Source organism: Cibotium barometz, chromosome 44, assembly GCF_041138505.1.
Source record: "Cibotium barometz isolate CiBa-2024 chromosome 44, ASM4113850v1, whole genome shotgun sequence".
NCBI lineage: Eukaryota > Viridiplantae > Streptophyta > Polypodiopsida > Cyatheales > Cibotiaceae > Cibotium > Cibotium barometz.
This window is the reverse complement of record NC_141089.1, coordinates 45377044-45498939: the sequence shown is the minus strand read 5'-3', so window position 1 is coordinate 45498939 and position 121896 is coordinate 45377044. Positions and strand designations below refer to the sequence as shown.

The window sequence follows — 121896 nt, the reverse complement described above, 5'->3', positions numbered from 1 at the left end:
TGTGCATGGGTGGGACATGCCTAGGGCGTGTGTAACAATCTTGTAAAAGTTAAGCTTTATCTTGTCAAGTCTTTGCTAATATCAGGTGTGGGGGATGAGCTCGACGGTAAAGCTTCAAAGTGGGAAGTTGGGCACGCAGGGCTAAGTGCTCTACACACACGCGCGCGCGCACACACAAACAAACAACCCCCCTCCCTCTAAAAGAGTCTTTGTCAATATATTACGTTTCTTTGAAATTTTTAATATGGAGAATCTCAAGGGGCCCCCTTGTGAGGGGGGAGAGAGCAAAGCCTTAATTATTATTTATCTATGATAGTGTTTTACCCTGCTGTCCTGCAGCATACTAGATAGTCCTACCAACAGTGGAGGAAAAGAAAACTAAGAATAACCCCCATCTTCTCTCTCTCCCTCCCTCTCTCCCTCTCCCCTCTCCCTCTCCCTCTCTCTAGTCCCTACCCTACCCGCAACAGAGGTGCCCTCGCTCATCTTGCCCTCGTTCTTCCTCTTCTCGGCTTACGTTTCACCACATCGCCATCACGAGGGCTCCAGTCCAGGACACATGCAGAGCTTAGATCGCCAAGCAGGGCATCGGAGGAGAAGCCTTAGCCGTATCTGTAGCCATAGCCAAGCAGAGGCTTAGAGAGAGATGAAGGATTGACAGTTATATCGCCATCGCCGTAGCCGTATCGCTGTAGCCATGGCGCCATAGCAGACAGTTTCGCAACATGAACACAGCAGAAATGGGAAGGCGGAGACCGATTTATCAGCGGGCGGGAGACTAGGTTTTGGGACCTTTTCAATGGTGTAACGACAGGTGGGCATCTTCAGTGATGGGATTCTCGCGGCTTTGGATCCCCAATTATCGTTAATATTTGCCAGTCTAATGCAGTACAGGAGCTCAGCTTTCCGCCTCTATCTGATTTCTCCGTCAGCAGTGGCAAGCTAGAGTTATCGTCATCCATTGCATTCGAAAACCCTAAATTGGTGCAGACAGTCTACTCAACATCAATTGATGGGTTTTCCTTGATGATAGTATTTCACTTGATCAGGTTCTCTCCTAAATCTTGGTAGACTCTTTACATCTCCAAAACCCTAGATGGGTTTTCTCTTCTGTCACTTTTCTAGAGTGCAATCATCTTACACAGAAACAAAGGGAAATCTTAGTAGCAACTTAAAACCCTGGATGGGTTTGCCTTAGGCTACAAACTCATACAGGTGGTTTCGGAGTTGATTCAGGGATTTTGTTGGTGTTGGTGGAAGCTGAAGAAATCGTGCTTTGAGAGACCGTGGTCGTGGAGGAAAGCAGTGATGGTCCCTGGTGGCGGCGGGGCAGGAGGGATGCTTGCACCTGAGAATGGGCAAGCATCACAAGCGGCGCTTGAATGGAAATTCTCGCAAGTTTTTGGGGAGCGTGCTGCTGGTGAGGAGGTTCAAGAAGGTATGCATGGTCATGTGTGTTTTGCTCCTTGCATGTTTACTTGGTATGTCTTTTTGATCATTTGATTAACATAACGTTACACTCAAATCAAAGAAAAGAATTCTGACCCTCCTATCCACGGCAATTAGATTGGAAAAGCTGGTTGATTTCATCAGCGTCTATAATAGGTCCTTTTATTTGTGGGACAGTTACAGAAGTGACAAAAACAGGGCAAGTTAGCTTATCTGGATAGGTATCGATTCTAAGGTGTTCAGGTGCTCAAACCTAATCCTACACCTGCTGATGGTATAAGGAAATGCTATATTATGTTGTCTATGCACGGTAAAGGTACTGGACCGAAGCTGTGCAATCACGCTCTAATGAACTCATACACACTCTTGCTAGTTAACTCTGGGAAGTTAAGCGAGTTTTCTGTAATAGCATCTCTGAGGGCTGGCTCACACCCGATTTTATCCATTTGGGACCATCTTAGTGCCATCCTGTAAACATCCTTGTGTTTTTCCTAGCCATCGTTCTTTGCCTTGAATCTCGGATTTTTAGACATAAATGTAGATTAAGTATGTGATACATCATCCAAGGTTACTGGGGGCCTACCTAAATCTCTTGGATGCTGAATCGAGACTATGAAAGCATATTTTGTACTCTGTTGGTAGTGAAGGCTATTTAATAGTTTGAAGGCTGTATTTTTAAAGTGATGGCTTTTTGGAAGCTTTTACTTGCATGGCACATGCAGGCGTGGTGGTCTTTAAAACTTCGATATCCTTAAGTAGCACTGTGATCAAATGTGCCAAGTTGGTCATGTGAAGTTTTTTCTTCTATGTTGGCTGTCACCAAATTCCTTTGAATTATTCGACAGTGTGATGATTGTCTGCATCTTCATTTTTAATATTATCACCTGGTGGGGAAGCAATGGCACAAGAGACGGTCTTAGTGTTTATGAAGTTCAGCATTTTCTTTGTAAAAATGCTGTGGAGCTGAAGGCGGCCAATTAGGAGAAGGGATTGTGATCATGCTGCAAGACATGGTATCGGCATGGCATTGCCAACTGGTGGCAACAAAAGGGAGTGAGTTGACACAGCAAAGCAAAGCACAGATGGAAAGCAGCAGAGAAATGATGATTTCCAGTTTCTGTAGCAGAGCAGAGGCAGGGAATGGGCAGCAGAGGCCCTTGGTGATGGCATCATAGGCAGCTTGAGGCTATGAATAGGTGTAGCAGACGGCAGATGAATGTGTGTGCGCAACTGCTATAGTTTTTTAGAGACCTTCATGCCCACTTCAACAGTGCACAGCTTATAAAATAGCTTCCAAGTGGTATTTTTCAGTGTAGCCTCGACATTTCTCAAAGTGCTTGTGAGGTTGACAATTTGCAAGAGGTCTTAACATATAGAAGGTGTTGTACATAGCCCTGGTAAATGCTCCCTCTTAGGTGGGCCATCAGGAATTTATATGCCAGGCATTGCCTTCACTCTCCTCTACATTTACTTTTATCATGAAATTTCAACATGCTAAGTCACTGGTTTAGGCTCTAGACCCTCGATTTTATTAGTAAGGAGTTAGGTTGTGGATAGTTTCACCCAGTATTGCGCACTGATGACGTTAGTGGGGATGTCGTAGTATCTAGTCCGTACTATGCATCATGGAGTCCATGGTTTATTGTCTCGTGGATGACTACCATGAGGTTGTAAATTGCACTTTCTTATAAGGTGAATTTGGGCATGTTCCTGGATTCATCTAGGTATATCTTTACGCTGTATTAGCAGACATGCAAATTTCACATTGTGAAGTTTTTATCCAAGTTGGAGCCAGTTGATATTGTGTTAATTCTTTCTATCTTTAGTGGTGCATATACCCTATCAACTACCTTTCTGTTGTAATAATTCTTTCTATTTGTTATGATCCTTAGTGCTAGGCTTCATTATGGCTGAGTCTGCCCTGTATCTCCGGAGCTCTGACAGAAACACTGTACATAGACCTTTGTATGAATGTATGCTCTTATGTGTGCGTGGGGGGGTGTGTGTGTGTGGGAGCATATATTGATACCAAGTTCTACACCTACTATTGGGCACTGATGACGTTAGTGGGGATGTCGTAGTATCCAGTCCGAACTATGCATGATGGAGTTGATGGTTTATTGTCTCGTGGATGACTACCATGAGGTTATAAATCGCACTTTCTTATAAGGTGAATTTGGGCATGTTCTTGGATTCATCTAGGTATATATAATAGAATATATATAATATTATATATATATATATATATTATATATATATTATATTATATATATATTATATTATATTTATATAAATATAATATAATATATTTATATAAATATAATATAATACATATATATAATATATAATATATATATATATATAATAAATATATATATATATATATATATATATATATATATTAGTTTCAATTCACAGCTCCTATACCTCAGCACTTTGTTAGTAATTGTGGGATTTAATGATAAGATGTCAATCAATTGGGCACCCCATTTATCCCATAGAAAATAGGTATGGTTTAGTACATAAAAGGGACCTTAGTTGCATTCTCTCAAGATTTCAAGATTTTCCATTTTGGGACTCTTTATTTGTACATTTTCACTCTTTTTGTGGATGAATACAAAGAAACTATAACGGCTAGCCAGCTCATGTGGTAATCCTCTTACCAAGTGAGTTTTTTTAACCAATCAGTTATTTTAGCCGTTCCTGCACTATCTTTAGCTGCTTGTATTATTTAGTAGTAGTTGCAGTTTTTAGTAGGAGTCGTCATGTTACAGTTGGTATTAAAGCATGATTTTTTTCGGCCATTAGTGGAATTGTCTTTTTGTTTCATTTTGAAAATTATGCAGTCCTGAGGTTGAACCTCCTCTTTGTACCAAGCTGATTTGCTGTCATAGCAAAAGTTTTAAGCAGTTTCCAGCAGTTTTGTGGATTTATCCTTGATATAACCATGGCAACTTGGAAGTCTAAAGGGGAGGTCTTGTGGTTCTTATCCTCTTGAGACTGATTGAGAAGAAGCTATTATCAAGGATGGCGGAATGACTTTGCTAGGCATTGGCCCTATCCAGAGGATGGGGAAGAATCCATCTATTGTTAGAGATGACAGGCTATATGTAAGCCTAGTGGGGCATGCCGTGAGACAGAGTCAACCACGTATCCAAAAGATAGAAATATAGAGAGAGGGAGAGAGAGAATGGTTTAGGGATCTTTACACAGTACACACACACACACTGAGTGGGGAACAGGCCCTGCCCCCTTTCGTGAATTTATTCAAGAACAACCCATGGGCTTATCAAGCTAGGATCAATACAACAATGAATACAAAGCAAACAAATATGTTGATGTAGAATATCGAAGTCGAACTTGATGTTGAGGCACGAGATGTCTGATGCCGAGCACACCATGGGGATGGCCCACAAGAATCTCTCACCGGGCTAGTACGAGATTCAATATCCAAGTCCAAGTCCAAATCCAGATCCAAATCCAAGTCCAAATCCAATAGACTCCAAGCTCGTGAACACAGGTAATATGTGTAGATGACGAAGCTTATTGTACTCAATAGAAGGCTTACTGTCCAAACTGGAGTATAAAACACTCCACAAAGGTTGACCAGTTGGCGTATGATCAAGAACGGGTTCACGGCGCAACATAGTAGGAAACGAAAGATAGATATATGGCACGTCAATACAAGTGGAGGCAGACTCAGTCAACAATAGCCAAGTGGAGGTTTGCATACGGCGCTGGTGGCAGCGACTAGAAGGTGGCTGGGTGGTGGCGGCTAGATCAGGCGGTACTGGAGTTGCTAACAGGCGTAGGGGGGGTTCTGATGGCGGTGCTTCAAAAGGTGTTGACGGTGCAGCCAAGCTTGCGCAAGCCGCTGGGTGACGTTTGCAGTAGCCAAGTATAGCAGGCGGCGTTGGCCAAGACAGTAGGCAACGCTAGGCAAAACAGTAGGCAACGCTGGTGTAAACCGGCCTCCAGCCTTCAGACGAAACCAAAGGGCGGTGCAAAAACAAACTTGCACACAAAACACTTCAAAAAAGGAAAACAAACAGGGGGAGCTAGAGTGCTCGTGCAAACATTGAGTCTGCATACAGAAGCTTTCTCCCATGATCAGGGTTACCACAACCATCCATAGCCTCTCACCCTATGAACAACATCACACCTTGACACATCCAGTGCTCCTGCATCACAACGATGACTCCAAACTGTTTCCCAAAAGAGAACTCGCATCACTGCACAGCATACCATACAGTAGACACACCTGTACACTCCCTCTCTACCTTCCAAGGGTACTATCCATCTCAGTCATGGATTCCCTCTCCCTTGTCCAATCAGTAGCAAGGCTGTACCAAACATGTGTCCACTCCTCTGATCGCTGCCTGCATGTGACCTATCTCCTTGAGAAACCCAAAGACATGTTTCCACAGGAGTGGAAACATGTGTCCACTCCTCTGATCGCTGCCTGCATGTGACCTATCTCCTTGAGAAACCCAAAGACATGTTTCCACATGAAACAATGACCTGTTTCAGCAAACATTGGGTGACCTGTTTCCCCATTAAACATCTGGTCTGGCCCAGCATGAAACCCATGTCCTGTTTCCACGTGAAAACATTCTTGGCACACTCTCAAATGTAGTGCCAACACAACACACAAACAAAAGAGAGAGTTATTACTGAATATATCTGGCTGTATTTCTGCCCCACAACTATGTTACATAGGTATGCCCAAAACTGCAGGTCCCTCTGTTCCTTCCAAGCAGGAAGAAAGCAATCTTCTCCATGGGTATGCACCCATGAGAGCTTGCGTCGCTCCCATGCCAAGAAACATAACCAGGTAACCTTGTACTGGCAGCCAATAGCCCATGTACACTGTGTACTTGCAGCCAAGCAAAACAGCCCATAAACAGTCTCAAAACATCCATGTTGCAAGGAGGACCAACACACTTGTGCACCTCTGTCGAGCAGCCACCTATGGGTGAAAGGAGCTGTACACTAAAGTCCAAGTTTACCTTCAAAAAGCTGCGTGTACCTCTGCAGCCCCTGGCCGCCTGTGTGTCTAGAGAAACCAGCCCCTCCCTTCTGCAAAAACACGCCGCCCTCCAAAAAACACCAGTGCTGCTAGCGTTTCATAGTGAAACCGGCCTTTAGAAACTTGACGGGCGGTGAAACAAACACTCGCACACAAAACACTTCAACACCTTTGAGGACTTGGAAAAGGAAAACAAACAGGGGGGGTTAGAGTGTCTTGCAAACATTACACGGACACCGATTGGCCCCAAAATGCAGTGGCGCCCCTTGCGGTATTTCTTTACTTGATCGAATTTGAGTACAAAGTACAATTTGTAGAATCCTCCACCAATAGGATGCCTTATAGTTTCACCCAGGTCTCCCACACGAGTGTCTAGCAAACCTTACCCCATGTCTTCTTCATCAAGAGCCATTCGCAAAGCCTTAACCCTTGATCTTTGTCTTCAAAAAGCCTTCCAGCTAAGTGTTTGAGGACAGTGTTCGAGGACCTCATACACACTCAAGGCTCAAGACTTGCTAGCCGGCACTTCTCATGGCGCCCTTGCTCTCTTGCAAGTCTACCTTAGATGTGTCCCATGATCCAAGTCCTTCCACTTTCTAGCCAAGGCACTTTTCATAACACCCCTTGCTCTCTTCGTTAGGAGAGCCTCACAGCTTTCACTTCACATAAGCCATACTCAATAGAGGCCTTGACTTTGGAGGGGTTGATAGCGATCTCACGGTTGGTGCGGGTACCTTCAGTCGAGGCTCAGAAGGCGTAGTGTCCTCGGAGGTGGTCTGATGTCCCATAACAAAAAGGTGCTGCATGCAAGGGGGCGAAGGGTACCCGGTGAGCTTGTCCATAGGCCCGCTCCCATCCTGTTGGTCTAAGCCTGTCCGGTCTGGCCTGAGTGATGCCCCAGCGATGCGGCCTGCTCCATGCTGCAGAAAGCCGCCCTCCACACACGCAGCCGCCACCAGCATGTGGCCTGCTCCACGTCCGCCAGCACCCGGCTGGTACGCTGCTGTGCGCCCATCCCCTGCACTACCTTCCCAAACCTGTGGTATGCCTTCTTGGACTTGCTTTTTGGCGACTAGCTGTTGCCGTGCATCCCCATCCAGGATGCCTTCTCTCAGCCCTTGCGACTGGCTATTGTCGTGCACCCCTAGCCAACGCCTTGCCTTGCCTATAGCGGTGCCTCAGTTGCCGTGCGCCAACGACCAGCCAACCAAAGAGAAGAAACGCCATACACCACCACCTCGACTCTACCACCCTTCGCTTTATATCAAGGATGCGATTCAGTTCGCTTTTCTCCAAAAACTAAAAGCAATAGCAAAAGCACATCCTCCAAATAAAAATTATTATTTTATCATCAAAGGTTTTAAAACCTTATAAACTTTAAAATCCTTTTTGTTCCTTTCACACTTGGGCTGGCCACATATGGGTTTCCTTTTCAAATCCAAACGGATGCCATTCACACTGTCCATCCCGTGCTCGTGCCCACCTCCTTTCTTTTGTCCAAAGAAAAACACAAGGTCGTAACATACCTCCCTCTTGAAGAATAGCAAGCGTCCTCGATTGCACTCAATAACACAGTAAGGCATCGTATGAGCAAAGATTCCCCATATGACAAAAGCAATGCTCCTCCAATGCATCTGGGTGATGAAACAATCATCCTAGACAATAAGGCCACAGTGTCACGTCAAAGTGACAAACAACTCTTGCTTGTTCCTTTAGAACCTGCAGCAAAAGTCTAAATTCAAGTGGAAACACGTAACCTGTGTTTTAGCCAAAAACAAAACCATGCATCATTCTACATATGACACACATATGCATGACACATATATGCATTCGCAAACAATATGCTCCTCAAGATGCTCTACCTACTCCAAAATAACAGTTTCAGGGCTGCTCGCAAGCCTTCTGCGCATGGACATCCCGTACAACATGAGCATATGAAAGCACACAATGCATCTAAATGATACATCCACGAAGTACTTTCCACATATGTTCCTCTTGATGCTTTACCCACTCTGTTTATGGCCATCCCGCAGGAGTCACACTCAGTGATGCATCCATGAACATAATAAAGTACTTGATGTATCATACCAATATACATGCCTCACACGACACAATCCAGAGTATTACCCATGTATTCTCAAGGGTACCAGGATCCAATGGCACTAGAATACAATAATACCTCAGAAAGTGTATGCATACATGTACAAATAGAGTCCGATCCATATATCCATGAACCAAACCAACTCTAGGACTACTCGCAAGACTTATGTCCTTCATAGAGTCTTGAAGTGTTAGCTCAGGTTGTCGTAGACTTTGAGCTCAACCAAATCATGCGATTCCAAAGGAGACCAACTCCACAAATAGCATCATCTCAATATCCAATTGACCGATCGTGTGGTCAAGAACAGCCAGAACCATATGACAAAGATCAATGTCCCAATCTTCCTCAATCATACCTTAGTTCCAAAGGCAAAAACCATCCATAGTTGTAGTTATATTTCATGGTGTGGCCGGCTCTGAACCAAACCCAACTTTACCATCTCATGTGACTAGTACACAATATCATAGAAGTCCCATAAGCAGATGTATTGTCAGCCTCAGTATCTTTGGGTGAATACAAAGATGTCACCAAGCGACTTCTAGATGAAAACTGAGCCTGTCAAGGGAGCGGAGGTGCTACCCCCCTCTTGAGCATCAGGCAATGCTCCAGACCTATGCTCTGCTGAACTTGAATGAGCCATTGCAAGAGTCGGCTCCAACTCAAAGGCATCAAGATAAAGCTGCAATACCTAAGGTGAATCTGCTAAGTCACCCTCCTCCATCCACTTCGCATCCATCGGTGAATAGTTCTTGAACTTCACAAGATAGGGACGGGAAACTTTACCTTGTGCCTTTCTTTCCTTGTGTGCCAGTATCTGCTTGGGAATAAGAACCTCATCAAGTTCCTCCACTTCGATCTGAGCCTCATCTGATACATTCACAGGCACCCAAAACCTGCTTGCACTATCACCCAAGTGGTAAGCACAAGTCCCTAATGAAGCATAGTAGACCACCACTGGTAAACATAGAAAGAAGCTGCCTTCCGAACCCCATGAAGCCTCCGTGAAGATACCACCGAAGACAAAGTGTCGAAAGCCATAGCCTTCAACCCATCTCTTGCAACCATAACACTTCAATTGCTTCTTGTTCCTGGCTGACTACTTCCTATCCTTGGTGTCTTTTCTCCTGAGCTTCATCTTTAGCTTTTGCTCTTCACCTCATATAGGCAAAGACACAATCCTGCACTGCCTCTTGCACTTTCTTTTCACTTTCCATATGTTGAAGCTTTTGATGTGACAACCACGGGCTCGCCTCCTTGAGAAAGGCGACGATGTCCCGGCAACGGAACCATGAAACTGGCCTTCAGAAACTTGACAGGCGGTGAAACAAACACTCGCACACAAAACACTTCTACACCTTTGAGGACCTAGAAAAGGAAAACAAACGGGGGGAGCTAGAGTGCTCCTGCAAACATTACACGGACACCGATTGGCCCCAAAACGCAGTGGGGCTCCGTACGGTATTTCTTTACTTGATTAAATTTGAGTACAAAATACAATTTGTAGAATGCTCCACCAATAGGATCCCTTGTAGTTTCACCCAGGTCTTCCACACGAGTGCTTAGCAAGCCTTACCCCATGTCTTCTTCATGAAGAGCCATTCGCAAAGCCTTAACCCTTGATCTTTGTCTTCAAAAAGCCTTCAAGCGAAGTGTTTGAGGACCTCGTACACACTCAAGGCTCAAGACTTGCTAGCCGGCACTTCTCATGGCGTCCTTGCTCTCTTGCAAGTCTACCTTAGATGTGTCCCATGATCCAAGTCCTTCCACTTTCTAGCCAAGGCACTTTTCATAACACCCCTTGCTCTCTTCGTTAGGAGAGCCTCACAGCTTTCACTTCACATAAGCCATACTCAATAGAGGCCTTGACTTTGGAGGGATTGATAGCGAGCTCATGGCTGGTGTGGGTACCTTCAGTCGAGGCTCAGAAGGCGTAGTGTCCTCGGAGGCGATCTGATGTCCCGTAACAAAAAGGTGCTGCATGCGAGGGGGCGAAGGGTACCTGGTGAGCTTGTCCATAGGCCCGCTCCCATCCTGTTGGTCTAAGCTTGTCCGGTCTGGCCTGGGAGATGCCCTAGTGATGCGGCCTGCTCCATGCTGCAGAAAGCCGCCCGCCTGGCTGCTTCCACACATGCAGCCGCCACTAGCATGTGGCCTGCTCCATGTCCGCCAGCACCCAGCTGGTTCGCTGCTGTGCGCCCATCCCCTGCATCGCCTTCCCAAACCTGTGGTACGCCTTCTTGGACTTGCTTTTTGGCAACCGGCTGCTGCTGTGCATGCCCATCCACGATGCCTTCTCTCAGCCCTTGCGACTGGCTACTGTCGTGCACCCCCAGCCAACGCCTTGCCTTGCCTTGCCTATAGTGGTGCCTCAGTTGCCGTGCGCCAACGACCAGCCAACCAAAGAGAAGCGCCATACACCACCACCTCGACTTTACCACCCTTCGCTTTATATCTAGGATGCGATTCAGTTCGCTTTTCTCCAAAAACTAAAAGCAATAGCAAAAGCACATCCTCCAAAAAAAATATTTTATCATCAAAGGTTTTAAAACCTTGTAAACTTTAAAATCCCTTTTTGTCCCTTTCACACTTGGGCTGGCCACATATGGGTTTCCTTTTCAAATCCAAACGGATGCCATTCACACTGTCCATCCTGTGCCCGTGCCCACCTGCTTTCTGTCCAGAGAAAAACACAGGGTCATAACACATAGCAAGCAAGGGAGGGTCCCTGCTTTCTGTCCAGAGAAACGCGTCCAGCCCTCTGCTTTCTACAGTCCAGACAGCCGGCCTGTAAGTGCTGTCCAGCCATCAAGAGGCACTCTGCTTTTTCACCAACCAACCAGAAAGGAGCATGCAGCTATCTGCTTTTTCACCAATCAAGAAGGCGCCTGCAGCCATCTGCTTTTTCACCCATAAAGAAGGCGCCTGCAGTCCAGCCAGCCAGCATGTATGAAAAGTCCAGCCCTTTGTGTGCCGAGCCAGAGAGAGAGAGAGAGAGAGGGAGAGAGAGAGAGAGCATGTGCCGCAGCTCCGGCCCGCCTGCCCTTCCAAAAGCATGTGAGCCCCTCCAGCACGCAGCCCGACTTGTAGGAAGAAAGGGAGAGCCCCCATGTGCTGTCAGCCTCTGTGCGGCAGCTGCAAACAGCTTGCCAGCCTGCTGTTCAACCCTACTCCTCTGTTCAGCCCACCTGCAGTCCAGCCACGTGCAGTCCAGGCCGATAGTCGCCAGAGAAAGAGAAATTCAGTCTGCACCTGTATGTACTGCAGCGCAGCCTTTTTCCAGAGAGGGAGAGCGCACACACGTGTAGATGCAGCCCACTCTTCCAAAAAGAGCATGGGCCCCCCATAATAGCATATGGGCCATGATCCCTCCATAAAAGGGTGTTCTTTTATTTTTAAGGCTTTTAAACCTTTGTCCCCTTGGGTTATGTGAAGAGACTTTAATCACTTGGCCCCAAACTGGTGCCATTTACACTGTCCACCATGTTCCCGTGCACGCGTGCATACTGTCCATAGAAAAACGTAGGGTCGTGACAGCTGGCCAAATGCAGTAGGCAGCGGTGGGAGACGGTGCACACGTGCTGGAGGCAAACGCTGGCGGCTCTGATGGTGGTGCTTCAGGAGGCAGCGATCAGTACAACAGGTGGCGGAGGTGGCTGCAGTGTTGGTGGGTGGCGGTAGCAGCAGCACAGCCAGGTGGCAATGCTGGCCAAGACACAGAAGGCGTATGGTGGAGGTGGAAAGAGGCTGGCGCTGGCGGGTGCCGTTGAAGAAATCCCATGCTTGATGATAATATCGATCATGAGATCTTAATCTTCCATGATGATGATTACTCCTTGATGATGGTGAAGGTTGTAACCGCTCCCTACGGGAGGCCTACAGATCGGAATATAAAATATACATTATTAGATCACTTAACCAATACAAACAATGGAATAATACTTGCAACATTAAAACTGGAAATGACAAAGAACACTTGACACCATCACTCGCGCCGGAAAGGGCCGCCCCCCTCCTCCCAACCCTCAATACAGTTTGTATTTCTTGGAGTATATATATGTACAAGTGTTCAAGGGCCCCAAGGCGAGATTTCTCCATAACATGGAGTGAATACAACTGAAACAATAAGTTTTATGACGATGAAGAATCGGTTGTCGGAGTAGACCACATCACAAGCAGTCTCCCACCTTCACTGGGTGAGCACCCGCCCCTCAGTGGTCTTCTGAGACCCTGTACCAACTAGGCACGCCCGTACTAACACGTGGTAGGGTGAGGCACCGTGGAGGGAGTGATACCTGGTGCTCCCAAGTAAGCTTTGCTCCCAGTTTCCCTCAAACCCCATTGACCTTCACTGGCTCCTCTGAATGTGAGGGCGCGGTCAGGGTACTCACGGGGAAAAATCACCATCCCTGTGGCCTTCCATGGCAAGGGAAACCGGTGGTGATGATTGCCTACACAAGACTTGGAGAAACAAGAGTTAAATTTAATCTTATCTGAATTTGAATTACAAAAACAAGTACTTGATTGAGATTCAAATTGGGATCTAAGGAGAAGAGACTGTCCACTTTAATGTGGTCTTGGTTGGTGTAGACAGCAGCAGTCAGCAGGAGCAGGAGCAGGAGGCAACAGGTCTGATGGCGGGTACAGGAGTAGCAGTAGCCGTCAGCAGGTCCGATGGCGGGTACAGGAGCAGAAGCAGCTGGCAGTAGGTCTGATGCCGGGTACAGGAGCAGCAGCAGTCGGCAGTAGGTTTGATGGTGGGTACAGGAGTAGCAGCAGCCGGCAGTAGGTCTGATGCCGGGTACAGGAGCAACAGTCGCCAGCATGTTTGATGGCGGATATAGGAGTAGCAGCCGCCAGCAGGTTTGATGGCGGGTACAGGGGCAACACCAGCCGGCAAGTGAAAACGATTCGCACTCTTCCAATCTAGACGACGCCCTCTTTCCATCAACCACCCCCATACAGCCATCCACGTGGTGGAGGGAAATTTTTCCCATGCAATCCTTAGTCTAAATATTATTAGACCTTAAGCAATGGTTAATCCTTGGACACCCACATTGAAAGGTGTCCAGTCATATTTTAAATATGTGTGAACATCCAACCTTATAAATATTAAGTTTTACACTACTTTATAGATTTTATATTTGAAAAAGGCCAAAAAGGCAAATACTTACTATCTGTTCACACGCCACACCAACTCGTCAGCAAATAGCACACCCACAGTACACTGGGACGTTCCCGTCCAATGTATTGGCACGTCATAGCAGGCAAACACACGAAAACAAGTCATGTGGAAACAAGTTTATGCATGCAAACAGGAATGCATGTGCACATGTAATGGACGAAATCTCCCTTTCATGAAACTTGTACAAGAATTTCTTGTCGGGCCCAAAATTGGCGCGACAGAAATGTGAAGTCGAGGTCTTCCTATGGAGTGACAGTCCCATAGGCAAAACACAAATCCGGGCACGGGCCTTCCTATGGAGTGACAATCCCATAGACAAAGCGCGGCACAAATATCAGTCCTACCTTGGAGTGATAGTCTCGTGGGTAAGATGCAATCGTGGTCATACACGGGTGGCAGCAAATAGGCTCCTGTCCATATGGCACAATACTGGTCACACACGGGTGGCACAAAACTGGTCCCCGTCCATGTGACACAAGATGATTGACCCTTTCACATGGGACACTGGCCTGGCCACGTGTGAACATGGTACAAATCTGACCGTTCTGTGGGGTGACAATCCCATAGAAGTGGCTCCAGAAATGGAGATGGACCAAATGGTGACAAAGGTCTTCACTCTCCCACAAAGATCTTGTTGATGACGATGAAGAAGATGATCTTCAAACTTTGATGATAGCTATGACTCTTTGATGATCCTATTCATGGTGCTACAAGAGAGGTTCAAGTCTTTTTATACGTGAGGAGAGCCTTGCTTTTTACCAAAAGCTTATCCATGCTTTTGCTTTTACCTTTTGGAAGGATGACAGTTATGGGAACCCATGTGGAGATAAAGTGATGATGACAGTCATAGTTGGAATCTCGTCATCAAGTTTAGTAGAAAGGATGTCGTGCATGCACATGGACATGTTGATGTCATCATTTGGTCATTTATATTGCTTTTCCCCAATTTCTCGTGCCTAAATGTGTCCGGTTGGCAGTGTGTGGATCCCAGTGTTATGGGTCCTAGTTCCACACTTTCCAATATGCTGTGCTTACAAATGCCAATGTTGTACATGTTTTATGACTGGGAGATTTGTTCATAAATCAAGTGCACATTATTTGAGGGAAGGGCAGAGTTTTAAATCAGGATGGATGAAGAGAAGGCATGATTAAAACATGATAATGCTACAAGGCAAAGAGATAGTGTGATGATTAACATTAATCATCTCATTAACTAAATGGACATCATAAAGAGGCAAGAGTTGGGATAAAGTAGTTATATTTTTGCATTAGATTGGAGCCTCTTTATATAGGTTGGAGTACAAAGGATTAGGGAGTGATTAATCTCTAAACAAAATCCTAATTATATCTAGAAGAGAGCACCCAAAAACGTAGATTGGAGTGCAAAGGAGATCTCCTCCCGCTTGCTCTAGGCGCCTAGAATATGCTTCCATATATTCTAATGTATGTCATAAACCATAGTCTACCAAAAAGTTCTAAGGTTAAGTGACCATATGAACCATATGCCCTAATTCCCAATGTCACATGGATGATTTGTTGTATTGTTTCCAACACCCTCCCTCAACAAAATATCCATGGCTACTAAGATGACAATGCTAGATCTAGTTACTGTTTACAACTCTAGTTATGATGACCATCCAAGTGTCCATAGGTCTTACTCATGGTGGTTTACAATGCTAGAAGTTGATGACAGATGCTAGGATACTAGTTATGTTTACATTTCGCTTAGGATAGAGGGGTGACCACAGGTGGGCAGATCCTAAATGGTCTAAAAAGCCCAATCATCTTCAATGAAGTTAGCGTCCATTGAGGCTCCTTCCTTTTTGTTGTCGTTTATGTCTTCGCTTGAGTTGTCAGCTGTTGTTGCAAGTAGAGTTTTTTGAGCTTTGTTTCTATAGAAACAGTCTTTTTCTTCGTGCCTTGGTTTTCCACAAAAGTTGCATGACTTCTTGGGGAACTCTTTATTTGGATTTGATCTGAATCCTCTCCTGTTCTTCTTGTAGCTGCCTTTGTTGAAGAAAGCAGTATTTGTATTTCCTTGCCTTTTGCTTAATTTTTACATCTTCTTCTAGGAGAGATGCTTTCACGTCCATAAGCTTTGGTGAGGGCAAGTTAGTGAGAGTGGTAACTATATTACCATACTCCTCTTGAGGTAAACTGTTGAGGAGGACAGCTATGATTACATCTTCTTCAACAGTCTTCTTGATTCTAGCCAGCTGTGTGAGAATACTTTTCATGTAGTTCAGATGGGTCGGGAGTGACTCCCCTGAACTTATTTTTAGCTTGAAAAATTTGATTAGGAGGTTGATTTTAGAGTTCTTTGACTGTGCTTCAAAAAGGGAATCTAGGGTATTCCAAGCCTCATTGGATGAGTTCTTTCTATCTATGTGATGGATATAGGTATCACTTAGTCCCAAGGCTATGATGGCCAAAGCCTTCTCATCCTTGCCAATCCATAGAGTTTTCTCGTCCCTGGTGTTCGGCATTTTTTCTTTCTCATTTGTGATACCCCATAGCCCTTTTCTCATGAGAGTAAATTTAATCTTTGTCTGCCATGTATGAAAGCTATACCCTTCAACCTTATCTACTTTATATGTACTAGCCATTATGATTGGGTAGGTCTTACCTCTTGGCACTAGAGACCAAAAGACAGTGTCTAAACCCTTACATAAAGTTGAGATGCGAGAGGCTAGAAACTAAAGACCCCCATCACCATAGAGACGCATATTGGAGGACAAAAACCTTGAAAACCCCTGACCTCTTGCAAGATGATAGTACCATGTCCTTTTTGTTGAGGGTTTTGTTGTTTTTGACTTCTTTTTTTTTTCTTGGGCTTCAAATGCTTTACATTTGAGGATTCATGTGATAAGGGCATGATTAACAAGGTTAATCGAGGGCAATCATTTGGAATTTAGTGAATAAATTCACTGTTTTGGACAGTCAACATGGAGCACATTTGTGGATGAGATTGAGGTATTTCCACCAACCACAAATGTTCTCCATGTTGGCTGCTCAAAACAATGAATTTATTCACTAAATCCCAAATGATTGTCCTTGATTAACCTTGTTAATCATATCCTCATCACATGAATCCTCAAATGTAAAGCATTTGAAGCCCAAGAAAAAGGAAAAGAAGTCAAAAACAACAAAACCCTTAGCAAAAAGGACATGGTACTATCATCTTGCAAGAGGTCTGGGGGTTTAAAGGTTTTTGTCCTCCAATATACATCTCTATGGTGATGGGGATCTTTAGTTTCTAGCCTCTTGCATCTCAACTTTGTGTAAGGGTTTAGACACTGTCTTTTGGTCTCTAGTGCCAAGAGGTAAGACCTACCCAATCATAATGATTAGTGCATATAAAGTAGATAAGTTTGAAGGGTATAGCTTTCATACATGGCAGACAAAGATTAAATTTACTCTCATGAGAAAAGGGCTATGGGTATAACAAATGGGAAAGAAAAAATGCCAAACACTAGGGACAAGAAAACTCTATGGATTGGCAAGGATGAGAAGGCTTTGGCCATCATAGCCTTGGAGCATAGATGGAAAGAACTCATCCAATGAGGCTTGGAATACCCTAGATTCTCTTTTTGGAGCACAGTCAAAGAACTCTAAAATCAACCTCCTAATCAAAATTTTCAAGCTAAAAATAAGTTCAAGGGAGTCACTCCCGATCCATCTGAACTACATGAAAAGTATGCTCACACAGCTGGCTGGGATCAAGGAGACTATGGAAGATGTAATCATAGCTGTCCTCCTCAACAGTTTACCTCAAGAGGAGTATGGTAATATAGTTACCACTCTCACTAACTTGCCCTCACCAAAGCTTATGGACGTGGAAGCATCTCTCCTAGAAGAAGATGCAAAAATGAAGCAAAGGCAAGGTAATAAAGATAGTGCTTTCTTCAACAAAGGCAGCTACAAGAAGAACAGGAATCCAAAGAAAGAGTTCCCTAAGATGTCATGCAACTTTTGTGGAAAACCAGGGCACGAAGAAAAAGACTGTTTCTATAGAAACCAAGCTCAAAAAGCTCTACTTGCAGGAATAGCTGATAGCTCAAGCGAAGACATAAATGACAACTTAAAGGAAGGAGCCTCAGTGGAGGCTAACTTCATCAAAGATGATTGGGCTTTTAAGACCATTTAGGTTGTAAACCGGCCTCGGTCTTCAGACAAAACAAAAGGGCGGTGCAAAAACAAACTTGCACACTTCAACACTTCAACACCTTTGAGGACCAAGAAAAGGAAAACAAAGAGGGGGAGCGAGAGTGCTCCTGCAAACAGTACACGGACACCGGTTGGCCCCGAAACGCAGTGGCGCCCCTCGCGGTATTTCTTCAATTGATTATAAGAGAGCTTTGATTACAATAAGGCTGGAAACTTAGCCGTCACAGTAGAACTCCTGAAGCCTGCAATGACCTTGCATCATGGCTTCTTGTCCACTCGGCATCCACAAACAAGTCCAACCATTGTTCACATCAAAAGACTCTTTCACATGAGTCCTTCATACAGAAGCTTTCTCCCATGATATGGGTTGCGACAACCATCCATAGCCTCTCACCCTATGAACAACATCACACCCTCATACATCAGTGCTCCTGCATCACAACAAAGACTCCAAACTATTCTACAAAAGAGAACTCACATCACAGCACAACATACCATACAGTAGACACACCTGTATACTCCCTCTCTACCTTCCAAGGGTACTATCCATCTTAGTCATGGATTCCTTGTCCCCTGTCCAATCAGTAGCGAGGTTGTGTACCAAACATGTGTCCACTCCTGTGATCGCTGCCTGCATGTGACCTATCTCTTGAAGAAACCCAAAAACATGTTTCCACTTGAAAACATTCTAGGCAGGACTAATCTATCACGGATTGATTGCTTTTATGTGGGCGACTGGTTAGGGGAGCGAGGGGGCTCCGTTGGCATTCTCGCTGGCACCTCATTTTTAGATCATGCGCCAGTTATTTTGACGTTTGAGGAGAGGACACGGGAGCCCAGCTTGCAGTTGAGGATCCCAGAGAGGGTACTTATAGATCCTAGTCTCGCAGAGGACATTGAGAGGATCTGGCATGATAGTCAGTGCTCTGACCAGGATGCAGGAGGCCAGTGTGCCCAGGGACTCATGGAGCTTAGCTCTTTTCTACACGCTGCAGCTTTGACATGGCTGGGAGAGATTTGTGAGCGGGAGCAGCGGCTGAGACGCAGCCTTGCTTCGCTTCAGCGCCTTCAGGAGCAGCAGCCTGCATGTGAGTGGGTGGCGTCCCAGCTGAGCCACGCACGCCAGGAGGTTAGAGAGGCAAAGGAGCAGAGACATGAGTTTTACTATCGTCGCCAGGCCTCTCAGTGGACGCAGCTTGGGGATAGAGTGACTGGGGAGTTTTTTGAGATTACTGGACCCCGCCATGCTCGAGCAGGAGTCCGTCAGCTTGGGAGGCCGGACGGGTCTGTAGCTACTGAGCTCGGGGAGATCAGAGCCATTGCCACTGGGTTCTATAGAGACCTGCTGTCAGCGGAGCCAGCCACTGAGGCTCGGGATGCTTGCAGACAGACGGTGTGGGCCCAGGTGCAGAGGAGGGTCACAGATCGTATGCGTACAGTCCTTGGTGCACCTCTTTCAGAGGTTGAACTTGCTGAGGCCTTGAGGGTCCTGCCGCGCCATAGTTGCCCAGGGGAGGACGGGCTGACGCCTGCCTTTTTTATGTGCTATTGGGACCTTTTGGGGCCAGGCCTCCGCAGGGGCTTTCAGTATGTTTTGGACACTGGGGTGATGCCACAGAGCTTTTCAGAGGGCTTGATCTTTCTCATCCCCAAGGGAGGGAGTATCAGATGATATTCGGCATTGGAGACCTATTACGATCCTCAATACTGTCTACAAGGTCTTAGCAAAGGCCTTGAGTTTGAGGATCCAGTCCTTCCTGGGGGAGTTGATTCATGCTACCCAGACAGGACTCGTCAAGGAGCGGAGTATCCTTGACAACATTTTCACCTTCTGGGAGGCGACGGCCCGAGCTAGATTTCTTGGTGAGGACTTGGTCGTGATGCTTCTCGATTTTGAGAAGGCATACGATAGAGTCGATTGGGGTTTCTTAGAGGGCACTATGCTTCGCCTGGGCTTTGAGCCAGGTTGGATTAGAGGGGTGGCGGCTCTGTATTCCACATCTCGCAGCCAGGTGTTGATTGCAGGAGGACGGGGCCCGAGTTTTGAGCTGACCAGATCAGTCCGTCATCAGGGGTGTTCCCTCGCCCCTTTTCTTTTTGTCTTCTTTGCGGAGGCTATGAGCATGTATTTGATGGCAGAGGAGGTTGGTTTGAGAGGACTCCAGCTCCCCGTTCGGGGGGAGGACCTGCTCGATGCTGAGTTTGCGGACGACACGGGCTTATTTTTGCATGGCCAAGAGGCCAATCTTCTTCGGGCAGAGCAGTCGCTCCAGGTTTTTAGTGCAGCTTCAGGAGCATTGATCAATTGGCGCAAGACAGCGGCCTTTTGGATCAGTAGCGCTCCCACTCCGGCATGGAGCCGGGACCCTGGCTTTAGATGGATTCCTCCTGGCACAGCAGTGCGGTATTTGGGATGCCAGATTGGACTAGATTTGTCACCTGAGCAGCAGATTGCCCCGCTTCTTCTGAGCATTCAGAAGAAGCTTTTGTATTGGAGTACAGCTCGACTATCCTTGGCCGGGAGGGTGGTGGTGGCAAATCAGGTGTTGTTAACGACCATGTGGTACATTATGTCTTGCTGGATCTTCTCGAGCTCTTGCATCAGCCAGGTACAGAGGCTGATCAGGAACTTTCTTTGGTCTGGGCGGGACGGTCAGCCAGCTCGGGCAAAGGTTGCATGGGCAGTTATTACTCTTCCGCTGGCTCAGGGAGGCTTGGGCATTATAGATCCAGTTGATCAAAGTAGAGCCTTATTGGGGAAGCTTATTGTTCGGGGGCTACTTCCAGGCGCTGAGCCTTGGAAAGAGCTTCTCTTGCAGCGGCTGCAGGCTCGGGCTCCCCCAGCAGGGGGCACTTGGGCACCAGAGATTCGATGGATCTTCATAGAGATGAGGAGGACAGGCCTCAGTAGAGGATGGGAGGACAGATTTGCTTTGAGCATCCTGAGAGCTTGGGAGTTGCTGAGACCGGGGCTGTCTCAGCGACCTCCTTCTTGTGTTGAGGAGCGGGCTAGACAGCCGCTCATCTGGAGCCCAGCGGTTTGCACAGAGCAGGGTCATATGCTGGGTTCTCGGCCTCGTCTAGCTTGGGGACCTTTGGCGGTAGGCCCAGCACGTAGCTTTGGAGATTAGCAAGCCTTCTGCAGTCTACCAGAGGAGATCCAAGTGGAGAGGCCGAGTCACTTCAGAGGGGGGCTGATTATGAGGGATGACATTTAGGAGGCACTCACAGAGGAGTGGTTCACGCCTATCGAGCTAGTGGCCCCACGGTGGATGGGAGCCTTTACACAGTTGGAGATCCTGATTGCTGTCAGAGCTTGCACTGAGGATGGCAGATGCCTCTACTATGAGATTCACGATGAGGGCAGACTTCAGAGAGTGGAGGTGGAGTCGCCTTTGGTTGCAGAGTGCACCTTTCAGAGGATACGGGTAGTGGCCGCCGCTTCTCGGAAGTGGCATATTGACCCAGACCCTGCAGATGTGCTCCCGGATTGGCGCATATGGGCGCGCGCCCCTTGGCCCGGCTACAGTGGGACCCTGGTGAGTACGAGTGGCACGATCCTTATGCATCCCTTGAGGCCACAGAGATTACCTTTTTTCAGTATACTGTTTGGTTGGGACGGCATATTTTGACGGCGAGGAGGATGGTCTCTCCAACTGCAGCGGGGCACTGGCGGCTACAGGGACTCTCACAGGAGTTTCTGGAGGATTTTTGGGCCCGGCTTTGGGCTAGTCGACAGGCCCGCAGGATCTCGACTTTCCAGTGGCTGGTCGCACACAGGGGCTCAGCAATTGGCACCTGGCTTGTCTACAGCGGTCTTCCGGCGGCCTGCGTCCGATGCGGCCACCCTATGGAGACACAGAGACATTGCCTTTGGGACTGCCCTCAGGCGCAGCTGATTTGGCTGCGGATGCTGTGTATTCTGGCCCCCCTCTCTCCAGAGGGTACGTATACGTGGGGTGTTGCTGCTTGGTCGACTTCGTCAGGGCCTGCTATGGGCTATGAGACGGAGCAAGACAGCCAGGCCATCAGATTCATTAGGGGCCAGCCTCGCCTTGTTCCTGCCGCTAGCTGGACACAGGAGAGGGATCTACGATGGGAGCTCCTCAGCAGCATCACCATCTGGTTCACCTGGAAGGCCCGGTGTTTCAGGGCCTTTGAGGGGAGACTAGAGCCACCAGCAGAGACTGTTCGGGGGATCTGGGAGGAGTTGATCCACACCTTGCGGGGACAGTACGACCGCATTCGGGGCGACTCGGATGAGGTGATCTTGCGGAGCCAGGCCTTTCACACCACCTGGCGCAGCGGCCCCTTCTATACCCTTCACGCGGGGTCCCCCCGCTGGCACTACAGGCCACCTGTTTGGCTTTTCCCCCCTCCTATTGTATGAGATAGCCATTCAATTCTTTGTACTGATACTTGTACTTTTCAGCACCTAGGGAGAGTCTCCTTGGCTGCCCTGCTGTTCTCTCTGCTCTATTTTTTCTTGTGAGCAGGAGAGGATCTTTTGTAGCCCTACGGGCGTTTTTATAACTAATGAAAGGATCTTTTCTCGGGGAAAAAAAAAGGCGCATCCAGCCATCTGCTTTTTGCAGTCCAGCCAGTTGGCGTGTAAGTGTAGTCGAGCGCTTTGCTTTTTCACCCATTAAGAGGTCTGCTGTAGCCCGCCAGTCCCTTTTTAGAAGAGCACACACGTGGCCCCCAATATGGGCCACGATCTCTCCATAAAAGGTGTTCTTTTATCTCTAAAGCTTTTAAACCTTTGTCCCCTTGGGTTACGTGAAGGGACTTTAATCACTTGGCCCCAAACTGGTGCCATTCACACTGTCCACCATGTCCCCGTGCACACTTGCATACTGTCTAGAGAAAAGCACAGGGTCATGACAGGATCTGCCCACCTGTGGTCACCCCTCTATCCTAAGCGAAATGTAAACATAGCTAGTATCCTAGCATCTGTCATCAACATCTAGCATTGTAAACCACCATGAGTAAGACGTATGGGCACTTGGATTGTCATCATAACTAGAGTTGTAAATAGTAACTAGATCTAGCATTGTCATCTTAGTAGCCATGGAGATTTTGTTGAGGGAGGGTGTTGGAAACAATACAACAAATCATCCATGTGACATTGGGAATTAGGCCATATGGTTCATATGGTCACTTATCCTTAGAACTTTTTGGTAGACTATGGTTTATGACATACATCAGAATATATGGAGCATATTCTAGGCGCCTAGAGCAAGTGGGAGGAGATCTCCTTTGCATTCCAATCTGGGTTTTTGGGTGCTCTCTTCTAGATATAATTAGGGTTTTGTTTAGGGGTTAATCACTCCCTAATCCTTTGTACTCCAGCCTATATAAAGAGGCTCCAATATAATGCAAAAATATGACGACTTTATCCCAACTCTCGGCTCATTATGATGTCCATTTAGTTAATGAGATGATTAATGTTAATCATCATACTATCTCTTTGCCTTGTAGCATTATCATGTTTTAATTATGCCTTCTCTCCATCCATCCTGATTTAAAACTCTGCCCCTCCCTCAAATAATGTATATTTATCTAGGGAGAACCAAGTACATAGGATATGTGAGTACGGAGTCCTGTCCTTCCCTCTTGTTACTTGCTACTATAATTGGTCATGAGAGCTTACTGATTGCAAGTAGAGTCGACGATAGCGGAAGTCTTTGTGATGGAAGTGTTTGGAAGGCTGCAATCTTTAATATGTCGCAATCCAAATCTTCAAGCAAGTGCAGGGAACCCTGAGAAAGCTTCCCCTATGGTTCTACTTAAGAAAGGATGGTTGAAATTAGAAAAAACTAGAAATTACAGCAAACAAAAGCAGAAAATACGGCCATAGAGCCCTCGTGAAGTAGGCGCCCACTTTTGAGAAGGGAGGAGAGAGAGGGAGATAGGTTTCCACCTACAAAAGGTAAGTGGAAAGGGGTGCAAGATGGAGGTGACACATGGTTGGATACTTACTTTACACAAAGGGTTCCTTGGTGAACTCTTCTATCATCTTAGTACAACAAACTGCATTGAATTTCTCTCATACATTGCAAGATGGGTTGCCCAAAATTCTCTCTTTGCTCCTAAATTTTAATATCCTAACCCAAACCCTAATGGTGTGGCCTAGCATGACATGCATTTGAGCATTGGAGCTGATGCTCGTGACACGTTAAGTTTGTCCAGTTTGCACGTGTAATAAAAAAGTTTGGAATCATCAATATACATCCATATTACGTTGAACCCTTCATGGTTTGTAAATTTCATTAGTTCCATAGCAACCTTTATGGTTTGGATTTATTTATGAAGTGTCAGTCACATGCCTGGTAGATGGCTGAAACAGAACTCATTTTCCATACTTTTAGTTGTTGCTATGTAATTCTTGTTTTTTCCATGAGTTTCTGTAAATATTTATAAAAAAGTTCTATCTTGCAGTGGACATCATTTCTGCCATCGAGTTTGACAAGTCTGGTGAGCATCTAGCAACCGGAGATAGAGGCGGCCGTGTTGTTCTTTTCGAGAGGACTGATGTAAAAGATGTAAGCCTTGCTTTGAATCTCCTCAAAATCATGAAAATCATAAGGGATGATGCATGAACTTAATGGAAAATGGCTTATTGCTCAATCTCTACATGCTTGCCTCCTGGGCTATAGCCCAGCAGTAGTGCTCGTGGCTCCCATGAAGAAGGTACCTGGTTCGAATCTAGCGCCCATGCCTCCCACACAGGAGGTACTGGGTTCGAATCTACATATATGGCATCTAGTTTCAGTACTTACTCACATTAAAAAAAAAAAAAACTCTACATGCTAATAGCTACAATGTTTGCCAAGCACCATCCTGAACATTTGAATGTTACGCAGTTTCACCCCCGCAGGGACTTGGAGAGGACCGATGTCTCAACTTTGAGGCATCCTGAGTACCGTTACAAGACCGAGTTTCAGAGTCATGAACCAGAGGTGCGATGCCTTAGCCGAATGCTCTTTAGCGGTGTTTGTTGCATGTTGGAGCTAGATATAATTGTTTATTAATAATCATTAGTGTGATCTTGATTTCATTGTAGTCCCTTGTTGACTTGTGGTGATATGATTTTCAGTTTGACTATTTGAAGAGTTTGGAGATAGAAGAGAAGATTAACAAAATAAGGTGGTGTGAAACTGCCAACGGTGCTCTCTTTTTGCTGTCAACAAATGATAAGACTATAAAGCTATGGAAGGTAAAATCTGCAGCGTTTCTTTTTTTATGACTTGGTTGTGGTGTTGGTGGGTTTTTCCCTTGTAACACCAAGCTGTTTTTTTGTGTGTGAAAGTGGCAGGCTTTTCAGTGGGTTTGACTGGGTTTATTTCTTCAGGTTTCAGAGAAGAAAGTGAGGAAAGTAACAGAAATGAATGTAGATTCTGTGTCTCAAATATGCAACGGGACTTTACTAGGAGGAAGCCAACAACCGACCTCCAAGTCCACCACAGCATGGGTGGGAAATGGGAGCTCCTCTCAATGGGCGGGTTCAACCTTAGATAATGACTTTGTGTTCCCACCAGATGGCATCCCATCGCTTCACCTGCCCACGGTAGTTGTGTCCACTCTAAGGTTTCTACATAAGCATTGAAGCCAGGCTTCAAGATTAAAAGTTTTGTGATCTGGCTGTGTTTTTGGTTACGTAAGGTGCATCATTTGATGTTATAACCTGGGCTTTTTGGTTAATCTACTTTTGAAATCCTTCCACTGACTGATTACAATTTTTTACTGATGGCAGGTTTCTAGCAATGAAGTAACTCATGTAGCCAGGTGTAGAAGGATCTACACTCATGCACATGATTATCACATCAACTCCATCTCAAATAATAGGTAACGAGAAATCAATGGGATGACCTTTTCCTCTTGGTATATTGACTTTTCTTAATGCTCGTGTATCTATATTGTACAAGGAACTACCATCTATCAAGGCTGGTTTAAATCAGGATATTCATTGATCCAGAAGGTTAGAGGAGCAAAACAGGGCTCAGGAGAATCTTGTGAATTGTACCATCGGGAGAGTGATGGAGTCTCCCCCCACCGTTGCCACGGCCCTCGCGCGGGCAGCTGGGATTCCATCCCTCCGGATCTGGGTGGCCTCGCCGGAGTCTGTACCGCATTGTATATCTATTCCTAGCCTCCGGGGCGATCCCAAACAGCAGCACGTGGAGTTTCAGGCCTTCTAGGCCAATGCTTCATTTGCAAGCAAATGGGTCATTTAGCCAGAGCTTGTCCTTGGCGGCAATCTGGGAGACCGCCTCCGGTGGTTCCTCTCCCCGTTTCTCATGCTGATCCTCACCATGGGGTAGGGAGAGAGGTAGGCCCTCAGGTAGCATAGCACCAGGTCCTGACTTCAGATGACCCAGCTGCCACCAGCGAGTGGTGGACGGTTGGCCTGTGCCCGGGCCGCTGGACAACCACCAAAGCCGAGCGCGGCCGCGCGTGCGCCAAGTTGCTCTTTGGGAGTTCCTTTTTTAAAGCATATAGCTATATAATATGACAACGGTTTTAGTTCATTGATAACCTCGGGAGGATTCGGTTCTGTAAGAGAACCGTTATGAGCAATTATCTCAGCATTTTTCCATTGGTGACGTGCCCTCTCCAGTCCCGGAGCGGGCCCCTCTGGCCCCACCTATGTTGACCGATCCCTCATTGAGATCTCCCCCAACCCCTAGTGTTTGGAAAGGCCGGCCGGCTGGCCTCTCTGAGCCCCCGGCGGACCCCTCCCTGCAGCTTTCCTCTCCGGTGGATCTCTCGCAGCAGCACCCCTTCTTGGCCTCTTTGCCCTCCCTGGCCGCCTCCCACCTCTCCCAGTCTCGACACCGACTTTATCCCCCGCAGTTCACTTTGTCTCGCCTTTATCATCCGAGCCCTCCGTCCCTCCATCACCTGCCTCTCCAGAGCACTCTAGTCGCCCCCTAGCAGCCCCTGACCCGGAGCGGAGGCAGTCGGGGAATCTGTCCGTCACTTGATTCACCGATTTTCTGAGCCAGTAGAGATGACCATTGCCACCTCCCTGGTGAGGGCTCTCCCGCCAGAGTCCCCAGGTGGGGCCCGCAAGATCCTGGTACAGCTTGCTGACTATAGTTTCTTCCGATGTCTGTCGACGGAAGGGACTGACATGTTTGAGGAGACAGTAGCCTCTGTTCGGGTTTTTGTGGTTTTTCACCGAATCACCACTCCATGCCCTCTATGCCAGATAATGGCGCGATGATCTTCTCTTTCCCCTTCAGTGCAGCCCCGGGGACAGAGTGGGATGCTAAGTTGGCGGCAGCTGCCATCCAAGGTTAGGCAGTCGAGCTCTCCCACAAGATCCACGATCTTCGCATCACCGACATTCTCACCCATTTTTGGCCTCTGGCTAGGATGAAGCTTGGAGGTTCAGCCCATCCAGGACAGGACGAGGAGATGGTAGTCTCTAGCTTGGAGGTGTTGCTCTTTGTATTCATGCATACTTCTACCGTAGCACCTTCCCCCCCCTCTTACAGATACCTCCATTGTGATCGATGGAGTCCGGAGTATGCATATGCGCGTGCTCGTACAGAGTGGTGTCACATGGAGGACAGGATTAGTACCCACCTGGCGCGTCTTCGCCCCGCACGGATTGTGATGGCCAGGGGCCCCGACCGCTTGTATCTTGGAGCGCCTTGAGCATAGGACCAACCAGGTCTCTTGGATATTGGATCGCCCACAAGCAATTACCCCCAGAGGTGCAGGAGAGAGGCCTGACAAGGATCCGGGGTAGAGATAGGCTCAACATCGACATCAACTCAGCTATCCCTCAAGAGTGGCTGACTCCTTTAGACCCGACCCCCCAGTGTGGCTAGGCGTGTTTACCAGACACGATATCCTCGTGGACAGTGGTCTGCTCACTTTTCTATTGGATCCCATGGCAGATTAGAGAGATCTGAGCTTCCCTTGGAGGATTTTAGTGGCTGCACCTTGCAGAGGGTATATGGGAGTGCCGACCTCTCACTCGCCTTTAGTGGGACCCGGGAGGGTGGACTAGTAGATCGGGAGGAGACTCTAGATGTCCCCTTCTTTGCATATACTACGTGGCTAGGTCGTAGGATCCAGATGCGTGAGATAGATGGCACACCGGTAGTCAAAACAAATTGTGCTAGCACAAGGCTCCTTGGATAACTTGCCTATTGAACGACACTTAGATTCTGACTCACCTACTCCTTGAATTATGTTTATATCCTCTTTGATCTTCAACTTATAAGATTTGGAAACCCATAAACTTTCAAATATGCTTTTGGTTCCTTGAGTCACTTGCTCCTTGTACCACAACTTAGCCATGATCAGCTTGATCCTTGGCAATTTTTTAAACCTTAAATAGTAAAGAGGGAACTATACTAGGTATTATCGATTGGTTTCTATTGATTGCGTTCTCCATCCTTTTCAACCAAGGTTTTCATTACACAAACCCAAGAGTTACTTGTTGTTAACCATTGTTATTTTCATGTCTCGTGTTTGCTTGGCAAATAACATATTCATATGAAATTGTCCACTTGACATGTAGAACACTTGCGCCAATGTGCTAGGGTTTTTAGAGATAGAAAAGAGTGCAGCTGTGATGTATCTATGAGGAGGGGAAGCATGTTACGTACCTTAATACTAATCCTCAAAATTAGGACTTAATCTAGTAGGGTTAGGGGAGTCCTGAGATTAGGGGAAGTAAGTTGATACAGGTGGCTAGGGTTGATCATTAATAAATCCATAAGTATTGGCTATTTATGACTGGATGGTTATTTATGGCAATAGTAGTCACTATATAAGTGACTTATGGGTTATTATCATGATGGCTTGACTGCTAGTTTTTGCTTGGACCAAGAGTTGTCATACTCCTACCGAGGACATGGCGGATCACATAGTCTTGTTGAGAGCTTGAACGGGAAAGCATTGGTGGTATGGGACGCCTGGGCTGGTAAGCTATTCACACGCACACACACACAAACATAAGTTCACATACGAGGGGACACACACACGAGATTGTGAATCCCAACAAACTCCCCTTCGGAGCAAAGGGGAAGATACTTGAGAAGACCTTCAATAGCCATGATCATTTGGGCTCTAAACTGCAACATGTGAAACAAAAGAACACAGTGTGCCAACATCCGAACTCTCTTGTTGAGCCTGATATAAGAGCTTGACAACACGTGATTGTGCCTACATCAATCTACCCAAAGACAAATCCCCTGGCTATAAGCAGGGCATGACACGGAAACAAGGCCTTTTCTAACATTAAGGCATTGCAAATGGAAAACACACACACAGATTATTTAATTCACTTTTTGAGGGACTTCTCGGGCAGAGAACCCTTGCACATAAAACAAAGATTAATTTTGGAAGTTTAAAAACTTGCCGGGCTTATATCGATGAAGAACGGTCTCTTTCGGTGACGCTTCCATGCCATTGCTCCTTCCACGGCACTGTGGGAGCGTCAATTCGATGTAGGAGGGCTTAATTTTGAAAAGCCCCAAATTTTGGATATTCCTGAAGCCATAATTTGATGCAGAGGACTCGATTTTTGCGAAAGCCCCAAATGTTAGAAAATGCAGAAGCTTTAACTTTGCTAATCTTGCTTCAATAAGTCCCCAAAATACTGTAGTTGTAACATCATTAATAGATGATTTTCACCTGATTTTTGATAACCCCTATATATATATATATATATATATATATATATATATATATATATATATATATATGTATGTATGTATGTATGTATGTATGTATGTATGTATGTATGTATGTATGTATGTGTACATATATATATGTATATATGTACATATATATTGCTGGCGTAGCGGTGTGCAAGTACACCTGATGGGCTGAGGGCTGAATGTAGAGTAGGCAACCTGGGCGGTGACTGCAGATGTGTAGGCCGGTGGTGCAGTGGCAGTGGCTGACGCAGTGCCTACTTCAGAGATGGCTCAGGGTGGCGCTGGACGTGGTGCTGAAGGGCGGCAGTTGGACGGATGCAGTGTGCAGGTGGGCAGCAGCAAGTTAGCAATGCGTGGGCGGCAGCGTCAGTTGTTACGAGGGTGGAAGCGGGCACAGCTGCACTGATGGCAACAAGCACGCACGGAGTGTATTTATGGTTGCTGCAGAGAGCAGTGCAGGGCAGCTTAGTGGTTGAAACCCTAGAAACAGAAAGAAACCTAAAAAAACTAACCCTAGCTCTAATACCATGTTAAATTACATGGTGTGTGTACAGAGAACCTAAGCTAAGGTGGATGGAAGATATCCATGGTGAGAGAGAGAGAGAGAGAGAGAGAGAGAGATGAGATGAAATGAAATGTTATATTAACGTCTTCAAAAGGCCATAATGACCTATGAGACCAAAAAGTTACATCATGTTGGTTCGAATACAATGTCTGGATAAAAAACCAGAAAATGAAAAATAAAGATGATACTACTGGCACCTAGAAAATGAAATTGGAACTGGAAGGTAAACAGAAACCCTTATAGGGTGTGAATATAGGGGGGGGGGGGGGGTACGCTATGGAGGTGAGTGGAGTACAGTGAGGGGATACAATATCATGTGGGACGGGGGGGTACACTATGGAGGTGCCTCCATCTCATAATATGTGCCGCATCGGACGTTGGCGGATCTCCTCAATATCCTCTGTGGTCAGCACCCTGACTGGGTGTCCCGCATGTCTCGCAAGAATAATCCGAATCCGCCGCTGCAACCTCCGTCTATGCTGGGATACCCTCCTCCGTAGTCGTGGGCGTCTGGACCACCCAAGCTCAATCGCACGATCAATCAGTGCACCGCTGGTGTGGGCGGTATCCATGTCCTGCTGCTGTTGTGGTCCATCTGGCGCAGTGATGGCTGGACTAAAGAAGTCCGTAATGTGCCTTTGAGTCTGGCTCTCTGTGCGCCTAAGCAGGCTATCTCTATATCTCCGCAGCTCAAGCAAGAACAATCCCAAACACCTCTGGTCCTGGTACCCCATGACTGTGGAAAGTGGTCCAAAACCCTCTCTGAATAAACAGTGGAAACGACCACGTATCTCATAGTATGCAGTACAATGGCATATATAATGCAGCTCTGTCTCTGGCTCCCCATGGCATACTTGGCATATTCTGGCCTCAGTCAATCTCAAGCTGGTGTGAGGATGTGCGAATCTGACCAATAGCACATCGTACTGCATGAGACAAGTGTACATCCATGTAACTGGGTCTGATCACAAAACCATCTGCTCTGAGCTGAAGAAAATGCTCTCTGTAGAAAGCCATCTTCGTGCCCAGCTCCTCAGTCGGCTGTATCCATGTCCTCCTAATGTCTAGCTGAACTAAATCCTGACGGATGAGTCTGGTAATCTCTGTCCGTGTGAGAGTGAGAGAGGGTGCATCCAGAGAATACTGGAAGGGAGGCAATCTGTCCATGCTAAAACCATGTGCTTGGAACCAAGATGTCATCTGTCCATACCAACAAGCCGTGTCTCCCTGTAAAGCTAATTGTCGGGAGGACTTGTCAAATCCCCACGGATCTCCTCGTGATCGATCTTGGTTCGAGACTCGAAACCTGCAAACAAACTAACAAACAAACAACAAGGGGGTGCAGGTTTGACTCACCTCCCAACCATGACAGCCGTGGGCAAGCCCATAGACTTGGCTGTCCCCACCGAGCCACGAGCTGAGCTAACCAGGATGACGTACTGACCAATCTCCTCCTCGCTACGTCCCATACCGCCACGAAGCTGCCCTCGCGGGCCTCGAGACTGCTGTCGGCCTCGGCTGCGTAAAGCAGGTGCACGTCTGCACTAGATTCAAGCTCCAAGACCATAGAGCTCTCACAAACTCACGAGACTCTCTATATCCCAATAACTAACCTTGGCCACCCTTTTATAGGCTCTTGGCCGGTCATCGGGTGTCCACACTTGGACGCCCGCCCGTCCATACTTGGGTGCCCGCCCGTTAGTATTTCCCTAACTCAGCTCGTCAATCAGCCTGCCTAGTTCCAAGCTTCCCCAAGCCTGGAAACTAGTCTTGCGTGCGTGTAGCACACGGTAGATACACACTGTGCACATGACATACTCCCCTTCCTGTAAGAGCTCGCTCCTGAGCTCACTAAAAAGCGAGGGTAATCTCTCTGAAGAGTAGTCAATGTCTCCCATGTAGCGTCCTCCTCAACACGATCCTTCCACTTGATCTTGTATTCCGTGATAAGTGTATTACGCAATCTTCTTTCACGAAATCCAAGAAACCCTTCAGGTTCGTACGGAACAAATGTCATGTCCTCGACATCTATAATTTCTTGAGGAGTAACTAACTGATCTGCTCCACCCAGTACTTCCTTAAGTCTACTGACATGAAAAACAGGATGAACTTTCACATGAGAAGGCAAATCCAATTCATATGCAAGTGAACGAATCCGTCGTGTAACACGAAATGGTCCACAGTATCTAGGGGATAATTTCGGAGATCTACCTGTCCGTAAAGTCTCGGAATCTTTCGGAACTCGCAAATACACCATTGTTCCTTCAGAGAACTCTCTGGGTGAACGATGTCTATTAGAATAAAACTTGTCTTGGTCTTGAGCACTTCTAATAGATTTCTTCGCAACTTGTAACATTTCTTGTATGTCTTGCAAAAAATTACGTGCTGCATCATGCTGAAGTCCTGAGAATCCTACTGTAACAGGTGATCTAGGTTGAAAACCATACATAAGCATGAAAGGACTAAACCCTGTACTCGTATGCTTAGTACCGTTATATGCAAATTCTAACATAGGAAGATAATCCTCCCATGAACTCTGTCTTTTGGATACATATGCCCGAAGCATATCCTCCAAAATCTGATTCACTCTTTCAGTCTGGCCATCAAATTGAGGATGATCTGAGGAACTCAAATTCAAAGTTGTTTCCAACTTCTCAAAAACAAGTTTCCAAAAATCACTCGTAAACTTAGAGTCCCTATCATTGACTGCGGTAACCCGTATAGTCTAAACAATTGCTCGATAAACTGCCGTGCTAATTGCGTAGCTGTAATAATCTTCCGGGTCGGTAAAAATCTAGCCATTTTTGTCAAGCGATCTACCACAACCCAAATAGAATCGTGGCCTTGATGCGTTCTTAGCAATCGGGTAATCCATGGAAATACTTTCCCATTTATTACCTGGGATTTGCAAAGGATGCAACAACCTAGCCTGTCTAAAGCGTTCAGCTTTATTTGCCTGACAAATTTGACACTTGAGAACATTGGTACCCCAGGGTGTCTAGCAGAAGGGGCGTCGTGACACTCCTTAAGAATCTTGGACCTAATGTCCAGGATCTGTGGTACCTGGATTGGAAGCATCTCCACCTTGCGATCCCAAACTTGCCTTCCCGTAGGTATAGACGTACCTCATAGGTATGGTCGCTGAGTGTCGTATCAAGACTCAATTTCTGCACAAGTTTGTAGTTAACAAAGTTATGTGAACTGCCAGGGTCTAAAAGAATGTGAATTTTATGGCCATTCACTTCTCCATAAACTTGGAGAAGATCATTCAACCCAAATACTTTAGAATTGAACAGACAATCAGAACAAGTACTAGGGCGAGAGTACAGTAATTGACGTACCTGTCAAATCTCCACGGATCTCCTCGTGATCGATCTTGGTTCGAGACTCGAAACCTGCAAACAAACGAACAAACAAACAACAAGGGGGTGCACCGTGCAGGCTTGACTCACCTCCCAACCATGACAGCTGTGGGCAAGTCCATAGACTTGGCTGTCCCCACCGAGCCACGAGCTGAGCTAACTAGGATGACGTATCGACCAATTTCCTCCTCGCGACGTCCCATACCGCCCCACGAAGTTGCCCTCGCGGGCCTCGAGACTGCTGTTGGCCTCAGCTGCGTAAAGCAGGTGCACGTCTGCACTAGATCCAGGCTCCAAGACCATAGAGCTCTCACAAACTCGCAAGACTATATATCCCAATAACTAACCTTGGCCACCCTTTTATAGGCTCTTGGCCGGTCATCGGGCGTCCACACTTGGGCGCCCGCCCGTCATGTCATGTGCACAGTGTGTATCTACCGTGTGCTACACGCATGCAAGGCTAGTTTTGAGGCTTGGGGAAGCTTGGAACTAGGCAGGTTGATTGACGAGCTGAGTTAGGGATATACTATTGAGCGGGCACCCAAGTATGGACGGGCGGGCACCCAAGTGTGGACGCCCGATGACCGGCCAAGAGCCTATAAAAGGGTGGCCAAGGTTAGTTATTGGGATATAGAGAGTCTCGCAAGTTTGTGAGAGCTCTATGGTCTTGGAGCCTGGATCTAGTGCAAACGTGCACCTGCTTTACGCAGCCGAGGCCGGCAGCAGTCTCGAGGCCCGTGAGGGCAGCTTCGTGGCGGTATGGGACGTCGCGAGGAGGAGATTGGTCGGTACGTCATCCTAGTTAGCTCAGCTCGTGGCTCCGTGGGGACAGCCAAGCCCACGGATCTTCTCGTGATCGATCTTGGTTCGAGACTCGAATCATGCAAACAAACGAACAAACAAACAAGCAAGGGGGTGCAGGCCTGACTCACCTCCCAACCATGACAGCCGTGGGCAAGCCCACAGTCTTGGCTGTCCCCACCGAGCCACGAGCTGAGCTAACTAGGATGACGTACCGACCAATCTCCTCCTCGCGACGTCCCATACCGCCACGAAGCTGCCCTCGCGGGCCTCGAGACTGCTGCCGGCCTCGGCTGCGTAAAGCAGGTGCACGTCTGCACTAGATCCAGGCAAGCATAGCTGATGTCACTAGAGTGTCAAAAAGCCAAAGTTCCTTTCGAGGTTCCTGAAACTGAACCTGCGAACACATCCTCTCCAAACCACCCAGGGCTGCATGTGCTCTAGTCAATCTAGTCTCTGCTGCTCTTCTCATCGAGAACACTGGCCCACTGAATACTACCCCAAGATATGTATATGCATCTGTATACTCTACAATCTCCTGCCCATATGTAAATGTGGGAGTTGATCGCCTAACCCACTGTGGCGTGGTGTTAAGCACCATAACCTTGGTTTTGCCAAGGTTGACAGACAATCCACTATCATGTGCAAACTCGTGTAAAGCATCCAGATGACGCTGCAGTTTAGAACTCTTGTGTGTGTGGGGTATGTGTCATCGGGAATCGGAGTCTACTGCAGAGAGACGTTCTTAAGGCTCTGATCATTGAGAGGAATGCAGATGGAAAATAACGAATTCCTATGCATGTATTTGTACGCATCATATATGCTTGTCGGCTTGCCAATAGGGCTGCTGGCCTACTCAGATGGTGCCCATGACTGATTCAGACCTCTCTGACCTTTGTTGACCTGGCCGACTTGCAACGTGTCAGGTGGCTTGCCTTGCAACGTGTCAGGTGGCTTGCCACATGGCAGTGCCATGTGGCATTGCCGGCTTCCTGCCTGCCTCGCCAAACCACTTGCGTATGTTGTCTAGAAGTTCGGGCGCCTAGCTACACTGTACATGGTGTGTCACATGACACAAGTCTAATCTAGTAATGATTGTCAATCTTGGGCTCAAATTCTAGTCAATGCTGAGCTTCTTGCTCATGATAAGTCTACAACCGAGCCATCTTGGCTACCGCATCCTCTCGTTGGGCTTTATCTATGGCCAACTCGTAGCACAAACTGTAGGCTTTGGCACTCAGGGAGACAAGAACTGCCACACGAACTTACGTCCTGCTCACCTAGCTGCTGAGTATTATAGTCCTTCCAAGCGCGTGCACACAATTGCTCATAATTTGCAATTCTAAGTCCGCTGTTTCATTCTTGATCATTTGGAGAGAGTCTCTGATATTGTTAGCACGCGTAGGTGCTTGCAGGCTTCAGTTCATGAACATCGGCGGGAGTAGGTCAGTTGAGAACGGCCTGCTAATTTACAAGATAGACTGCAGGGTAACAAAGAAGCCTGCTAATTCACAAGATAGAATAACAAAGACTGGGCCTGTAGGGCTTCTGTGATTTGTATACTGGGAAGTTCTAGGACTCATTCTGGGCTGGGCAGCCTATTTATTTGCTATTAACCCCTTCAATTATGCAGGTCGGGTGCTGATTGGCAGCTTCATACTAATTGCGGGCTGGTCTGACACATTGGTCGCCCAATTCGACTAGTCTGCCTGCCTGCCCACATGTGGCCTGTTAACCTGTGCATCCACCTGTTCAACCTGCCCAGACAGCCTAGAATTGCCCAGACTGCTACTTTGGTATTTGTTTGTGGTATATATGTTGTGTCTGTATTTTCACTCTGTGTACGTGACCTGGTGCTAGTGTAGACCGAGTATTCTGGCCTAGGAAATCGGGTTCTTATGGTCCGCAGTGTGGTGGTACAATGCATATGCATAGTTTGCGTATGTGAGTCTGTGTGTGTGTGTGGGGTATGCCTATTATGCCTCTGAGAACCACATTGTAGATTTACATTGGTTGATTTGACCAGTTGTGTCAGTGATTGGTGTTAGTGCATTGTCTCTACATAATAGAGTTAATTCAAGCTGAGAAATATGTGTGTGTGTGTGGGGTATGCCTATTATGCCTCTGAGAACCACATTGTAGATTTACATTGGCTGATTTGACCAGTTGTCTCAGTGATTGGTGTTAGTGCATTGTCTCTACATAATAGAGTTAATTCAAGCTGAGAAATAGAAGACAACCCTAGTAAGATGCAGCCTGGTTTTTGATCCCTTGTAAGATGTTGATTGCATGTCATGGGTGTTTTTTGATCTTTTTTTTAAAAATGTAGCTTGTTCGTTTTGGTTCAACTTGGTGTCATGGCTGGTAGCAAGGTTGGTAGGTGTCTACTAGCACATTGACTTGGTGGGTGTTCACTAGCACACCAACTAGTGTTTGTGGGACACTAGAGGCACCTTTTGCTTCAAGAAAGTGCAGGAAATCAGCATGAGTTTACGTGATAAAATGTGGTGGAAACGGACTAACTGGAGGTTTGGTACAGCTCTAGAGCAGAGAGGTGATGGTCGTGCAGAGATGCTTGGGCTATGTTCGAAATGGGCATTCGCATAAGTATATTGTTAGACCAGGAGATGGGCTCTTAAAATGGGCCAAGGGGGTTGTTTTTGAAGTTCAATAATGTAAAATATAGAGCCATCCAACTTGCATTAGTTTGTCCTCTGAAAAACTAACTCTTCTATAAAAAGGCACCCCTAGCCCCTCATTGTAGCACTCAATGTTTGCTGCCTTTGGATCAGCAAGAACAAATTTGGAGATGCTAGCTTGTACTTTACTGAGCTTTTTAGCCATTGTCATTGTTGGTTTTTACTTAGGTCTGATAGGCATTACATAGCTTCAGCAGTAAAAGAGCTTATTTTGGGTTGGCTAAGAAGTTTTTCAATCTAAGCTGAAAATTTTGCATTTTATGAAGTGTCAAGTGTTGGAAGTAGACAACTGGCCTGTTTCTTTTGGCAACAAGCTTTCTTCAGTGGAGCTCAAGATGGTGAAGCTTTTCCAGTTTAGCTGGGGGATTGATAGAGAGCTCATCGTAACATGGGTACTGGATCTGCGGTTCTTTCTTTTGCTGGATCCATTGCAGTTCCCTTACCGGTTGTTGTTGGTGGGCATGATTTTGAGTGGTGGCATAGAGTTTGCACATGGGACAAGATTTGGTGCTGGGTTCTGAAGGAGTTCATGACAACCAATCTTTGTTGAGTCATTACAGTGCTAGAATTTGCCAATTTCTTTGTTTTTGGTTAAGCATGTAGTCAAAGGAATCAGTTTAAATGGTTTGTGGATAGACTTTCTTTTTTATTCAAGTATCATATCCAAGTGCTAAGCCTTGAACTATGGTTGATATGGTCGGGTTGGCAACAATGCATGAGCAGGTTGTGACAACAACGAGTGTCCTAAGGATGAGATTATTGTAGTGTGGGACAAGTTTTAGAGTGAAGATATGCAATATTGCTAGCAAGGAAGTCCAGAGAAAGACGATACAGGAGCAGTATTTGGAGTAATAGCTGCCACAATTGAAAGGAGGAGGAGCGGAAGGGGGGGGGGGGGGGGGTGTTGGTATCCCATCTTGAAGTTACAATGTTTTTTTGGTGGGGAATGAGGATTCTTTGACATTATCCATTTCTTCAGTAGCAAGGTGAGACTTGAAGTAGTTCACAGGTAGAGCTAGCACCATCTAGGGTATTTATGAGGCAAAAGGAAGGGGGGGGGGGGGTGTGGTATCCCGTCTTGAAGTTACAAGGTTTTTTGGTGGGGAATGAGGATTATTTGACATTATCCATTTCTTCAGTAGCAAGGTGAGACTTGAAGGAGTAGTTCACAGATAGAGCTAGCACCATCAAGGGTATTTATGAGGCAAAAAGAGGTCAATTTTAGGGTGAACATACTTTATGCCCTTACAGAAGGCCTGCAGAAGCTTGACAAATAAGTTTTCAGTATTTGCCAGTCTCTTTATTGGGCAGGTCTAAAGCAGCTGCACTTTTGGTATGCCTTTTAATAAGTTAAAAGTTATTTTGGTGTTTTCGATCTTATTGTCCTCTCTTTGAACCCAACTGTGTGCCATGGTAAAGCTTACGTGGTTATTAGTTTTACTTTTTTCATTTTGTATGCAGTAAGCTATTCAATAACCTTTAGATGTTGGTGAAACAGTGATGGAGAAACATATATCTCAGCTGATGATTTGCGAATAAACCTTTGGAACTTGGAGGTTAGCGACCAAAGTTTCAACATAGTGGATATCAAGCCTGCAAATATGGAAGACTTAACTGGTACTGTATTTTATGATTTTGGAAGTAGGTCTGCATTACATGTCTATACCATTGGGCATAAAGGGAGTCGTTGATACACTCTACAAAGTTGTACAATAAATGGAGCCCTTCAATACTGCTCCACATACTCATGTATGGGGTAGTATTGTAAAGGCTACAAGTGTCAAAAAGCACATACTTAAAGTTCACAAACATGCATCAAAGGAAGACGAAACATACGGTGACATGCATCAGTCCTCAGATACATGTGCCATCATCCATGGCTTCATGGGGACATTTACAAGGCAGAAAGACCATTTTGAGATTGAAGGAATAGGGTCGCTGAGTGACTGTGCTGGTAACCATGGGGGTGGCGGCTCCATATCCAGTAGCCAGCCTGCTTAGCGGCTTGTGCATCAGCCTCCTTGGCTTTTATCACTCTGTAGATATGGTATTAGAGGCTGGCTTAATTCCTTCTCCCTTGGCTTGAGGGGGTGTTTGCAAATTTCATGAGGTCATCTGGCTTTGCTAGCAGGAGTTTATATCCTACATGCATCTGGACAAAGCTCGTTTAAGGGTTCCTTGGCCATTATAATTTCTTCTCTCTTGGGTGCCAATATTTCAAAATTAGGGGCACATCTGGTGAGCGTGGTGCAGTGAGGTTTTGTTGCTACTCAGATGGTGGAGGCCATCCGCTCGATTCGGACAGACCTCATGCACACCCTTTGTGGATGCTTGGAGTGTTTGTAAACGGCGATTTCGAGTGCATGCAGTAGTTCCGGGTCGCATTCTTTCGCGGTTGGAGTGCCCGGGTCCCTTCCTCTCTAGAGCGGACTCTGGGATTGAGTGGCAATATAGGCCCCCAGTGTCACTTTTTCTAATAATTAACCCCCCTCTCTCTCTCTCTCTCTCCTCCCCCTAACCTTAAAACCCACACATGGTATCAGAGCTAGGGTTATCCTTTCTAGGACTAGCCTTTGAGGGTTTACAGTCTGTGAGTAGCCTTTGAGGGTTTACAGTCTGTGAGTTGCCTCTCTAGCTCATCTTCATTTCATCTGTGCGCTGCCTGTCTAAGCATATCTGCTGTAGACTGTGCCTAGCACTGCACACCCACAAATGGCATGTTTGATGTCGACGATGCCCAGCACTGCACATCCACAAATGGCATATTTGATGTTGTGCGCCTCACCTTGCGATGCTGTTGCTTGTTGTCCCAACAGTAGCCACCTGCAGCAACGAACACCACCAGCTGAACATTGCCGCTGTTGCACCTGTCGATACGTCGCTCCATTTGTAGCCACCTGCAGGCATCAGCACTGCCGCTATTGCATCGATGACAGGCGCTGCTGTTCGCTGCTGCCCCTGAGCACCTCGTCATTCTGCACAGCTCATTCGCCCACTCTGGCTACTCATCATTTGCCTGTTTCGACTACTCATCATTTGTCTTAGTGATTCACTGTACCCGCCCTGTATCAATTCAGATTTGGGTTTTGAGGTGATATTTATCTAATTAAATATCCCAGCATTAGTATAAATTGGGCCTTTTTCACAATAGAGCATGATGGAGTCAAACAGAGGTAACTTAGCCCTAGAAAGATTCAGCGGAAACAAACTTCCCCATGTGGCAAACCAAGATTAGGCTATTGCTAATGTGGGAAGGACTCTGGAATGTCGTCAAGGGAGCGGAGGAGAAACCTGAAGGTTTCGCTACATTGTGAGCCTTCAAGCTTGGAACGGAGCTTTGACACGTATAGGTCTTGGACTGACAGACAATCTTATACATCACCTAGACTTCATATAGGTCTTATAGGTATGGAATAAGTTTGGGAATAAAATTAACAATTCTGCAATCTTTCTCAAGCAAAAATACTACATTCTCAAAATGGAAGCGCACCATTCTCCTCAAGAGCACCTCGGTATCATAGGCTCTCTCTTGCAACAATTGGGTGCCACAAAAAGGCGGTACTCTTCTCCAGCCTAGAAGGAATTGAGAGGTTCAAAGAAGTGCTGTCTACACTTTGGGTATCTAGGGAAATGTTGTATGAAAGCATGGTGGCTATCCTCATTGACGAGGTTAGAGACTTCAAGTGCAAGCTGCCACCATCATTGACTTAGGGAAGGGTTTCTTCACAAAGCAGAAGGGCAAGAAGAAAGGGAAAACTGTTAAATTCATCTTCTGCAAGAAGCTAGGTCACATAGAAGACCGTTGCTTTAAAGGAATGGCAAAGAAACAAGAGAAGAATCATGACAGCCTGGTGGCTGAAAATGCAGATGAAGATGAAGAGTTTGAAGATGCTCCAGAGAAGCTGGAGCATCTACTTCAACACCTTAAAAATGTTTCATTACCACATTGTCTGAATTGGCAATGTTCATCGAGGGAGTTATCTGAGAGAATGTTGCTTTACTTGAGGGTACCCAAGAGTTTTGAGACGTTGCGGATGGGGAAGGTTGGGAAGGTATTGTGGACCTTACAGGATCTTGAAAAGGGTTGGTGAGACGGCTTGTAAGCTAGAATTGCCTCTTTTAATATGAATCTAGTTTTTCATGTGCGCAGACTGAAGGAGGGACTAGGAGCTGAGGATAAGGTTGCTACACGCCAAGAGCTGGTAGAGGTTGAGGACTTGTCCTTTGTTCCACACAAGCCGGAGCCCTTTTTTTTTCCAAGAAAGAGATCCTTCTATTAGTTGCCAAGGAAACTAGCCATAAATGGCTAAATATAAACTTGGCTCCACATAGGGAAGTGAGAGTCGTGCTACCAAACTTGATGAGCCTTTGGGAAATTCAAGACAATGATGCTGGGACTTTCGGAGACGGCCACACCTCGAATAGATTGCTCGCCTACTTGCCAGCCAAGTGCAAATCGCCAAGCTTCGATGTTGCCTGCTGCCACAGAAAGAGAGTGATCTTTTGCGGCCGAAAACTGTTCCACAAGAAATCAGAGAGAGACTGAGGAGGAAGCCCCTAAGACTGTGAGTGTCCTGCTTCTGTTGGGGTGCCCTCGATCTCTGGCATCTGAATCTTGCGGCCTAGCCATGCGGTGTAGACAAAGAAGGGGTTACCGAAAGTCTCCTCGCTGTCATCTGGATCACGCCATGTCCACTCCCTTGGTTCCCAATAGAGTCACACTCACGTGAGAGGACGACCCTCCCAAATCCACAAATGCGAGAATCTCTCTTGCCACGTTGGCCGGTGGATGGCCTATGTGCCACTCATGCACATGGAACCCTCACCCTCTGCAAGGTGCATCCTCTGAATTCCTCCATAGGGGACTCTGCTCTTTGAAGTAGCCCATGAGGGCCGATAGAGAAGGTGAGCAAGGCAGAGCTCTCATCAGCTCCATGAATGGCGTATGTCATGCTTAATGAACACTCCCAACCACTGTGGGGGGAGAGGGTCCGGGATTGGGGCCAAACAATCTTTTTGGGGGGGGGGGAAAGAGTCGATGTCGAGGCTTAGTATGTCCCTACCACGTATCCCACTAAGGCTTCTCTCCTGGGTCTCCGGGGACAGTTGTTTTGATAATAAGCCCATCTCCAAGTGATCGAGTTGGATCCATACTCAAAGCTCCCCACGATACGGGCGAGCCCCCGACATGTGATGACCTAGCAAATGAACCAGAGGGTTCCAGATCAGAGGCTATCGGAGAGGCTCCACGGGACACAACTGGAATGGATTGCTGAAGGGCCGGCTTGAGATGATCCCAAGCACGCAAGAGGCTGGCTGCAAATCTGTGCTCAAATGCAGGGCTAAAGCTACGAGCCTACAGCTCCGTGAAGATCTACCTCATACTTTGGGACCAAGGGCCTCCCAAAACTAAGGTGCGGGTAGAGATCCTAGCTAGGAGGAAGTCCTAGGGCCCGCCGCCTCACGAACTATCAACTTTCCCAAAAGGGCGCGGCTCGGAAAGGAGGGGTCGATGATGCCTAGGCCCCCCTTGTGTTACGGCTGAATGATAACTTTCCGAGCCGTAACACAAGGGGTCGACGATGCCTAGGCCCCCCTTGTGTTACGGATGATGCTTGCCTGAGCCGTAACACAGGGGGGGCCACGCCACCTTGGCTCAGGCAGGCATCCCGTTGCGTTGCCAGCCCAAAAAAAGTCACAAATCAACCGTTGAACCTGACCAATGCAAGCCTGAGAGAAGACCAAATAGTGAGGTGATGTACCACATGGTGGCGAGAAGAACTTGGTTCGCCACCACGACCCTGCCTGCTAAGGAAAGCCTGGCTGAACTCTAGTAAAATAGCTTCTTCCAAATGCTCAAAAGAAGAGGGGCTTGTTGCTCCGGGGAGATATAGATAACCACTTGGCAGCCAAGATAGCGTTTTGGAGTGCCACTTGAGATCTACTAAAAAGCCTCAATGGGATAATTCATAGTCACTGGAAACGTTTCGGGGTTTTTGAGGTTTCAGGACAAAACGTTTCGTCTTTCGGCTAAGAAACACGGAGGTTTCGTAAAATTTTCTATATAAATACAATAAAATGGTTTAAAACTTGTAGTTTGTAGAATTATTTGTAAGCCTACCTAGTGCTAGCTAGGCACGTAAAATATGGTAAAAGCTTAGGCAATTGTGGTCACAATTGGGCAATTGGGGAGTTGTGGAATTGTGACTCCTGAGAAATTGGGGATTTATGAGAAATTGGGCAATTGAGAATTTAGGGAATTGGGAATATTGGGGAATTTGTGAGAAATTGGGGGAGAGAGGAGGAGGAGGAGGAGGAGGAGAAGCGGTGATTGCAGATCGCGTGCGAGAGAGAGAGAGAGAGAGAGAGAGAGAGAGAGAGAGAGAGAGAGAGAGAGAGAGAGAAATGAAATGTTATATTAACGTCTTCAAAAGGCCATAATGACCTATGAGACCAAAAAGTTATATCATGGTGGATCTGATACAATGTCTGGATAAAAAACCAGAAAATGAAAAATAAAGATGATACTAGTGGCACCTAGAAAATGAAACTGGAACTGGAAGGTAAACAGAAACCCTTATGGGGTGTGAATATATATATATATATATATATATATATATATATATAGAGAGAGAGAGAGAGAGAGAGAGAGAGAGAGAGAGAGAGAGAGAGAGAGAGAGAGAGAGAGAGAGAGAGAGGATGTTTGGGTTGCACGTGGAGAGAGAGAGAGAGAGAAATGAAAATGAAATGAAATGTTATATTAACGTCTTCAAAAGGCCATAATGACCTATGAGACCAAAAAGTTACATCATGGTGGATCTGATACAATGTCTGGATAAAAAACCAGAAAGTGAAAAATAAAGATGATACTACTGGCACCTCGAAAATGAAACTGGAACTGGAAGGTAAACAGAAACCCTTATAGGGTGTGAATATAGTGAGGGGGGGGGGGGTACGCTATGGAGGTGAGCGGAGTACAGTGAGGGGATACAATATCATGTGGGACGGGGGGGTACACTATGGAGGTGCCTCCATCTCATAATATGTGCCGCATCGGACGCGGCGGATCTCCTCAATATCCTCTGTGGTCAGCACCCTGACTGGGTGTCCCGCATGTCTCGCAATAATAATCCGAATCCGCCGCTGCAACCTCCGTCTATGCTGGGATGCCCTCCTCCGTAATCGTGGGCGTCTGGACCACCCAAGCTCAATCGCACGATCAATGAGAGAGAGAGAGAGAGCCCAACATAAAAAAAAACACTTGGACAAAATTTTTGAAAAACACAATTTGTTTTTTTTAGAAACGAAAAAAAATCCGTATTTCTGAAACACGTTTTTGGCGTTTTGGGGTTTCTCAGCCCAGAAATGCGTTTCTATGTGACTTATGACGGGATTCCAAGTCGGAGCGGGCGATGAGCCAACCCAGAATCCACACTTGTGTCAATTGATGTGCGTTCCAGATGCATGACAAAAGATTTATAGTCTCTTTGGTGAATCTCTAGAGGTTCCCCTCATCTCCGGAAAGGTATGTTGCTGTGTCATCGGCAAACTCTGAATCAAGAAGCTCCTCCTGCGTGCGAATGGGAAGACGCAGTCCCTAGAGCTCTGTCTCTTGAGTAGAGAGAAAACTACTTAAGGCCTCGACAACAAAGAAAAATAGATAAGGTGCCAGTGGAAAGCCTTGTCGGACCGAGTGAGAAAGAGGAAATATGTCGCCTCTGGCTCTCTAAATGATAACCTGGCTGTGTGAAGCTAAGTAGAGCCTAGAAACCCCTCGGACCCACTCCTCAAGGAATCCCATCTAGCACATCATTCCCTCCAGAAAGCCTCACTCTACCTTGTCATAGGCTTTCTCAAAATTCAAAAGGAGAACAATAAGATTGTGCTGCTCAACTTGGCCTAAGCTCTCTCGTGAACATAATCTCATTGAAGGTAGCTTTGAAGTCGCCTTCCATGAGATCCCAGTGTCCGAGAAATAAGCATGTCTTCTCCTGGGCATTTGTCCCTAGGGAGTGCCATTAAAGCCTCTTCGAGCTCCTATGTAGTAAAGGGTGTCAATAGGAAAGTCGAGAGAGCTGGAGGAATTACCTCTCTTGTATGCCGCTAGACTTGCTCACACTCGTCCAGCACCCAAGAGGGGGGGGGGGCGGGGATCCGCAACTAGGGATCCATCATGGCCTCACAACGTGCAAATACGATCCTTCCGCCTGTGTGGACGTGCTATCTCAAGAAATCTCCAGTGACCTTGTCTCCCTCCTAGATCCAAAAGGAGGTTGTGGCATGGTATCTATACTCCACCCTTTGTTCCTCGACGGAACTAAGCTCTGTACGAGCTGCAGCCAATTGGACCTCAATCCATGAGTTGTCTAGGGTACTCTCTTGGAGCTGCTGCAAGAAGGTTAGGCTTCGATGTATGCTCCTCTCGCTCTCGGAAGCCACCCAGTTTGTTTTGCATTGCCTCCTGTAATAAACTCTTGATCTCTCCAAGACCTGCGTCCAAGGCTCCTGTGGTTGAACGAGAGTGTAAATCCAGACTCTCTCAGATCTCCTCTAACGTGCTGCATATCTCAGAATCCTGAATGAGGCTGTATGGGATCCGGATGCTAATGTCTGTCTTGCCTCTGGGGGTCCTCCAGGATAGATTGACGGGTGCATGATCGGAGAAAGTAGTGCTTGCTAGAATACCAATCATGTCACCATGTCCACAAGCCCACTTATCAACATAAAACCGGTCGAATCTGGACAGGTAAGGGCTTGTACTCCTCCTGCTAGATCTCAAGAAGCACAAATTCCTAGGTCTACATCCGAACTCGGTTTTGTCCCCCCCAAAGCCAGAATCAACTCCTCCAATGGTGTGCTTGAAACAATAGCCATGCCACCTTGGAGTCTGTCACGACCCTTTGTTTTCTCTGGACAGTATGCAGGTGTGCACGGGGACATGGTGGACAGTGCGAATGGTATCAGATTGGAACCCGTGTGTGGACAACCCCAGGTGTGAAGGTGCAAAGAGATTTTAACTCAAAAGGTTTTAAGTACCTTTAAAAACTTTATAATGCCCTTTATGAAAGTAAACGTGGCCCATATGCTATTTTTGGGGCCACGTGTGTGCTTTTTCAAAAGGGGGGCTGGCGGGTAGAAAGGGGGGCGCCTATCTTTTGATGAAGTGGTGCTTTTCCGCTTAGGAGGGCTGCTCAGCTGGTAACACAGGCGGCCAGCGCTGAGTTACTGGCGGGCTGCTTTGAATCATGGGGAGGCGCAGCTGAATATCAGTCCACGCCTGTTTTTTTTTTTGGAAGAGTTCATGGGCTGGCTGCTGTGCTACAGAGAACAGTATGCCAGACGCCAGGAGGGCTGGACTGCAGGCGCACAGGGCTGAAACAGGGGACTGGGCTGCAGCTCTCTCTCTCTCTCTCTCTCTCTCTCTCTTTCTCTCTCTCTGTGGTGAGAAGCGGACAGGTTTGTAGGGAGGGCTGGACGGGCAGATGCAGCAGAGTTACGTGTTTTCTCTTTGGAGGGCTGTCAGGCTGCAGGAAGCGCACAGCCGATCTCTGTCTCTCTCTTCGCAAGTCTGGGGGAGGTTCTGGAGACTGAAGACAGGTCTCTCTCTTTCTCTCTCTTGTTTTTTTTGAGAGAAAACAGGGGGCTGGCAGGCTGCTTTTGGGCGCTTTTCTTTGTGTGCAAAGCTGAGGGCTGAACAGTAGGAGGAGGGCTGAAGCTGCGGCACATGCTCCTCTCTCTCTCTCTCTCTCTCTCTCTCTCTCGCTTGGTGCACAGGAGGGCTGGACTGCAGGCGCTTAGGGCTGCGTGCTCTTCTCCTGGGTGGCCAGGGGGCTGGTTTCTCTGGACATAAAGGCAGACAGGGGCTGGTTTTTCGTGTACATAGACATCATGTCGATGGCGTTCAATTGATGGAACTTTCAGCTTCTCTTTGCTTTGGTTCGGGACTGTTTTGGAAAGGGTTTATGGACTGTTTTGTGGCAGTGCATGTGGCTATGAACATGAGCAATGCTCGGGACTGTTTTGAGATTAGTTTGAGGACTGTTTATGGGCTGTTTTTGTTTGGTAGCAAATTCAGCTATGTTCTTGGGTTTCCGGCTGCAAGTACAGGTCAATTGAAAGTGTTTCTTGGCATGGGAGTGATGCAAGCTCGCATGGCTGCGTGCTCATGGAGCAGATTATTTTCTTCTTGCTAGAAAGGAACAAAGGGACCTACAGTTATGGGCATCTCTATGTTTCCAAATGTTTCATGAGGGAACAGGTAACTAGATATACGCCGTTGTTGGCACTGTTGTTGAATGGTGTTGTGAATGGTTCTGTATGAAAACAGGACAAAAGTTTCAAAGGGAAACAGGCCTAAGGGTTTCATGTGGAAACAGGTCGTAGATTTCTCGAGGAAACATGTATTTGGGTTTCTCCAGGAGATAGGTCACATGCAGGCAGAAGGTACATGAATGGACACATGTTTGGTACAGCCTTGCTACTGATTGGCAGGGGACAGGGAATCCATGACAGAGATGGATAGTACCCTTGGAAGGTAGAGAGGGTTGGTATAGGTGTGTCGACTCTATGGTATGTTGTGCTGTGATGCGAGTTCTCTTTTGAGAGATAGTTTGGGAGTCTGTGTTGTGATGCAAAAGCACTGGATGCGTCAGGGTGTGATGCTGTTCATAGGGTGAGAGGCTATGGAATCTGGATGGTTGTGGCAGCCCTGATCATGGGAGAAAGCTTCTGTATGCGGGACTCAATGTGTGAGTCTTTTGATGTGAACAATGGCTGGACTTGTTTGTGGATGCCGAGTGTATATGAAGCCATGATGCAGGGTCTTTGCAGGCCTCAGGAGTTCTACTGTGACGGCTGAATTCCCAGCCTTATTGTAATCAAAGCTCTTATAATCAATTAAAGAAATACCGCAAGGGACGCCACTGCGTTTTGGGGCCAATCGGTGTCTGTGTACTGTTTGTAGAAGCACTCTAGCTCCCCTTGTTTGTTTTCCTTTTCTAGGTCCTCAATGCTGTTGAAGTGTTTTATGTGCGAGTGTTTGTTTCACCGCCCGTCGGATTTCTGAAGGTTGGTTTCAGAGTCCATCCTCTGTCGACTAACATGTTGAAATTCCCACCCATGTACCATAAATCTGCTTGTGGGAGGGACTGGTGAATTGTACTCCAAAAAGTTGCTCTGCTTGCTGTGGCGTTAGGCACATATATGTTCAAAAAGCCGACTCTGTCCTCCCCAATCGTGATGGTCACCCACCAAGCTCTCTCAGTGACAATGGTGCCTGAGTATACCACTGTAGGTAATAGCTGCTTGGTGTTGGAAATGCATAACCCACCCTAGGTCCCAGAGGGGCCAACAGGATGGGACTAAAAGGTGGACTCCTTCCCTGAAGGATCTTCTCATAGTAGCAGCAGATATGCCCCTCGGAAAGATGATGCTCTTGGAGGAGGAGAATGTCAATGGGTCCACCAACTACAGCTTTGGGAAGCTCCTCTCTATGGAGACGCAGACCATGGAGATGATGTGAGAGCTCTATGGCTTGCCTGTGGATAGTGGCAGACACTGACTCCGTGCTCCAATCCGTTCTTCGCGTTGCACTCAAGGGGAAGGAGATGATCTTTGTGCCACTCTTTGGGGTGGAAGGCTGAGGAGGGAGGTGGGAGAAAGAAGGGTTCGCTTGCGAGGGAAAAGAGGGGGAAGGGGGGGGGAGGGCTGTGAGGTTGGGCCCGTTGAGGGGTTAAAGGGCCTCACGGGAATCTAGATGCTTGGGGTGGGATCGTGAAGAGGAAGCGGTTTTCAAGAAAGGAGAGGTTGGCAAGCTCCTTGAAGGTATTGAGATAAGTGCTCGTAACGGTTCTTTGACAAACGGCATCCTCTTGTGGCTTGCAAAACTCGCATGCGTGGTGGCGCTACCTACTTTGGAAGTCTGATGGTGGTTCTGCCTCGGACCGATGGTCTGTCGCTGTCCTGCACTGAGATCCTCTGAGGCCGGGCCGTGGTGCATCGTGCTCTAACGCATCCTCCCCCGTGATGAGGATCTGAAGTGGGTGGGGGGGACCATTGGAGGCGCCCTCTTGGATTGGTAGGGAGGACAAGCTCTAGCAAGGTGTCCGATTTGCCAGCAATGGTGTAGGAGATGAGAGTACTCGACTCTACAGAATAGGAGCTCCCTGGAGGCAAGGAAGTGATATGACATGAGGAACTGACTTTAGAGAGGCTATGGAGATATGAAGAGATGGAATCTTGGCTGTTCGAGCTAGAACCGAAGCGACGGGTTAGAGAGAGAGAGAAAGAAAGAAAGAAAGAAAATTATATTAACGTCTACGGAAGACCCCAGGGGCCTATGAGACCAAAATTAATACAGTGGTACCATGGATATATTGAGCCATGGAAAACTGAAAGAAAAAGTAAAATGAAAACATTTGACAGTACATGTGATCAACAAATGATCTTGTGTAGAGTGAGATATGCTGTGATCAGCTAATGACGATATTCGCCTCGGCTAGAACCGATCTGATGGTGGAGTGAATGTCAGGCCTTTGTGATGGGAGCGTGTTATGTCGGCGGAGAACCTCACGAATCTGTCTCTGTTGTGGAGGGTCCCGATGCTCTGGGTTGGGGACGTCTGGCTTGCAGAATGGATCGAGCTCTCTCGCTAAGGACTCCTCTGGGGCGTGGAGCTGGAGCGTGGGTACGGGTGGTGGGCTTTGATGTTGTAGTAGAGGAACTGTTGTGGGCAGTGGATTCCGATGTGGATGTGTGTACCACAAAGAAATTTGTGATGGCTCTTTATGAGGTGTTGTGTCGGAGTCGGGACTGTCTCTCAGCATGCTGCCTCAACACTACATCCCTGTGTCGTCTGAGCTCCATCAAGTACATGCCCAAGCACCTTTGATCCTCAAACTATATCACCCGTGTGAGTGGTCTGAATCCCTCTCGGAAGTGGCAATGGAATCTCCCTCGTATCTCATAGTAAGCCAGGCAACTAAACATATAATGGGCCTCATCTTCTATTGCTCCTGTGATGCATACTATGAATGTCCTCTCCTCATGTGGGATATCCTCAGCTCTACCAGTCTCTACTTTAAGGCGGTGGGAGGATACCCTGAGCTGGACGATTTTGATACGCATAGCATGTGACGTGTATCTGTATGTAGGTCACATGCAGGCAGAAGGTACAGGAATGGACACATGTTTGGTACAGCCTTGCTACTGATTGGACAGGGGATAGGGAATCCATGACAGAGATGGATAGTATCCTTGGAAGGTAGAGAGGGTTGGTACAGGTGTGTCAACTGCATGGTATGTTGTGCTGTGATGCGAGATCTCTTTTAGGAGACAGTTTGGGAGTCTATGTTGTGATGCAGAAGCACTGGATGTGTCAGGGTGTGATGTTGTTCATAGGGTGAGAAGCTATGGATGGTTGTGGTAGCCCTGATAATGGGAGAAAGCTTCGGTATGCAGACTCAATGTGTGAGTCTTTTGATGTGAACAATGGCTGGACTTGTTTGTGGATGCCGAGTGGATATGAAGCCATGATGCAGGGTCTTTGCAGGCTTTAAGAGTTCTACTGTGACGGTTGAGTTTCAAGCCTTATTGTAATCAAAGCTCTCTTATAATCAATTAAAGAAATACCGAAAGGGGCGCCACTACGTTTTGGGGCCAATCGGTGTCCGTGTACTGTTTGTAGGAGCACTCTAGCTCCCCTTGTTTGTTTTCCTTTTCTTGGTCCTCAAAGGTGTTGAAGTGTTTTGTGTGCGAGTGTTTGTTTCTTACTGCCCTTTGGTTTCGTCTAAAGACCGAGGCCGGTTCACACCAATGTCTGGTGTATGTGTAGCCCGAGTAGATCTAACTGGATGATCCGGTTGATCTCTTGACGTGACAGATCAAGGTATGGGGAATCCAAGCTATACTGAAACGGGGGGAGATGGTCCATCTACATACCATGTGCATGAAACCACTCGACTACCTCAGAGTACCATCCATGTGTCGGTAATGGTGGTGGTCGTGTCGTTGAGTAGGAGGGCAGTCCAGCTCGTCTCAATCGTTCCATCTCCCTCTCTCCCTCTCGTCGTATAATTGCATAGAGGACTCTAGTACTAGTCATGGGAGGCGATCTCTGTCAAGCGTTTATACATGTTGAATATAAGTGACAGGTCGAAAAAGGGCATTTGTAACCAATGGGGCCACCCCAAACTCTACATGTAGAATGTCATGTGGTATAGATGGCTTACTCCTGATCATGCGTGACAACATCATCACCTGTAGCCTCTATTTTCCTCCAGTGATCCTTTCCTAGGCCGGGCCCCAGAAGGTTGCACGATACATAGCCGTTGGTCATACTAGAGTATCAAAGAGCCAGCAGTTAGTGCGACGTTCTTGGAAATGTGCCTGGAAACACTGTCTCTCCATACAGGCTAGGGAGGCATGCCCCCTTGCAAGTTGGTCAGTGGCAATTGTGGTCATGCAGAACAAAGGACCTGTAAAAGTTACTCCTAGATACACATTACTTCTGCACAATCTCCACTGGGGCATCCCTGTATATGAAAGAAAATCGTGAGCTGACTGCATAAGATGTGTTGTAGACCGTAACCTTGGTTTTTCCCAAATTGACCGTAAGGTCTCTCCCCCTGCAAAATCTCTCCAATGCATTTAAGTGTTTCTGTAAACCCTTGGCTGAATCTGAGATCAAGACAATGTCGTTAGCATATAGCAATATGGGCACTACTGTTTGAGCCAATGGTGAACCTCTACCTCCGAAACTATCCACAAATACTGCGATCTCATCAATGTGTAGGCCAAAGAGTGTATGTGAGAGTGGGCAGCCTTGCTTAACGCCAATAGTGCTATATATATCTCCCGAGATCTCACCGGGTGTACGTACTCGGCCAAGTACTGCCTCATATAGTGCCATCACACCCCATATCATCTCATGTGAGAACTGGAGCTCCTACAAGCGTCCTATCAGACGTGATTGAGGGATGGAGTCAAAGGCTTTGCGGAAATCCACAAAGCAGCAATGCACATGTCTCTTTGAGGACCTCGGCTCCTCTATGATAGCCTGTAAAGTAAAGATATGGTCGAGCGTGGAGAAGTTTCTCATGAAGCCTACTTGGCTTGATGCTCTGTTTCCGATCTTCTCTGCCATAAAGCTCATCATGTCCTCTAGTATTGCCCCATAGATTTTGGCCATTGTTTGACCAATCATGATAGTCCTGTAGTTACCTGGGTCCGTGGGGTCTCCTGCTTTCTGGATGGGGACAATGGTGTTGGTAGTCTAGGAGGGTGGGAAGCCTTTACAGCGTGCTCTGTTAAAAATACTGGCAAGAATGGGAGCCAATACATGGTGCCCATGGGCAAAATGTTTTGCCCGTAGATCCGCATGATCTTTTGCTCTCCCATTATGCAGCTTTTTAAGAGCCCTAGTGACATTGGGGGAATGAGAGAGAGAGAGAGAGAGAGAGAGAGAGAGAGAGAGAGAGAGAGAGAGATTCCATCACTCCCGATAACACCACCTATCACCGGGAGGAGTGGAAGGTATTCCTTGTTGAGACTAGGAAAGCAAATTGTCATGGGGAAGCTTGAGACGCCAGCCAGAGGGTCGGATGTTGGGTCGAAGCTGTGCTGCCACCTTGCAAGGAAGGCGTGGCCCGCACGTAGTGTGATGGGGCTCTGCTGCATGACTCCAGGAAGAAGGGTTGGCAGAAAGGGGGGCCAAAACATGAGATGGGGCGGGAGCTCCACAAGATAGGGGAAGTGGGTAGGAGCCGGGTGAAAAAAGGGGTGGGCTGCACTGAAGCACGGACCACGAAGGGATGAGGCGGGGGCTCGATGGGTGGAAGAGGAGAAGGCGGGTTCTGGGGGTGACACCACGCAAAAGGGGGGAGCAGGGTGATGGCGAGAGGGAAGGGGGGTGTAGAACTAAACTTGGGATACTGTTGCTAGTTTATAGCGGAGGCTCCCTGACTTTATTTCCTAGAGACGTAAGGTCTTAGGAGGGGAGAAGTAAGATTAGAGGGAAGGCTACAGGTGGCTAGGGCTCAGTATTATTGATAATCCAATGGGTATTGGCTATTTATGACTGGATGGTTGTTTATAGTTGGGTCATTGAGGTCATATTGTTATACTTGACAGTTGGTATGTGCCTGGACTAGAGTAGTATTATTCCTGCCATGGACATTGCGATTCACATGCAGTCTTGTTGAGGGTCCCTCAGGGCATGCTTTGGTGGTATGGGACGCCAGGGCTGAGTGGCTTGGCATGTACCTTAGCCCCTAGCTTGGGGGAGATTCCGGATGTAATCTACGGTTGGGAGGTGAGTTTGCGTGCAACCTTCTATGTTGTTCTAATCTTGTGTGCTTAGCGTGTGTATCATGGGATCCTTCAGGAGAGGTCTTACAGCCCCTAAATTCAGCATGCAATCTGCACTTGCTTTTGTCTCTGTGCTGGCTGCTCTGCATGTGATGACTTCTGCTGCCGCCTTCTGCTGCCGCCTTCTGCTGTACGGCCAGCACCTTAGGCCTTCCGTACTGCCCCTGTACAGCCTGTACAGGCTGCTGTACAGCCAGCAACTGCATGGCCCTGCTGGTGTACAACCTCGCTCAGAATCCACATGCATCCCATCTTGCCAGCAAACTAAGAAAGATCAAAACACAGATATGACAACTGAGAGAAATACATGAGTTTGGGCGACAGAATTGAAAAACGCATGAGACACGCAAACCTTCCTTTCTCGCCTGTGTGATTAGGTTAGCTTTGATTCCAACTAAAAGATTCCTCAAGGATCGACCCTAAAACACAAGCTAAACAGAAGGATTAGTACAAACAACATAGAAGGGTGCATGCAAGCTCACCACCCACGCAGGGGAGCAGGAGTTTGATGTGGTGTCCAAGTTTGCAGACTTGGATATGAGGAACATGCCTTTTGACATGTACTTCTAGAGATTTAGAGTGTTGCAGTTTTAGGCTGGGCAAATGGATGCTATCTCCTTGTGTTGAGCCTGTGTTTTAGGGTTGATCCTCAGGGGATCTTACACCCCTAACATATTTACCACTACTAAATGTGCATCTCTCACAATTTTTAAGATTCACAAATAGAGGATTGATTCCACGGTCTGGCCAACAGCTATTTATGGGGCACCTTTTTGAGGGCTTGACCTTGGGGGAAGGATTGGGTATTGAAAGGTTGTAGATTATGATGTTCTCCAGGCCAATTAGAAGCAAGTGCTTAGTGACACATATCATCCTAGTGAGTTTGAAGCTGCAGCCCTTGAAGTTGGTGCAATCTTCCACATTGTCACTTACCTTTGTAGGATTTGGTGTCTTTCAATCAATTGTCCACCTAGGATCGCACTTGGTTCATTCATACAGGTGGTGAGCATTTGGGCAGGGTGGTATTAGTGAACTAGTAGATGGCTCCTTTCTCAAGGCATTCAAATAGATAATTACCATGTTTCCGGTATAGCCTTGATGCCCTCAACTTCCATGTTAGCGAATTGGAGCGGAACCGGATCATCCACATGAAAGAAAGAAGGATTTTAGTAGGACCCAAAGGGTCTTTGAGACCAAAAGGTATTACATATGTTGTATGAGTAAACAAAAGGTCAAAATCAAACATGGAAAAAAGAACCTGAGCTGAAGGAGTGTGTATTATGCAAGCGCATACGTACAGAAGAGTCGCGTGTATCCAAAACAGAAAGGGAGTTATACGTCATCCTCATCATAAACTTAATACATAGACTGCACATCCACTGTCTCTGGCCATGCAGCTCTATGTTGCTGAAGAATGTTTCTAGTCATTGACATCCTCTGGCTTCATAGCTTTCCCACATGGATTGAGCCCTCTCTTTTTCCAACAAAGATGTAATTTTACAAGGACCGTTGCCTACATATTGCCACGTATGGTTTCATTCAGAGTTTGAGGTATTTACAAAGGCACATGTCACATGCTATGAGGATTGCCGGTGATAAGTGTCTCTGACTTATGGTGGATGCTCTCTCACACAGTTGGCAAATGTTGCAAGCGTTTTGTGATTGTGGACCTGTCTCGCATCTCAAACAGTATGAGCGGAGTCTAATCTAACCAGCCCTTTAAGACCTTTTTCAAGGAAGCCTTGAAACCGCTTACAGGAGTAAGGATAGAGGATGCCGCTTGAGTGAAAGTTAGTAGACATCCCAGGCCCAAAATTAGGTGTTCACCCACTGAGAGGCAAGGACACACAGATTTGGAGTTGACATACTATTGTTTCACAGTCTATCCTTGACCCAGAGGAACTTATTTCCGAGGCTCATGACCATAAGCTACATTTTTTTATCTAGGCAGTTACTGTCAGTTTTCTTAATGAGAAGGTCCTCACAGCTGAGGCTTATGATTATAGGATACTTGAAGATGCATTCTTCTTTTGATTATGTTGTCTGTTTTGTTCATGTTATATGCCCCTGTGCACACGAAATGTATATGGATGAAGTACCATTGTCTCATAGACCCTTGTGGTCCTGTTTTAAGACAATGAAATAAACACAAACCATCTCCCCCCTCTCCCTTCCCCTCCTCTCTCTCTCTCTCTCTCTCTCTCTCTCTCTCTCTCTCTCTCTCGTTCATGCAAATAGCTAAGATAAACCAATGATGCCACTGTTCTTTTTACAGAGGTAATCACATCAGCTGAGTTCCATCCTACCCATTGTAATACTTTAGCTTACAGCAGCTCAAAAGGCACTGTTCGTCTCATAGACATGCGGCAATCAGCCTTGTGTGATAGGCATGCAAAGCTGTAAGTACCTGCCTATCTTTCATATTCATCGTCCATAACAAGAAATTCCCATTTGTGACTTGTCACTGTATCCTGAAGGTTTTAACTTTTACTGTGGCAGTTTTGAGGAACAAGAAGTGCCTGGTTCAAGATCCTTATTTACAGAGATTATCTCTTCCATCTCGGATCTTAAGTTTGCCAGGGATGGTCGCTATATGCTTAGCAGGGACTACATGACAGTCAAGGTTCTCAAACTCTTCTTCTTATTGTGGCCATGACGATTAGTTGTTCTGATAAATATAAAGAAACTTGTCTACATGTGGATTCTTGTTGCGGAGTTGAGATGCCTGTTTCTTTTGGTTTCTGAGAAATTCCAACAGCTGTATTGTATGGTGATTACAGCTTTGGGATATTAACATGGAATCAGCACCTGTGGCAACTTTCAAAGTCCACGAATACTTGCGCCCAAAGGTGTTGCAACTTTGCTTTTTACGTGTCAGATGTGGAAAATCAACAAGATTCGTGTTTTAGATGTTCCAGGTGTGAACTCTTGGGGAAGATCAGCCTCATTGCTTCCCGACTTGTTGTCTTGATATGTACATGGCTTTCATTTCTGAAGCTAAATGTGCAGCTCATGTGATCAGAATAAGGTTACCGTGTTGTTTTTAAGCTGCACAGTCTAGTTAAGTGTTTGGGGACATACAAGGAGGTTACCCAATTGGTTTCCTACACCTTTGAGGAGATCAGTGGACTCAAAAGAGCAGCAAGAATATCTTTAGGATGCCAAGCTTATGCCTCGTCACTTTCAAGAAGTTGTCAACATCAACGGGACACGGTCTTTACCAACAAAGGTCTCAGGCAATTGCAGCTTAAGGGAAGGGAGAGAGTGCTTGAAAGCCAAAAAGAAGGGTTTTCGAGTTTTAAGGCCTTTCAATTTCCTCCCCCCCTAGTGGCCTGTACAGTAAAGAGGTCACAAGGCTCCTATTATGCTGTGGCATATGTGTGTCACTTACTAGACATGTCACGTGCATCTGGATTCTGGGTTTATTATCTAGAATGGGCTTTGCTGGCTAGACTTCAAGAGGCTTCCTGGTTATGGTGGATCAATTACTGTTGATAACGTTGTAGGGTCTCCAGCTTTCTTATCCCCTATTGCAAACCTCCGTGTACTACTCATGTGCAACTCCTCTTTTTAGAGCGTTAGTTTGAGGTAGTGATCTGTTATAAAACCTTGTGTCCAACGATGAACCTTGTCTAGTTTTCCTTCCTCAAACTTAGTTTGTATCTGTTAACCTTTCCTGAGGCTGTTCACAGATAAACCCTGGCCTATCAAATGGCTGGGGGAGATTCCCAGTCTAAGGCTGACAGGCAGTCAAGATGGACCTGTCAACTTGGACAGCGTGTTGAAGGCCTGATTGTGTTTACCCTGAGAAGGTAACAAACTGTTTCTGATGTATACATATTTTCTGGCAGTTGTGTGACCTCTATGAAAATGATTCAATCTTTGATAAGTTTGAATGCTGCTTGAGCGGAGATGGTAGCAGAGCAGCGTCAGGCTCTTACAGGTACATATCTTCAAGTAGGCGCCTTATATGTCTGTATAAGAGAGAAGCAGTCGGTCTTACAAAGATGCTTTTAAGGAACAATGAGATATAGTTTATGGTTTTTGGGTGGCAACAGTAATCTGTTTAGAGTCTTTTGTACCGAATTGGGAAGTGAGGAGGCCACAACATTAGAAGCTAGCAGATCTCCTAACAGGTATGAAGTTCAAATGTGTAGACCTGCTTTTGAAATGTGCAATTTTTTGACCTCTTCACTCTCAATTGATTGATGACTCAAGGCGGCCAGTACAAACCACGCCTCCGAATGCCGGGAGTAGTCAGAGCAGCTTTACTCGCCGCGATAGTAGAAGAGGTCTATTTAATGTTCACTATGTCTAGCGTTTAAGCTTTGTGAGATCATAAAAAATCATGTGCATGGAAACTCATATCCACTTCCTTTGCTGTATCAGGAAATGATAGTTCTGGGGCTGAGATGAATGGCGGGTACACTTTCTCGGCAAAGTTACTGCATCTTGCTTGGCATCCTACTGCAAATCTCATCGCTTGTGCTGCATCCAATAGTTTGTACATGTATTATGCATAGGGTATTTCCATCATTTAGAAAATGTTTTTTTAAATTTTTTTCTCCACTATCTGTGGGGTGGCTCATATGCAAGCTTACAGTACAAGAATTAGTAGTTAGACTTGTGAGATCTTAGCCTGCATTGCCAACGGTTAATCAGAAAAAGCAGGCCCCTAGCCACATGATAGTGGTCAAGGGTCTTTCTGAGCTCATTTGTGGACATCAATCTTTACCTTCAAGGTTGGGGAAAAAGGCCAATCACAGGTGAAGTGTCATACGTTGATTCTTTAAAAGCACGGAAGGAGCTTAAATTGGTTGTAAGACTTGGCAAGGGAGGTTGTTTATGCCTAGAAGTCTCTCTTGTTTCTTGTCATTGCACACGGGCACACGCACACGGGCACACGCACACGCACACGCACACACCACACATGCAAGTATGGGCTTTTTTGTGGTGGCATGGCCATAAATGCAAGCACTCACCCACTTGTACTCACAAATATGGGTGCAGCATACACTTTGCACATGCCCTCTTTGTAGTGTGGAAAAATGCTCGAGCTTGTTTTTTTTTTTTTGGGCAATCTTGTGAATGTGTGAAATTTGTGAGTGGGATGCTTGCCCCCTTGCCTTTTGTGGTGCAAGATGAAAACAGGCGAGCTTATTATGGAGGGATAAAGATGGTAGGAATTGTTAGACAAGCTTCCTAGCAAGCAAAAGACATCATGTCGTAATAAATCTGCCAAAATATTGTTTTCATTATCCAACTTTTTATCAAATTGGTTTTGGGGCCAATGCAATGATATTTTAAACCTTTTTATATGAATCGATTATATGGTACTGGTGCACACTTGGCCTCCAAGTGATCATACAGCTGTAGGTCGCGCATTACAACCCGAGTGGCGTATGCCCTAACTCCTCAAGGATTTGTAATGATGCCCTCTACTATCTTCCCCATCTCAAGCTTGCGTGGCAATTTTGTCATGTGGGTATTGTGGTTGCTAAGTAAATCTTTGAACTAATAACACCCACATCTTCCCTCCTCCTCCTCCTCCTCCCCCCCCCAAAAAAGGGAGTTAGCGTAGTATGTAGTGTCGATGTCTTACGATATTGTTGCAATGTTCTTTTTGTCATCTAGATATTGTGTTCGCTAATTAACTCTATTGCTCGCTTGAAGAGGTCATGCTTCCAGGTATAGCTTCCCTTTGACGCTAGTTCAATGCCCTTGTTTTGGGATTTATGTCTCAGATAGGGTGATTGATGGAGAGAGAAGTAAGGAACCCTCAGAATTCATACGTATCAAATCCTCTGTTCTATATCACATCTGTCTAGTAGGGCTTGCGCATGTTGCTGTTCACATAGATGCATGACTTAAGATGGTGTGTTACATATAAAGAGACGAGTTGAAACCAAGGGTATGGCGAGACATTCCTTTATGCATTTAGCATCTTTAGAGGCTGAAAATTGTTAGTGAACTAGAACAATGAATTGATCTTTAATGATCCTTTGTAGCCATTTGAGCACACCCCACCCCCTCCCACGCATGATGAAAGCAAGAACTCTTAAGAGTTGTACGTGCATAAAAGGTGTGGCACTCTACTTGATTAGTTGAATACATAGACATAAATTGACTTGCCAAACGATAAAGGAGGCAAGAAGAAGAAAGCAAGTCGTCTTTAATCTTTATCCTAGGGCAACTGACACTACTAAATTAGGGAATGCATGGAGAGATTGCATGCACAAGGAATTTTCAACTTGATGTCCATGGATTGTAGTTCCAAGGAGCTTGTCTGTTGATCAAAACACATTAAAAATCCAAAGTCTAAATGAGGACACCATGCTCCATGCAATATTGCGTTGGGTGCTACATTGGGACACCCCTCGGCGGTGATCCATTCTCCATAATATGGTGATTCGAGAGTCTGGTTCTCTCGTGTTTGTCACTTGACAAGGCAATGAATTGGTTCTTTGATTAGGTTTTTCTTCCTCTCTAGTAGTGTCTACTCCCTTTTCTTAAATCTTTTGTTAGCATTCCATTTTAAATTTCTTTGTTTGGGTTATATAGAATGTCCTATATATATCTCGTGAAAAAAACCCTCACATTGTAACATCATTTCTTTCAAGGGTGGCTCTCTCCTTCTCAAGATGGTTCTCTCTCTCTCTCTCATGCTTAAGAGAGAGAGAGAGAGAGAGAGAGAGAGAGTGTCTTATCTTGATTTTTAAACATTGAATAATAAGAAGAGCATGTAAAATTAAATTGCGTCATTTTGTGTTTCAAAGTTGCGTTGAAATATATTGCTAGTTTTTTATATTTAATTTGATGAAGTGTGTAGCACTTGGGAAAATCCACACATGGAGATCAAGTTATAGGAGGTTGAACTTTTGCCATGTACCTTGAAAGGTTGCAAATATTTTTGAGAAATGAAGTTGCTAGTTCACATACTACACATTCTTTGTTATAATTTTCACAAAAATTTCTTGTGCTAATATCTCATGATGGTTAGTTAGGCATACACTAACAAAAAAAAAAACGTACTATATCTCATTGTTTTATTACGTGTCTAATTGTGTCTTACACAATACCAAAGCTTGCATATCTTAATTGGTTAGCAAGGTTAGAAAGTGCTAGTGTGTGAGTTTGGGAGCTTATATGGATGATTTTTCTCCTTCAAGAATCAAATCACTCAAAAATTGATGATTAAATATTCAAGTTATGAGCACCTTGTAGCTTAGCTATACAAAGGATATTTACTTAGCACATCTACTCATTAAAAGTTATGGGACAACTCTAGAAAGGAATATGATTAGAGCGGGTGCCTACAACTATGGTTTCAATTTATTTTAAAAAGAGGACAATGATGTGGGAAAGAGGAAAAAATGTGAGAATGAGAGAGAGCGAGAGAGAGAGAGAGAGAGAGAGAGAGAGTGAACAGATTTATAGAGAAATCTATTCTTTGGAAAGATTTTGCTATTTTTAATGCAAAGATATTTTACCAAAGGCGACACTGAAATCTAAAGTTTTTAATCTCCTAATCAATGTGACCTACAGTCACTTACCTTGAAGAGTGTAAATAAATAATTCAACTTTATTTGCAAAGGTTTATATACATTATACAATATAACAAATGCAGCGTCTAAGAGAAAAAGTCTATAGCAAGGTCATTTACAAATATATATTCATGAATGTAAAGCCTTATTATTATGTCAGTAATTATACAAGCACATTCACGACTCAATAATGAGCACATAAAAAAGAAATAAATGAGCATAGTTAAAATGACTTTACTAATAATTGTGTATGTTATGTTTTATTTTTATTATGGGTGGTACAATGAAAAGATTGGTTGTCTAATCAAATTAGTTTCAACAAATATTTTGTCATATCCTTAGGAAACAAGAAAGACTTCAGCATGGCATGTAACAAAAACAGCATAGCACTTTTCTAAAATAAAAAATAGTTTTTTTGTGATGCAACATCCATCTTCATCTCTCTCTCTCTCTCTCTCTCTATCGCATCTTAGTCCACACACATATCTTGTCTTAGTCCATCTCTCTCTCTCTCTCTCTCTCTCTCTCTCTCTCTCTCTCTCTCTCTGTCGCATCTTAGTCCACACACATATCTTGTCTTAGTCCATCTCTCTCTCTCTCTCTCTCTCTCTCTCTCTCTCTCTCTCTCTCATCTTAGTCCACACACATATCTTGTCTTAGTCCATCTCTCTCTCTCTCTCTCTCTCTCTCTCTCTCTCTCTATATATATATATATATATATATATATATATATATATATATATATATATATATATCAATTCCATCTCTCTTTGTACGTGTAGAGCTCAATCTATCAACTTTGTAGTGGGTGGAAAAGAAGTTAGGATGAGGGAACAACCTATAGTCAATCCTATTCAAGCAAGTAAACCATCAAGCACATGCAAGAATCCAATAAAACACAAGCAAGCACGTGTAGAGAAGAAGGAGAGATCTCACAAGTATTGTAATTAATGTGTATTGCTCAATGTTAAAATGGTATATACACAAACGGCTAGTGTTCACACTTGGTTCGCTTATAAATCATTGTTTTACTAAAGATGGGCTTTCATTACATATGTAGATAAGATGGAAGGCGCCTTACGGTAACTCAGGTGGGCAAAACCATGTTTACCTGCGAAGTGGTTAATATATCTCGTTTCCTAGTGGTGATCATATCCTTCACATCACTAAGTTTGGGTGGTGAAGATGCTGTAGGTTTTGGAGAGATATTGATGGTCAAAGAGGTAGTAAATAATGAGACTAATCCTTGTGCTCTGAGGCCAGTTGGAGATAAAGTTTGGTTTCGCAACAATGAGTTAGGAAGCATGTTAAGCATGTAGTGTAATGTGAGTGAAAATGACGTTCCGGAGGGTATATGTAAGTAAACCCAATTGTATACTAGCTCTAAAGTCTCTAAACTCAGTGGGAGCACTCTACCCACTTAGTGGGGTGCCATAATAAGCAATAAAAGGAGGGTTGAGAGACATTTTCGGTTGTCACTCACCGTTAGGGAGACGAGTCTTGCTCCCGAGATCTTGACATGATGTGATTCGTTCGAGGACCCCTCATTCATGCCCAAGTTGAAACCCCCCTTGAAAAGATCTTTTAGGGTCGTATGCCCGGTCCCCAGAGTTTCATGTTGCATTCCATTTACCCAAACTGGCCCCTTACCTCGACAAGGTCATCCTCATCGCATGCGACTAATCACCACTATGGGGGGCTCAGATCTCCCTCTCACCCTACACTACATTGAGTCCTACCATAAGATGGAAAATTCAAGGAGGTCAAGATATCAGATGGGTCACATTTCTCACGAAGGGTCTCCTATGGAGAGCCTTACACCTCCTAGTGGGAAGGGTACCATGACTTGGTTCAACACCAGATCACTTGTTGCGGGATGACGGTATCAATTCTAATCGGGGGGTAAATTTGAAAACATCATAGTCCCTCCACTGACTCGTGTGCTCACGTTCCTCATTCACTAGAAGGCTCGGGACCCAACACAACTGGGTGCTTGTTACCATCCTAGCCAAGCTTCTTTCCGGCACCATAAACTGGCAAGCTCTTGCAAGAACCCAACGTGCAAAGTATCTTCTGTCCATATGCCCACAAAGATCTTTTGTCATGCCATTGGAACAGAGCTTTCACCCCATGTGCCTCGCCCAGCCCATTCTTGGCTTATGGCACAACATCTTACTAAAGCCCCAACCTGCCCTGAAGAAGCACCAATGGGAGAAATATTGTAACCCATCCATTTCTTTCTTAAGGCCTACCATGATGGAACCTTTAACTGCCCACACGCCATTGGCACCAGCCCAACTGCGAACTCAACCTTCCGTAGCTGCCATCCACATTCCTTATAGTCCACTTAAGAGAAATCTCCTCTCGACTTCGCAAGGGATATGTTTGAGCCTCAAGACTTCTTTGCACCTGACCCACATGCGTGGAGCCCAAGCCGAAGATGCCCATCAAGGGAGTAGCTAAGTGACCCATAAACCCACTACCACCCTTCCCAAATCTATCACCCACTACTACATCATCCCAACCTCTACCACATCTCCTTCGATTAGCCTTTTCTACCCTTGGGACCATCCCATACCCACCTCTACAAAACACTAGTAAGGATGCCATAGATTGGTCTCTCGTGGATCATCTCATTCCATCAGAACCAACCCATGACTTTTCAGCTCCCCCAACAAGCACTTCCAAAATCGACACTCACGTGGGGTCGAGCTTATCAACCATGTAGCCGAGAGCGGTGCCATATCCTCATGTAGCACACCAGATAAGGCTGCCATTTTTATTGATCTTAGGGACTACCCAACCAAAGGTCACATAAGAGTCCAACCTCAGTGTGGTGCATACCCTATCTCCTCAGTGATCACCAAAAATGTGGTGGGAATACATGGCCACATCCAGAGAAGTTTGCATTGACCCCAAGTACATGCCAATCAAAAGAAGGAGATCATGGAACAAGTTCCTACACATAGAAGGAAAAAGGGCTTGCCTACAGCTTCCCTTACATTGATGGCCCCACACCCCTCACACCACCATAGAGATGTACCTTCTAATGAAGAATAGCGGTATATGGGCCAAGGTATTAATCAAGAAGAAAGGCTTATAGAGGACCCTTGGACATAAGGAAGGTGTATAGAGGACCTTAGACAAAGAAGGAAGTAAAATCATGGACCTTTGGGTAAAGAATGAATTAAAATCAAGGGCCTTTGAGCAAAATAGGTGTATTTGAAACCTTAACATACAAAGGTTGGTGTAGTTGAAGATTTGAATAAAACTGAGAACCCTCTCTCAAAACCACGCTTATCATTCTACATAACAAAATTTGCTACACACCATCTCTTTAAGATTTGATTATGTAATGTGTTTAGCAATGTCTTGGAGGTCCCATATATGCAAAAATATGACCATCTTTATGTAAAAAGGCCAAGCATCAACCTCCTAGCCAAAAGGTGTCACTTTTATGAGCTTCTTCTAGGTAGTTTATGTGCATCTTAGGGATGCCATGGGTTCCATAGGAAGAGTGCTATTATCCAAATTCCTGAGAGGACCATTTCTTTTAAGCATAAGATTAAGGATATCGCTATTGTCCAAAAGTGAAAGTTAAGCTTATCATTAGTCCTTGTACTTGGCTAAAAAGAAGACACCTTTTTACATTGTTTGGGGCCCAACACGTGTCCTTTTCACAATTGGGGGCCAACAACTACACTTTTTACATTGTTTGGGGCCCAACACGTATCCTTTTCACAATTGGGGGCCAACAACTACAAGAGGATGTTTCTGCACATAATTTTTGCATGGTCACGGTGCTGCCTTGCAAAAATGAGAAAACATCTCTAAAAAGCCACTAAATCATTTGAGCTTCCAATGATGGTTTTTGAAGGTTGATTTATTATAGTGTTGAAAGTGTGTTGATTTTTTAAATCTTTTCTACCACACGTCGTACCTTATGTGAATAAAGAGCAAAACTCAACCTTTTGTATGCAAAACAAATCAAGGCATGATGACAACTCTTTCTCCATCATTTGAGTGAAACATAGGCCACTTATTTACTTCGTTACTCTTTATAAAAAGTGATCATTTATCTTCTATTCTTCCATATCATGGGGAATAAACCACAACTTCCATCTATTGAAGAGCGACTAAAGAATTTGCACAATCAAATAGCTACTGAGAGGGAGTTGAGGAGAGAGCTAGAAGATAGTATTTTTGGAGTAGTAATACTATTTTGTTCGCCTTACCCTGTGAAAAATTTTAAGTTTGGTAGCTCAAATGGTAGTCTAAATGTGGTCCATAAGCTTGTTTTTGAATAATTTTGGCATGATTTTCTCAAGAAATTCACAACATGAATATCTAGGAAATAGTCATGCATGAAAAATGAGAGATATTCACGGGCTGTGAAAAACTCACGATAGTCACGGCTATGAAAGAGCTTGGTTTTTCATGCTAATTTTTTTTTCAAAAGTTTTTTTTTATCAATGACGTCTAATTGTTAGTTCAAAACATGTAGTCAACTTACCATCCTCAAAATATTAAAAAAAAATCAGACACCAAGAAATTCATGGCATGAATATCTAAGAGATAATCATGCGTGACGTTAATTTTTTTTGAAATCTTTTACGTTCAAAATCACTTTTAGATAACTTTAATAGTTAGTATCATTAAGTCACCTTATCAACCCCAAAAAATGTAATCTTTTTGACGTGGTTTTCTTTTAAAAATCATGGTGTGAATATCTAAGAGATAGTCACAGCCATGAAAAGCTCTAGTTTTTCATGCCAAAATGTTTTCAAGATAAGAGGATAAGATTTTCTAATGACTTTTTTAGCATGAAGTTCTTTTTTTTTCTATTTTTAAAAAGTCATGATTAACTTTGATTTTTCATGTCAACATTATTGTGAATATCTCTCGGCATAAATAACTTTCTAGAGAGAGAAAATCACATGTTGATATTCTAGAGAGAAAATCATAAAATTTTGGGGTTTTTATAGTGGTCTTTGAATCCGGTATGTGTGGAGGGGGTGGATTTGGATTTCAATTTAGTGTGAAGATAAGGTTTTTTAAAAAGGAAAGTGGGAGAACAAAACACTTTATAACATCCTCTTACACCTCTTTTACTTATGCCATACATGATATCCAAAAGTGGATTCTATCCCACTCATCTTCTCATTGTGAATGCACATTAGTCACTAATGAGTTGTCAAAAATAGTGATAAAGAGTTAATTCAAGGTTAACTATCTCACTAATTTTTCTTTCTTTTGAGATGATTAAGAGGCTCTAATAAATCAGTAATTATTAATTAAGAGTTAATTCAAGATTAATAATTTTAGTAAATTTTTTTCCCTTTTGAGATGACTAAGAGGTTCTAATTAATCACTAATTATTAATTAATTTTTATAGTTAAGTACTTCATTATATTAAGCATTGAATTGCTAAGACATGTGCATTATCTATTGTGTAAATTAATTAATAATTAAATATTAATTAAGCTCCTAATTATGTATGCATAACTATGCAAAGGAGAGCTAAAATCCTTAATTTTATAAGTTTTATGGGTTAATTTGGTGTATGATTGCATCAAAATGCACTCCACACACTCCTAATCCATGTTTCTAAGCTCATTTAAGCCTAAAAATAACTAAAATTTCTATTAAAAAAAATTCACCCTTTATCTTCTTAACCACTCACTTAATACAAAAAACTAGTCCAATTAGGCTATTTAGCAAAAATTAAGAGTTTTTTAAAATTTCTTTGGTGATTAAGCTAACTAAAATGGATGCTAATACTCTAGTCTACTTAAATGTAACAAAAAACTCATTGGAAATACAAAAATTAGCATCTAAAATTTGTTAAAAAATGCAAAAGAGAGTAAACTTTCATTAAAATGTTTTCTAATAGAGTTAATGTGATGCAAGCAGGCTATCTCACACATAACCATAAGTACATAAAGATAAATCTTCTACTAAACTCAATCGATTCCTCCTTACACTTAGCACTCCTACTTACACATAGATCTTGTCTCATAGTTCACAAGGTCCATTATATGCCATGCCTCCGCTTCACTCCAATGCTAAACATACAAGAAAGTTTTCTCTTTTTGTTAGTCATAATCTTTATGGGGACTCCCATTATTTTATTTTGGATGTGCCTTTTATTTATATTATTTACCAGGATTAATGCGTATAATCAACTATGTGTGCTAATATGATATAGTCAGGATTAATGTGTCTAATCAGTTGTGTGCACTCACTATTATTATTTTGGATGTAGGTGAATTTTGAGTGGTAGATTATGTGTTAATTATAGGTGGAACATGTGTTAAGACCTTTATGAGATATTTTGGAAGACATATGAAAACCTATTATGGTTTTATATTTTGGCATTAATATTTTTGTAAGACTAAGCCCTCAAACCTTTGTACATACTAATTAGTATTTTATACTTTTGGTAGGCCCAAGACTTTACATTTGTAGCTTGCTATATTTTTTTGTAAGAGCTTTTACGCTCAAAAACTCAAAAGCATTTATGCTTTATTTTTGGACCTATCTTTTTGAAAAGCAAGCTTTTAATACATATAAATATGGGTGAGTGGTACGTCGGGCCACACTCCTTCAAGGGAACCCAATCTTGTGTCAATGGCGGCGATCTCTTTCTATTTCCTGGGTCTCTTGTTTATTTTATTTTGTTTATTAAGGTTAATGCTTTGAATTTGTTCCTATTCTATGGTTTGCTATAATTTTGTGCTTAAGAATTAGAATTTCTTCTCCAAGTGTCATAAAGATCCTGACAATGGTATCAAAGGGAAGGCAAAAGGTTGAGGCATTGTCAAAAATTAATTGTGAAGTGGAAAGGTTGATTTGCATGCTTTTGGGGACCATTAGGAAATAGTACAAGAACTTTATCCATTGGGCAAAGCTTCATCTTTACCAACTTTTACAAAACCATCTTTTAAAATCACTTAAGCTCCAAAACCACCTTTCATCTCCCTCATCCTCTCTAAGATCCAAGCTTATGGATGGATTGCGTAAAGCTTGAGGATCATTCTCCTAATCTTAGAATTTCAGAAGCTACACAATCTAGGACTTTCATATTTGGACGATGTGGAAACATTTCTTTAATTCTCAAAGATTATACATTTTTTTTTCACTCCCTCCCTCTCTGTGCGCTATCGCTTGAAAATTCTATTTCTCTCTTTTCACACCTACACCAAGTGCACACACATCCATAAGCTTCAACATTTTACAAAGCTTAGTGCTTTTCAAAGCTTTATCTTATTAAGCTTTAAAAGCTTTTAAAAAGCTATAAAGGTTTACAACAACCACACAAAACTTTATTCCCTCAAAGTTTCAAAAGGCTTACTTCTTCAAAATTAAACATCAAGGGTTGCTTTTTAAAGATTTCATCATGGGATTTAAAGGAAATTCCTCATCAAGGGTTTTCACCTCGTTTAATAATTCTTCGCATCATTGAGAAAAAGGAGATTTAAGTCTATAGAGACTAATCCTTGCTTATGTCTATCATTGACCATGAGACTACCACTACACGCACAGGTAACAGTTACTTTATCTTGTGAGTTTCAAAAATCATCCTATTGAAGATGCTAAATGGATGCCATAAATTTTTTTCCATTCTTACTAAAATCTCATCCACTCATACCATCCATGCAATTGAGGTGAATTGCAACCCAAGTAAGAGGGAATGTTAACCATAACCTCTATGGAGATGCCCATTATTTTATTTTTGGATATTTTATTTTGGTTGTACCTTTTGTTTATATAATTTACTAGGATTAATCTGTTTAATCAACTGTGCGCGCTAGTATGATATAGTTAGGATTAATGTGTTTAATTGGATATATGTACTGATTACTATTATTTTAGATGTAAGTGATGATTGAGTGGCATTAATCACAGGTGGAACATGTGTTGGACCATTATGAAATATTTTGAAAGACATGTGAACACCTATTATGGTTTCATATTTTGGCATGAATATTTTTTTAAGGCTAAGGCCTCAAACCTTTGCACACACCAATTAGTATTTAATACTTTTGGTAGGCCCAAGACTTTATATTTATAGCTTGCTATGTTTTTTGTAAGATCTTTTACACTCAAAAACTCAAAAGCACTTATGCTTTATTTTTGGAGTTATCTCTTCAAAAAGTAAGATTTTAATACATATAAATATGGGTGAGTGGTATAACAAGCCACACTCATCTAGGGGAGATTCAACCCAATCTTGTGTCGATGGTGATGTCTTTCTATTTCCTACTCTCTTGTTTACTTTATTTTGTTTTTTAAGGTTAATGCTTTTAATTTTTTTCTAGTCTATGATTTGCTCTAATTTTTGTGCTTGAGAATTGAATTTCTTCTCCAAGTGTCTTAAAGGACCTAACACTTTCTCTCAAGATAACTCTATGTAGGCTATCTCACACACAGCCATAACCTTAAGATAAATCTTTTGCCAAACTCACACAATCTCACTTATACTCAGTAAAATAAGAGCTTAAATCAAAGCTAAGGCACACACAATTACCATGGAACTCAGAAATCATAGAAAGAATTTAAAAATAGATCACTAATATTCAGCAAATAAGAGCTTAAAGCAAAGCTAAGGCGCACACAATGGCCATAAAACTCTAAAACCATAGAAAGAATTCACCAATAGAGCATAGCATGAAGGGATTACTAAGATCGAAGACATGAGATTAGTTAATAATTTTAGATAATGCATCCCTTACAAAGTAGAGAAATTGACGTATACACATGTGGATAAGATAATGGACAATTTTCACACACATCTTGTACCCACAAGTCACTTTTACATGAATCTGGTTCTCTACGCTAAGTTCTACAAAATAATTAAGACTACAACACATTATTGGGCAACATACCCTAGTGCCTTTATGGGCTTCTAATGTTACACATTACATGTTAAATTGATAAATAAGGCCAAAATGGTTTTCCATTATATGCAATCTGATTTTGCACATTTGTCATGGGGAGCCATCCTTCGTTGATGTAGACTCCTATTTCACCTTGATTATGTTCAATCTGTAATGTGTACCTCTCCAAGACTAAATTCACTTATTAAAGCCTCAAAATTTGCCTGAACTTTGTCCAAATTCTACCCATATGACCTACCTAGGATAAACTTATTATTTTTAGAAACCATTATTTTTGGTAATTGATCTATTTTTAAGCCAATTATGAAGAGGAGGCATATAAAGGCTAGCCTTGTTAAGAAGACAAAGACAGAGGCATTAGGTAAAGTCCAAATCAAATGAGGTTTTTGAAGCCTAACATCTTTTTTTGAGGATTTTCTAATGATGCAATAGAAACTTATGCACCCTAGGAAGGTGTTGACAAAAATACTAGAACTTTAGAGATCTCTTCTCATTGGTCAGTTCACCTATGAATATCCCACTAGGGATATTAGTGAGAAACAGTCCTGAATTATGAAAAATGCTAAAGTAATGGATGGAGATGGATGAGCTTCTAGGAGATGAAGAAGTAGATGTGCTGATGTTATGCTAACATGCTATGGTGAAATGGAAGTCAATATGTTGTAGAGAAAAGCAAAGCTATGGGAGAGTGATTCTTCTAATGTTACATAGTCTATGGAGTATGAAAGTTTCCCAAGGATAGTAGATGGAGGTTCATGTCTCAATGTCATCAATCACAAAGGATTTTTACCACAAGTGGGGTAGTCAAAAGATGGATATAGTTATCAAATTGGCTACTGGGATTAAGGTACACAATCCACTAGTGGTTCTACATAAGTCTCAATTTTCCCATTCTTTTGGTGCAATATTGGGAAGACCATGGCTTAGAACAAGACATGGTGATACATGATGAGGGTAGAAGCTTGGTACAATTATAAAATAAAGAGTCGACAATCAAGATTGATCCGCTTATATGGGTGTCTAAGCTAGTGGCACTTAGAGATTTTGAAGTAGCTTCAGACACCACAAAAAGAACAAAAGAAAGCTCAGCACAATGAAGACATTTATACGCGATGAGCATATTAATTGGATGCATAAGTTGGCATTGATAGACTAAGAATATGGCATCATGGGGTAGAAGGAGCAAGATGTTAAGACCATCATGGGGTAGAAGGACCAAGATGTTAAGACCATCATGGCATTGATACTCATTGACCAAGATTTAACTCTAGATCTTTTATATCTAATCCTCTTGATAGCTAGGTAGTTCTAAGGCATATGTGGGTGCTAAAGGGTGGTACAGTTGAAGCTAAAGGAATGATCCAATGACACATTGGCTACTTGGTTAGTAAATCCAATGAAAAAATTAAGACATAAACATGTTCAAGTGCACTCGAAATAGGTGTCTCTGATAGTCCAAGTCTAGCTACTCCATATCAAATGATGCTAGTAGAGACTTCAACACTCACATATACGTGAAAAAGTGACTTCTAAGGTGGAGCAAAATAAATGGAGAAAATTAGATTTCTTCTTGATATAAGGTTTGAACTGCACGGGTAGACTTAGGTTCCATAAGCAATGACGCTCTAAAATTTTCCTTGCGTTAACCTTTGCCAAAGACCTCTATGGCATCGATGCTAGTCATCGTATCATTTTCACCTTTTTTGGGCCATAGGCACCATTATGGCCAAAATTCACTTAAAAGCCATGCATTGTATATTTTGTATGTGTGCTCACCACTTGTCTACGAAAGGCGCACTATAGGATCAAGTAGTTTAGGTTACTACCTTTAGATGAGTGTTTACACTAGCCTAGGTAGCCTAGGTGGGCTAGAGAGCCCTAGCACCTCATTTTTTAAGTTTGTCTGTCCAAATGGTGTAAATCCTAGAAACAAAGGAGATAAGGCAAAAGGAGAGCCAACCTCTCATTGTCTTGTATTCTCTTATGCTAATTTAAGAGAGTGATCTTCTTCTCTCCTCTCCCATGCTATTGCTTTCTTGCTTTGCCTCTTGCTTGCTTGAGCTCTTATGTGTGCTTGCTTGCATCATGTGTGTGAGAGAGTGAGTGCTTGAGATTGAGTTATGAGGAGAGTCGAGCTTCCACAAGGATTTCAAGATCTTGAGTGCTTCTTCCGCAATGCTACCTACAAGGATTTCAAGATCTTGAGTGCTTCTTCCGCAATGCTACCTACAAGGATCGATGAGCCGCAAGCATTACGAGGTGAGTGACACTCCCCACATGTGCTTTATGTGTTAGACCATGGCATATTGGTTTATCGATTGAACTTCCACATGCTCTTGAGGGCGGTGAGGTAAGGCCCCATGACAAGAGTAGTTTCCTATGCTCTTTCCATGGTGCAAGGAGTTACCACAAATGGCACCACTACCAAAATAGCCCCATTGCATATCCACACTGCAATGTGGCTATGAGAATAGTTGTTGCATTTTGAATGCTTGAGAAGGGTTTAATTCTATTATATTTTTGGTTTTTTCAAGAATGGAGTAGAAAAGAAATCCCAAAAAACCTTTGAATTTGCTGCATTGTTCTTGTTTTCTATTGCATTTTCTTATTGTCTTAAGAATCTTAGTTCCCTAAAAACTATGTGTTTTAATTTGTATGTGTTGTCCTCTAAATTGGCCTCTAAACTATAACGGATAGTGGCCTTCACATATCTTATGATTCTTATGATAGCATCCAAATGTCGCTCCCTAGGACTCTACATAAACTAATTAACTAGTCCCATTGCAGAACATAAATCCGATCTAGTAATGGTTAAGTAAATCAAGCTGTCAACCATTATCTTGTGCATAGTAACATCATCCAACTCATCACCAAGATTGGCCCTTAGCTTTATGTTCTACTCCAATGGTGTCGTCATAGATTTGCATCCAGCCATGCCATACTTTGCCAACATGTCCAAGGCATATTGCCTTTGCACCAACCAAATACCATGTGATGTCCTAATAGCCTCAATGCCAAGAGAGAATCTCAGTTCTTTGAAATCTTTCATGTTAAATTGGTTACTTAATAATACCTTCACATTGGCAGCATCATTCCTATAATCACCTAATGACTATCAGGTCATCATTCCTATAATCACCTAATGACTATCAGGTCATCCACATAAATGATAATCATCCACATAAATTGGTTACTTAATAATACCTTCACATTGGCAGCATCATTCCTATAATCACCTAATGACTATCAGGTCATCCACATAAATGATAATCACCACCAAACCATTCTACGTCTTCTTCACATATAGTGAAGAATCTAAATTTCCAACATGAAAACCAATGCTTATGAGATACCTGCTAATCCTATCACTCCATGCTCATGGTACTTTCAAATCTCTAATGTCAGGCCTAAAATATTTCATCCTCATCTCAAGAGTACTCCCATGTATGGAAGTTGTAGGTGTCTTATTCAAGATGTACACCATTGTAGCACATGCCTCTACACCCAATAATACAATGGCATACTCTTTGCATTCATCAATGCTCTTGCTAGTTTACCTATCACTTTATTCTTTCTCTTGGCAACCCCAATTCACTGAGGAGTATACCTACATGTGAGTTTCCGTCTAATACCATTTTCTCTCAAGAATCTATCAAATGCATGTGAGGTATACCATCTATCCTTGAACATTTGATCTAATGACCATAATGCTTTTCCACAAGTGATTTGAACTCTTTAAACTTGCCCAATATTTCACTCTCCTCTTTCAATAAACACAATCTCAAGTGGTCTCCTCCTCATTGGACCATCTTTGGAAAATGGCAACCTTGCTTGTTTCCCAAACTGATATACATAATATACATGTGTGCTCCCATTATACTTGAATCTTGGCAAACTACCAACAATGCCCTTTGTTTTCCTGCATAGGTTTTAACTTTTGTGTATTCACATGGCCAATCCTCTTGTGCCAAATATCAATGTCTAGGATTATCCCATGACCATGAGAAAACATGATTAACTTCAATTCTGGTATGCTTGCATCTAGCCTAAACAATCTCAGCAATCTTGAATCTTGGATATGTAACCTAGTCTCAGGCACTTAGTCTTGAGGGAGAAGTTCCAAACTTCTTATCTCTCTCACATGTACAATTCTAAGGCTACCATCACTATGCATCAATATCACTTGGATCATGAGAGAGTGTGTGTGAGGAATCACCCTATGGGTAACATGCCATGCTTAGATAACCAAGAAAGTTCCTTATCTTGTTGACTCTCACAAACCAGCATAGTTACCACCATAGATTATGTATGCCAATCATAGAGCATTCTAGATCAAAAACATGCAAAGCCGTAAGAGATCCTACATGAGAATACACTTTGGTGTCCCATACCACCACATCACACCCCACATAAAACACCCATTAAGCATTTGATAATCATGACCAACTTACCCTCTATATCGTAGCCTTGAAGCAACCGAATTTCCCCCTGAACACCAATGTCACCTGAGGGTCAATCTAATCCATGCAAAGTCAAGGATATAAGATTGCACCACACCCCAATCTATGTCATGGGCTCCTATAGTCAACACAACTAGCTATGCCTTCTTGAAACCTTGGCCTAGGCATCTCTAAGTATAACCAAACCCACAAGACTGCCTGCTGACCTGGCCCATGTCTAGGGTTGTACCAACTCCCGACAAGACTGCATGTGCCACCAGCAAAGCCACACCTAGTGGATATCCAGATAACATTGAGTACATGGTGGCTACACCTAATGGATATCCAGATAACATTGGCTACACCTAGTGGATATCTAGATAACATTGAGTACATGGTGGCTACACCTAGTGGATATCCAGATAAAATTGAGTACATGGTGGCTACACCTAGTGGATATCCAGATAACCTAAAGAGTACATGGTAAATCTTGGTATTCTTTCCACATCCTTTAAAAAATCCATGTCTACTAATGTAGAAAGCATGCAAGAGTACATGGTAGATCTTGGTATTCTTCCCACATCCTTGAAAAAAGCCGTCTACTAATGTAGAAAGCATGCAACAGTAAATGGTAAATCTTCGTATTCTTCCCACATCCTTTAAAAATGCCATGCCTACTAATGTAGAAAGAATGCAAGAGTGATAAATCTTGGTATTCTTCCCATATCCTTTAAAAATTCCATGTATACTAATATGGAAAGCATGCAAGATAATAAATTCCATCATAGTTCGACAAAATACCTCTAAAATTTGAAATTTTATTGAGTAGGGGTTGTAAAAAAGTGCCAAAAATATAATTATCACAACTTAGGGTGTGGGAAGACACAATTATTAAGCCACTCTTAGACCCACCAAAAAGTGTGCAAATTCTAACATGAATCCCACATAGCAATAGCCTCCTAACACACCACTAGAAAACTACATGGTCATCTACTATGGTGAAAGCTTGGAGCACCCATCAGCTTGGGGTTTTGACACTATCTTCCCACATGAGACATTAGATAATGCACTCCTTAGTGCATGCTCATCTAAAGGTGAAAGCTTGGAGCACCCATCAACTTGGAGTTCTGACCCTATCTTCCCACATGGGACATTAGATCATGCACTCCTCACTGGTGATCTCACTATCTTCATCCCATATGAGACATTAGATAATGTATTCCTCACTGATGTGATCTCATTATCATCATCCCATATGGGACCCTCGACAAAGCTTTCATGATCACTCTCTAGCATATCTATTGGTGGTGGAGGTCCACCACCAGATATGCTAGAGAGTGATCGCATGCTCAAAGTCCATTGACTTCATGGAATTATTGCCCACTTACTTCATATACCTCTCTTGCACATGAAACTTGTGTGAAAACTTGGAGAAGATAAAGAGTAAAGAAAGGTTTGAGAAGAGGGAGACAAATCCCATGTAAACATGGTATGATGAAGATTGGCACCAAAATTGTGCTCCGTGTGCCAAAAACTCAGGCGGTAGAGATTCCTGAGAGAATTTCTTGTGCATTTTTAAAGCACATGAGAGTGTAAACCCCTTTCATAGAGTACCACGAAAAGAAAAACTTTGTATATTTATCGAAAAGCTTGCCCCATTTTTTTAAAAACTAAAATTCTAGCTTTTATAAAACTTTTAATACTTTGCCTTTTTAAAGTATGGTCATTAGTTTTTTAAAAGTTTTGCTTGCTTAAATCAAAATGTGGGCACATGCTTTTTTCAAGAACACAAAATATATTGCTTTTTTATACCCTCTCTTTGGATGGGTCTACATAGATCCCTCTAGTCTCACAAGCTAGAGGAACACATGGGATTGTAGGAAGCCATATCTTAAGATGTAGGAGTAATACATTGCTATTACCACATAGGGATTAGTACACTGACCCCATGTACCTATAGTCATATATATAGTAGTGATGTGTGGATGTAGGCTAATAATGGGCTGGGGCACACACTCTTATGGGTCATAGTGTGTAAGTGACCTTATCATGTCACTTCACTTCTACTTCACTCATTTTCATCAACCTACTTTGAGTGTGCGTGACCTTATCATGTCACTTCACTTGTACTTCACTCATTCTCATCAATCTACTTTGAGTGTTGTGCGTCCCTCTATCTTTGCTTTCTTGCTGGTACATGTGTGTGTTATGCTTCACTTGTACTTCACTCATTCTCATCAATGTACTTTGAGTGTTGTGCTTCTCTCTATCTCTACTTTCTGCTGGTACATGTGTGTATGTGTGTTGCTACCTTTTCTCCACTTTAACAATTGGTATCAAAGGAGGTCTTGGCCCTCACCCCCTCATTTGACCTTCGTGATCAGCTCTTATAATTGTCTCAAATTGAGCTATCCTCTTAGGTAGAGAAAGTATACCCTACAGTGTTGTATTAACTACATTAACTTATTTTTACAACTTTCAAGCCATTTTGGGTGCATTTTAGGGCTTGTTCGCATGTTATAAGGTTTCTACTGACAACTCGTGGAAGCATTAGTTCAAACTACCTTTGTTCAAATTTAAGTTTTTAGCAAGACAGCAACATAAATTTGGTGTGCGAACATTCAATTGTCATCACTCACATCTTCGAGCTCATCAACAACTTTGTCGTATTATCATTGACTTTTGCATCCTTGCTAGTGACATTTCTACACTCTATACTTGCAAGTGGTTGGGGCATTTACATTTTGTGTTTCATTATGTACAAGCTAAAATGATAGGTAGTAATGTATTTGGGATGCTTTCATTACATTATTGTCATCGACTTTTGCATCCTTGCTACTAGTGACATTTCTACACTCTATACTCTTCCATTTTTCATACACTTTGCAAGTCTTGTCATTTATCAGTGATCTATTGGCAACCATTTCAATTGCATTTAGTGGGCAGCATTGATAGTACTTGTAATAAGTGATTGGGAAGTTTACATTTTGTGTCAATAAAGATTCATTATTTACAAGCTGAAATGGTAGGCAATAATATATTTGGGATGCTTTTCTACTGAGGATAAGCTTGACGAGATGAACGACCCATTGTGGTCCTATATGATATGTCATGTATTCGCGGCCAAAAGGCTTTGGAATGTTGTTATTAGCATTAAGATAGCTTGCATAGTTTGTTAGTGCCTACTATACTCATAGCTTTACTAGATTCATACAAAGGTTTTGCATTCACACTTTCGTTTATAATGAAGGGAAACTCGAATGTCCTCAGATTTGATCAGTTGGTTGCAGTGTTCCTACAAGAAGAGAAACCTTGACAAAACCAAACTGTTATATGTGTGGGAGATCAAGTATTCATTTGCCAGTCAAAAAAGTAAATGCAAAGGCTTCTCTTAGGGGAGCTACAAGCCAAAGGCAAGATCAGCCCACTCTTTTGTTTGAGAAGGGGGGAGATAAACCAAAGGAAAAATTAGCCCACTCTTTTAGCTAAAAAGGGGGTGCTACACTAATGTTCTTGCAAGAAGAGAAACCCTGACAAAACCAAACTATTATCTATTATGTCAGAAGCTAGGCCATTATATTAATGAATGCAAGAAAAGAAGAAGAAGAAGAAAGTGTTCTTCAAGAAGAGAAACCCCGAGAAAACTGAATTGTTATCTATTGTGTTGGAAGCCAGGCAATTATATCAATGAATACAAGAAAAGGGTAGAGAAGGAGAAGAAAGTTTCATGCATGGCTATTGGCTGATGTATCATCACTAAGTGCTAAAAAGAAGAAGTTTACAAACTATGCAAAGGATAATTGGGAATGCATTGTGCACTATAGTTACGACCCTTGTGTCCATGATGTATGTATGTCAGTGTGACAAATCACCATGTTTTGCATGTCTAATGTTTTGATAGATTACTTCTCAACATGTTTTGTTTTGAGATAGTGGTTCTAGCAAGCAAGTTACTTCTCAACATGATTTGTTTTCCTCCCTTGAGTCTCCTGGCACAGTCACCACAATGTCATGTGTAAACAAATCCTCAAATCCAGTGAAAGGAGTTGGTAAGGTTGTGCTCACTGCTGCACAAATGGTGGGATAATCACTCTCTCAAAAATCTTGTTTGTGCTAGGCATTAGAAAGAACTTGCTATCCATAGTGGTTAGATTTGTTAATGATAGTTGTATAGTTCATGACGGAAGTGATGGAGACATCATTATGGTATCCGATACTCTAAGCCATGAACTTTACAAGTTGGACAGGTATGAGAGATTGACATATAATGCTTGTTCAGTTTATTAACACACGTACTATGAGTGACATAGAGCTATGGCATGCTTGCTTTAGACACTGGAAGTTTGGTAGTTCATTGCACCTTAAAAGGCAAGAGAAGGCATTAGAGTTGCAAATCTTAAGGCCCTTGTCAAACATGTATGTGAGGGGTGCATTTTGGGCAAGGTGCAACTAGCATTATTCTTGAAAGATGGATAAATAAGGGTTGTCCAAAAGTTATGTATGTGGTCCTATAAGGGCACCATCAATTGGGGAATATCTCTATTTTGGGAATTTTATTGAATGAATACTCCAAGAACACTCCGGTGTATCATTGAAAGCAAAGTTAGAGGTTTTAGCATGCTTTAAACACTTTGTTTCTATGGTTAAAAATGTGTCTACATGTAAAGTTAACACCCTTCATATATATTAAGGGGGAGAGTACATGCCAAAGGAATTTCATGCATATATGGTTGAAAGAAGCATAAAACATCAATGCACAATATCTCAACAAAATGGTGTGGCTGAGAAGAAGAATGGATCTCTCATGGAAATGGCACATTACATGGTTAAAGGCCAGGTTTTGCCTCATGTTTCTTGAACACTTGAGAGGAAGAATAGATCTCTCATGGAAATGCACATTGCATGGTTAAAGGCTTGGTTTTGCCTCATGTTTCTTGGACACCTATGTGACACCTGTCTAAGATTAACATACTATTTTCATTTTTTTCTATTTTATGTGATTTATTTCTCTAACCCAATGTGGTGATTTGATTGATGAATCCTAGCCATCCCTTAAACCATTATCAGGCCCAAGCAGTATGCACCTTGATCGAAATTAAATTGTGATATAACCCTTTCACCATTCCAAACATTTGCCAATGTTGACTAGGTTAACATTCCACTCCCATCAATATTAAGTCACCCAATTGTTGAGATATCGAGCTCATCTAGTGAGGCGGTGGACACTGATGACCCGCCTGGGGGATAGGCCCCACACTTACACCACTGGCATGGTTGGTGAGATCTTGGGTGATATGCGGCCAGTGGGATGACAGGCTGTGTGACAGCCATTCTAGAGACTGGCATAGTTATAGCGCCAGCTCATTTAGTCAGGTTCACACTATAGAGAACCCGTGTATGTATTGGTTGAGTACCTTTCATATTATGAGTACTCTTATTCTTGTATATGGTGTGTTGAGTGTGGAGTAGAGAAGAAGAAGATTTCAGCCTCTCACCTTGTGTGTTCTCTATTAGGGTTTTGTGAATGTGTGTGTGTTCTCTATTAGGGTTTTGTGAGTGTGTGTGCTTGCAAGAGCTCAAGCTCTCTTCCCCCCTGCATCTTTTCACCAATGTGGTACCAAATGGCTAAGTGTGCTAGACACCCATGGTGCCAAACTGTTGAGACACAAAGCCTATTGGCACCATCAATATTAAGTCACCCATCGTGGTGCCAAACGGCTAAGTGTGCATGTATCGAATGGATGGATAAGATTTGAGTGGAAGTGAAAAAGTAGGAGAAATTGGTTGTTTTTGTTGTGTAATGTGGTGGGGTGGTCTTGGAAGAAAGCCCCACTATTTTTTCTAGTCAATTTTCATGTTTGTACCACCAAAATCGTTAACGTGAACGAGCAGGGTGATGTTTTGTTTTTCTTTTCTTGCAAAAGTTTATAAAAATCATAAAAATACGGAGCCATTGATTGTGTATTGAACTTGTATTACATTCTTTATGCGTGGCACAATCATTTTGGAAGCATCTGGATAGGTATTTTGGACCTAAACTCATCTCAGTCGATGTGGGAATTTTCCACGTGAAACTGTAAGAGACCATTTCATGACGTGAAACACTCTCTACAACTTCATGGCGTGAAACATTCCCGACATCATCGCCGTAATTAGCACTGCAATTCACGGGATTACCTTGCTAAAAATAGGTAGCCTTATCCTGACACTTTTGACACCATGGGTCTGACGAAATTAAGAACCGTGAACTAGCAGAAAAAATGTTTACGACGCGAACGATTTACACTTCACAACATGAACTAATTCAGAGCATTTCACGGCATGAACCATTTGCATTTCACGGCATGAACCATTTACATTTCACGGCGTGAAATGATTGCATTTCACGGCGTGAACCGTTTTCACTTCATGGCGTGAACTATTTTTGCAATTTCGCGCCTTAATCAAATCTAACTCACACGAACCTGGTATTGTTAGATTAAGGTTAAGAAAGTTCTTGAGACCAATAAAAATTATAACAAGGTAACGTGGATTTCTGAGTCCAAAGCAAAAACTTTCAACACGTGAAAGTGCAAAAAAATTGTTCATGACGTAAACAGTTTTATGACATTTCACATCGTGAACTGTGTTCTCTGCAATCTCACGGCCTTAGAAAACAAGTCGATAGTATCTTACCAAAATTTAATTGGGGTAGAAAAATAGCTTATCAAATCATATTCACATGCACTTGAGGTCTAGAAAGCTCAACGGAGACGACCTTACTCCTTAACGATAGTGCATCAAATCACTCAAGATCTTCCTATCGAAAGAGTGTGGGTTCAGGCCACTCAGCACAAGCACTCAATTGAGTGTCTTAGAGAATCTAACCACTGTTAAGACCAGTAGTGAAGAATCCATAGAAGAAGGGCTGCGGATACTCTGGGTTTAGGGAAGAGGAGAAACCACCCTCCCCTTACCAGATCCGGCGGTATCATTGATATAGCTCGATAATTTTTTGGTCTCCAAACCAGCAACGATGAAGAGGCGCAATTTGCAGGCACGGGTTCGTCAACCAGCGCTGGACTTGCTCCAAGGCAAGAAGTACCTATCCAACCTTCAAATTTGAGGCTGTCAAACATTGGCACCACTCAAATGAGAAGAGACGTGGAAAGCGTAGCCATGACAGGTCAAGTATTCTTCCCAACCTCAGAGGAAGTAGAATTAGATCTAAAAAGGATTGAAGTAGAATGGTAGCTACGAGAATCGAGCTTAAGGAAACAAGAGCTCGATACTCGAAGGGATAAAGTCGAACAAAAGGAGACGAGAAGTGTCAACTTACTTTAATCATGTGGCAAAGAGCCGGAAATAGTCATGGGCAGGAGTGAGGGAGAAATTCCAAACTTAGAACCCATTAATGAAAAACCAAGAGTGAAGGAAGGGTTTGTAACCCTAGATGAAGGGGATAATCTACCAAGAGAAGAAGGTGAAGTGGAATGTACACCAAGAAGGACATCGAGCAGATGATCAATCATCCCACGTTCTTACAAGACATCGAGATCTTGATTTTAGAAAAGTGTATGGAGGCGACTAATGATGAGCCATTCCAGAATGAAGTGTATGGAGGCGACTAATGATGAGCCATTCCAGAATGAAGTGTTGGACCGTCCTATAGACCGAAAATACCTAGAAGAGCCAATGTAGGAAGAGGACAAGGTCTAGGTTAGGGGGAGTAGCTACTCAAAGACCAAGGGCGGCCACATCGACAGATTTGTTGAATATGGTTGCGAAAATGGACCGAAGAATGGTCAACCATCGATCTTAATGCGGCCACATCGACGGATTTGTTGAATATGGTTGCGAAAATGGACCGAAGAATGGTCAAGGGACTAGACACTACTACTCTAGAATCCCGACCCTCCCAAATGAAGCCACACATCATTTCAAAGCTCATTCAAAATTCTATGGAGATGGGGATCGGATTCAACATGTAGAGATCTTTGAGTCCACATGCAAAACTTGCAGGCCAGTAAGTGATGTAACCATGATTCATGCTTTCTCACTGACCCTAGAAGGAAAAGCGCATAAGTGGTTCTGAATCCTCAAACCCAAAGATAAGGTTAATTTCACATGGCTCAAGAATGTGTTTGTGCCAAGCTTCGCCTAGAAGTGGAGACAGATGGAGTCCTATGGCACACCTGCACAACATCAAATAAAAAGAAATGGAGTCCATGTGAGACTATGTGTCTTAGATAAAGCACTTGAATTCAAGGTGCAAACTACGGGAGAGGCTAACTAATAATCAGTTATTGCCTTGCTTTCGGAGAGGATTCCGAGACCACAAGATGCATGATTATCTCGTATTAGCCCGATCGGCTACTTTGGATGCATGTTGTAAACTAGCAATTGAATAAGACAATATGCTGGAATTGCCACAACCAAAAGATGTTAAAATATCTTCGATAGCGATGACTTCGCGAGTTTCGAGTCCACCAAGAGATTGAAACTCGGAGCAAGCAAGTTGAGAATATGACTGTGGATGAACTCAGTAATGTAATACTGGAAAAATTTAAGGTAAAGGATGGAGGAGAAACATCTAGGCATGGGCATACCCATCTTTACCCTTGTAGAGAATTGGTGTGGTGCTTTATGTACAAATTGAATCACATTACCACCGAATGCTCACAGTTAAGAGCAAGGTCATTACTCTATTGTGCACGCTATGTAAAATTAGGGAATCATGACATCTCCATGTGTAGATATCTAAGGTTCCAAACAGTAGCATAGTTGCCAGCACCTAGAGCTTCATTGGCCTTACCAGCACCACCTGTGCAAATCACTGTAATTGTAGGACAGCTAAACTTTTTCTATTTACCTAGGGGGATGTTTTGGGTACATGACACTTCACCTCTACCGCCACCACCTGCTCTACCACCACAGGCTAAAATCAACCAAGTATTGATTGAAAAGCCATTAGAAGACATGGATATGATGCATGAAGTAGAAATCAATGGTGAGTACTACGAGGAAGCTGCGGAGATTGTACTAGAATTCTATGTCTTACAGAATAACACGCCAGTACCTATGTTTCAAACCACGGTACAGTGGAAGGGTAAGGACATAAACACAAATATGTGGAGAGGACCATTACAATGTTTTGGTTAATGTTGTGGACTGCATTGAATCACTGAATGTCCGAACAAGAATGTTGTTCATACGCAGCATCAACCTCAACAATTGATTGCACAACCCAATGACATGCTAGTACTTACTTGCACTAAATGTGAGAATGATCATTTGATCAAAGATTGTCCATACCGCGCAAGTGGTTCGACTTACACTTCTAACTAGGCCACTGTCTGGACCATTAGTGTGTAACCTAGAAACATCACGCCACTCAATGTCCTGACACGAGCCCATGCCCAATTGGGGGACAAAGGGAAGAACCCATCAGATGCAACCACTTCCAGAACTAACAAGAGAAGGAGGGTGAAAAAGTGGGTATACATATACACACACGCACACACACACATACATACATATATATATATATATATATATATATACATGTATATATATATATATATATATATATACATGTATATATACGTGTGTATATATATATATATATACACACGTATATATACGTGTATATATATCTTTTAAGTGCCAATGGAGTTTATGATTCCTAGCCCCTCATAATTGCTGTTGAGCATGATATGGATTATAATGGCACCTTGAGAAAAATATTGGAGAGTTTCCTGACTCTAGAAGAGACCGGGCAAAGGGCCATTTGGAAGTTGTGTCCTGAAATGTTTCGCGGCGGTTACGTTGGTCCTTGCAGTGTGCAGATAAGCTCAAGCTAGAAATCCTTGACAATTTGTGCTGGAGGAACCCTCCTTCCCTCGAAGACGCAAGTGCAACGGGCTCACCAGATGAACCAAGCCCCTAAGCTGCCAATCAACTCCCATCTCTATGGCCTATCCCTGCTCCATGGCTGGGTACTGAAGTCTGGGATCGAGGTCACTGTGGTCCTGCCCACTGGGACTTGATTGCCATGCCGTCGGCCTCTGTCTCATATCCCATGGCGGGTCTAGTCTCTCTGCACCAAGCCACTGCCCCCCATGTGAAGGTCTGCTGCTCAGTCCCCTACTGTATGGGCAGTCCCAAATACAATGTCGCTGTTTCTCTCGAGCGTGACTGCAACAAGGGCATGCGGATGGGAGCCCACTGTATGCCAGCCAGACTCCAACTGTCGTCCCTCTGTGTGCCAAGAGCCAAATGAACAGCTTGATACTCCTAGGCCACCTAGGCAAACACGAACGCCAATGCCACCCGCAATCCACATACTGATGAGGAAGTGAGCTCATATTTTGCTGTTATAACGAAGCCCTGAGCTGGACCTCCTCACGTGGAGGACAAGGTGGCTCTTGTTGAGAACGGTATGACCCTAGAAGAGATCCAGCAAATTGAGGTAGTTCTCCAAATAGCTTGCTAATTGGAAGTAAAGGCTACCTTGTAAGGTCAACAACGAGTGATTGAGCATGAGGCCAAAGTTAAAGCCATTTTTGACAAGGGCAAGGCTAAAATTGAGAGCCCTACGCCTACCGACAAGAGAGTTTTTCCTACTGTCAATTGGGAATACATAATCGAGACACAAACTCTCCACGATAAAATCACATACCAAAATTACCCAGTATCCCAGGTAGAGTTATGAGGACATATAGCTACCGCAACTACGTACATAGAATTCAAACAGATATGCTAGAAGACTGCTTAAACCAAATCATGGTGAATGAGCGATTGAAACTAAGGTTTGATTACCCAAGGGAAGGACTCATCCTACATGTCAAAACAAAACAAATCTACCTTGAAAGACATGGAAACCTCGCTGAAAAGTAGGGATGATCCCCCAATGACGGTCTCCCCTGGTTACGACAAAGGAGCACCTATTTCTTCTGGCTTAACCTCAGCTGAAGTTCATGTGGTTGAATGGCCCCTTCCAATGAGCTATCCACCATATGAGGCTGAATGGACCCTTCCAATGAGCTATCCACCAGATGAGGCTGAATGGACCACCCTTCCAATAATGAGCTATGTACCATATGCGATTGAATGGCCGCTTCCAATCAGCTATGCCCATATGAGCCTGAATGGGCCCTTCCAATGAGATATGCACCATATGTGGCTAAATGGCCCCTTCTAATGAGATATGCACCATATGTGGCTAAATGGCCCCTTCTAATGAGGTATGCATCACCCTCCCCCACCAGCTGTAACACCTGCTGATTGCATTGCTGTAGCAGCTGATGCAGGGAGAGCTATGGCCGAACAATTAGCACCTCGTGCAAGGGGCAACAATCGAACCGACTCTCGATGCTCGGTAGATATTGCCAAGCTCATGAGTAAGCTTTTTGGCGACGGAGATCCTAGGAAGCATTTAGAGATCTTTGAGCAAGTTTATGAGGCCTTGAGCGAGAGAAACGACGTTTCTAAAATCCATGCTTTTAGCCTCGCCTTAGATGACAAGACCGAGAAATGGTATCAAACGCTGCTGAAGTGTGATGGCCACCATCAAAGCTGCCTTCATTGGAGCTTTTACTAAGCAAGGACCTAGGTGAGGATTGGTATCCCAACTACATTCGGTTGAATGCACGAACGGTGAATCCATGCCAAATATCTTAACTCGCGATGGAAACCCGACAAATGATTCTAGGAAGATCAAATTTTGGATCGACTCTCATCAATGACATGAATCACATTGAGTTGTACAATAGCTTGATCACAAGAGGGATAACCACTTAGCATGTCATTGTTGCAACTGTCATCGAATTAGAAGATAGCTTAGAGATGAAAGAGACGGCTAGCGCTCCTAGTGAGTCCGCATCAGCCAAGACTTCTCAGACTAGTTCCTACTCCATTGAGTAGATTTTTGCTCCCTACTTACAAATGCTAGTCTATTCAAATAATCCTCCCCATCCCTGTAAGGAGCCTAACTATGAGCTAGCTGTCTTTTTCTCTAATTGCCATGGAGACCATCCAATAAGTGAATGTCCTATGCTTTGACCAGAGTACAACAACGCTGGATATCAAGGCAATAGACAGGGCTATGAGGGTAACAATTAAAAATTTTGTCCCTCATACCAATATGCCATCCGCGGCGGATACCAAGTCAAAAATTGAAGACTCTAAGGGCACTAGAAGACTAAGGCATCAGTTTGTCACTCTTTTGGAAGCAGACTGGAATGCTGGCAAGGTAAAAACATGTAAAAAAGAAACTCTGAAGCCAAGAAAAGCTAGAAATCAGTATGCTTGAGCAATTAATGCATCTGCTGTGCAACATTCAGATAAGGTAGAAAAGCCAGGCAAAGTCAGAAGGCAAGTTCCGGCACAGTTTTCAGCTAAAATTCAACAAAAAGCCTAACATGTGAGAAAACCAGCTATGCACATGCAAATTCAAGCAAAGGACCATCATGCACACATGCCAAGGGTCTCAAATACATGTTTCAATCTTCTCGGGTTGGCAGATCGATAGGTTGCCCAACAAGTGCCCCAAGGGCCATACGGATGTGGAAAATATGGGGGAGACCATAAAACAGAGCAGTGTAATGTGTACCCATCAAAAAGTCCTCCTCCAGGGGTGTGGTGTGACGCATGTAGACAGAATTACACGGATGTAACGAGAATAAGCGTATGCTAACCCACAACAGTTCATACCACAGAGTGAAAATGTAGAGAGAGCATTAGTTCCTACATGTAGACAGGTAGCCAAGACAAGCTAGGCTTGTGTTGGGAGCACAACATCCTGCACCTGGAACCACATCTTTTAGGTATGTGGAAGCAGAAGAGGCTACATAGGGAATAGGATTAGGGAGTACTCAATCTTATTTTTATGAGGAGGAGCAATCGCTAATTGATTCACTTCGACAGCCTCTGTCATGCAAACTGAGACACCTGTCTATACGAGCCGAAACATAAATCAACTGAGGTATTTAATGAACTAAGCACAACAATGGCCCCATCCGAGTGCTCATCATGAGCAACGACAACCTCAATAGAGGTTTACCAAGCACAACAACCAATACATTATTTCAAGTGTGGTGGCGGTCACTATGCAAGAGATTGTCCCAATGAGAAACCACCACTAGCTGGACTAAGCAAGCTCGTGAATGTTCAATTTCCTTTAGTACGAGGTTATTGCAAGGATTTCCATATCACTCACCTTGTGAAAGATTTTCTAGCACAGCCGATAATGTCAGAGGGAAAACCATGTTAAATTTTGTTGATATGATACCCTCACCTCAGACATCAGAGACTGAAATAGAGTCTTAGATAGTTCCATTGAGAGTTGTAACTAGAGCCCAAGCGTATGCGTCCACTGATCAGAGTTCATGTGTTCCCACGGACATAGAGTTTATGCATTTATTTCCATTGAGAGTGGTCAGTTTGGCAGACAGTCTTTCAGTTTGGCTTGTTTATGCATTTTGTATTATCGGTATACTGCCGAAACTCTACCGGAATTTTTTTTCCGCGAGAGTTGTGCATTTTATGCGTATTGCCATACTTGTTTTCGGTTGACAGTGTGCGGAAATACTACTAGATTTTACCCTTGAGATTGGATCAGCTTCTTAGCTGCACATTGTAGTTGCAGTCATGGCATCTACGTTAGAGAATGCTCTATTTAACATTGAGAAGTTAGATGGCAGTAAGCAAAATTATGAATTTGTAACAAAATCAAAACAACAAAACTTACGAATGAAAGGAAAAGAATATGAATAAACATAAATTAAACAACATTATATAAAAATATAATAAAAATAATAAATTTGGGGGGTTTTCCCTACACCAAACTGTCTCTCAAAAGTACCAAAATAAATGAAAAACCGTTGAATCAAAAGCATACAAAGCTTTGATGGAGCTTTTGTGAAATGGTTATCCCCAGCACAATGGTGCCATTTTTATTAAATTCTTGTCATGGGGACTTACCAAGAAGACTATTTATTTATATTAGTTAAAAGGCTATCTTGCATGTTGTTGGATTTATTTTGCTTATTAATTTTCAAGCTCTAACACCTTCCAAGGAAAAAGAGACTCAAACAACTCCAGACCCCAAATACAATCATAGTCTAGTTTGGACTTTTTAGGGGGCTCGACCACAGGAGAATTGCGTATCGCTTCTACTAGATCGTGATCGGATTCAAAAGATGAAGTGTCTAAATCATCACTTGAATCCTGTATGGTGACGGGATTTGCAGTTGTACCTATGATTTTCTTTTTAGATTTTTTAGATTTCTCTTTGCGATTTTGTCTTTTATTGGAGGTGGTACTCTTAGCCTTCTCATTTTTTGGAGCAAGGACTGGGTTGACCTTGGCTTGCAATCTCGTAAGGGCGTTAAGACTATTGGCTTCCTTAGGCTTCTCACTTATGACAAGTCTGCTCATCATATTCAGAGGCATAATGACGGGGGCCTCAGGTGGCTTGTGAGGGCATTGGGAAATCAAAAACCCTCCTTAAGGGGTTAGCCAAACCTGACCCAGTGCTACATGTAACCCTCAGATGCTTACTCGCATTCTCTATGAAGGCAGTATTCTCTTGGCACCACCCCCTGACATGGCAACACTGGAATTTTTGCGCTCACCTCTAAGTGTGCTTAAGGAAATCAAGCCTGCCCCGGCCACTGTACAGCCCCCATGGGATTTTGAATATCAATCATCGCAATTCCTGACTGACCAAGGGACCCTCCAATCATCATTCTACGGAACTAGCACTATGGCTTGTGATTGTGGTGGTGGTAAGGTAATTTGTTGCTTACCAGTGATGATCAGGAGGTGTCATTGGCAAACTAAACAATATTTAGCCTCATGACCATATCTCCCATAATATCCCATTGAATTTGATCATCCTAAACGTAGGACATTCACTAGTGCACACTAGCATTATGAAATGAAGGTACACATTAGTTTATCATCGTATATGTGTTGTGTATATGTATGTGTATGTGTGTGTGTATGTGAGTTGCAAGGTTTGGATACGCATCAAGGGCACCACAAAATGTTATCTCGTCATGCTTATTTCATACATCTTTTGCTTCTTTATGCCTAAAGGGATTAAGAGGGTTTTGTTTTACTTCATGAGAGCTTGACTTGTTGTAAGGCATTGTTTCAAGCATGCACAATGGCTATGGCTAGATTACTTACTTTGCATTTGTATGTGTGAGGGTGTTTGAGGGCTATCCATGGAGCATCTAACCTTATGGGTGTTCCTCTAATCATTAAGCCTTTGAACACAATCAAGGCATGGCCTTCTTGTTTAGGTAGAGAAGTGGCTTTCTTATTGGCTACACTTTAATGGCTCTTGCCATGAGCTATAGGCTTACTCAAAGTATATCATCGTGCCCTTTGGCTTTGTTACCTCTTTCCTTGAATTATTAGTTGCCCTTGAACTTCACAGCATGCGTCAAAAGAAATCTAAGCATGCATAAATGAAGTATTAGACATGCCTCATTGAAAGTCTAAGCATGTCCATTTCCTTGGGAGAAGGAAATGGGCATGCCTCATTGAAAGTCTAAGCATGCCCATTTCCTTGGGAGAAGGTTGACACTTTTGGCAAGTTTAAAATGTGGCATAAGCTTGTACAAATTGAGACATGAAAGAAGGTATAGAAGTTTCACACCGATCAAGGAGGAGAATTCTTATCATCATAATTTAAAAATCATTGCAAGGAGCATGGAATTTAGCACTTGCCACTAGCTCACCACTACTTATACTCCGCAACAAAACAATGTTATAGAATGTCATAATTGGACAGTTGTAGAGATGGCCCGATGCATGCTAAACTAGGGTATCACAGCACAGGAGGCCTATTTGGGTAAGAAACCTCAGTATTGCATTTTAAAACATTTGCCTATTCCTCTCATACAATATATCGACTCTATGATCTAGAGGTTAAGAAGACAGTGACCAGTCGAGATGTAATGTTTGCAGAATAACCACACTCAAACACAATATTAGATAATTTGAGAAAAATCCCATTCCCATTTGAAAAATGGGATCATGGTGAACTTGTCCAAAATTTTGTCAAAACCCCCTTATGTGACATATCATTGGAAAGATCTTGAAGAGTAGAATCTAAATCTTCAATCTCCGACAAATTTGGAGTTTCCATGTTTAAGATATATACAAAATTATAAAGAGTCATTGATTCCAAAAATATGAGATTTTTCCCAAATTATCTAATATTGACTTCTCATCAGCGAAGAAGATTAGATTCGAAAGATGAGAGTTATCTGCAGTTAAGTAATAGAGGGGTGGGTCGGAATAACATTATACGTATAGAGCAGAATAGCCTACTATCTATGACTCATAAGCAGAATAGCCTACTATCTATGACTCATACACAGAGTTACTATGGACAGTAAGTGTGAGACTAATGCTTCGCTCATTTGGCGGCTCAGCAACCCGACTCTTGACTCTTATTCCAACATCACAAGCTCCGGCGACGACTGGACTTGAAATTGGAAGTTCTGATGAAGAAGGAAAGAGTTCCGCACGGATGATATACCAAAGAGTTGGAATTGTAGTAAAAACGCTCGTTCCTTTATCGTCAGATGATCTACCATTGCATCCTTTAGACGTGGTTGTAGCCCTTGGAGCTTGTTTGCACTCATTGTGGCTTTAGGTTGAATCCTTGTGATGCTGTTGTTGTCTAGGATGATGGTTGATGTAGAGGCTTGCTCTTCTGTTTGTGAGTTGATTGCTTTGGTTATTGTGAGTGCGGGGACCCACTTTCCTTTGTCAGCTCTTGTTGGTGCAACCATCTTGGAGTTGGACTGCTTGGGCGTTGCCAGTGGTGATTTGGTTCTATTTGGCAGAGCTCGTTCCTATTTAGTTAGAGCTGTGAAGTTCTGTACTTGAGGTGTAGCCCGTGATTTTGTAGACAATGATGGTGCAGCAATCGCTCGATATGTGTTGAGCTTAAGGGCTGTTGGTGATGTAGCCAGATGCGAGGGATATGATTTATGAACCAATGGTGACTGCATGACTGGGTTTTGCTTGTAAAGCCACAGTTGGGTGTTACTGTTATAGTAGCCTTGCGCTCGAAGGAGCTTTTTTGGTACCCAACCAGAGTGTGGTTCTTGTGTGGCCAGCCTCAGGCTATTGTTGCTTTGGTTTTCTCCTTTGAGAACATTGTTTTGGTAGAGGTGTTGCCAGGGAGAGGTGCCTGTCTTGATGGCTGAATAGAGTGCTTGAGCACCCATACAATTGTTTCCCCCCTTCCTTGGGCTTGTTGTTGTGAAGTTATGCCGTTGTTTAGTCGCATAGTGCTTGTGGTGTTTAGAGTTCTGAGATTTTTCTCCTTCATTTCCTTAGTGGCTATGTTATTGATTGATGTAGATGCCAAGTGTATTGTTGGAGCCTCTGGAACTAACCACAGTTGTTGCTTCTTCTCTTGTCGCATGAGAGCAGGGACCTGTTATGCTTACAGAGTTTACCTTCATGGTGTATTGGCAAAGCTCCCAGTCCAATTGGCAGTTCGTTTGCATCATCCAATACCTACCTAGCACAAGTCTTTCCACAACGTGATGTTTATCAGCAACATAAAACAACACATACACCGGCTGATCTTGAATACGGACCTTGAAAAAACATGTACCTGGACTCGGTGTCTCCATGTTATTGAAACTTCTGAATGTAAAGTGAGTCGGAATAAGTCCTGGCTTATCCAATATTTCCCAGAGCTCATAAGACATAACACTAACATCGGATCCGGAATCTATAAAAGCAGATGCAGTAATAGGTGTAGGTCCTGAGACAAGTGTTGTGTTGATCCTGAATGGCTCTACATACTTCTCGGATTCCTTAGGACTCTCATCAATAGATAAAGCTAACACTGGATGCTGCATATGCCTACGTTTAGATTTTTCTACTCTTACTCGTGCTTCCTCTTGAGCGTCCTTTTTGACCTGCTCCAAGCCTTCTTTCCATTTTTTCGTGGCAATGTGCAATCGTGTGAGTATCTCTTGCGTTAGAGGCTCCTCGTACTTTTTAAGGGCGACTTCCATTGATGAAGTTTGCCATTGGCTCGCCCTCTAAGGTCTCTAGTTTGACTGCACCGCTTGCACTTAGTCTAAGCTTATTGATTACGAAAGGACCAAGTCCTCGCATTTTATGCTTCTTCAAGGTGTACAACAATACCAGATCCCCTTCACAGAATCTACCCGTTTTGATGTGTGCGTCATGCTATCATTTTTGTCGACGTTTCTCAGCGTAGATACCAATAAGGGCGATGAGTCTCGATTTATCCAACTTTTTGAGTTCTTCGATGCGGCTTGAAAACTCATGGCCAGTCCAATCTAATTGCATAGCTACTCGCAAAGTAGGGAGCAGGAACTCGATTTGGTAGAATTGCATCCAATCCAAACACAAGATCAAATCGGGTGGTTCCAATAGACGTCTTATACTACGCAGTACGATATGCCCATAGAACAGAATGAAGCTTCTGTTCCCAATTTGTTCTAGCTTGGTCATTCGCTTGTGGGTGATAGGGTGCAGAGCGTCTATGAACGACCATAAACTCATCTAAGAGGAATTGAATGACCTCATTCACAAAATGCACACCTTGGTCACTTACAATCTCAATGGGTAAGCCATAGCGTGTGAAAATGTATTCATACAAGAACTTTGCCGTTGTCCTTGCATAATTTTTTTTACTGTAGCTTTGGCTTCCACCCACTTAGTCAAATAGTCCGTAGCCATACTAATGTACTCTACATGTGTGTGACATGTTGCAGGCTTGATTGGACCAACAAAATCAATGCCCCACTTGGCAAATGCTCTTACAGCCATCATAGGTCGTAATGGCATGCTATCACTTGTGATCAGTGTTTTTTGTCCTTTGACATTCATCGTATCGTTTAACGTACTCAAGCTGCATCGTGAAAAAGAGTGGGCTACCAGAGTCCGAACCATAAAATGAGCTTGGCGGTTGTTTCTCCAGAGAAATGACCGCCTACTACTCTCGCATGAGCATGAGTCAAAACACTAATGTAGTCTGCTTCACAGACACATGTCCTTAAATTTCTGTCTATTCCTCTTTTGTAAAGCTAGCCCTCTATGAGAGTGTAGCTAGCTGCCTCTACCTCAATGGCTTTCTTTCTATCCGCAGGCAACTTCTCATTGGTATGACCTTCAGTCAAGTATTTTACTATGTAAGAGCTCCAATTTGGTGTTGGTGAGATGTGGAAGAGAGTAGCATGAGGGATAGGTTTCCACTTAGAGCAGACCTGGCACCTACGCACATAATCCTCCACATCAGAACATAGAGTTGGCCACCAATAGCCTTCTAACAACACTCTTCTAACGACTTCTCGGCTTGAGACGTGAAAACCCCCTACACTTACGTGTATGTATTCAAAAATCAGCTCATATTGGTTTGGGTTAGGGCAAAGATGTAAGATTCCCTCAAGGCCTAGCCTATACAACCTTTTAGAGAAGAGCTTGTAGTGGGCACAATGCTCAAGTTCCACAATAGTATCTATGGTTAATTCCCCAGTACTACATAATCCAGTTGTCAGCACTTGAAGGACCCTTTCCACCCATTGGGGCACAGTCTCCACTTGAAAAAGAGTAGCATCAGGAATGTCATCATCCACACCTATAGTGGCCTCTCCTGAAGTGATTCTTGAGAGATGATTTGCTTGCTGATGTGTCCTTCCCTTCTTAATAGCTACCTCAAAATCAAACTCCAGTAAAATAATAAACCATCTAACAATTCTCTCTACCACGCACGGTTTGTTGACGAGATAAAGCAAAGCTTGATGATCCACAAAGAAGATAAACTTGTTGGCCAAAAGATAATGCCTGAATTTCTTAACTGCATAAATCATGGCTAAGCCTTCCCTCTCAATCGTGGTGTAATTTTTCTTAGCACTATTCAACTGATGGTTGGCATAGGACACTGGAAAGTCCAATTTCCCCTCACCGGGTTGTGTGAGAATACAACCAATAGCAAAAGTTGATGCATCTATATGCACATGGAAAATAGTTTCCCAGTCTGGCGCCCTAAGGATAGGTGCCAACACCAATGCTTTCTTTAGCTTTTCAAAGGTTTTTTCACAGTCTTCTGTCCATTCAAATACAATCAGGAACGCATACAAGGGTATGGCTATTTCAGCATACATGTAGATAAATCTACGTTAGTAGTCGCAATGGCCCATGAAAACTTGTACTCCCTTTGCATTACGAGGTCTTGGCAGTTCAACAATAAGTGAAATCTTATCCACATTGGTAGATATGCCATTTTTGGATACTCTAAGGCCCAAAATCTTACCTTGCCAAACCATAAACTTACATTTCTCAGGGTTGAGGCAGATGCAATACACACGGCACTTTTGAAAGACTAGCTTGAGGTGCTCAATGTGTTCCTCTCTATCAACAGAATTCACACAAAGATTGTCCATGAAGATTTCAAGGAATAATCGGAGGTATTCTTTAAATGCATGGCTCATTAGCGCTGGAATGTGGATGGAGCATTCGTCAAACCAAAAGGCATGACTCTGTAGGCAAACACTCCCCACTCTGTGGAGGCGAATGCTGTCTTATGCTGATCCTTTGGATCAATAGATACCTGATTATAAATTGGGGCCATCATAGGACATGCTTGGCTCTTTTGGTTTTTGTCTCATGGGTTGTTGCAAGATTATCTTCCGGTCTTGTATGGTGAACTTCTTGAAGTTAGAGGGGACATTTGTAGAGTCCTCTCCTTCCTCTGAGTCGTCACTCATGGATGACCAAGCAGCTTTAAGCGAGTTCTTCCTTTCTTGCAACAGCGCTTTCCGTTCCACCTTCGTCATGGAGCTACACTCCGTCTTCACAGAGCGGAAGGAAGCTTCGGACTTCGGTTTCACTTTCTTGTTCTTTTTCTTTTTGGGATTTCCATTCTCTTTGTCATTCACTTTTTGCACTAGCCGGAAGCCATATCTCCATTTCACTTTGTCCTTGACACAGTCTTCTGCTCCCACATAGTACAAATACTCATTCTTGCCTGAAAAGTTAGACGGTGGGATAAAGGGTGCTTTGTCCACATCTTCCAACTCTTTTCATTCCTGTTGCTGCTTTTCCTTGACTGCTTGCTTACGGAATTTTTGGTGAATCTTGCAAAACTTTTGTTTAGGTTTGTCACGCGGAACATCCAGCAAAACTTTCCTTTCCTTCAGAAGCAGTCATATTTTGTCTAGTTACTCTTCTGGGACTATGTCATCACCATCAGAGTCTCTTCCGTCTGAAGTATCTAAGCATCCATCATAATCACCTTTATCTGCAGAGCCATCTTTAGGAAGGGATAACTGTCTAACCGACACCATATCCGTCCTCTTGAGTGGGCTTCCTTGTTTTCGATTTTGACCCTAAAATTTGTCGGATCATCCTTATGGGAATGATATTGTAGCCATCGGGATCGTAGAACTTTGTCTGTTTGGGTAGTGCACATACATACAGTGTCGCTAATGCATGGATCCATTCCTGAGGATCTAACTGGTGCTTCGGGAAAGGCAATGGGACATATGTCTCATCCCTGATGCTTCTGTCAATTACCACATCCTCTGGTTTGAGGTCCTTGCACGATGCTTCACAGATCCATAGGCCCGCTTTGTCTACCGACATCGCAGCTCTTGAATCTTCTGAAGAGGTAGAATCAAATTCTTCAACAGGTGAATGGGATACATCTCTGTAGTTGTGATTCCTGAGATTGACCCTTGTAATTACACTATCCATGACGGAGGTACAAATAATTGTAGCCCCAGTCCTGTATCATTTGAAATTGACGCATAAAAGGTCGTCCTAGGATCACTTCATAATTAGTATTCTGGCCAGAGTCTACAATGGCAAAGGTATGTTCATATTTTATACCACAAGATTTGACTAGTACCTTTTCAAGTAAGCAAATCGGTCTCTAAGCTCCCATCTGCCAATTGCAGGTTCATTCTCGTCCTACGGATTGCAGGTTTTGCAGGTTTTCCCATTTTTCCCAGTTCTTGTGGCAATACTCACTCCTGCCCCGCTATCCAGGATAGCAATGGATATAAGCTTGTTGATCTCTACTGGGAGGGTGGTATTTCCTTCGCCGTCCTCACAATACTTGCCTACCTTATTGAGTGGCACTGGTTCTACTTGCTTAAGCCCAAGCATAGGTGCTTTAGCTTTGATTGTCTCCTTCCGTTGGGGAAGTTTTTCCCACAGCCCTTGCTCAGTCAAGGATATAGCTACCTCTTTCCGCAGCTCTGGCTTAATCTTGAAGAGGTCTGCGCGACGAGAGGAAGTGTGCATGTCACTGGTGTTGACATTAAAGCTTGCACATTCGTGTCATCCTTCGTAGTTGTCTCCTTACTGAAGGTATCTTGTGGATTTGGGTGTACCTTTCGTACTCGCCTAGATAAGAGGGCATTGTTTTGAGGGTGTGCTTGCTTGGTGCTGACGCTACAGTTTGCATCTCCTCGAGCAGAGACATGTTGTCTACTTCCAAAGTCTTACGACTAGTGAAGTCTACAATGGAGAAGGGTGGTGATTTGGCTGAAGACCCGTGTTCTTCTACCTGCCTGTGCACTGGTTCTTCCCACATCTCGTTAGCCATAGCTTCCTCTATCTCAGGAATCTCATCCCCAAAATCTACCGTCGTGAAAGGTTTCGTTGGTGCCGTGACCACTAAAGCATCGTCTACTCGAAGGGTGGCAAATAAATAACCTCACTCCATTTTTCCACACTAGACGTCGCTTCTATAATAGTTTCTAGATTAGGTTTCAGGGAGACTGGTTCTCTTTTGTATAAGCAGGTGGTGGTCCCTCCAAAATTGTTTGAGTATCCCTAATCAATTGCTGCACAGCAAGATTGATATTTTCTTCTCTGGGATTAGTATATTTGTGCAGTTTCTTTGGCAACTCCGTCAGAGTCGTAATCCTGTTGTTCCAAGCGCTGAAAGCTGCATCTAGAGAGGCTCATTTACCTTTTCTACTAGAACTGACCCTCCCGAATCTTTCTCAGATTCTGATACATGTTCGTTCGGTTCTAAGTTGTTCTCTTTCGGCTTGGCTTGGTCTTCCAGAATCTGTTTCGGTTTCAGGACTCCTTCGAGGTCCTTCGGAACTAAGTCATCCTCGTCCGATTTCTTTCGTTCCTTGGATTTGTAGCTACGTTTGCTGCACGCTTTTCTCCTCGGCGTTTTCTCTGCTTCCTTGGTTTCTTTTGTCGAACGTTTCACTCTAATCTCATCCGTCTTTCTTTGCTGAGATCTTGTCACGACACTCAAAGGCACTATCTCACTTTCGTTCTCCGATGTGGTTGGAGACGGGATGAGTACTGTCACTATATTGTTGAAAGATACCTTTCCTGGTGGTGTAGGCGCTTCAACCGGCTTCAGAAGACAGTCCTTCAGGAAGTGTTCCACACTACATCCTAAGCAATACCTCTCCATAGGTGGTATCCGTGGAGTTGATGTTGCTGCTTCAGGGTTGGCATTCATTAGTTGCTTACGGTTCGGGTAATCTCTCACAAGATGAGGACCGCCACAGTCAAAGCAAGGTCATACACAGACTATTGCCCTGGCGGTTGGGCTGGGTATGTTCTTGGTGGCGGGGTATCCCCGATGTTTCAAAGGTTGAGAGCCTAGAAGCCTCAAAGAACTTGGGTCCCTATTATCTCTCACATAAATTTCTGGGTTTAGGCTTGGTTCCGGTGAGATATCAATAAGAGGTTCCATAAGAGGATAATCCTCTTCGGTGTAATACGGCTGCGATCTTACCAATTCCCTGCCTATGTCTGCGTTCTTGTACTCGACGTATCGGAATGGTGCTGTGCCTGGTCCAGGAGGTTGAGCTCTTAACACTGGTCGCGCATCCCATGGGTAGTGGCTTGGGATTCACTGAAATTGATAAGCCCAACTTCACCGCCTCCTACTTCTCCAAAACCAAAGCCCTGGTATGTCACTATTCTCTCTCTCTCTCTCTCTCTCTTTTGTATCATTGAGACGAATATCAAGACACACACACACCCATGTGCTTCTTCTAGCTAACAAGTGTCATCATTCAATGTTGATCATCATATTCTTGTAGATGCAAGAGATACTGGAGGCCTATGACAATGTGCTCATCTTGCGCATGCGCACGCCTATCTCCTCTGACCTTCTCAATCCACGTGACTTCATCGCCAAGATTACCCAATATGACTGCGTGGTCAACATCCCTAACTCCATGTCTGTCTTCGATGAGTTGTTGCCCATCTGGATCCTATCGACATCTCACTTTCTGTTTGTGATTGGAGATCAGAGTATGTATCGAAGAATAAGTCCTCACGGATGGTTTCCAAATTTCTAACTCTTGTACCGCTCCTAAGAGTTGGAACTCTTGAGGTAGCTCAAGATTGTGAATCGGCATCTAGATGCCGTCCAGATCTCAAGTGCATAAATCTTTTTCAATTTTCTTTAAGTGCGTGATCTTTTGGGACGTTTGGGCTGGTTGTGTACTTTTTGGTTGATTTTTTTGAATTTGTCCGATTGTTTCAACAGGTTTGGTTGCAATTTTTTGTAGTTTTTAGTTGATTTGGGAGTGTAAATGTTGTCCAAATATAATATGCTTTTAGGTGTAAGGTCTATGCATTGTATGGAATAGTCTGGTTCAATTAGTTCTGTCTCTACAGGCTCCAGGCATAAAACTGCCATCTTCTGTGTAAAAGCACCATCTTTTTTCCTGCACCAAATTGAAAACCAACTAATAGGAGTGAAGCGCTAAGTCAATATAACCTTCTTATGACCTTAGATTTGGTTTTAGACCTGTTTCTACCAACTTGAATCAAGATTTAGTGCCCGAGCAAACTACAACTAAAATGTGGTCTAGAAGTCACAAAAGTGCTTCAAACATGATATACCTTGGCCAAAGTGTTTAACTGAGCTAGGACACTGCACTCTGAAAGCTTGGTCAAAAACTATTCAGCAGAGTATAAAAGCTCCATCCATAAAAGTGCCTTCTTTTGCTTTAACATTTTTGCACTTTTGATGGCCTGGTTCCTAGAATCAGCTGCAATATCTCTATCATCTCAGAATCAAGAGCTGGTCTGCTCTGATAGCCTGAACTGTAAAAGCGCCATCTTTTGGAGAAATTCCAGAGAGCAGTGAATGCCTTGGTGGGTCTCGGGGATGCGTATGCTACTCCCTGCGGTGAAGTCGGATCCTAAAACAGAGTTGTAAAACTCACAAAAGTGCTTACTTGATGGGGTAGCCGAACCTATGACGCTTTTGCAAATCCCACAATGCCATTTTAAGGTGACTCAACCCTAATCGTCACCAATAAACCCGGCCAATGCCGGATATAGCAATAAAATCAAATGTGGCCTCCAAAGGCCCTTACCTCTTCCCACAATGGTTGTACCTAACCTTGCAAATAGCACATCCTTTCTGCTAGGGTAATATTTCTTTAGTATTTTGCTGGCCCTGTAGTGTTGAGAGGCTCGTGTTTTTGGTTGTCATTTTTAGTGTATTTATTTAATGGCACGTACCAAGCAGTCTGCTCGAAGGCTTGGAACAGGTGAAAGAAGGTCTTCCGAGTTGCTGCGTGCGCAAGGCACCATGGGGGTGAACATTACCCCCCTTCCAACCTTGTGTTACTCGACCTAAAAAGGTCCAGTTAGCATTTTTAGGTCTAGCTAGCATTTCGCATGTATTAGGTTGGATTCACAAATGTTTGTAGAACTACTGGAGTTTGCTGCAGTATTCAAAGATGTATGTTGACTTCTTTTAGTACTTGTCTCTAGCTGGTACACTCTTACTAGTAAGGCACACTGATCTTTCACCCACATTATCTTTTTAAAGAAATTTTTAGAATAATTTTGATTGCTCCCTCAACCTTTTCTATGTCGGTTATACTGCATTAAGATGATATCCATTTTCTCCTTTTTCCTACTCAGTGCCTCCTCTTTAGCAGTAGCAATCTGCCGATCAAAGCTCGCCAATATCTTTGAAGCATTCAAATAAACCTACACATCAAGCAAGTCAAGTTAGTTGTGGAGCCCTACCAAGTATCAATGCAAATCGCGATTATGCTAAAACCTTGCCTTAAATAGGTCACTTGCTTGAGTCAAAAAAAGACAATATTTTCTCATGGTTGGCATTAGTTGTGGAGCCCTACCAAGTATCAATGCGATTATGCTAAAACCTTGCCTTAAATAGGTCACTTTCTTGAGTCAATAAAAGCCAATATTTTCTCATGGTTGGCATTTGGGTCTGTCTCCATGTGTGCTTCCATGTGAATGTTGTCAAGTTCTATTTGCTTCCATGGTGGCTTTGAGATAATCTTTTGCACTTTCTGTCTCTACCTGTAGAAAAAGTGAAAGCCTTATGTATCCTTAGGAGTCTAACATGTGGCACAAAAACTAGAAGTCTGAAGGTCAATGTACCTACTGGATGTTATCAAAAGACAGAATCCTAGTAATAGTAACCTCATTCTCTGCAGCCCCTATTACATTTGTGGTATGCTGATAGTCATTTTTCTCTTCAACTGGAGAATCTATCAGATTCCATAGTTCAATCAAAGAAGCACCTAAATCTCGGATCTGCCAACAAGGAGGCTGATTAGATTTTGGACAGAAGTAGTACAATACTTAACCCATTGAAATCTTTCACCTTGATTGATTAACTCAATCCATGCATGAGCAAGTAAGTTTGAAACTCTTAATTTCACCTTATGCAAGCACCTTGTCTTCTCATGTTGTAGAGATTCCAATGGTTAGCTTCAATTTCTCCAAGGTACAGTCGCTGATGGTATTACAACTTCCTGTAGCGCTTTTGACTAGGCTTGGATTCACTTCCATCATAACCATCACGGAGTCTATGGCCAAAACAGAACATAGTTCATGTATAACACTAACATATTCTACAACTTTCAAAATTTGGTCTTCTTATCTACAAATGAAACAATTAGAGATTATCGAATACCTTTTCTTTCTCAAGTGCTTACAGATGCACACACAAAGAAGTTTTAGACATTTTTCCAATATAATTCCCACTTTGAGGATTACGACAACATCATGAGCTTCTGCAGGCGAGGTGGAGCATACCTAGCTAGGTGCGGTGGGGGCCAGGGGGCTGCCGGCCCCGAGAGGGGGGACCAGTGGCCACCTGCCCCCCACCGCACCTAGCTAGGTATGCGGAGCCTCGTCTACAGAAGCTCATGATGTTGAACCCTATAGGGAAATATGAGCGAAAGGGGGCCTCTTTCCCATAAGGGAAAATGCTCAAAACTTCTTGTGACATGGTACTCCTCAAGTCTGCTGTGAGAGAAATCCTCCTCCACAAATGTTGCAAAACAAGTAGCATCAACTAGCTCGTAATCTCAATCAAGATCTTCTGAATTTTCACTTTCACCTCTGCAAATTGCTTCAAATGGTCTTCTTTCTTCTTCCTTAGCTCTTCAACTTGAGGTTGAATAGCTAGGAGCTACTCTTTTAGTGTGGCCTCTCATTTATCACTCTAAAGACAACATGTGAGCAAAATAGAGTTTCATTTGCACAAACAGCTTCTTAAGCCATGACAACACAATCAACTTTTAGTGCCATCAAGACAACACATATCACACTAGCTATGTTTACTTCTCTAGTCAAGAACAACCAAACTCAAAAACTAGCCCGTGCTCCTCCCAATCCAAACCATGTCGCAATACACCAAATCATAGAAACTTACAAAATTTACTCAGGAAAATTTTAACTTGAAAATGATCCAATGGAAGTTGTAAACAGAAAGGCACATAGATGCATAAGTTTTAGGATCTTCAAGCTTCATAAATAACATACATGGATGTCTTCACAAAGATTTTTCCTCTTACAAGATACTATTGATTCATAAATAACATACATGGATGTCTTCACAAAGATTTTTCCTCTTACAAGATACTATTGATACTATGCAGAGCCGAGCCATGCTAAAATTGCAATAACTCGGCTTTCACGAATTCCTTAGTCAAGTAGCTCAAAAAGGCAAATAGTAGCTAGCATAGATTCCACAACAAACTCTTTCCACCCCCAGTCACACGTAACTAATCAGGATATTCCTAGAAATTGTTGTAGGTGCACGGGTAATCATAGAAAATGCCATGGCAGTTGCACTCTCATAACATGGTACGTGGTATTTTTTTTGGCGAGCATTACCTAGCGAGTGCTTTTTTGGCATTGGGCGAGCAGATTCCTAAATTTTTTTTCCCTATCTCTATATCTATCTATCTCCCTCCCTCCCTCCCTCCCTCCCTCTCTCTCTCTCTCTCTCTCTCTCTCTCTCTCTCTCTCTCTCTCTCTCTCTCTCTCACTCACTCATAATACACGACACTTTCAAAAACACTTGCACTTGCATTCTCTCCCTCTTCTTCCTCTTCATCTGCCACACCGGGAGATCTATTTTTGGCATCTGCAACTGTTGGAGGCAACAGTTCCGACCGGCTTTTTCTTGTCCTTATCAGATATCTTTTTCTATATAGATGCAATGTGTTTGGGTCTGTAATTCCCGCTACAATAGCATGAGATGTATATGACACGTAGTAGGGGCATCTTAGTGCTTGGCAACCATACCCCTGGCCAAACACCTGCAGGTGCAAACTGTTTCTCGACGACAACCACCACCTTCTTAGCATTTAAAGGCACTTCGTGTCCACCACAAAACCTGGATAGTACTTTGAATGCGAATAAAGGAAATTTTGCATTGTCTTTTAAGAACTCCTTGGTGAAATATAATGATCTACGTATTAAAATTGTAATCATCATGACTCATGCCACTGCTTGCTATTGTCAAATTGTAATCATCATGACTCATGCCACTACTTGATCTACGTATTAAAATTGTAATCATCATGACTCATGCCACTGCTTGCTGTTGTCAATTTTAAGCAAGTGTCGTAAATTGCACGTACCTTTTGATGATTCAAATGTCTTATAAATTGAGCAAGAGCAACATCCTTTCAATGACCTGTTGACTTTGAAGTGGAAGCTCCAGATGATCTTGAGCCTTCTGCTCTCTTCAGGAAATCATCATCATATACAAAAACCTGGTACCAATGTTATATGTTTAATTCACACAATCGACAAAGTCCACGTAAATCAAATTCTTATAGTTTGAAAAATATTCGGCTCTATTACCTATTGATTTTCATCACCCTCAAGCATGGATCTTGTCCACAAAGGGATCGTGGACTTACTGTCTTCATGCATGCTTGGTGCCAAAAATTTACCCATATCTGCCAAACCAAGACGGTCGGCAATTGCTACAGCCTCCTCCTTGGAAGGAAATTGGGTTTCATATGTCCTAGCTTCATCGAACATCTTCTTTAATATCTCCTTGCGCCAGGCAAGTACTCGGAGTCCTGGACTGCAGAATCAGCTACTAGTATATAATTGTCAACTCCTTCCTCTATCCAGCCCATGTCCGCTTCACTAAAATTTGCTAAGGCAGCCAAGCAATAGTCTTCACGAATATTGAAATGTTACATATTGTCTGTTAATAATACATAATCATCTTGGGTTGCCATAGTAAAGTTGGGCAAGGAAGGTAGTGACAACTCCCCCTGTTCACTCTCAGAAGGTGCTACATCGAAGGAGATAAGGGATGCATTAGCTTCAAAGGTTTAATTTTTGGCCTCTGCCCTCTCCTCTGCTGGGTCTATAGACACCTCTTCCTCAACCCCATCATCCTCGATTGGCACTTGAGTGCTTGCCAAAGTCACTATCTTGGGCTCTGAGCCCTCAATAAGAAGATGCAGAAAAACAAAGAAAACCATAACTAAATTGGAGCAGGTGCAACACTTCTTTGAGTGTATTGGGCATTTCTCCTCTGCTTTATTGCTGCCAGCTGGGAATTTTTTCAAGACAACGGCTAAGCCTCCTCTTCTTGACTTTGTCTGTTGCAAAATCAAATGGATGAACATATCGTTCACCATTGGACATAACGATATTGGCAGAAACAGTGTCTTCATACTCCTGCTCACACGGTCATCGCGAGAAATCCTACAAGAATTAATGACGTTCTCAAGAGAAAGTTCCTTGTTGAACATTGAAGACAACTTCGGGATACGCTCATGGACTTGTGCATTTGGGCTTGTGCATTTGGGCTTGTGCATTGTACAAGAACATAAACAGCTTTTCTGCACAAGACTCTTCTGCCTCATCATCCGATTCATAGACAATGTCCAACTCTTTCGAAGACATGCCTAAAAAAACATTTCAATCAATTAGAACATGCATGCTTATTATACATGGGATCAGTACCTGGAAATAAGGAGATTTGGATATACACATGCAAGCCCCCTGTCGCTTGGTACTAGCACCAAAAAAAGAGGGGTCAATACCAAGCGGTAGAGGGCTCACGCAAAATTCACGAGCCCATCACCACCTCGCACTGACCCCTAAATTTAAAGAGACTTAAAGGGGTCAATAAGTTTTATTGTTTTTTTTAGATGAAGCCTTTATATATATTAAATAAAAAACATACAAGCGACATATTTTGCATTTTAGTTGTATTTTGTAAGCTGAAATAGTCTGTCTTCCCAGGCCTAAAAATTTAAGGCCTACCCTAAGTTTCGACTTGAAGGCCTATAAACTTACTTGGCCTTCGTGTTTACACATTTCCAAACCCACTACTACTCTAGAAAATTTGATTTCACTTGAAACCTTAGGGAGGGAGACAGGGAGGGAGAGAGGGAGGGAGGGAGGGAGAGATGGACATACCTGTAGAAAATATTGAAAGCTTTGGCGATGCAGAGGGATGACGACGGTGATGGCGATGGCGATGTAGAGGGACGGCAACTTAGGTAACTCAACGCAAATGGGTGTCTCAGCTTATCATAGAGGCGGTTAGCTGTGAGGATTTCCTATAAGACTTATGTTGAGATATCGAGCTCGTCTAGTGAGGCGGTGGCCACTGATGACCCGCCTGGGGGATAGGCCCCACACTTACACCACTGGCATGGTTGGTGAGATCATGGGAGATATGCGGCCAGTGGGATGACAGGCTGTGTGACAGCCAATTCTAGAGACTGGCATAGTTATAGCGCCAGCTTATTAAGTCGGGTTCACACTATAGAGAACCCGTGTATGTATTTGGTTGAGTACCTTTCATATTGTGTGTACTCTTATCTTGTATATGGTGTGTTGAGTGTTGAGTAAAAAAGAAGAAGATTTTCAGCCTCTCACCTTGTGTGTTCTCTATTAGGGTTTTGTGAGTGTGTGTGTGTTTGCAAGAGCTCAAGCTCTCCTCCCCCCTGCATCTTTTCATGGTATCAGAGCCTGGTTCGTGCTAAGGGCTGAGCTGCAAGCAAGAGAACCACAGAAAGCGGTACGAGGGTAAGAGCTTCAACTACTCTTCCCTATTTGTGTTGGTGACTACACCCTTGTCGGGAGCTCTACGGATCGGCAAACGATCTCTGATTGAGGAGCTTTTTTCGTGGGAGTAAAGCTATAGGGCAACTATATAGTCCTTCGGTTTCAGGCGCGTCTGGACCTCCGTTTTTCAGAAAGCAGGCGATTTCGAGCACTGCGGGTAAGTCTTCGATTCTCTGCAGAACTCTGTTTTAAGAACTGCAGGAAGACAGATTGACTGTGCAGGCACTGTGGGTGCTGCAAAGAGGTTTACATTGAGGTCACTGGTTGTGACATTTGAGTGAACTACAGTACCGCTGTGCAGAAAATATAGCAGTTGTGCAGGAAAAATCAGAGTGCAGTTTCTGGTAAAATTGTGTGTTTGACAAGATGTCTAATGATGGCATAACACAGATTGTGGCTGAGAAGCTGGATAAGAATAACTTCCATGCTTGGAGGTTCAGGTTAACGAATTTCCTAATGGGAAAAGGCTATTGGGACTACATAGAAGGTGAGCATGAAGAGGCACCGGAGATACTGGATATAAATCCGACTGCTGCAGATGTGAAAGAGTTTAAAGACTGGAACCAAGGAGCCAGGAAGGTTATGTATTGGCTATCCATTAGTATACAGGACACCATGATTGGGCACATTCAGGATGCCAAGTCTCCCAAGGAGGCGTGGGACACCTTGGTAAAGCTTTATGAAACAAATACCAAGGCACGTAAGATACAGTTGAAGAATGAACTTCATACTGTGGAGAAAAAGAGCATGTCTGTGAATGACTATGCGTTGAAGATAAAGGGCATTGTGGAATCCCTTGCATCTATTGGTGTGTCAGTAGATGATGATGACAAGGTGGAAGTCTGTCTACGTGGTCTCGGGCCACAATATAAGGTGTTCAAGACGTCTATTCAGACTCGGGAAAACATTCCCAACTTTACAGATTTGGTGTCTATGCTGATTATCGAAGAGAAGAACTTGGGTGAAGACCAACAGTCTTCACAAAGCAAAAACAATTCAGAGCAACAGGCCTTCTACACGAGTTCAGGAAGAGGACGAGGTAGAGGAGGCCGTGGACGCGGTCAAGGAGGTGGCCGAACAGGTAACCAGAATTATGGCCAGCAGCAGCAACAACAACAACAGTCCCAGAATCAACAACAACAACAACACGCAGGTGGAAGAGGCAAATTCAGAGGCAGGGGGAGTCAAAGAGGCCGTGGAAATTGGCAAAGGCAATATAATGATGCACGTGAATGCTATTATTGTGGTAAGCCTGGACATGTGCAGTCAGAATGTTATAAGAAGCAGGCTGACATGCAAAATGGGAAAGTGCATCAAAACAACTATGCATCCTCCAGCAGAAATAATGAGGATAATGAAAGGTTGTTTGTTATGCAGCATGTTGTGAATGCCATGTCAGAAAATGTTGATGCAGCACAAAAAGATAATGTATGGTATGTGGATTCAGGCGCTTCGAACCACATGACGAGTCATGGGGAGTGGTTCAAGGAGATGAAAAACCCGGAAAGACCAGGTTTTGTGGAAACAGGGGATGACACTGCTCATCCAATTGCCCACATTGGAGATGTGCCATTGTCTATGCAGGATGGCAAAGTGAAGTACCTTGCAGATGTACTTCATGTACCGAACATAACAAAGAATCTGGTTTCAGTTGGCCAGATGATTGAATGGCTACGTCAAAGCAATGGTCTTTACATCAGATGGATGTAAAGAATGTATTCTTGCATGGGGATTTGCAAGAAGAGGTGTATATGTTGCAGCCACCTGGTTATGAGGATGTGGGTCACCCCGAGCATGTTTGTAGGTTGAAGAAAGCCTTGTATGGCTTAAAGCAAGCACCAAGAGCATGGTCTGACAAGATTTCTGAATATCTTGTCACTATTGGCTTTCATGTAGCCAATGCAGATTTCTCATTGTATGTGAGACATGGTGATAGAGGGGTTGTGCTTGTTGTCATCTATGTAGATGACTTGATCATTACGGGGGACCATGATGCAGAGATCTTTGATGTAAAGATCTTGCTTAGACAGAAGTTCGAGATGAAGGATCTGGGGGAGCTCAGATATTTCTTGGGCATTGAGGTGATTAGGTCACCACATGGTATTGGATTACTGCAGAGACAGTATGGCTTGGACATGTTGTCCAAGTATGGTATGACAGGCTGTAAGCCTATTTCTGTGCCATTGGATCAGAATGGCAAGTTGAGTGCAGATTCAGGAGAGATCTTGGAGGATCCTACTATGTACAGGAGCATAGTAGGAAGTTTGATCTACATGACGATCACCAGACCAGATTTGAGCTATGCTGTTGGGTTGGTGAGTCAGTTTATGCAGGTTCCACGGAAACCGCATTTGGATGCAGTGAGACGCATACTGAGGTATGTGAAGTCTACTTTGCATTGTGGACTATTCTATGAGACTGGGACAGAGATATGTGTACATGGGTACACAGATGCTGATTGGGCTGGTAGTATCTCAGATAGAAGATCTACTAGTGGATTCATGTTTTCTTTGGGGAGTGCTGCTGTGACTTGGAGCAGCAAGAAGCAGCCTACGGTTGCTCTATCGGGTACAGAGGCCGAGTACAGAGGAGCTGCTATGGCAGCATGTGAGGTAGCTTGGTTGAGAAAGCTACTTGCAGATTTGGGTCTATCAGTGGATAGACAAGTTGTCATTTTCTGTGACAACATTAGCAGTATACAGTTGGCCAGGAACCCAGTCTTTCATGCTCGTACGAAGCACATAGAGGTCCACTACCACTTCGTCAGAGAGAAGGTCTTGGCAGGAGACCTTGACCTTGTCTATGTTAGCACAGTGGATCAGGTAGCTGACATCTTCACCAAAGCATTGGGTACAGAGAAGCTCCGCAGATTCAGGGCTTCGCTTGGTGTACATGAGATGGAGTTGAGCTCGAGGGGGAGTGTTGAGATATCGAGCTCGTCTAGTGAGGCGGTGGCCACTGATGACCCGCCTGGGGGATAGGCCCCACACTTACACCACTGGCATGGTTGGTGAGATCATGGGAGATATGCGGCCAGTGGGATGACAGGCTGTGTGACAGCCAATTCTAGAGACTGGCATAGTTATAGCGCCAGCTTATTAAGTCGGGTTCACACTATAGAGAACCCGTGTATGTATTTGGTTGAGTACCTTTCATATTGTGTGTACTCTTATCTTGTATATGGTGTGTTGAGTGTTGAGTAAAAAAGAAGAAGATTTTCAGCCTCTCACCTTGTGTGTTCTCTATTAGGGTTTTGTGAGTGTGTGTGTGTTTGCAAGAGCTCAAGCTCTCCTCCCCCCTGCATCTTTTCAACTTAAACCTAGAAGGATTTTAGAATGCAAAGAAACTTTATAAACTAGTGTAAATTTCTAAAAGTGTATGTCCCAAATTGCTTGCTTTATTGGTTTGAGAGTGGGAATTTGGATACGTTTCTCAAAAATATCCTCCCCGAACATTGCTCCCAAGGGAGATTTGGGACTTAAAAAACTAGTACCACACGAGGAGATTTGGGACGTTATCAACTTATACCACTCGTGCGGACATTTAAAAGGTCAGCCGCATTAACGACCCGTGAATATGGTATGTACTATGTGCTCACATCGATTTTCTTGCATGTGTTCATTTTTTTCACTTGAGTCTCTGACAAAATAGCAAGAGCCAAACGCCATGGCTACTACATCCATCGTCCTCCGAGTCTCCAACTGCATCAACCTCCTCAACGCCCCCCAAACTGAGCCAAATGCCATCGGCCTCTACATCCATTACAAGTATTTCAGAGTTCTTTCAGACCCTCTATTAGCATTTTGCTGTTTGTTTTGTGAATGTTGATAATAGTGTCTGTACAAAGTGCCACTCAGGGTTTCATCGAGGTTCTTCTGGTCCCATATCGCTTAATACAAACCCCCTTGGCTCACGTTATTCACCACAAGTCTAGTACCAAGCGATATTGGTACCTCTGGACTCCTAGACTCCTGTTTGTTTCATATCGCTTAGTACCGACCCCACTATGAGTCATGGGGTCAGTCAGTACCTAGCAAAACAACAAAGCCCTCCAGGATCCTGTCTCCTTTATATCGCGCTTGGTGCCGACCCCACTGTGAGTCATGGGATCAGTCCTTCGGGATCTTGTATACTTTATATCACTTGTACCGACCCCATTGTGAGTCATGGGGTCAGTACCAAGCGAAACAAAGGACTCCGGGATCTTGTCTCCTTTATATCGCTTGGTACCGACCCCCCTGTGAGTTAAAGGAACACCACTCCTTTTCTATGTTTGGCCATGCAAGGATTACCTCTCATTGACTGGGTGCATGTAGAAAGGAACACTATTCCTTTAAATTGTTTGACCATGCAAGGATTACCTCTCATTTTTTAGGTGCATGAAAAAATGAACACCACTCCTTTCTTGGGTGCGCATAAAGTGTCTCTCGTTATTCGCAAAAGAAAAAGTGATTTTCTTCTTCAAGATTAAATTAATCAAAGTTCATTACCGCCATGCTGTTCACTCGTTATTTGAAAAAGAATAAGGGAATCCCCTTTATTTTTTTATTTTTTTAGAAGTTCTTTGTCGCCACTCTATTCAATCGTTACTTGACAAAGTAAATTTGAATTACATTCTATTCGTCGATAATTGAATAAAAATTAACTATCGCCAAATGGTTCACAAGGGTGAATTACATTCTATTCGATAATTGAATAAAAATTAACTATTGCCAAATGGTTCACAAGGTTGTTTGAAAGAAACATAATCGCCAATCATAATCTTCATTTTAACATCATTAAAAACTTCTATTTTCCTCCTAGAAAAAGATTGTTGCAAGACATGGATTTCACAAAATGAAGAACTTTTATTGCTTTATTCATAAATAGGATTACAAACCATCCAAAGGCATGTGATCATGCCATTTTCAAGGAGAGAAACATAGAAACGATCCCTCGACATCGCATGCTTACACTGGCATTGTCCTTTTGGCACTCAAAATCCTGGCAAGATCTTCCTTCTTTAGATGTGACTGGTGTATGAACATGTTATTATTTGCATCGAGCGCCCAATTACACGTAGGTAGACAATGGTTTATCAATGATTGATCGATTCATGATTGGTTCGGACAGCCAATTCCAAAGTCAAAGAGCTCGATGTCAGCTTTTCGATGAGCCCTAGAGGAGTAGCATACGGTTGTCCAGTAACCCAATATACCATGCTAGAATGAAGCACATTGAGGTGCACTCTCAAGGGGTTCATCTAAAAATATGTAAGTTTAATACATGAGCTCATCAAGAGGGGTATATTAATTCAAAAAAGTTACAAAATTACATTTATAGGAGGGGTTTTTTAAACCACCACCATCGGACGCCAGATGGAAGGGACGATGTGCTGGCACCTGCTTTTGTTTGCATAGTGCCCAAGGGGCCCTATGCAAAAAATATCGGGTTTGGGTGGCACATCATTATCATACCACTTCTATGCGGGTAAATCTTTAGGAGACAGTCCGTGGGGCTGCTACCCCTCCACTCATAATGTTTGAACACTGTGGTGTTGGACAGAAGCAAGTTTTGGGTTTGGGTTGTTTGTTCGTTATGTTGTCATTTGAAAATATCATGGACTACTTATGCAAAGAGTGTATTGAGGTCAAATTTGCCTTGTTTTGAGGTGTTCCACAGAGTAGTGAATATTTAATTTTTGCAATGAATCACTAGCTAATATGGAGCTATGAAAAATTGATTCTATGAAGACTCAGGAGGAATATGAAGGCAAATGAGAGTTCTATTGTCGTGTTGGATTTAGGTTTTTTTGTTTGATGGTGTAGTGTTCCACTAAGATATATTTCTAGCTTGAATAGATAAAGGGTGACAATCAAGCCAAAAAGATGAAATTTTTGGATGCTTGCTTGATGAAAAAGTTGTGCTCCGCTGGCTTCTTGTATTTAACAAGAAAAATATATGCTAGATTTTTGGCACTCGCTTCTTGCTTGGTTTCGGTCGCTTGGAGTGTGTTAATCCTCATGCAACTGGAAGAAAGCAAGCTACATAGTGCATGGGTAGCACACATCACTCAGAAAAGAAGAAAGAAATGGTGGATAGAATCAGCAAGCATAAGATCTTTTAGGAGGATGACAAAGTATTGCTGTTCAATTCAAAGCGTGGACCACACCTAGGTACGCTCAAAATACGTTGGATGGGTCCCTATCAGATAACATAACAATTAAGCTCAGTCACATTCATGTTGAAAACACTAAGTGGTGAAACACTACCCAAGCTTATAAATGGATTTAGACTTAGACCCTACAGAGAAAGAAATGATGAAGGGAAACAACCAACTGGTCAAGAGGACACAAAGGCAGACATAACAGACCAGTGCACATGATGATGTCTATCCCTATCTATATAGTGCAACCGGATGAAGACAAATGCACACCACTCCAACGGGCAACATCAATTGTTGCAGAGAAAATGTATGATGAATAGCAAAGGAATGTGAATGTGGAGCAACGAGCAATAAATAAAGCACACAAAATATGGCACATACACGTGGTGGAAATCATGAAATTCTTGGGCAGCTACCTTGATTTTGTGGAAATCATCATGGGAAGGAGAAAATGCCACAGAAATGTAGTCCTAATCAAGAAACCCTACCATGGCCAAACCCCACCCCAACTACCCTCACTCTCCTTGAATCATTTGCAACTTGCTCTCTTGCTTTCCCGCTCTCTTGCCATCTCTTGCTCTCTCGCCATCACTTGTCTTTCCCCCTTCTTGCAAACCTCAGCAACTAGCATCCACCATGACTAGCAATAGTAAGCAAGTGGAGTTTGATCCTTGCAATGCCATGTTGGACCCTATGGTGGTTTGTCAAGAGTGGCTGTAGAAGGTCGGACTTTATGGCTTTGCAACAAAGAACTAGATGAGCCTACAAGAAAACATCAAAGCTAAGGTGCAATTAGCAAATTTGTCATTGAGAAACATAATAAATATGGAAGGATGCAAGGCCGTACCGGTCATGCCAAAAAACATAGAAAAGCATTCCATCTTCTTGTTGAAGGCATCACCAATGCCGACTCTTATGATGTGGACATTGAGGAGGAGCTCTCAAAAGTCAGTTCAAGGAATACTCTATCTTGCCACATGTTCTGATCTAGACATGCAAAAGCAATTTAGATTTTACCTAGATATGATATGTCTACTCACCAAGAAAACCAACATAAGCAAAACCAACTACAGGCTGTTTGTTGGCAGTAGCAAAACATGGACAGAAGATGAATTGGGCACAGCAGCAGCAGCAACAATGAACATCTACTAGCAGAGAACAAATAGCACAGGGGTGAAAAGTGGATTGTCCCCTACTAGCAGAGAACAAATAGCACAGGGGGGAAATCCAAAAAGCACCATTTACATTAAGTGACAAGCTGGGCAGGATGATGTAGACAATTGACCTAGTCACTTTGAGCATTCTCACAACACTAGAAAATATAGCAAGTTGTGTCATGGACAATGTGGAGAATGAAGAAAGAATCGCCATGATAGATCAAGTGAAAGCACAAGTGCAACAGCTGTCCACTCAAGTCCAGAAACACAATCAACAAACTGCTTCTCAAAACTTGCTAAGGCAATAGTAGCAAGACATCATTACAAGATTGGAGGAGGAAGTAGCAACATTGCGAAGGAGAGGGGATGAGTTAGAAATGGTGGTCTTCGAGATTTGAACAACAAACAATGAACAATGACATCCAAAGCAAGAAGCAAGCTGCCAGCAGGCAGGCGGATCAGGCAGCTCAATCTACATCAAAAAAAGTAGCCCGCATTATGGACCATGCCACTTAGATGATCCACAATGAACAATTACATCCAAAGCAACAAGCTGCCACCAGGCGGATTAGACAGCTCAATCCACATCGAAAAAAGTAGCCCGCATTATGGACCATGCCACTTAGATGATTTACCTCAATCCCCTGTAATCATTCCCTATTTCAGAATGCAAGAATTTTTTTTTCCTTTATTTTTGCCTAGAGAGAAGAAAAATTCTAGAGAGAGATAATTCAATATTGAGATATTTTTGGATATAAAAATTCTTCTAATGTCTAAAATATAATTCCTTGAAACAAAAATTTAAAATAAATTCTCTAATGTGCATTAGGAATCAATTAAAAATATGTATTAAAGACAGCCTAGGGATCCAGATTTTCAGAAATTTATGGATTATGGTCCAATTAAGGTTCCTATGGGTGCCAATAGGATTAATCCAAGTGTTGGGATGAGATAAATCGAAAGAATAAAAGAAAATACCTAAAAATGAGTAAATGCTCACATAAGATGAAGAGTTGACTGAGTACAAGGTTTATTAGTTAAAAACTAAGAGATATTAGTAAAAAAATGAGATATTTAGAGGAAATGATGTATTTTTAACACCTCAGTAAGAAGAGAATGCCACATCAAGGAGGCACCTTTTTCTTCATGATTACTTGAGTTTTTTAATCCAAAAATGGGATATTTTTCTCTCTCCTCTCTCCTGCACCAAACTGGATAAAAAAAGGGAGCCAAATTGGTCTTTTGTATTCTCATCTTTGAGCTATACCATGCCAGTATTACATTAAAATAATCATATTTTCTATTATCCCTTAAATTTTCTCTTCTTTTGGGGAGCTTGGAGATTCCCTCTCTCTTCAACAACTCTTGGAGTTCTCTTATCCTCTTGCTAACCAATTGATTGGTTGGGGGCTTCACTACTAAGAAAGAGTCAAGCCAATCTTAGAGGTAAGAATGATTTTTATGGTTTTTTTCAATTTTTCTCAATGACTTTCTTCTTCTCAACCCCTCTCAAGCTTGAGAAGCTTTCTAAATGATTGTTTTAATTCAAATCAAGCTTTCCCTAAGAGTCTTAATGTTTAATTAAGAGAAAGTTAATCTTTATGCTTATTTGTAATGCTTTCTTTAAGCAAATCTCTCTCTCAAAAAGAATAGTCATCTCTATGACTCATTCTTTAACAAAAGAATGTTTCTCAAAGATAATCTCTTATTTCAAAACTAAACTCTAGGCTTGATGAGCTAGAGATTAAGAAAATGATATTTTCATGATTTTGTGCTATTAAAATAATGGTTAATTCTTTTAGATTATTTGTGAGTAGCTCAAAAATTTACTTTAACTCATTCTAAATGAGAAATGGATTATCCTAACAAATTGGAAAAAGAGGAATATTGAAATTAGCTTAATCTAGTGGGATAATCATAGTTATGATTAAAATTATGATTTAAATTCATAGTTTAAATTCATTGTTAGGATAATCTATTTCTCATTCTAAATGAGAAATGGATTATCCTAACAAATTGGGAAAAGAGGAATGTTGAAATTAGCTTAATCTAGTGGGATAATCATAATTATGGTTAAAATTATGATTTAAATTCATAGTTTAAATTTAAGCTTAAAAATAGAACTTCTATCATATTTTCATTACAAGCTTTTATTCTTTTAAGAAATTTAAAAATTACCAGTAATAGCAGCGAAGCTATGGTAAAAAAAGTTTTAAAAATACATATCTTATTTTTATGCATAATACTAAAAGAGGAACTGCTACCATATTGTAGGTTTAGAAATTGAAAGCAAAAAGAATGATTTTGACCATATTCATGAAAGAATACTTTTTGTATTTATGCATAATTATTTAATTATAAAAAAGAGAAATTTATAATAAATTTATTTTATGCACAAGAATTTTTAAATGATAAAGAGGAATTCCCATAACATTCGAAATTCAATCATTTAAATGTAAAAAGAGAAATTTTTGGCATATTAAAAATAATGGATATTTTTATTTAAATTAAAAAGATAAAATTTTGATAAATTTATTTTATGCATAAGAATTTTTAAATGATAAAAGAGGAATTCCCATGACATTCAGAATTCAATCATTTAAATGCAAAAAGAAAAATTTTTGGCATATTAAAAAATTTGATATTTGTATTTAATTAAAAAGAGAAATTTTCATGGTATTTTATGTAAAAAAGGGTTTAAATTAATTTTGATAACAAAAGAGGAATTTTCACCATAATTCCACCTAGAAAATTAGGGTATATTAATGTTGATACTTAAATTGGTGGAAATAATATTCTTAGATATTTTTATGTGGATAAATCACCAAATTGATATACACCCAAATCTTGGAAGAAGAGTATTTTTATAAAAACCCGATATTCTCATATAGAAATATTTCTTAATTCTAAGGAATGAAATTCATAAAGTTAGAATTTGCCTTACGATTAGAAGTTTAGTAGATTTTTATCTGAAGAAAATCCTTAGGAATCAAAGTTAGAAGTAAACCGAATATTTTTTGTTAGACCACGACTGTGAGAATGGCGGCCAATAAACTACTTTCCCATCTCTCGAATCTGAAACAAGCAAAAACCTCATGACCAATTCTAAATCTTGACATAAAGAATAGACTACCATTGAATTAGTATAGTTTTTTTTAACTGAAATCACTAAGAATCAAGTTGGAAGTTCAGTCAAATGATGGGTAGATTACCCTGATGAGAGATCAACGATTCTCAATAAGAAAATCTGGATCATGGAAAAGGGTTTTGTGGAATTAAACTTAAACCGAGAATACTACTTGCATAGAACCTCTATTTTTTAAAGGACTGTTTTACACCAGAATGCTAGAGGAAGCATTTGGTATGTGATTAACTAAGGAGAGACTCATTAGCTGGTGGGGAGTCGTCGAGGGATGTTGCTCGTCGGCAAAGCCTGCCAAGGTCTTGACCAGCCTCGGCATGGTTGAAATGGTGCACTTCCGGTACGATGGGCGACGACGGACGAAGCGATCCTTGAGTGAAGTGCTAGGACACCTAAGTAGGATCCATTAGGAGAAATGTGCACTCAATTTTGGGTTTTTTAGTTCTAGAGAGAGAGTGGCGCTCAACCAATGAGGAGGTAGCTTCCGTAAATAACATAGAAATTTGGTATTTTAAAGCAAGAATTCAAGTAAATAGAGCAAAATTATGCTCAAAATGCATCTTAAAATAACATTTACTCAAATTAAAATAATAATAAAGTAATGCTACCGAATCTTTGCACGTATGCTAAAAGATAGTGGTAGTTAATGATAGAGAATCCTTAAGTTTCCCCCCAAAACTAGCTTTGATCTTCTTCGTCTCCAACCTAGTCGTTCTTTCTTTTTCTAAGTCTTCTCCAAATTAAGCTCTCATGTTCTTCTTCCGTGTGTCTTTTGCTACACAAAATGGCATTTTGTAGAAAGCCTCGTACTAGCTTTTTAGCTATTACTGTATTCAATAGTTATAATACGGACGATGGGACATGGATACCATCTACAATTACAATCAGGAGCTCGGTACTTTTACAGAGAAGAAAGAGGAAGAGGAGAAATGCTAATGAATTTGTGGAGCCATTCAAGAAGGGACAAGTTAAAGAGTTTAAGGTATGTGAATCGAGCAAGCGTGTGACAGAGATACTAATACATGTTTTCTAGCATGTAGAATTGAGGGTGAAAAATTTTCCTCCTGACAAAAAAATGTTAGGTCTCTTACAAAATTAATGTTAATATTACAAATGTAAATATAAGTCTAATGATAGTGATGCCGATCAGAAGAGTCGCACGGGAGCGACCAATCAGACTTAATTCCCTCTCTATCATGTCTGCATCTTCTTCTTCTGCAACAATTTAAACTTCAGCAGAGGGTTGTGGCTGTGCTGGAGCAGTAGCCTCCGATTATGGTTGTGCCTCCGATTCTAGTTGTTTGTGAGGTTTTGCTTGAGGGGCATCATCACTGAAGTGTTCAAGTGTCGACCTACTCTGAGAATGGGTGTCCCTATTTTTTGTTTCATGAGAGGAGCACGAGAGCTCTCAGATGGCATTATACGAGGATGGAGGGGGGGAACTGTAAGAATATGCTGCATTCGAGGATCGCTTACAGAAACAGGAACTAGCATCTGGTCGTATCTGTACCGCAATCGATGAAGGGTATCAAAATCTGTTAGCATTATTGTCAGCCTGTGGGCATGAGCGGCGAGAAAGTAAGCATCTTCAAAAAACTCAATGATCCAGTCCTTAGTGATTTCTTGAAGACACAATAATGCAGATGATTTCCACCACATGCTGATACTCCATTGCTCACAAATTTCCCTCACAATCCTCTAGAAAGGGAGCCTGGATATCATAGGCTGCATGTGTCACTCAATGCGACGAAGCTCCTACAAAAATGCCCTATAGAGCTTGCCTCCTTGTTCTGCCTTGCGCATCGATACCAAGCGATATAAAGCAGGCACGATCCCGGAGTCCTTTGTTTTGCTTGGTACTGACCCCATGACTCACAGTGGGGTCGGTATCAAGCGATATAAAAGAGACAAGATCCCAGAGTCCTTTGTTTTTCTTGATACTAACCCCGTGACGACTCACAGTGGGGTCGGTACCAAGCGATATAAAGGAGACAGGATCTCAAAGTCCTTTGTTTTGCTTGGTATTGACCCTGTGACTCACAGTACCAAGCGATATAAAGGAGACAAGATCTCGGAGTCCTTTGTTTTGCTTGGTATTGACCCTGTGACTCACAGTACCAAGCGATATAAAGGAGAAAGGATCTCGGAGTCCTTTGTTTCTCTTGGTACTGACCCTGTGACTCATAGTGGGGTCGGTACCAAGCAATATAAAGGAGACAGGATCCCGGAGTCCTTTGTTTCGCTTGGTATTGACCCTGTGACACTCACAGTGGGGTCGGTACCAAGCGATATAAAGGAGATAGGATCTTGGAGTCCTTTGTTTCGCTTGGTACTGACCCTGTTAATTACTTTTTGAATGTAACAAAAAGGAGAGGTCCCTATTGAAAGTGGCTTACAGAGGCTATAATTAGATAGTTGTAAAACTATATGAAGGCCCCCTCTCTCATTAGACGTACCATAATTCTTCTAGTTAAACACATAGTCCCTCAAGAAGCTTTCCTTCTCTATCTCTCACCCCTAAATCCTAAACCCTCTTTCTCTCTCCCTCTCATCACTCCAACATGTCTACTTCTTGTAGCACTGTGATGAACATGAAAGAAGCCTTCACCAAGGTTTTGTCTAAGCTGTTGGTGCAAGTCAGAGAGAGAGAAGAGCCTGAACATGAAATATTTAAGCGCATGCAATAGGGTCTAGAAGTGCAAAAGCTATGGAATAAACTCAATGAAGATGGTCCATTTTTTAAGGTGGGGATGTATATCAATGGTTTGAAATTGAGTAATGCAATAGCGATTTAGCAAGCATTTAGATACATCACTGACAACGAAGAAACCATTCTTTGAGAGGAGCTTGGGAAATTAATGAAAGAGAAGAACACCTAGTTTAGTAGTGGTGCAAGTAGACCATATAATGTTTCTGATTATTTGAATAAAGGAGAATAATTAGGGCAACTAGAATATCTATATGTGTGGATTTGCTCTTTTTGGTTAGTTAGAGAACTCTCGTTTGTATGGACTTCTTCTTATGAATGGAATGTATTTTCCTTGGTGAACTTCATTGTGTACGTGAGTTTATTTGAGCAAGGATGCTATCTTTTGTTTTTTTCCTTCAATTTAAGTCCTCTCCTTAAAGTTATAAATTTTCTCTTTCTAGCTGGAGAACTCTCATTTGTATGGAGTTTTTCTTTCCTAAGAAAAAATTCATTATGTACATGATTTTTTTGATCAAGTATGGTATCATTTGTTTTTGTCCTTCAATATCTCTCCACTCCTTAAAGTTGTGAATTTGAATATACATATATAGAGAGAGGGAGATAGATAAATAGAGGAGCTTGGGAAGGTAGTGAAAGAGAAGGACACCTAGTTTAGTAGTGCTGGAAGTAGACCATACATTATTGTCCATTAATTGAATAAAGGAGAGTAATCGTGGCAAATGGAATATGTTAATTGTGTAGATTTTGTCTTTTTGGTTAGTTAGAGAACTCTCATGTGTATGGACTTTTCCTTAACTTAGGAATCTATTTTCCTTAGTAAACATTATTCACTGTGTACATGGGTTTATTTGAGCAAGTATGGTATTGTTTGTTTTTTTCCTTCAATATCTCTCCTCTCCTTAAAGTAATGAATTAGGGAATTTGCATGTAGAGAGGTCGAAAGAGATAGAACGAGATGTAGAGAGAAACCGAGAGATAGAGAGACTAACCACCATAAGGAAGAGGGAGAGAGTGAAAGATGGGGGGGGGGATAAGAAAGCAAGGGAGAGGGTGGGTAGTTACAAGAAAGAGGGAGAGAGATTGGTGGGATCTATCCTTTTTACCTCTCCCTCTCCCTCTCCCTCTCCCTCTCTCTCCCTCTCCCTCTCCCTCTCCCTCTCCCTCTCCCTCTCCCTCTCCCTCTCTCTCCCTCTCCCGCTCTCTCTATGCCAATAAATATAGAGAGGGAGAGAGGGAGGGCATACAGAGAGAGGGAGAGGGAATGAGAGAGAGGGAGAGGGATAGATAGAGGTGGAGGCAGAGAAATACAGAGAGAGTGTGTGTAGAGGGAGAGGGAGAGAGTGTGTGTAGAGGGAGAGGGAGAGAGAGTGTGTAGAGGGATAAAGAGAGAGAGGGAGAGAGGGAGGGATGGCATGGAGAAAGAGAGGGAGAGGGCTAGATAGGGGAGAGAGCATACGGTGGCAAATGAGAGAGAGGGAGAGGGATAGACAGAGGTGGAGAGAGCATGAGGGTGCATGTTGAAGGATGAAGAGAAAGAGAGGGAGAGAGACAAAGTGTGTAGAGGGACAAAGAGAGAGAGGGAAGGAGAGGAATAGATAGAGGTGGAAAGAGCATGAGGGGTTTGCTAAAGGAGGATGAGAAAGAGAGGGAGAGAGAGTGTGTGTAGAGGGACAAAGAGAGAGAGGGCATGGAGAGAGAGAGAGGGGGAGAGGGAGGGAGGGCATGGAGAGAGAGGGAGAGGGAGAGGGATAGATAGGGGTGAGAGCATACATTGGCAATGAGAGAGAGAGAGAGAGAGAGAGAGAGAGAGAGACGAAGAGGGATAGATAGAGGTGGAGAGAGCATGAGGGTGTGTGTTGAAGGTGGAAGAGAATGATAGGGAGAGAGATCGAGTGTGTAGAGGGAGAGCGTGTTGGTTATAGTGGGTTGGAGGGGGAGAGAGAGCATGAAGGTGCGTGTTAAAGGAGGAAGATAAAGAGAGGGAGAGAGATAGAGATAGAGTGTGTAGAGGGAGAAAGAGAGAGAGGGAGGGAGGGAGGGAGAGCATGGAGAGAGAGAGAGAGAGGGGGGGGGCAAGAGCATATGGTGGCAATGAGAGAGAGAGGGAGAGGGAGGGAGGGAGGGAGAGCATGGAGAGAGAGAGAGAGAGAGAGAGAGGGGGGGGGCAAGAGCATATGGTGGCAATGAGAGAGAGAGGAAGAGGGAGACATAGGTGGAGAGAGCATGAGGGTGTGTGTTGAAGGAGGAAGAGAAAGAAAGGGAGAGAGATAGAGTGTGTAGAGGGAGAGCGTGTTAGTTATAGGGTTGGAGGGGGAGAGAGAGCATGAGGGTGCATGTTGAAGGAGGGAGAGAAAGATAGGAAGAGAGATAGAGGGTGTACATGGAGAGTGTGTTGGTTGTGGTGGGTTGAAGGGGGAGAGAGAGCATGAGGAGGGGGGGGAGGGCCTGGGCTGGGCTGGGCTAGGGAGGTGGGGGATGAAGGTGGGCTGGGCTAGGCAGTGTTGGGAGTAGGAGGAGGGGAGAAGAAAGAGAAGACATGGGTATAGAGAGAGAGTGGTTGTAAAAAGAAACCCACTCGAAGAAACCCGCTCTGTGCCCATACCCCTATCATGGTGCATATATATACATATATATATATATATATATATATATATATATATATAGAGAGAGAGAGAGAGAGAGATCATAACACATAATAGAGATGAGTTACATCACATAAGAATGATTTTATTATGATAATTCCTTTACCAGTTGCAATGCTTTTATAGGCACCAAGGCCTTATCTTTTGACCCTAAATAAGAGGGTGTTCACACCTATTGTGTTTAGACCACTAAGGACACTTGACTAGACCCCAAATTGACTTCAAAATTATCAAGCCTCCATGCAAGAAGATCTGGCTCTATGAATCTAGCGTCATGCAAAAAACGTAAGAGAGAAGAAGAAGAACTCTAAAATAGCTAAAATAAACCTAGCTTGGCATACCATGCTTAACCACTCAACCATTATATATACTGGTGACCCCGGGCATCCAGTGTGTGCACCTTACTAGCCACACACCATACTCACATGCCCCCTATGTC

The 121896-nt window shown here is 43.3% G+C and overlaps 1 protein-coding gene across 5 annotated transcripts; it reads left to right on the top strand.

The window, feature by feature from the left end:
- The first annotated feature begins 309 nt into the window (after positions 1–309).
- Positions 310–58273, top strand: LOC147613344 (serine/threonine protein phosphatase 2A 55 kDa regulatory subunit B beta isoform-like). 5 transcript variants are annotated; one of them, XM_086782650.1, is made up of 15 exons: positions 310–1049; positions 1237–1438; positions 24370–24473; positions 24795–24890; positions 25028–25147; positions 25283–25498; positions 25685–25776; positions 38538–38656; positions 55680–55803; positions 55904–56027; positions 56185–56253; positions 57256–57347; positions 57463–57540; positions 57623–57696; positions 57794–58273. In XM_086782650.1, the coding sequence occupies exons 2-15, from the start codon at positions 1309–1311 to the stop codon at positions 57925–57927; spliced, it is 1572 nt and encodes a 523-aa protein (XP_086638776.1). In that variant the 5' UTR covers positions 310–1049; positions 1237–1308; the 3' UTR covers positions 57928–58273. The 5 variants fall into 5 exon arrangements, with proteins under 5 accessions (XP_086638776.1, XP_086638773.1, XP_086638775.1 ...); XM_086782647.1 differs by having other exon boundaries at positions 319–1049; positions 25283–25501; XM_086782648.1 differs by having other exon boundaries at positions 349–1067; positions 25283–25501.
- Positions 58274–121896: the final 63623 nt, after the last annotated feature.

What these genes read in the sequence shown, in the direction of transcription:
- LOC147613344 (XM_086782647.1), top strand. Translation starts at nt 1,309, where the DNA reads ATGGTCCCTGGTGGCGGCGGGGCAGGAGGGATGCTTGCACCTGAGAAT. An exon ending in ACGAATACTTGCGCCCAAAG is followed by an intron (nt 56,254 to 57,255) that starts GTGTTGCAACTT and finishes ATTTTCTGGCAG; the next exon opens with TTGTGTGACCTCTATGAAAA. An exon ending in GCTAGCAGATCTCCTAACAG is followed by an intron (nt 57,541 to 57,622) that starts GTATGAAGTTCA and finishes TGATGACTCAAG; the next exon opens with GCGGCCAGTACAAACCACGC.